This window comes from Lynx rufus, unplaced genomic scaffold, assembly GCF_022079265.1.
Source record: "Lynx rufus isolate CCGP_SWC_20201006 ecotype Redwood Valley unplaced genomic scaffold, mLynRuf1.p SCAF_9, whole genome shotgun sequence".
NCBI classification, from domain to species: Eukaryota; Metazoa; Chordata; class Mammalia; order Carnivora; family Felidae; genus Lynx; species Lynx rufus.
In genome coordinates this window covers 22,714,893-22,852,079 of record NW_025814897.1, presented here as the reverse complement: position 1 = coordinate 22,852,079, position 137,187 = coordinate 22,714,893, and the positions used below count along the sequence as shown (strand labels likewise).

Genomic DNA, 137,187 nt, shown 5'->3' with positions numbered 1-137,187 from the left:
ATTTCCCCCAATCCTCTTCTGTCTGCACGCACAGGGACCTGAGCTCAGAGGCATTCTGCTCGTCGGTTCCTCTCCTAGACGGGCCGTAGTCTGAGATACAAAATCGCTGAAGTGCTCTCCTAAGAATTTTCTAAGATTTTCACGGTACCTCTACTGGCCCTCTAACTTACCCTGGAAGATCTTTAAAGACATGCACGACTCAAACGTCTGAGCAATACAGGAACCAAAGCCTCTTCTACAGCGATCTGTCCGTGTGCGAAGGTGGCACGTTACGCACTTCAGAGGTGTCACTGCTGGAGAGTGTAGAGCTGGTGTCAGACCAGGGACACTTTGGAAGGAGCTGGAATTATCTAGACCTGATTGTGGAGGGTGGAGGAGTAGGGGTGACGGGGGTGGGGGCGGTGGATGAGGAGCTGGTGGTGGGTAGAATAGCAGGTAGTAAGCAGTTGGAGCTCTCACCAACTTCGTATCACAGAGAAATGCGATTTTGAGTATAAAAGGATTCTTCCGATCCCTGTTTTAGCCGTTTTAACCTAGGTAACTCAGAGCAAAGATTTAGCCCCCATGACTTTGGTTTTTCCAGCTTTAAAACGGTTCTATTAATGATGGCCTGGCCAACTTGGCAGCACTGTAGATAGGTGGGAGTGTAATAATGAGGGTGAATGCTTTAAACTATTTTACCCAAGGGGCGCCTGGGTGGCTCAGTCGGTTGAGCGTCCGACTTCCGCTCAGGTCATGATCTCTCAGTTCGTGGGTTCGAGCCCCATGTCGGGCCATGTGCTGACAGAGCCTGGAGCCCGTTTCAGATTCTGTGTTTCCCTCTCTCTCTCTGCCCCTCTCCCGCCCACACTCTGTCTCTGTGTCTCTCTGTCTCTCTCTCTCTCTCAAAAGTAAACATTTTTAAAAAATAAAAAAATAAAATATTTTACCCAAGCTAGGTTACTAACATTCGCCACTTAGATATTATGAGGTAATATACTCTGTAATTTTGAACTTTGAATTGAATGTATGTAAAGTCCTCATGAATTACAACATATTAGTTACACTTCCCATGGTATTGTGGGATAACCTAATCAGAAATACAGGTTTAATAAAACAAACAGAAAACCTCTCCCTGGTGCACCTAGGTGAGAAAGGAAAGTAGCATTTATTGAGCATCTGATTTGGGCCATGCTTTCTCACTTTGCATCTGATTTAATCATCACAAGAGACTCGTAAGTAAGTATTTCCCCATTTCTCAGATGAGTAACCAAAGGTACAGAGATTTTAAAACAGCAATTTTTGGGGCGCCTGGGTGGCGCAGTCGGTTAAGCGTCCGACTTCAGTCAGGTCACGATCTCGCACTCCGTGAGTTCGAGCCCCGCGTCAGGCTCTGGGCTGATGGCTCAGAGCCTGTTTCCCATTCTGTGTCTCCCTCTCTCTCTCTGCCCCTCCCCGGTTCATGCTCTGTCTCTCTCTGTCCCAAAAATAAATAAACGTTGAAAAAAAAAAACCAGCAATTTTTTAAAAAATTTTAGTGAGAAATAATTGTTCTTGTTTTATTTTTTAATATAATTTATTGACAAATTGGTTTCCATACAACACCCAGTGCTCATCCCAACAAGTGACCTCCTCAACGCCCATCACCCACTTTCCTTTCTCCCCCACCCCCCATCAATCCACAGTTTGTTCTCAGTACCCAAGAGTCTCTTATGATTTGCCTCCCTCCCTCTCTGTAACTTTTTTTCCCCTTCCCCTCCCCCATGGTCTTCTGTTAAGTTTCTCAAGATCCACTTATCAGTGAAAACATATGGTGTCTGTCTTTCTCTGACTGACTTATTTCACTTAGCATAATACCTTCCTGTTCCATCCATGTTAAGACAGCAATTTAAAAATTCTGGTTCTAGAGCATCCAGTATTTCCTCTCCTATAATCACTTGTTTTCATATAAACTCCCTGATAAGGGTATCAAAAGTCACTGTCTAAAACAAACTACAAAATTATTCATTATAGACTGACCAGCTGTCACAGCAAATGGGATACAGATTTATGAATGGAAAGGATGACCTAAGGAAAATCTTGCTAGGATTTTAGATTATGGGGAATGGTAGGGACAGAATGGGGAAAGAGTAGGAAGGGGCAGCCATAGAGGCTTGAGCCCCTGGTGAGGAATGGCAGAATGTTGAAAAGGTCAGAAAAGTTGGCCCGTAAGGCAGAAGGAGCATTCTGAAGAATGGCTTCCCCTCCCTTATAAACGTGGTCAAGGCTCAGCCCTCCATGGATACCTCCTGTACATGTAGAGTTTCCAAGGGCTCCTGAGATCCTGCCTCTGGAGCCCACTTCCCAGGTCTGTGACTCACCTACAATGAAGCAGAAAAGAAAGGAGACTATCAAGAAATGTTTGTCCATCCTGAACCAGAAGTCTTCTGTACAGGAGGAAAAGAAGCCAGGAACTGCAAGAACAGCTCTTTAGGCTATAGGGAGGAAACCTTCTTCTTCACAGGGCAGGGATTATTCATGCCTAAGGGAAACCAATCACACAAGCTTTTCTCTGGAAGCTCAAGTTCATTCTCTCTCTATCCCATAGCAAAGCATAAAGATAATTAGTAAATTTGGGGGTTTACATTAAGCTAACTTGGTTTTTTAATTATAATCTTTAGCACAGCAATTATTGTTATAGTTACTACATTATCATTCTTATTCTAATTTTACAGAGAGGGAAACTGGGGCTTGGTGAGGTCCAGTATCTTACCCATGATTACATATCTAGTGGAGGCCACACTTTCAACCACCTTGATTCAATGCCTCTTGGAGATTTATTCATACAATCAATGAATAAGTATTATTGAGAACTTTGGTGTTCCAGGTACAGTTCTGTGTGTGCACGTAGAGCAATGTATAAGTAAGAAAAGATCACGTAGCTCCTCACCCAATGGGGAAGAAACAGGAGAATGAAAGAGAAAAAGATGTATAATCTATGACCAAGCTGGGCCTTCAACCTAGAACTTCTGATTCTCAGCCCAGAACGACTTCACCTTAGCAGAAATCTGTCCTCCACAGTCAGGGACTATTTACTCTGTAGGGCTGGGAGATTCTTGCTAGAATTACCACACAACATGATCTTTACCAAATTTATATTGTGAACTGGCTCGTTTTTCTATGGTTTAGGTATCTATCTCTACAAAAGTTAACTCAGTTAAGGCTCACCATGGGTAAAGCACTGGAAACCATGACTAACCCTGGCATTCCAAGTCTGCTTAACCTGTGTCAGTGAGCTGATGGCACCTTGGCAAGAGGTATTGGGAATCTTCCATGCAGAGCTAATTTAAGGACATATTCTTGCTTGTAGGAACAATACGCTCATTAAAACATATCAAGTATGACATTTTTAGATATCAGGTGAAGATTGGGTGACATGAAGTCTTACGTCAAATGCCACAAAAGTTACAATGTTCTTTTTCTATGACCAGAGTGTGGAGCCGATCATTGCCCAAGAAGAGAAACATGAGGGAATTCGTTTCTTCGAAAAGAATTGATTCTAGAATGAAAAGCCAGATTGTGAAGTCTTGAGTCTAGTTTTCTATTCTGCCATATTTCAGGAGGGCATCTTAGAAACTGGATGGCATTTTTTTCAGGACTTTTCAAAGGCTTATCAAGAAGGCAAAGCCCTGAGCCTTTGGTGCTTGGGTTTACAAGGCTATCAGGGCATTTCATTTGTCACCTATTTTCTCTGATTTATCTGTTTAAAGAGAATGAGTCTAAAACCATAGCAAATGAAGTAAAGAACATTCCAGGTTAAACTGCAGTTGGTTTTCAGTGTCTACTCTTCTTTCAAGGTTCTCCTTGGCAGATGCTTTCTGAAAGGCCCATTGAGTTTTGAATCTCCTTTCTGCTGGATTATTTCTAGTTAAGATTGTGAAGTTTTGCAATTCTACCCAAACATTGGGTACCTGACTTACTCCTCATCCTCCCCCAGAACCTTACCCATCAAGTTTTTTCTTGGAAACAATTTCCTTCTTCATTTAGCATGGCATAGGAAAGTATTAGAACCTACTAGAGGCTGTGTGGTATGATGGAAAAAGAGGATTTTCCTGGGAGCCTGAGACTTTTGGTTGATTACTATGTAATTCATGGCATCTTTAGCAAGCCATTTATCTGTGATTTTTAGACTTCAACAATTCTATGGTCCTTTATGACTTTAACATTCCATGGTTTCATAATGTAAATCATGAATATGGATACTAAGATCTGTTATTTTGACCTAGCATTTTGCCTGGCACATGGTGATGTGCTGAGTATATGATGGATAAATCTCACATGATACCACTATCCACAATCCCACTGATACAGAGTCCCAGATTAATGCACCCCATGGCAAGAAGGCCATCTACTCAGCCTAGATGCCATTTGTCCTGCTCTGATGAGACAGCAGAACATTGTGTCCTCATATTCATTCTTGGCTTCAGGGTTGGTAACTGAAATCTTGGTGATACCACAGATGAGCAACCCTCTTAATCTAGCTTCTAAATGCTGCCCTTTTGTTTTTTGGAGGGAACGGACATAGAATCAGAAGTCAGGCTGCTTTGTTCCTTGGCTTCCAGGGGAAGTAATGGCTTTTCAGAGTGTATATAGAGTGTGAAATAATGATCTTTAAAAAGTGTGGTGGAGAGGAGCCTGTTTGGAGGGCCTAGGGAAATCACCCTCTTCTTCCAATTGCTGGTGATAAGAGAGGTGAAGGAGAGAAGAACAAAACCAACATTTATTGAGTGCTTGCTGTGTGGCACACATGGGGCCAGCCACTTCTACTTGCATCGTTTCATGGAGCCCTCACAACACCCTGGTGGTGAAGCGTCCATGAAGCAGCCCGGCTGAGGTTCAAGCATAGATCAGTGTCACTAACATTCTCTTTGTTCACAATATTGCTGTTAATATAATGTTTTAGATGAAAAGTCCTGATGGTAATGAAAAGTTCCAAAAAACCCTTTCAGGACTGTTTATGGACTGAATTTATGCAGGTGTGGTAACAGATTTTTGTTAGCACCTTATCTTGGTTCCTGAGCAAAATTTATTAATATGGGGTTTAGTGGCCTCTTAGTTTCATGAGGTCCATGAACCTTGCTAGAAAATTTTAAATTTTTCACTAACCTCTTGTCGGGGAGCAAGAATTGCTGTCCCCTTCAAGATCCTTCTAGCCAGACTGAGAATCAAATTGACATGAGACAGATTAACAGGAGAAAATCAAATTTAATAGCATATCTATGGCGGATCCACACAGACATAGAATATATATATATATATATATATATATATATATATCCCCAAACTAAGGAAAAGGGGGCAAGGGTCTGGGACCTCAGAGGATAGGAATGCAATTTATGGGAAGATTTAAAAAAAGAGTAAATATTTGGTAAACAAGTATTTGCTGGGCCACTCCGAAACAGTGGGACATGGAGAACTAGGTTCCTCCCATCTACCATACCTAGCTCTTACCATGTTGGAGTTTTATCTACGGGTGATAGCTCTCTTCCTGGAGCAGGTCCTCCATCTAAATTCTTTCAAGAGGTTGAGGGGTGCTTTTCCTGAATCTGCTGGCTTTTGATTGATTGCTTTTTAACTCAAAATAATTTTCATGCCAAAGTGGTCCATCTTGGGGCCTCCCGCTCTTGGCTACACTCTAAAGGGTATCAATCACTCCCTTCCATATTCAATGTTGGCAACAAACTACAAAACGTTAGCAGTGCCTAAGATTTTGTTCCTAATAGAAGTAAGTGAAAAAACAGGAATCAGATGTCTTCATTTGCATCTTTGAACTTACTAGGACACAAAGGTCACAGTGGTTGTATGTGTGTGTGTGTGTGTGTGTGTGTGTGTGTGTGTAAATGTTCTTGTGAATGCAGATAGAGTAAAAGTGCATCTCACTTCTGTCTTTCCAGAAACTATATCTTAGAATTTGGAATTTTTCCTAATAAGAAAGCTCAGTTGGAAAGAATTGGCGTGTTTCTAAACGTAGTTGTGCCATTTTACAAAACCCTTTTCTTGGGGCTTCTGCACATTTTCTTACCAGCCTGCTGAATAAATAGAAGCTCCACTTATATCGGATAAACTTTGGTGAACCATGTCGGCACTGATTCGTGGACTGCAACGAAGGAAAAAACTCTGTCATCCATTTTCTTTGTCCAACAGTTCCTATTTCTTTAAAACCTTGAAGCAGCCACTGAGGAATTGGCACTTATGCCACACCCCTTCATTTTACAATGGGATGAAACTAAAGCCACCTTCAGTGTTGCCAAGCTTCCCATTTCCTTCTGGTTTTGCTTGCTCTGCGCATGCTGAAGCCATCGAAGAATTCTTACATCATGAGTCTCCCCTGGGAAGTGTAAAAGTCAACGACTTTTTGTCAATAGGTAAAAAAGGTGGTTTTATCATGCAGAACTTTGAGGGAAGCAAAAGCTTCCTGTCTCTTTCTGCAGACGGAAGGAAACTCCTGCAATGCTGGGTGGGTGTCTGGTTTTCCTCGCCTCCTAGCTACTCACTTGTTTTGTGACAGACATGCACTGACAAAAGACTATTCAAACAACTCTAAAAGAAATTCTGTCATCAGCCAAAAGAGCCATCGACTTTATCCAAAGTAATTTTCTAAATCATCACATTTTAAAAATGCCTTTGCAGGGAATAAGAAAATCTTCTCTGTCACCACCGAAGTTCTCTGGCTTTCAAAGGGGCAAACTTTAGTACCGATTTTGATAAGTTTTATTTGTTTGTTTACTTTTTAAAGAAAAAGCAAACCTACTCTTGAAACAATTTGAAAAAGAGGACTTTATTCATGGTCTGGCTCACCTAAAAGATACTTTTAACCATCCGAATGAGATAAAAATTTGCACTCAAGGTTCTGTATTTATCGTTAAGGTGTTACTGAAAAATTAAAGATTTCTTGGCTGAATTGCCGATATTAAAGAAGAAGGTAGAGGTCGATATCCTTGCAAATTTATGTTCTTTTCCCCCAACTTTATTCAGATATAATTAACATATAGCTTTGTGTAACTTAGCAACTTTCAAGAAATGTAGCACAAGACTGTGACTTGTAATCGCAATGCTGTGCATTAAATTCCTAGAACTTACTCATTTTCCAACTGTAAGTTTGTACTCATTGGCCAACATCTCCCTCTCACCCTCTTGCAAATGTTTAAGTGCTGTGGGAAAAGCTTTAGCAGGATGGAATTGAAATACAAAATTTGTTGTCAATTTATTTGGCTCTTTTCGTGTGCTTCATTAGTAAACAGATTGAACATCTGTTCAAATCTTTTGTCCCTTTCATTAATATTTTCCCAGAGTTATTGATACATGCTTGACATATAACATTGTGTAAGTTCAAATTATTAATAATGTTTATTATTATTGTTTTTAAAATCTGTAGAATAAGTAGTGTTATCCTGTTTTATTCCATATTTTGTTAGGAAATGGTCCCTCTATTTCTATTTTCTGGAAGAGATGGTAGAGAATCTGTATAATTTCTTCCTTAAGTTTTTGGTAGAATTCACCAGTGAACCTATGGAGGGTACAGGGTGGGGGGGGGGCTCTCTATTTTGGGAGGTTATTAACTATTTAAATTTTTTTAATTAAAAATTTTTTTAGATTTACATCCAAGTTATTTAACATATAGTGTAATAATGATTTCTAGAATAGAATCTCGTGATTCATCACTTACATATAATACCTAGTGCTCATCCCAACAAGTGCCCTCCTTAATGCCCCTTGCCCATTTAGCCCTTCTCCCCTCCCGGCACCCCACCAGCAGCCCTCAGTTTGTTCTCTGTAGTTAAGAATCTCTTATGGTTTGCCTCCCTCTCTGTTTTTGTCTTATTTTTCCTTCCCTTCCTCTATGTTCATCTGTTGTGTATCTTAAATTCCACATATAAGTGAAGCCATATGATATTTATCTATCTCTGACTTATTTTGCTAAGCATAGTATGCTCTACTTCCATTCACATTGTTGCAGTTGCAAGACTTCATTCTTTTTAATCACCGAGTAATATTCCATTGTATATGTATATACCACATCTTTATCCATTCACCAGTCAATGGACATTTGGGCTCATTCCATACTTTGGTTATTGTTGATAGATGCTGTACACATTGGGGTGCTTGTGCCTCATTGAAACAACACAGTTGTATCCTTTGGATAAATGCCTAGTAGTGCAGTTGCTGGGTCATAGGGTAGTTCTATTTTTAATTTTTTGAGGAACCTCCATACTATTTTCCTGAGTGGCTGCACCAGTTTGAGGAATGCAAGGAAGGTTTGATATTAGAGGAAGGAATCAATTTAATTGTCCCCATTCATGGAAGAAGAGAAACAAAACTTCAATGATAAAAACCGAATATCAATTTATAATAAAATTATCATCAAATAACAATAGAAGAGAACTTTTAAAATTTGATAGAGTGTCTATTAACATCCACGTAATGGTGAATTATCAAATCAGAAGTCCTTCCAACAAACTGTGCAAGAACAACTGGATAGCCATATGGCGAAAGATGTAACTTTGCCTTTACACCATACAGAAATATTAACTTTACATGGACCATATATGATATATATCAACTAAAATGATAAATCTTCTAGAAGAAAATTTAAGAGAAGATATTCACCACATTCAAGTAGGCAAAGACTTCTATAATGAAACATGGAAACACAAATCATAAAAGAAAAAAATTATAAATTTAACTTCATCAAAATTCAAGTCTTCTGATTTCTGAAAATCACTACTAAGAAAATACAACAGTAGGCTACAATTGAGAATATACTTCATATGTCTCACGAATATACCATTTCATGTGACTAGTGAGGCCTTTTGAGCTTTTGAACCCTGCCGCTTTACTGAGTTATCAAGTCTGAGTTGACTCACTCCCAAATGTGAATATCAGCCTAGAAAATACATCACAAGGCTTCCTTGGACTGGGCTTCAGTTTTCATTAGCACTCAGTAGTAGATCCATAGCTGCTTTTCAAAAGGGCTAGAGCTGTGTCAAGGAGGTGAGAAGTCGCCATCTCCAAGTGGACGTTACCTCTTTGTTGCCAGAAGCTCCAACGTCTATCATCAGCCACAGTGTCTGTAGTTCAGAAAAGTCATTAGGGTTGAAGGGCTCAGAGGTAGAGAGTGGGCCACAGCTTTTCCCCTATGGGAAAAAGTCCAGGTTGTTTACCACACACACACACACACACACACACACTTCTGGGGTTACCACAGCTGCAGGGAGATTGTTAGTCTGTGGTCGGGAGGGTGGCACATGCAGGGAGGAGGTGAAGCTAGTGTGTAGGGCATGGCTGGAGCAGTGGGAAGTTTTTTCCTCCTCCTCCACACCTTCTCTCACTATTGGTACGGCCCCCCTCACTCCTACATAACTCCCCCACTCTGGGGCTCTCTCCTTTCCCATCAGGTGCTGCTGTGGCTTTGCGCTGCAGTCCTCTGTGCTTTCAGCCAATATATTCATGATCTGCTGTGTAGCCAATTTTCTAAACCTTAGTGGCTTAGAACAACAAAATATATTATTTCGAAGTTTCTGTTGGTCAGGAATCGGTGTGGCTTAGCTGGGTCCTTTGCTTCCGAGTGTTTCACGGACATAATGAAGGTATCGTTGAAGCTGTAGTGATCTTGTGGCTCAACTGGGGGAGGAGTCACTTTCAAGTTCACTCACACAGTGTTGACAGATTGAGCTGTTCAACTGGTTGTTGGCTTCAAATGAGAAACACAGCCCTGGATAACACCTTGATTTTAGCCTTGTGAGATCTTAAGCAGAGAATCCAGTCACGCTGTGCCCAGACTTCTGGCCTACAGAAACTGTGAGATAATAAATCTGTGTTGTTTTAAGCCACTGTGTGTATGGTAATTTGTTATGCAACAATAGAAAAGTAATAACAAACAAACAGCTAGGAGAAGAAGTTTCCCTTACCGTCCCAACCCCTTGGGGTGAGAGTACCTGCTACTGGATCCCCGGATGTCTTCTATCTCTCTTAACTCGATCCTGTGGGAGCCCTTGTCCTTCATCTTCCAGAAAGCCATATCCCTGTCACCATCGTACCCTCATCTCCCAAACTGTCAAGAACAGCAAAGGGTCTGGGATTTTACCCTACCTGCGAGCTAATAATCTGGCCTGTTCTTGTTTTATAGATGCTGGTAGAAGAAACAAAACTCCTGGATCAGAGACAGAAGACTTAATTCTCATGGCAAAAGCAGAAGCCAGACTCCATGTTGCTTTGCATCAATTCTCAAGTTCTCTGAGTCCCACAGGCAGTATAGCTGAGGCCCAGGTAGATGCTACTCACTGTGGGTTTGCGTTACAGCTGGGGAACACTGAGCTAGAGGAATTGACCACTTAGATACTAAGTGGAAGCACAACTGCTCTTTGTCCTGGTGGAGATGTTACCTCATTCTTCAATATTTTTCACTGTGAACACAACCCAGGCGATGGCCTGGGAAAAGAGAGTGGTCAAGGCCTTGCATCTTGGCATACTCAACAAGAATACACTGTGATGCTCAGGCCCGTGGTCCACCATCTCTACTAACAAAAGTTGAAGAATATAAGCATATATAGTGGAACATTGACCTAAGAGAAAGAGAAAGTGAAAAAGGTAGAAATTTTAAAATTTAAAAGAAATGAAGAGATTTATAGATTTTAAAAGGTTACAATTTATTTATTTATTTATTTTGAGAGAGAGAGAAGGAGTGAGGAAGGGAGGAACAGAGAGAAAGGGAGACAGAGAGAATCACAAGCAGGCTCCACACTGCCAGTGCAGAGCCCAGCACAGGGCTCAAACTCACAAACCATGAGATTATGACCTGAGCTAAAATCCAGAGTCAGACGCTTAACTGACTGCACTACCCAGGTGCTCCTAAAAGGTTAGAATTTTTTAAATAAACAAAAAGATTCAATATACAGATAAAGAAGCTCCTGAAAAAAGACAACCAAGGAAAAAGAAAAGAATACTAAAAATTAATAATTATAATAAAACACTTTTCTAAAAGGATTTTAAAAGACTTGAAACTTTACATTGCAACAGCACACTGTGCCTGATGCTGCCAACTTAGAATGATCAACATCAGGACATATTCTTGTAAAATTACCAAACTTACGAAAAAAGAAAAAAAATCCTTTGAGTTTTTAGACCAATGTCCATAATTTATAAGGGACAGAAAATTGGTTAATCATTAGACTTTTGTAACGGCAGTGATGTATTTATGATATGTAAGGAAAGAAAATGTGAACCAAAGGTTTTGAATATAGCAAAATTCACCTACAAAGGTAAAGAACATAAAGTGTTTGGACATACAGGAATTTGAGAATTATTATTCCTATAAGCCATTTCTAAAGAATCCAGTGAAAAAATGCTTCTGATAAAGAAAATGACTGGAGAGGGGCGCCTGGGTGGCGCAGTCGGTTAAGCGTCCGACTTCAGCCAGGTCACGATCTCCCGGTCCGTGAGTTCGAGCCCCGCGTCAGGCTCTGGGCTGATGGCTCAGAGCCTGGAGCCTGTTTCCGATTCTGTGTCTCCCTCTCTCTCCGCCCCTCCCCCGTTCATGCTCTGTCTCTCTCTGTCCCAAGAATAAATAAACGTTGAAAAAAAAAAAAAAGAAAATGACTGGAGATATGGATTACTCAACTTTTTTGAATAAGAAGTTCTTTATTAGTAAGAAGTCACAATCAAAAGAGTTTAAAATATGAATCAATGTTAGAGGACAGGAATATATATGTATGAATCTATAACTCCACATTTACCCCACACAAATCTAGTTCTATAGATGAATGTAAATAGCTTAAAGTAACTGGCCTGTAGTGAGCTCAACTAGTTTGATGGGCTTATTGTTAAACGGGCTTATTGTTAAAATATGCACTGTTATATATTTTAAGCGGAATGCAAAAGGGATCCGACCTGTACCAAAGTCGGATGCTTAACCAACTGAGCCACCCAGCCTCCCCAAAGTTCTATTTCCTAATGCAGATGATGAAGCAAGGTATGCAGAGTTTCAGTATATGGGATGACTTCAATGAGATTGCATCATCACCGTGGACCAGGAGTTGAAGAGGAGATCACTGTCTTTTACTTAATTATTATTAGCGGGAAAGAAATAGTCCAAATCCAGATAGTAATATGTCATTCATCAGTATCTATGACTGGCAGAGCTGGCTTAAAGTTTTTTTACTCCTTTACTAAATTCAGTTTAAATTTTTTTTTTCAACGTTTTTATTTATTTTTGGGACAGAGAGAGACAGAGCATGAACGGGGGAGGGGCAGAGAGAGAGGGAGACACAGAATCGGAAACAGGCTCCAGGCTCCGAGCCATCCACCCAGAGCCTGACGCGGGGCTCGAACTCACGGACCGCGAGATCGTGACCTGGCTGAAGTCGGACGCTTAAGCGACTGCGCCACCCAGGCGCCCCCTAAATTCAGTTTAAAATGGACTTGTATTTAGTATTGCGAACGTACAGAATAGTGGCCAGAGGAGCCATCTACAAGCTGATGGTGTTGAGAAAGTACTATACTTGAGCTATAATAGTAAGCTTTTCAAATCAATATTTTTATGTAATAGCCTTCTAATTACTTTTTGGTAAAATTTCAGCCTTATCCTCATGTCCTAGATATTTTAAGATGTATAAATTCAGTTTCAGCTGAATAGGATGTGACTCACTTAGCCTACAAGGTATATTTGATGTGTTACTAAATTCACTTCAAAAAACTTCTTCACGGGCTCCTGGGTGGCGCAGTCGGTTAAGCATCTGACTTCAGCTCAGGTCATGATCTCATGGTTTGTGAGTTCGAGTCCTGCATGGGGTGAACTCGAGCCCCACTGCTGGTGAGCCCTACTTCTCTCTCTCTCCCTCTCTCTCTCTGCCCCTTGCTCATTTTCACCTCTCCCTCAAAAAAAAAAAATATATAGGGGCGCCTGGGTGGCGCAGTCGGTTAAGCGTCCGACTTCAGCCAGGTCACGATCTCGCGGTCCGTGAGTTCGAGCCCCGCGTCGGGCTCTAGGCTGATGGCTCGGAGCCTGGAGCCTGTTTCCGATTCTGTGTCTCCCTCTCTCTCTGCCCCTCCCCCGTTCATGCTCTGTCTCTCTCTGTCCCAAAAATAAATAAACGTTGAAAAAAAAAATGTAGCCAAACATATAAAATTTTTTTATGGTTGTATATTTTTAGCCATATATTGAAAGACATCTCCCCCTCCAAGACTATAAAAACTCCTCTGCTGTTTATTTGTTATTTTGACACATTAATGTTTATTTCTTTAAACCATCTAGGTGGTCAAAGGGTCCTAGATACTGAAACTGGTTTTCATTGATTTTCTTTGTTAATCTGCATAACTAGCACAACATTTCACTTTGAAATGTAAAAATACTTGCCACCTACTATTTTGGGATCCTAGCTGGAATATAGAAAGAGCCTCATTTTCACATCCTTATTATACTTAAAAAGCAAAAATGAATCTGATCAACCTGGTTCCTATGTAATAATGGGCTGGAAGGACTCAAGAGCGGATGTGGAAAGATCATTATTTGTTTGTTCCACAGATATTTGGGGGGTGTTTCCTATATTCCGAGCCTCCAGATGCTGGGTATCCAGTGGTAAATAAAACAAAGTCTTGGCTTTGTGCTAGTGGAAGAATCAAACAAGTGACCAAATAGATACGTAAGGTCAGGTAGTGAGAATTGCTATTAAAAAGAGAAGCAGGGAAAAGGTTGGAGAAGGGATGTTGACATTTCCTAATGTCAACCAGGAAATGCTGCCCTGAGAGGGTGACATTTGAATGAGCAAGGGGAATGTGGTAGGAAATGAAATGGGAGAATGGCCTTTGCTCAGCCTGGGGAAGACTTGCTATGGGAGGACCTTTGGATTTTCTTCAAAGCGTGATGAAAAGTCATTGGACGGTTTTGAGCAGGAGTGCGGCATCGATGGCCTATAAAAGGGCTCTGTGACCACTTTATAGAGAACAGACTATAATAGGGAAAGATTATAAGCAGGCAAGCCAAAAAATAAGGTTATTGCTTAGACCAGGCAGGAGATGAAGCTGAAGGTTATGGTAGTGGCAGTGGATAGAGAAAAATAAACCCATGTGAGGGAGAAGTTAGTAGGTAGAATGGATAAGACTTGCTATTTGATTCTCTTTGAGGACAGGGCACAGGTATCTATAAAGAATGATTCCTGGGTTTATTGAGACCCTAAACACTGCAGTAGGAGCAGGTTTAGTGAATCAGAAAGATTATGATTTCATTTTGAGACAGCCTGAGATTGATACTTTGTGAGCCACCTAAAATTCAATGGTTATTTGTAGACGTGAATCTGGAAGTCAGAGTAGGGGTCTGAGAGATATAAAATGGCTTGTCATAAGCATATGGAGCCTACCTTAAGCTTTAAGAATGGATCCAGTTCTCACCCAGTCTCAGTGAATCAGAACTCAACTTGTTCCCAGCTGCTCACTTATTCAAGCCAACTCAGACAGCTTGTTCTGAATCTGACTTTCTGTCTTCAAAGTCCATTCTAGAAGAGATTGTTATTAACTTCCCATTTTTTTGAACACCCAAAGCCAAATGTAAGCCTTATTGAAAGTTAACCCTTGACAAAACACTCCTGATGCCGTCCTCACAGCCGGGCTCTTGCCCTTGAATGCTAAGACCACAGCTATAGCCACTACCTTCTTGTCTTTCCTAGCTAGCCAGATGCCCTTTCTTGTGTATAACTCCTTATGATGGAAATTTCTGATGCCTACCCTAGCAAAAGGGTCAAGGCTGCTTGTCTGAAATTGTAAGCACCACACAGGGAGTTAGTGCTTGATAGTTTCCAGGGTCTCCACAAATATGAGCTTCCCTTTCTTCACAAACTGTAATATAATCCTAATACTGATCATGTGAGATACGAAAATTATTCTCAACGTCAGGAACTCACCCAAAAATTACATAGCTGGCAAACAGCAATGTCAGGATTTGAGCCCATATAGTGGCAAACTTGAGTCTGGGATTAAAGGATGTGTCCTTTCCACAATTCAATATTGGTGCTGAAGAGGAGTGTATGCTTTCACATCTTTCCTAACTCCAGGGAAAATGGCTCTTTTCACTGACATCTTGCAAGTGCACAGTAACAAGCAAGAAATTCCATCCTGCAAGCTTGGGACCAAGTGGTGCCAGCAGCAAGACCCGTGCAATGTCCCCTTGGGCCCCTCCCTTCACCCATATGCCATCCTCTCCAGCAGACTGTGTCTCTCTGTGCTTGAGTTTCTGGCACACTCATGTCTCTGCAGCCACATGACCTGCTCTCTTCATGCTGTGACAGGCTGTTTGACATCTCTGTACTCTGACATTTGCTGTTCCTTTGGGTGCCTGTCCCTACTCACTTTTTCCAGCTCACACATTGCTAGCCCTCCAAGTCCTGTTCAGCACCCCCTTCTTCACGGGAGCCTTCCCCGGTCAGGCAGTCAAATCTGAAGGACTTTCATCTAGATGTCCATAGCCAACTGCGCTCGATGTCCTTTTCGATGTCTTTAGTGAGGCCATTGATTGACGTCCTGGTTGCATAAGCATCTTTTCTTCCTGTGATACTGGCATGTGGTATATGCTTAGAAATTATTTAATTAGAATACCAATCAATCAGTTAATATCACCTGAAGGCAAACTAGACAAATTTTTACTCACCTTCTTCCTGAAGCTCCTTTTCCTCCACCACAAAAGCAGTACTCCAATACCCCCCACACATACAGACTATACCTGGAGTCTGCCTTGGTCTACATGAGACAAAGACAAATCTGAGATTATTCTGAGAAGAGTAACCAGGTTAGTGAAGAGAGATACAAAGAGCCAGGTGTCCAAATCCTGTCTTGAAATACCTGAAATGTTAAAATGTAGGAGAGAAATTTGACTCTACTTGCAAAGCACAAGGCTTAGGTATGCAACAATGAATAGAAATTATATACATGTATATTATATGTTATAGTATAATATATCTTGTATTATAGATTATAATATATATTGTAGATATATATTATATAATATATATTAAAATATATAATAATAAATTATAAATATAATAATGTATAATATAAAATTTATGTTATATAATATAGTCTATATAATTCCATATTATATTATAGATCATATATAATATGTACCGTTGATCTCATCATTGAGGAGAATTTTGAAATAGATGCCGTAGGGGTAGTGAAACTTCAGTTGGTGGCTTTGTTCTGGGAACACTGAGGTGCTGTATGTCCCTGAAATTTTATGATTATATGATTTGGATGAGTAGCGCAAGGACAGATGACTGGAGATCAACCAGCACCTTTCACAGAAAGCTGTACATGATAAAAGTCTCAGGATGTTTGTTGTGTTTCTGCTGTGCATTGTCTTTCTGGTCTGCTCAAATAAGGGTAAGTCATGGAGACATGGGGAGAGCTGATTGTTGATTAAGAGATGGGCAGATGCTGAGGAAGGGGAAATTTCCACAACTGGCTCTTTGGGTGTTGGCAGATGTATATGAGATTATGACAAAGAAGATTTTTCTTTTTCTTTTTTTTTCCCAAGGTGAATTTAAGGACCATCTGACAGGTACAATTATGGCTCGTCCACAATCTCTGGTAAACAGATCATTTATGATGTGTTTAGGAACAAACCTCCTCTCAGTCTTCAGAGAGGGCTGTAATCCATGCTTACTCTACAATCCTAGGAGCTCTATCTTCTCCCAGACCAAGTTAGTCCATTTCTTGGAGTAAGGAAGCTGAAATCTCCTTCTTTGCTTTCCTTTCCCCATTACTGGACAAAATCATCAGGTTAAATAACTTGTTCATTACTTGCGTCCATAGATAAATTTTATAGGAACTCTGATATTTTGATCATATACAACAATTGATTCACAAGAATATCAAAGGAGTCAAATGCCAGAGAAAGGCCTTACAATAGTAAGTTTCCGTGGAGAAACTCACAGGCCTGGAGAATCTTCTCCAGACTGCATCTTTTAATTACCTCTTTCTCTGTCTCGCAGACTCTGCAACAGCATGTTATAAATGTAAAAAATATCATCTTGGGTTATGCTATGACACCATGAAGATCTGCATCCTAAAGCACCAACAGTCCTGTGCTATTGAGAACCTTTACTTCCTTACGAGAAAAGGTAATGTGGAGTAGAGAGTGTCTGAGAAATAGCCACCTGTGCACGGGTGAGTGGTCATTTAGAGGGGATGGCAAAGACTTTTCCTTAAGACAAAATTGGGTAAAGGAGAAGTTGATGTCTCCTATCAGTTAGGGAACTACAATCCATTTTCTGGGTCAGTCATTGGTAGATTCAGCCTTATAGCTGATGGGGGCTTAGCGAAAGGTTAGTGAGGCTCTGTAGAGAAAATACTCCTGGGAATATGATAGAAGGAAATGGAGTCATTACAATTGTGTTCTCTCTCTTTCATCTCTTCAGGGAGAAGTATGTATTATTATTCCAAACTGTCATGTATGACCAACTGTGAGGACATCAACTTCTTAAGTTTTGAGAAAAGAAGAGAGCTCATCTGTTGCAGACATAATAACTATTGCAACCTCCCTGAGGGAGTTTAATTCTATATCTCTCCTGGACTTGGGGTCATTCTTCAACTCACCATCCCCTAGTCTCTTCCCCCAGACCTGTATTTTGCTTTCCTCTTCCAACCACTGGTAGAGAGTGAGAGAGAAAGCCAGCTAGTGAGGTCACAAGGAGAGAGTGGAGGGTAGCTGAGTCTCATTAATGATGGAAGACTAAACTAGACTGAAGTTTTGCAAATCCCTGTTGCTCACATCTAGCAGTTTGGATTTCCTTATGATGGAAATAAGGTTGCCACAAATACAGTTGGGTTTAGAACTGGTTATTTATTATCTCCTATATGGTAATGCAAAGAATTGGGTCAAAATAGTCACAAACTTGTACCAAGAACTCTCTGGCCATACTTTATGCTCATCTATATCCACTCCTCTGGTTGGAACTGAGATTCTCTTCGGATTAGCCCTGACGCCTTCTGGTGCTCTCCTTTTGCCCATGGGTTATGGAGATAAAAGAAAAAATAGCTCTGGCTTCCCAATTTGTGGGCAACATGAGCCATATCTTTCTTTGGTAGGACTCTTAGAGGAGGGAAATCTCAGGCAGACAGAAAGCTGGACAGGCATAAGGATGAGGCATCAAAGAAAGGGCATTTCAGTTTGTGGAAACTAAGATTTGAGAGACAATTTGGTGTGGGTGAAATCGGCTTAAATTATCAGGGCCCTGGATGGCCAGGTGACCAGCTAGCACCAGATTGAAAAAGGTGATTTAATTGGGAATGGAGACCTTCTGCAAGAATGTCAGTCAGTCTCTCCTTATAAAAATGAGGAAAGGGGCGCCTGGGTTGCTGAGTCAGTTAAGCATCTGACTCTTGATTTGGGCCCCGGATAAGGACTCGCAGTTTGTGAGTTCTAACCCCGAGTCGGGCTCTGTGCTGACAGCATGGATCCTGCTTGGGATTCTCTCTCTCCCTGTCTCTCTGTCCCTCCCCCGCTCATTCTCTCTCTCTCTCTCTCTCTCTCTCTCTTTCTCCTTCTCTCTCTCAAAATAAATAATAAAAAAAAAAGGATGAGGAAAAAATTGAGAAAAATAAAGCAGGTGGCACAGTAGTTGAAGACAATAGAAATGAACAGAGATGCCATGAGGTAGTGTTGTAGTTACAAAGTGTCCTATATAAGATGACATTATGAGTAAACTGATGGTATGAGATAGCAGAAGTTAATAGTGGTGGGGAGAGAGGCAGGCAGACAGAATGAAACAAACAGGCAGAGAGAAATGGAGTAGGATTGACGGTGGAATGTGACCAAGGTGGTGAAGCTTTCTTGGATACAGAATAATCCTGGCATTTCTCTCCTTATAAGGCCTACTGCAGTTCCTGGTCCTGGATTTCCATGAGCTTTTTTCTCCTTTATTAGGCCTTGTAAAATTCTTTTTTTTTTTTTTAATGTTTATAATTATTTTTGAGACAGAGAGAGACAGAGCACGAGTAGGGGAGGGGCAGATCGAGAGGGAGACACAGAAATTGAAGCAGGCTCCAGGCTCTGAGCTGTCAGCACAGAGCCCGACGTGGGGCTTGAACTCCTCAACTGCGAGATCATGAGCTGAGCTGAAGTCGGACGCTCAACCGACTGAGCCACCCAGGCGCCCCAGGCCTTGTAAAATTCTTAACAATAAACCAACTACCCCTCTACTTGAGTAGTTTGGTGCATTCTGTCTGTGTCTGAGAATATGATCCTTTCTGAAGAATTCTCAGTTGGGATTTTACAGAGCCAGGATGAAGCAAGACATAAAGAGAACCTTTTCAAAATGGACAGATTGGAAAAACCAGTGTAATGTGGATATTTTGAGTTACGGAAAGAACATATTTTTATTCCTAGTTGCACAGGGGCTTGCTCACCTATGGAATCATGGGGATGGGAGACATCAGTCTAGGGGGGAAAAGGAGAGAGACCGAGATCATTGTTTTGCTTCTGCCTCCCAGCTGCATTGAGTGTTGGCTTATGACAACTGATAGTTATTTGCTCTGCAGACTTGCCCTCTGCCAAATAGGAGCTGCTTTGCCCAGTTGTTCAGCTCCCAACTTGAGCATAGACCAGAGCCAACAAATGGCAGACTCCTTGCATCGAGATGGGATGGAGCCTGTGGTGCAATTTGTGCTGCAGAGCTTTTCCAGGGGATCTGACCGAAGCCAGTCTCCCAGCTGAGACCATGTACAGGCAAAGAATTTAAAATTCCTATTATAGGGCGCCTGGGTGGCGCAGTCGGTTAAGCATCCGACTTCAGCCGGGTCACGATCTCGCGGTCTGTGAGTTCGAGCCCCGCGTCGGGCTCTGGGCTGATGGCTCGGAGCCTGGAGCCTGTTTCCGATTCTGTGTCTCCCTCTCTCTCTGCCCCTCCCCCGTTCATGCTCTGTCTCTCTCTGTCCCAAAAATAAATAAAAACGTTGAAAAAAAAAATTTTTTTAAAAAAAAATAAAAAAAAAATTCCTATTATAAATATTCTCAAGAATATTACAGAACTTACAGAAAAAGAGAGACATGAGGGAATCTCAACAGAGAGGTGCAAAATATAATAAAGAACTATTTGACAAAAAATCTCAGACAATACTAATGTTGTAGGTAATTTATATTTTTGTCCCTTTCTCCTTTTTCATTTTTTTTTCTTTCAACGTTTATTTATTTTTGGGACAGAGAGAGACAGAGCATGAACGGGGGAGGGGCAGAGAGAGAGGGAGACACAGAATTGGAAACAGGCTCCAGGCTCCGAGCCATCAGCCCAGAGCCTGACGCGGGGCTCGAACTCCCAGACCGCGAGATCGTGACCTGGCTTAAGTCGGACGCTTAACCGACTGCGCCACCCAGGCGCCCCTCCTTTTGCATTTTTAAAAATGAACATAAAATTATTTTTAGTAGCTTAAAAACTAAATGAAGGACATAAATAATTTAAATGAGATAACACTGGGGTGCCTGGGTGGCTCAGTTGGTTAAGCATCCGACTCTTGACTTCAGCTCAGGTCATGATTTCACAGTTTGTGAGATTGAGCTCCATGTGGGACTTTGTGCTGACAGGGCAGAGCCTGCTTGGGATTCTCTCTCTCCCTCTCTCCCTCCTCCTTCCCACCCCTCTCAAAATAAATGAATAAACTTAAATAAAAATAGGACAACACTATATTATTCAGTAAATCAGACATATCGAAGTAGAAGATTGGTTAACTTTCTCTTCAGTTATGATACTGCTGGCAATTTGTTAGGCTAGGTAAAAACAGATAACAAGATCATCACTCATGTTGCCTGCATAGCAAAGATACTGATGAAAGAACAGTCAATACTATAAACCCTTGAACTACCAAAATTTTTCCTCAATTCCATTTATCCTTGTATAGGTATATAAAAGCCAACTCACAACAACTTGTGTTACTGTAAAAACAGAAAGGACCCCCAAAAATAAAATCACAAAGAGGGAGAAAATAGCAACCAACACCACAGAAATAGAAACATTGTTAGAGAATATTATGAAAAACTATATGCCAACAAATTGGGAAATCTGGAAGAAATGGACTAGAAACGTGTAAATTACCAAAACAGAAACAGGAAGAAATAGAAAACTGGAACAGACCAATAATCAGAGAAGAAATTGAATCAATTACCAAAACTCCCAACAAACAAAAGTCCTGGACCAAATGGCTTCACAGGTGAATTCTACCAAGCATTTAAAGAAGAGTTAATATATATTCTTCTCAAACAATTCCAAAAAATAGAAAAGGAAGGAAAACTTCCAAATATATCCTGTGAGGCCAGCATTGCCCTGATACCAAAACCAGGTAAAGACATGACTGAAAAAGAGAACGGTAGGCCAATATTCCTGATGAACACAGATGCAAAAATTCCCAATACAATACTAGCAAACCACATCCAACAATACATTAAAAAATGATTCACCATGATCAAGTGGGATTTATCCCTGGATAGCAAGGGTGGTTCAATATTCTGAAATCAATCAATGTGATACGCCACATACAGATAAAATATTTGACAAAGTACAACATCTATTCATGATAAAAACCCCTACCAAAGTAGGTTTAGAGAGAACACACCGCATCATTATAAAGGCCATATGTGAAAAACCCACAGCTAATATCATCCTTAAATGGGGAAAAACTGAGAGCTTTTCCTCTACAGTCAGGATAGAGACAGGGATGCCCACTCTCAATACTGTTATTTTTTTTTTAATTTTTTTTCAACATTTATTTATTTTTGGGACAGAGAGAGACAGAGCATGAACGGGGGAGGGGCAGAGAGAGAGGGAGACACAGAATCGGAAACAGGCTCCAGGCTCTGAGCCATCAGCCCAGAGCCCGACGCGGGGCTCAAACTCACGGACCGCGAGATCGTGACCTGGCTGAAGTCGGACGCTTAACCGACTGCGCCACCCAGGCGCCCCTCAATACTGTTATTTAACATAATACCAGAAGGCCTAACCACAAAAATCAGACAATAAAAAGAAATAAAAGGCATCCAAATTGGCAAAGAAATAAAACTTACACTATTTACAGATGACATGATACTATATGCTAAAAACCCAAAGGATTCCACCAAGAAAACTGCTAGAACCAATACATGAATTCAGAAAGAGTTGCAGGATACAGAATCAACGTACAGAAATCAATTGCATTTCTATACAACAAAAATGAAGAAGCAGAAAAAGAAATCAAAAAATCAATCCCATTTACAATTGCACCAAAAACCATAAGATACCTGGGAAGAAACCTAACCAAAGAGGTAAAAGATCTGTACACTGAAAATTACAGAACACGTATGAAAGAAATTGAAGGTGACACAAAGAAATGGAAAAACATTCCTCATGGATCGGAAGAACAAATATTGTTAAAATGTCGATACTTGGGATTCTCTCTCTTAATCTGGAGGAAAGAATGAAACAAGCAATGAAGAATGAAACAAAGCAATGTATAGATTTAACTCAATCCCTATCAAAATCCCACTAGAGCTAGAACAAACAATTCTAAAATTTGTATGGAAGCACAAAAAAAAAAAACAAAAAAAAAAACAAATAGCCAAGGCAATCCCGGAAAAAGAAAAGCAAAGCTGGAGGCATCATGATTCCAGACTTGAGGTTTTTTGCAAAGCGATAGTCATCAAGATGTTAGGTACTGGCACAAAAACAGACACATAGATCAATAGAATAGAATAGAAAACCCAGAAATGGACCCACAACTTCATGGTCAACTCATCTTTGACAAAGCAGGAAAGAATGTCCAGTGGGAAAAGGACAGTCTCTTCAACAAATGGTGTTGGGAAAACTGAACAGCCACATGCAAAAGAATGAAATTGGACCACTTTCTTACACCATACACAAAAATAAATTCAAAATGGATGAAAGACCTAGACTGTGAGACAGGAAACCATCAAAATCTTAGAGGAGACCACAGGCAGCAACCTCTTTGATCTCTGCCAGAGCAACTTGTTACTAGACACGTTGCTGGAGGCAAGGGAAAGAAAACAAAAGCAAAAATGAACTATTGAGATTTCATCAAGATAAAAAGCTTCTGCACGGCAAAACTCAAAGGCAACCCACAGAATGGGAGAAGATATTTGCAAATGGGAGAAGATATTTGCAACCCACAGAATGGGAGAAGATATTTGGATATTTGAATAAAGGGTTAGTACCCAAACTATATAAAGAACTTTTAAAACTCAACACCCCAAAAAACAAATAATCCAGTTAAGAAATGGGAAGAAGACATGAATAGACCTCTTTCCAAAGAAGACGTCCAGATGGCTAACAGACACATGAAAAGATGCTCAACATCACTCATCATTAGAGAAATATAAATCAAAACCATGATGAGAGACCACCTCACACCTGTCAGAATTGCTAAAATTAACAACACAAGAAACAAGAGGTGTTGGCAAGGATTCACCCCTTTAATCTCTCAGCACCCATTCTTCACCTGGGTGGAAACTTGACAGTCCCAGCACCAGGAATATAAAAATTCCCATTACCTTATCCTTGGGAGGTGATAGCAATTCAACCATACTATCACCAAAAAAAAAAAAAAAAAGTGAAATAGCCACCACGAAGGCTCTTTCTAGTGAGGGGGGGAGGGCAAGGGAGATCATTGAAATGATGAAGCAATCTGAAATATAGCTGCCACAACTCCCACTTCTGTAACTGAGACGGTTGGTCGTCATAGCTGCATTCCCGCACTTGTATTCTCTGTTCTCTCACTTCTGCTGGCCTATCAACTGGATAGGCTTCCTGACCTGGTGGCATACCCCAGCCCTCATTTCTGTAAGATCTGAATCCTTGCTGGATCTGTCTTTGTTGTCTTTTCTATTCAACAAGACTATTGAGCAAGGGAATAATTAAAGATCTTCTAGTGAATCCTGATTTTCAAACCTAATTTTTCTTGCCCCCATTGTGTAGGCACAACTGAAACTCCCCCCTTGTGATCAGAATAAGTCACCAGAGTCAGTACAGTGACCTTTTTCTCTGCCTGTTGGGAAGAAGGAATGGAGACACTTTGCTATCCCGCTCCCACTCCTCTTCTCCTCTCTTCCTCTGACCATAGGCATCATAGGCTAATGGGGGATGAGGCATTCCTCTTATGACATGAGAGAATATTCTGATATGTGTCCTCCGGGTTCCATTACAAATTAAACATGAAGGAATTTGGGAAACGCTTTCTCAGAATAATTCTTTGGTTGATGAGGTTACTGTTATGTAGTATTATCTGTTGAAAAATGTCACACCATGGGCGCCTGCTTGGCTCTGTCAGTAGGGCATGGGACTCTTGATTTTGGGGTTGTGAGTTCCAGTCCCACGTTGAGCAGGGAGCAAACTAAAAAAATAAATAAATAAAAAGAAAAATGTCAGGTCATGCATATTACTATATTATTTTAGTTTTCCTTTTTTTCTATACCAAATCTTGCTTTATTCCTATATAGGGAGTATCCAGGTAGAATGGGTCAGGCTGGTTTCTGCAGGAGGCAAAGGAGAAAAATCACATGAAAGATCAAATAGACCTTTCCTTGGTTCCACTTCTCTAGTCTCAGAGTCTACAGTAATGTTTCACTCTTCAAAGCCTCAGAAGTCTTCTCCAATGAGTCCTGAATGCCCCAACTATGTTCCTATGTTCCCTATTTGCACTGTCTTTGCAGTAATTTTCCAAACTGCAGTATATAAGCAAAGATATTTTCGGTTTTCTTGTACCAGGTGTCCAGAAGTGAAATGTACTTTCTCTAAGACCATCCACAAAACCAAGTTTCTGTTCTAGGGCTCTTGGAGATTGGCCATCTACCCTGAGGCATCAGCTGCATTGAAACCCCAGGCAGTGTCTAATGCCAGACTCAGTGTCTGTCTCTCACACTTGGCTGCCCTTGTGGTTCAGTGATTTCAACCAGCAGCAACTCAAAGTATTCCTCTCCAAGTTCTGGTTCTGTACTTTTGTAAACTCCTCCTTCAAAGGGCTCCTCTTGCAAATACATTGGAGATAAAAGGAGATTAGTCTTAAATTCACTCCTAATTCAGATTAATCCTATACCTTGTTCTCCGTGTGATCTCATTTCCACAATAGGCCCTGGTTCATTCGATACTGGTCACTCTCTGGGACCCCTCGGCTGCTGTCCTTCTTGACTTAATAACTTACTATAATTTTTACATTAAAAAGGTAATGAGCACTTTCTTGTGTCGAGTGCTGATCTATGCCATTGACGCACATTATCTCATTTTATTCTTACTACAACCTTATGAATACATGAGGTTACGTTCCATTCTTAAGGTCACAAACGTAGTAAAGCTGTCATTTGAAACCAGAAGCCATGGGAGCGTTATGTTAAGCTGATATGGTGCTGCTACCATGAAATGGGCCTCAATAAAGGAGTTAATGTAGGAAGGCCTAGTTCCTTTATTCCCAACATACCACCTTTCAGAATTACATGGACATATCAGACTTTACTGAGTGGCTGGCATAGGTGTAGCAAAAATGCAAACTACACACTAAATACGACCATTTCCATAGTCCAATGGAAAGAGAAGGAAAGTGCAATCTATCTTAGTTGGCCTTCTCACAGACATGACCCAGGTCCTAGCTTTCTTCTGTCTACCTAAATAAAGAGGTGAATAGAAGCAAGCTTACCTTGCCAGAAATTGAGTTCATTCAGTAATAGCAGAGAAATTACAATTGGGGAAACACATGCTGTAGCAAGCTACGGGTGAGTCCATTCAGGATTTGGGGTGGGCTATACTTATGGTCAAGGAATGCAAAGAGGGGGTAGTCCAGCCAGAGTTCACGAAGTAATTTCAGTGGCTTGAGTATAGCGAGAGCTTTTTGGCAGATGTTCAGTGGTCATGAGATAAGGCTCCATTGTCTTTAAATCGGGCTTTTATGGGAAATCAGTCTTTCATTTTTTAAGTTCCGTTCTTTCTGAGGGAGCATGCATTAGATTCTCCATGTTATAGTCTCTAATTCCATTTAGATTGAAATCGGTCCCTCTGTCCCTCTGAGTCTTTCTTCAAAACACTATCTAGCCCTGACCCCTAATGGTCTCTTCTGTTCTTAGAAGTATCCCCAGCACCTAAAGCAACTCCTCAATATCTAGCACGTGGCAAGCATCCAACATGTGTCGAAGGAATGAATCCAACAAGGAGGTTGGCCTGCTCCCTCCCCACCAGTCTGATACTGGTACTTGGTAACCCATAGAATTTTGTTTCCACAGCAATGAATTGGTTGACATTGTGGTGAGCTTCAAGATGTGTATTTTAGGAGGGCAATCTGGGTGAGCTTCAGCTCTCTGAATCCAGTGGAAAGTCATTGGGTGGCTTCAGCTCTTCAGGTCCTATTCCCTTGAAGATCTTCCAAGCAATGCAAGGTGAGGCAATGCCCCCTCCATCATAGGGAATCCAGTTGGAGACCATCTTGTCCCACATGCAAACATTAATTTACAAAGATATTCTACTAAATAGATTATAATCTCATGTGATTCCATCAATTCTGAGGATAAAATTTTCATTAATATGCTCAGTTTCACTTGGAACTCCTTATTCATCCTCCTGTTTCAAACCTTGATGAGCAGCTCAGGTGCATAAAAATGAGGCCACAGATGCTCTGTTTTTAAGCAATAAAGATGACACTTTGATAGCCCATGATTGGCTGTAAAAGCCCGAGCTGGAGTTTTGGATCTACTACTCTGCTCTCGGAAAACTACCATTTTAAATAGGGGATTTCTACACTGTTGTCTATGTGTGAAGAGAGATAGCAAAAGTTTTAAATTTCATTATATCCCATGGGGTACCTGGGTGGCTCATTTGGCTGAGCGTCTGACTTCGGCTCAGGTCGTGATCTCATGGCTCACGAGTTCGAGCCTTGCATCAGGCTCTGTGCTGACAGTTTGGAGCCTGGAACCTGCTTCGGATTCTGTGTCTTCCTCTCTCTGTGTGCCCCACTTGCTTGTGCTCTGTGTCTGTCTCTCTCTCTCCCAAAATAAACATTAAATTTAAAAAGTGTTTTAATTTTATTACATCCCCAAATGAACCAGGAGTTAGAAAGGTGGTCATGTTGGTGTTGGCATACATGCAGGGGGATGGGGTGGCAGAGTAGGTTGTTCATCTAATTACATAAGTTTTGTGAACCACAATGTAGTAGTTTCTATGTCATTCCTCTATCTGGTACATTAAAAACATCCCAAGAAGTGCTTGATTTAAATTCATATAAGGATGTGTTTAGATAAGTAGATAACGAGTGTTATCTAAATGATAAGAGGCTTCTGGTCTTAAATGGCTTCTATGCAACTGGAGGGAGAAGCCAGGAATCTAGGATGAACATGTAGTTGATAGTAACAGAAACCTTCATGCCTGGTTATAGGTGAAAGAACTATCTTAGGCAGTTCTACTATCTCCCAATCAAGATTGGGGGGGGAAGAGTGATGTCATTGAATGAGAAAGCAAAGGCACTGCTAGGAAGAAAAGGTGAAAAAAGGAGAGGCAGAGAGATTGCCAGAGGCAGCAAAGGCATAGCATAACGAGACCCTGGGGAGGCGGGGGCAGGGCGGGGGTGGCAAGCAGTAGAAATCTTGATGGCAAGCGATGGGCAGTAACAGGGAACTTACTGATTAGGGAGTGATGCCCTTCTCTTCCCTCCCTCTGCGGCTGAAGCTATTACTCTCTTGCTGAGGTCCTGAATCCCTTCACTAACTGTAGTATGAGTGAGGGAGTTTATGACTTCCCATCTAATAGATGGCGATGTGTGAGTTCGCATGATCGGGGGTCTTTAGGAAATAACTGAGTAATTGATAAAGTTCCTGTTCACAGTGTGTTAAAGCTTGGGAAATTTTTCCTTAGCTAGACGTGTGTGGAAAAGAGATTGTCTCCCCCAAATCCTGACACTCACTGTAGGCTATCTCCTTCCCTCTCCCCTCAGATACCTCCTTTTTCCCGCCCCTGGGAACCAAGAAAAGGTAACCTATTCCCAGAAGTTTGGAACATGTAGAAGGGCCTCTGTAGGCGCCAACAAAGCTCCAAGAGTTGGTGGCTGTACAGATGAAGAAGAGACACAAAGAGAACCTCTATAGACATTTAACTTCAGCTTCTTGGGATTTCTATGCATTCTCTGGATGTTTCCCCAGACTGTGGCCATCAAGAGTTGCAGAGTGGGGCCCGTCTTGCACAGGCTCAATATCAGAACTCAGTGAATATCTGTGCTGTTTGCCCATCAGGGAAAATCAGTATGCCCTGAATCTGAGCCTCCACCTTCAAAGTCTATTCTGGAAGAAACAGTTCTTGTGCCCACTTCAACACACAAGTCTAATCTAAGCCTTTGTGGTAGTTAACCTTCATCAGGACATTCCTGCAGCGACCCTCATGGCCAGGTTCTTCCTCATCCCACGCCAGAGGGGCACCTGCAGGCTCTAGCCTGCTGTTCTCTATGGACAGATGACCATCTTGAGACTGGCTCCTGCTGGCTGAAGGCTCTGACATTTACTCTGGCTAAGAGGTCTGGGCTACTATGGAAAGTAACACAAAGTGTTCCATGTTCTTAGTTCTCATCTCAGCCCTATCACAGGGCTTTCTATTCTGGTAGCCCTGGTGAGCACCCACTTGGCTCACTTTTAGTCTGGGAACATAGAGAATACGGATCCGACATGTCATGTTTGGGGTGACTATCTCCATTCTTCCCGATGCACTTTCAGAGAAAATGTAAATGGCCTTAACGTGGGTGTTCTCACTCTCCTGGGCTCCACAGGTGGGTTTTCCTGGGTAGGCAAGAACAGGTGCAAGTTACAGCTAGAGGGCAGTATAACTTCCAGTCCCTTTTCTCCAGCTTGACCTGCCAATGTCCCAGCAGCCTGTACAAGGAAGCATATTTACTGTGCACGTACTGTGACAAAAGTCCTGGAAGTTGGTCGAGAACTGCTGTTAGGGGTGGCTTGCAGCAGCCTTCCATCCTGTACTCATCACTCCAAAACAGGGTGGGCAACTACTGGAACAGGGGGCTGTTAGGCAGTGGGCTGGGGCAATGGAACAGGACTTCAGGGCAAAGCCCTCACTGCCTTAGAGACTGAGATCCTGCTGACTCAGTGTAAGAAAAGCGTCGGGAAATACAGGCTTTTGAGGAGGAGTCCTCTTGAAGAAGTCCACTGTCACTCCTGGCCTCCCCACAATCCATCCACTGTCAAGTCGGTTAGATGAGTTAAGCTCCAAAGCAGGGCATGTGGTAGGAGCCGAATCGATGGGAAGTGGTGACCCAGAATCCATGTCTGACCCTGAATTCCCATTTCTTGCTCTGTTAGCACCAATCAGACATGATCCCTGACCTGACAGCTGAGAGCACCCAGATCACGATCTCCCTCTGTCTTCACACTGATGTGAAATTGCAATTCAGTCCTGTTTCTTAGGCATAAAATAAAGACATGGGGCTCTATTGCTTCCATGCCCAACTCCTCCATTTGACCCACTGGGGAAAACGGTACCTTCAAGGCTGCCCACAGCGAGAAAGTCTGAAGGGCAGTGACAGGAGGGAAGTGGGGCTGCTTTGGGTTGAGTATGGGGGGACGGCAAGGGTTTCTGGAGTGAGACCCAGGCATTCAGGGCAGTGATGTGGGGTGGGTCCAGCTACTAGAGGGAGTGTGGTTCTGAGGCAGGGCTGGGTGAAGGGCCAGCCAGGAGAACGAGTCAGCCAGACCCCATGTCCCCTGCTGGCCCGGCAGTGAGGCAGGTTTGCACTGCGTGCAAGGGAAATGGTCATGGAGGAGAAACGTGCCTGGACCTCTGTCACACATGTCCTTTTTTCTGGGTGTGTGGGGCTCAGATGGAGTCCTGTAATAAAGCAAGGCTCCCTCTTGTCGTGGACTCACCTGGGACCAGATGATCCCACGCTCAGGTGTGTTCCCTGCTGAGCAGGGCCAGGGAAAGTGCTTGTCTGAGGTTGGCAGAAATGGTTGAAGGGGATATTGCTCTATGCAGGGAACTTTCTCTGTGTGAGTGGGGGTGGTGTTCTGCTTTTATTTTCTTTTTCCCTGTATCCTTTGCCCCTTCGCTGCCCTCCTGCAGGGACAAAGTGAGCCCAACCACGGGCTGACTACAAAGGAGCCAAATGTGGCCTCAAGTCCATTACCTTCTCCCCTGTCTGCAGAGATAGGACGTGGGTACAGGTTGAGCCTCTGGGCAGGGCGGGAGCAGCAAAGAGCAGGACAGCGAGTCCTTCAACCACCCATCTAGGAAGGGGCAGCAGGCTGGAAAGGCTTTGAATAGGAGCCAGGGGTGGAGGGGAGAAGGTGCAGACCCTCAGCCCCAGGAGAGGCCCCAGGGGAGGGCTGGGAACCTAGTTCTGGGGGCTCAGATATGGAGGCGGGGAGGAAAGAATGCCTGGACAGCACATGCTCTCTCTCTGTGGGAGGGAGAGGTGGCCACGGGTGTCCAAGGTCTGTCGGAGGCACACACTAAGATCCTGAGGACAGAAGTGTTGAAAGGCTAAGCAGCTAGCCAAAGCTTCTGGCTGAGTCTGGAAGGCAACTCAGGTGTTAGCCCGTTTAAAGGGATTTGCCAGGGCACCGGCTCCTGAATCTCCCACCATTTCTGGGCCTCACATTCAACAGGGAAGACAGGTACACTGATAAAGTCACAATTTTCACAATAAGGAACCAGAATCTCATACGTGTCATGTACAACCCTTCTCGGATTGTAAAGGAAAAAAACAGCATGATGTAGTGGAAGGATATGGCTCACCGGGTCCAGCCTTGTTCCCTGGGGAATAATACTTCATCTCTAAGTGTACTTGGGCTTCAAGCACACTTGAAGATGAGGTCAATTATTTCTAAGCTATGTGGTTGTTCAGAGAAGTCAAAGAAATCAAGAATGTTTGCCACCAAGTAGGGTCTTACTGACCATTATCATATGTGAATTTATTAAGTCCTAATAACTACAGCTGATATACCTCTGAGAGCCCTTGATTTCACCTGTGAGGTCCCAGATCCCAGAGAAATGAGTAACTTGTTTAAGGTCACGTAGCAGGTAGGTAGCACCCTTGGGCCTCCATCCCAGATGTACAGGGAGTACCCTCCTGGCGAAGATTATGTGAGGGATCGTACTTGGGAATAGCATGTGTCTGGCTCTGGGAATAAGTCCACTCAGATAAGTGGGCCCCACACTCACTCTGTCCCCAAGACAGGGGAATCTGCCGTTGCCATCGCCTGTCTTCTCTGTGGTGACCACCAACCACAGGTCATCCCGCAACTTGGTACTAGGGGCTTTTCACCGTTCCCTCGTGTCTCAGGTTAACCACACCAACGATGCATTCACTTTTTCATCAGACAGTCTTGCCTATCTGATAATTGCAAGGCATCCCAGTGCTGAGGAGAAAGCAGCAAACACAACACAGGGAAATCTTGCGCTTTCGTTCTTGAGAGGGGAAAGAGACAAGAAAACATAAATAAGGAAAGTCTTAGAATGACAAAGCGGCTTGAGCATGCCGGAGAAAACGGGAAAGTGATGTGGCAAGCGTGGTAAGGGAGTTTTGCACGTATGGACAAATATTTCCTATTTACATGTGTGTATATTGGAAAGCCTCGGTGATAAAGTGACACTTAGTAGATGAAGGAGGGAGGCACAAATGTGTGGCACCATCTGGAGGAAGTGACGCAAAGGCAGGGGACTGATGGGAAAGCTCATTTCCAGCTCTCCCTGCTCCCTTCCCCCCTCTGTCCCCTTTCTAATGACTAATCCAAATATGTCTTCCTCTCTCCCCATAATCCCCAGTGTACGTCTCTCCCACTGGAATCATTTCCGGTCTTTGTCTCCCTTGAACAAATTAGTGAATAAAGCTGAAGGGAAACTGATCATCTTCACCTCTGCATCCCCCTTTCTTGTGCTGCCCCATCCATCTCTCAGAGGGGTGTTAATGCTGGGTGGTCAGACCACAGCCGGAGTATCCTGATGGCAGTGACGACTCACTTCGGGAGGGAGGGAGTACCGCTGGAGGTCATGCTGAGGCCAGTGTCTGGATGGTTCTGGTACCTGAAAGGGACTGAGCCACTCCCTCGCAAGGCTCAGGGCCCCCAGATTTGCTACGTGTGAAAGGGTGTCCTGGAACGTGGGCTTAGACATGCTCCGTGTAGGCCAACGAATAGAACGACAAGCGAAGTGAAGAGGTACTAGGGAGAGAGATTCTACACCAACGTTAATTAGTTCCTTATGCTAGATCTACTAAAATGGAATGAGCTGTCTGGGTGGGCTGAGTTCCAAGTATCTGGAGAAATGCAAATGCAGACAGGATGTACCGTCTCCTGGGAACGTTGTAGAGAGGATTCAGGTGGCTTGATCTGAAATTTATGATTCTGGGATCTAGTGCGATGCCTGACGGCAGGTGACGGGAATAAATAAAGCTGAACCTCCCACTGGGAATGTCTCAGAAATGGGTCTCAGGCTGTTGCTGTTGCTTCTGCTGGGCATTTTCACAGTGGTCTTCATGGATGAAGGTAAAACCTGTGAGGGAGGCAGTGATGGGTGGTGAGAGGCTATATGGGGAGGAAATGGAGGTGGTTTCTAAAGTTGGCTTTTTGGGATACTGTAAAATGGCTCAAGGAGAATTTTTCTTCTTCTTTTCACAGATATCCGTGGCCCCAAATCAAAATGTATGGTGTAGTTGGTTTGCAGTTTTGGGATATATGATGCCACAGGGAGAGAGGACATTCCTGATTTTTTCACACGTTGTATCTCTCTGACTATTTTCCAGTCTTTTCACTCACTGCCCTGGAATCTTTTTTCTGCCCCCAGCCTTGGGTGAAGGCGGGAGGGAGTTTGAATATATAGGGTTATAGCTGTCGCTACAAGGGAGTAAGGACCCCTGGCAGAAGTTGGGGAGGGTGTCAACTTCCTTCCTGTGAGGACTGCCCCTCGCCAGTGTAAATGTTGACAGTGGGGCAGGTTTCTGAAGAATTGCGTTCCCTAGAGCTCTGCTTTTAAATCTTTCCCCTTTTTCTTTAGGGCTTCGATTTTGCCATGATTGTGATTTCTATGATGGATTCAAATGCCGTGGTCCCAAGAAACGTTGCTGGAAGTTTAATTTATCCCTCAAATCCAATAAGAGTTGTACCACAGATCACTATTACTACAATGATCCAGTTACAGGTAAGTGAGAGGTAGAGAGAGACACAAGACTTTACCAGTGGTGCCCACCTTCCTTGAGGTCAAGGTGTGGAGGGAACAGGGCCCATGGAGAGGCTGGGAAAATGGAATTCTCCAAACCCCGACCTCGGGTGGAGCCTGTGTGGGAGGCAGATGTCTTTTGCCTGGTCCTGTCTAGAGAGACCGAGATGAGATGCAGGCACAGTTTGAGGGCTCATCCTTGGCTACAGAAAACCAATGAGATTTTTGAGAGCCATCATTGCCAGGGAGACAGTGTGATTAAGTAAGGCGATTACCTTTACTTTTCTTCTCTCTTTAGGGAGATATCTGTACCGATATACAAAACTGTCTTGTAATCCTTGTGAAGAGGGAATGTTCCAAGTATACCATGACTTACTGAGAGAAACATTTTGCTGCACTGATAAACATATGTGTAATACTGGACGTGATATTTTGGAAAAGTCAGCGCTTTTTGGAGAAGATAAAGAACACACTATCCATGATGATGTCCTACCATAACCTTAAACTATCCTCCCAGTAATTTTTGTGCTTCCCCTACACAATGGCAACATCATCTCACATTATCTCAAAACCAGACCCTACTCTCTACTCTTTTCCAGCAGATCTACCCATGGAAGCTCTGTATGTCCTGTGTCAGTGTTTTTCCATTAAGAGGAAAATAAGAACACCCGTGTCTGCCTTCTGGTTGGATTCCTCTGTCTGTACCTCCTGATAGCGTCTGGCAATCTGTAACTATCCTTAAGTTCTGATGCTAAGCCTGGGGTCAAATCTTTGGCAAAAGGAACAAAGTATTTTTCTGGTAGAGCTTCTGAGCAAAGATCAAGAGAAAGCAGGCTGGAGAGAAATAGGGACACGAAATTGCAAGAGATTTTAGGAGAAATCTTTGGGTTTGTTGGAGGGCAGGAAAGGCTTGTGTTAAGTAGGGGCGTGAGAAAGTAAATGTGAAGATAGAAAACTCTAACTGCCGTGAACTAGACAAACAGTCTTTGTGCCTCTGCCACCATTTGTGGGAAACTGTACCAACCACAGCTCCTCCTGACCACACAGACCAAAGTTACCATGTTTCTAATGATCTTCTCTTGCTTTCATGGCCAAAGCCAAGGACATCAGGGTAAGCACTTGGCCTGGTATTGGCCAGCTACTCTGTTTCTTGGCATGTGAGGAGTCCCCTCCCACCCAGTTCTGAAAAATATTTAAATATCTCCTTGCATTCAATGAATTCATTGGTAAAAAGCTGAGTGCTTTTCATCTATTGACACATCCCCGCAACAAATTACGTCAAGGAAAGATAAGAGTTTCAGACTTCACTGTGGTGTCCTAACAAAAATAATAAGCTATGAAATGACAAAAATGACTCCTTAAAGTATTATTCACTCACTTTGGGTTGAACTTTTCTTTTACTATGCTTGCATTCCTATGTTGGAATCTACAGACACTATTACATTTCATATTTGGCTGTACAGTTATGTGTACATATATAATATTATCCCAGTTTTAGTAGTATCCCTCCTGATCCAGGCTTATAATTGCTTACTGCTTTCTACCACATTGTATTTGCATAAACATAATAAAATATTTTAACAGACAAATTAATTTTGAAAAGTTTGCAATATATGTATGCTTGGATTTCCTCCAAATTGTATCATGTTAGCAGGAGTGTTATACTTTAGTATCATGAGAAGCAGAAAATATGCTAGATTCTTCCATTCAGGATTAGTCTAAATGGAGAGAACGGAGGTGCTGGCAGTAGGCTCCAACGATGAAGTGCTTTACCAGGGGAATTACTGTGATGTGTGATTAGCGCCCAGAATAGTCCCAAGCAAGTCAAAATTGGAAACTTCAAATTAGAGGAGAGAAACAATGTAGAGTGAAGAAGTTAGCCAGTGGCGGGAAGAGTAGCAGATAGATACTGAGTGATACTGACAGCTGGAGGCTGACCAGCACACATTTATAGCTAAGGTTGAAGTGAAGCTTCCTAAATCATTCTGGCAAAGCCCCCAGACCTTCATCCTACCCAGACTAGCTTTCTAGGTCCAGTCTTTCTGAGCCTTGCCCTATTGTATTTCCCATCTTTGATTTTCATGAGATTCTAACTCCTATATTGGCTCATGTACAACACTTCCTAATTTTCTTGTCCAATTGGACTACATCTCTGTTCTTAACATTTTGGAGGGAAAAACATAGGAAGTAGAGGGTACAATGACAGAAGACAGACCCTGAACACACACCCTAGTTCTAGATTCAGTAACAAATGATAATCAGTTGAACAAAACAGGAAAAGCGAATTTATATTTACATAATCACATAAATAGGCCTCATCCTACCAGGTTGTTAGAAATTAGTCTCAATCCTATGCGCATGCTCATGCTCACTCCTATTTTTCCAGGGTACTAGAACTAGACAGAGCGAAAGCCTGAGTGTGTGTGCAGTGGGGGAAGGGGAGAGGCATCTGCTCATGGGGACAGCTCTGTACAGAGATTGCTGTTGAGATGTCCAGGGGCCAGACTCACATGGCTTACTCAGATCCCACAAATTTCAGCTTCTTTCATGCAATGCTAGCCACATGGTAACATTTGTGTGGCTACTCCTTCTGGTTTCATCTCCTTGAAAGTATCCCACAGCTCCTCCATATCTAAGGGTGCTTTCTGGTGAGTTTGCCAGGGACGCAGGGTATAAGTTACTGTCTTTAGATCCCGTAGCTGACTTCTCCACTTCTTCTCCAACCCGTAACCCTGAAGAGAGTCTCATTCTGGAAGGCAGAAAATCATTCTCTCTTCAGGACGCTGATGCAAATTCTTTTCTACGCTCTACCCTTCTCCTCACCCTGGGAACAGCATTCGTGAACAAAATTCAAGAAGACTCAGGCCAGCTCTTCATTTTGCTACTTCCCTCCCTGTGAGGCCAGGGTCATAAGCTTTCGTGGGAGTGAGATAGGAAGGATGATACCAAGAAATATAAACATTTAAGAAGAAGAAAGGAAGGAAAATATCCTGCCTCAGAAAGAAGGGGGAAGGTCGGGAAAAGGATTGCCCCCGATTCTCGTCTTCCCTTTCTGGAAGCACCTTAGGCTACACAGTAGAAGCACTAGGTTTTGCAATAACCTGTGGGAGACATTGATCTTACTCCCAAGGTGTTTGTCCTCCCCCCCTTCCCCAAATCCCACCTGCCACCAGGGACCAAGAGAGAAAATCTAGAAAAGGAGAGGACTTTTTCTTACACACGCAGAAGGCAGAACCATGTGTTTGCAACCTGAAATGTGGCTTTTTAAGAAATCATTGCAAGGAGGCGGAGGCAACAATATCATCCAGAGATTGGAGCTCCTGAAGGACAGGCAATCTCTATAGGTATTCATTGCAGAAGTCATAGCCCCGGCAGCACCTGAACTCCACCAAGTAGACACTCCATTTTATTTTGCCCACATTAGCACAGCTCTTCAGGCAGCCCATGAACATTAACCATGGAGTACCGTCTTCTGCAGAAGGAAGAAGAAACGTATTAGCAGAGAGGCTTCTGCAAAGAAACCTCTTTCCATACCAGGACATAAGAACAACTTGTGTGTAGTTCAAGTCTCTGTTATTCAAGTGTGAAGAACTGTAAGCTGCTACAAGTTGAGGGCTTTCCAGAAGAAAAGCAATGGCAGAGAAGTTTGAAAAAATCCCTGGGGGTGGGGAGGTAATGACAGAAGCAACTGAGGGATTTCCAAAGCTGGATATCTCAGTGGAGAATCTCAACAACTGGTTTAAGTAAGAGTGATAAATGCCAAGGGCTCACTGAGCACGAAGGGTAGGAAAATAGAGGCCATTTAGACAGTATCTAATGCTGACACTGACCCGTCCCCATGGAAGTCCAGGGAGCGACAGACAAGGAACTGCCTTCCACCCTCCAACTACCACCTAGTGTCACTGGCCATATTGCGCCTCCCCTCTCCACTCCGTGCGGTCTTCCCGCTTTCTGCAAGCTGCTCAGAATACTGGTTCCATAGCTATAGATCCCCACCCCTTGGTGACCACCTCCATCTATTTCTCATTAGGGCCTAGGTTCAGGGTAGAGAGAGCAGTCATCCCAGGGCTGGGGCTGCCTGTGGCGAAATACGGTCCCTGCTTTTTCCTAGAGCTCGTATGTCCCAGTCGGCTTCCCCCACCCCCATCCCGCAACTTACTCTTGGAAATCCTGACAGTTGTGCAAGACTCTTCACTTGTTACAACGCATATTCCTCTGCCTCTGGAACACTTCTCTCCTGGAAACTGCAAGTGGCACATCCTACACTGAACGATTCCTGTCATTTGGGCTAATGAGTCAAGAAAAAGAAGTGAGAAGTGATCTCACACTGCCATGAGAAAACCCATCTCCCCCTTTCAGGTCTGAAGTCTGCTTGGAGCCCAGAAGTCTTTACCAGAGACCCATTGAGTGTGGGCATCTGCCTCTATTAAGAGAGGCTAAGCCAGGAGAAGGACTGCAGTTTATGGTCTCAGGAATTTAGACTGGAAAAATGGGAGGGGGAAGAAAGGTGGAGGGGTAAGGAAAAGAACTACATCAAGACAGATAATCTTCAGACTCTTCAGACTCACCAGGATAATGGTCTTCATCAGTAAATAGTTCATGAACTGTATTGGCAAAGAGAAACAAAATCAATCTGCAATTTTGTCTGAGATTTAGCCTTGCCCGGGGCACCTGTGATGCTTGTAACACATGGGGTCCATCCTGTGCTTTTCACCTGGGGCCACTGTAGGCTCTTTCTGTCGCTCCAAAGCCCCGGCAACTGCCTCCTGGTATCTTTGCACCTGTTCCCTCCTTTCAATTCCCTTTACCTCCCGTGGGGCCTCCCAGATACCCTATCCATCACTCTAGGGTGTAGCACAGACCAGAAGAGAAAGATAAATGTATCTTCTCCCCCTCATTCCCTTCTTTTTAACCGACCTACGGTGGCTTTCTTATCTCCGTGTTCCTGGAAGCTGACAATGCGGAAAAGCATCTGAAATTCACGAGGTTGCTACACTTCGGTTTGGCCAACCAGCGCCTGTAAAGTCAATATTCCACTCTCTCCTTTCCCTTTTGCTTTCCTTTTATTACACTTACCTCAGCCTTGTCAACTGCTGCTCATATTATTTTGTCAAACTTCAAATCAGCTCCCATCCCAGCCCATCCTGCTGTAAGAGGTTGCTGAGTGTTGAAATTCAAGGGCTATCTCTGGGTTCCTCTCAACACCCGATGCCCACACGGCCTGGCTCATCTCCTCCCCCGCCTCCTTCTTCCCCCTCCCACACCATGATCCATTTGTATTCACATGCATGTTCACTGTCTGCCAGTGACCCAGACAGTACTGTTGGGGAAAGAGATACATGTTCTGCAGACCTCATGTTACAAACCCCGCCTCACAACTTCTATGAAAATCTTCTCAATCCACTTATTTCCTCCCATAAGGGGAAGGGTCCCAGGGATGTGATGCATTGTGAGTGGAAGGCGTGGTATTAGAATGGTAATATGAGGGGCGCCTGGGTGGCTCAGTTGGTTGAGCGTCCGACTTCGGCTCAGCTCATGATTTCATGGTTCATGAGTTCGAGCCCCGTGTCAAGCTCTGTGCTGACAGCTCAGAGCCTGGAGCTTGCTTTGGATTCTGTGTCTCCCTCTCTCTATGCCCTTCCCCCACCCATGTTCTGTCTCTCTGTTTCTCAGAAATAAAATAAAGATTAAAAATTTTTAAAAAAGAATGATCATATGGCCTCCAGAAGAGGACCTTTGTCACAGGAACCCTGACCCATTCCCGTATCCTGGACACACCTCACCAACTGTCAACCCTAGGGACTCACCTCTAACGCAGCAGAGCAGGATGGGGAGTCCCAGCAATAGGGGCTTGTCCATTTTGGAAAGAAAAGAGCAGGTTAGGGCAAGAAGCTGCCAGGTGTCTATTTATACCTCAGCCAGGTTGGGTTAGGGGTGGGGACACTGTGGAAGTCCTTGAAAGGCATAACCTTCTCCTAGGGAAGCCAGTGACTCTCTGGTTTCTCTTTTTAGAGAACTGGGCAGAAAAAGGCCCAGCTGACCCAATTTATTTCAGTCCAACTACTCAGGATGATGCCATGTTCTATGGTTTTTTTCAGGATACCACACTGTGGGAGAAAACAAGGATAAATCGGAGTTGGGTGGGTAGGATTCAAGGTGCTCATTACAGATGAGAGACTATATGAGCACAGATCATTGTAATGCAGAAAGGCCAAAAGGATGCTGAGCACAGACCAGTAAAAAGGCATACCTGGAGAGAGTGGAGAAGAGAGGCGGAAGAATAGACACAGAGGCACTGACAGGATTCTCATGAGGGGCCAGTTTCACACTGTTTGTCATCCTGGAACAAAGCAAACCATGGAGATGAGAGCCGAGGAGGAAGCTGTTTGCCATTCTTGGAGTTAACCAGAGGGTGAGACAGATGTCGTTAGGAGAGAGAGGACTGAGATTACTTCTGGAGTGAGGTAAGCTGGTCCTTCCCACTTGAGGTCAGGCCAGGTTTTGGGGGTAGTTACCTCAACTCTGAGAAGGACTAGATATTCAATCAGAGAGGTGGCTGAAGGTACAATTCCCATGGAGGGGGTTGAGCTGGTGAGTCTAAGAACAGCCATACCTAGTATCTCATTCTAAGCCTTCTGGTAGTTTCTTTCCGTTATTCCTATACTTTTAACAGGTACTAATGGAAGTTGCAGCCTTGTCTCTGGTGTCATTACAAGGAATTGAGGGAAATGTCTGTGCCTGTGTTTAGGGCAGAGCAACAGAGAGAGAGGAGCAGCAACTAGAAGGAAGCAAATTGCAATGGGACACCATTTAGGGCAGGGTGGGGTCTTGGTCTAACCAGATATTGGCTGAAGAGACAGGGGACAATGAGAGTGATGGGTGGAGATTTTCTCCACGATATATTGGAGGCTATTATTACATACCAAAAGAGAAAACTGGCATCTCCATAAAGGGAGGAAGGAGGAAGAGAATTATGACCAGTTAACTGCTTACCCAGGATACATAGGACCCTGGTGAAGCTTTTATACACACGTACTCACACATACAAACAACATCACTGACTTTTGTGTTATGCATATTTACAAACAGATGCTTCCCTTTCCCTCTTCTCATTGCCCTGGAATTTACTGTCTTCTCTTCCATCTTTACAATCCTTTCTCCAACCTTCTTTACCGCCTAAGAATTCCATATTTCATTCTTTGGCTAATGGCAGCCCACAAGAAGGGAGGAAATGTTCTCCTCCTCTGTCTCATCAGAAGCTGTCTCTTCCCATGATTACACTCCTGTGCGATGATTATACCACTTTTTCCTAAAGCATAATTTTCCTCTCCTAGCCTTAGTGATCCTGGATTACTAAGTTGGATTCCTAGCTTATATATGAACCTTACCTAACTGACATACTTTTCTCCTCAAGTCCCCTCAAATTCATACTTTCAGACTTAGTTTTCTCACAATACCTGATTTTCTTACCAGACCCCTTCTTTCCTTTCCTCAGTGCCCCTAACTCTCCTCGAGGGCCCCACAGAATTCATTTTATGTCATATATTTCAGATCTATGACTTAAAAGTATTCAGGAGTGGATCCCTTTGGCCTATTGCTTTGAAGTTTACTTAAATCTGTCACAACCCCTTTGCTCATGATGTTTTTCTCATCACCACAGAGTTCTGGGAGTACAAGTAGTACTCCAATTAGGACAACTAGTCCAGAAGAGTAGCCCAAATACTCAACTCTTAGTGACCAGGTAGGTACCCAATTATGTCTCTATGTGTGTGATTAGGCAATGTTTCAAACACGTGCTAGCATTTCTGGTTCTCATCTCCAATGTTGTCATGTAAAACAGCAAAACAGAAAAAAAAAGATGTTTTTTGAATGGAAATTCACTTTCCAATCAGTTATCATTATTTTAAAAAGACACAGACTACTGTTTCTCTACTGCTACACAGGGAATACAGCAAAATATGCAGAAAATCATTCATAATTGTGATATTTTCATATAACAACATTTTTGAATAGGTTAATGGGGCTGGAGGTGAACACCACCGGGATTTGAGGAATGAGACCTTCACTTAGGCAGATAGAACATAGGAGGAGGGTCAACAAAATGAAGAACTCCAGTTACTTTTCCATTGAAGCCCCAGGAGCTTAAGCCTTAAGGTCCTGGGGCTTCCCCAGTCCCCACAAAACTTGTACTGGTGATCTAGCAGGGAAAGAACAGTTTCTTCTAAATTGGGGTTTGAAAAAATGGCCAGACCAGAACAGTCTGTCTCTTTTTCCTCAGGCCAGTGACCAGTATAGCCTTGGGTGACTGAGACTAGATGAAATCAGAGAAGTTCTCCCCTATCTAGAGATGTGAAAACAGGAAATTTTCTGACAATATGAGCAGGGCCAAGAAAGAACATAAAAAGAAAGTCTCTGGGGAGCTTTCCTGTGTGTATTGTTTTTTCTATCATGAGACTTGCTATCCCCAAGGATCCCCTGGGAATCTCAGAATTGCTCAGTGTGTCCACAGCTCCCAAGATAGTTCCCTCTTATGACGCTAAGGGCTGGAGAAGAGAGCATGGACATTGACATGACTAGGGAAGTAAGTCTAGGATTCAAGGGTGCAGAAGTAACCAATAATCTACCCATTGTCCCTGTTATGGCATACAGCTCAAATAAAATCTCCTATGCTTTCACTACGCTATATCAACAAACCTAGCTCTCACCAGGAGAACTCCTTCAAAGGGTGACGTCAGAGAAGGAGAAATTAGGGAATCCTTTTCCATTTCCATGGTAAATTCACCAGAACACAAAGACCGCGCTCAGAGACCTCTTTGCAAACTGCAGGCACTTCCATGGTGGCACATAGTCCTCTGTACGGCTGAATTTACGACATGCTATTTAAATGAATCCCTTCAGATTATAAAACAATTTCTTGGGGCGCCTGGGTGGCTCAGGTGGTTGGGCGTCCGACTTCAGCTCAGCTCATGATCTCACAGTCCGTGAGTTTGAGCCCCGCGACAGACTCTGTGCTGACAGCTTAGAGCCTGGAGCCTGCTTCAGACTCTGCGTCTCCCTCTCTCTCTGCCCCTCCCCTGCTCATGCTCTGTCTCTTTCTGTCTCAAAAATAAATGAAAACATAAAAAAAAAATTTTTAAAACAACAACAATTTCTCTGTGTTCAGAGACTGTCCCTGACCAGTTGACCAAAGCAGATTTCCCCCCTGTTATTTCCTCTGTGTGAGTGTCTATACATGGGTGCAGAGTTTTTATATTGATGAACAATAATAAAAATACCAAGAAGGGGAGAAAACATAAGTGCATATTCAAATCATTGGAAAGTAAACCATGTGACAATGAACCAGGTCATGAAATTGAATATTACCAAAACCACAGAAAATTCCCCACACAAAGTGTTTTTTCCTAACTACATTCTCCTTTTTCCTTATCTAGTAGGAAACATTACCCTTTCTCTTTAAATGGAATTTAACCATTGTTTTGTTTTATAGTTTTACCACACTATATTTTTTGTTGTTTTTGAATATTGATATAAATGGAATCAAACGGTATGCACCCTAGGAATTATTCATATTTTTGTATAAAGCTTTACATTTTTTTCTATGTTGTATTCCATTATGTGAACTTTAGGGCTGATAACTTTTCACTAACAATGGAAAACATCAGCTCAGAGATTCAAGGAGCCTAAAAAATTCCTGAGAGATAACTTAAAATGCAGCATTGTACCAGCATCCTTCTCAGAGCTAGAACAAACAATCCTAAAATTTGTATGGAAGCACAAAAGACCCCAATAGCCAAAGTAATGTTGAAAAAGAAAACCAAAGCAGGAGGCATCACAATCCTGGACTTTAGCCTATATTACAAAGCTGTAATCATCAAGACAGTATGGTATTGGCACAAAAACAGACACATAGACCAATGGAATAGAAGAGAGAACCCTGGGTCCATACATTTGGACCCACAAATGTATGGCTAACTAATCTTTGACAAAGCAGGAAAGAATATCCACTGGAAAAAAGTCAGTCTCTTTAGCAAATGGTGCTGAGAGAACTGGACAGCAACATGCAGAAGAATGAACCTGAACAACTTTCTTACACCACACCCAAAAATAAACTCAAAATGGATGAAAGACCCGAATGTGAGACATGAAACCATCAAAACCCTAGGGGAGAAGCAAGCAACAACCTCTTTGACCTCAGCCACAGCAAATTCTTACTCAACACGTCTCTGAAGGCAAGGGAAATAAAAGCAAAAATGAGCTATTGGGACCTCATCAAGATAAAAAGCTTCTGCCCTGCAAAGGAAACAATCAACAAAACTAAAAGGCAACTGATGGAATGGGAGAAGATATCTGCAAATGACATATTGGATAAAGGGTTAGTATCCAAAATCTATAAAGAACTTACCAAACTCAACACCAGAAAAACAAATAATCCAGTGAAGAAATGGGCAGAGTACACGAATAGACACTTTTCCAAAGAAGACATCCATATGGCCAACAGACACATGAAAAGATGCTCAATATCACTCATCATCAGGGAAATACAAATCAAAACCACATTGAGATATCACCTCAAACCAGTCAGAGTGGCTAAAATGAACAACTCAGGAAACAACAGATGCTGACAAGGATGTGGAGAAACGGAAACCCTTTTGCACTGTTGGTGGGAATGCAAACTGGTGTAGCTGCTCTGGAAAACAGTGTGGAGGTTCCTCAAAAAATTAAAACTAGAACTACCCTATGACCCAGTATAGCACTACTAGGAATTTATCCAAAGGATACTGGAGTGCTGATTCATAGGGGCATATGTACCCCAATGTTTATAGCAGCATTTTCAACAATAACGAAATTATGGAAAGAGCCTAAATGTCCATCAACTGACTAATGGATAAACATGATGTGGTTTATATATACAATGGAATACTACTTGGCAATGAGAAAGAATGAAATCTGGCGATTTGCAGCAACGTGGGTGGAACTGGAGGGTATTATGCTAAGTGAAGCAAGTCCGGCAGAGAAAGACAGATACCATATGTTTGCACTCATGCGGATCTTGAGAAACTTAACAGAAGACCATGCGGGAGGGGAAGGGGGGAAAAAAAGTTACAGAGAGGGAGGGAGGCAAACCATAAGAGACACTTAAATACTGAGAACAAACTGAGGATTGATGGGGGGGTGGGGGAGAGGGGAAAGTGGATGATGGGCATTGAGGAGGGCACTTGTTGGGATGAGCACTGGGTGTTGTATGGAAACCAATTTGACAATAAATTATTTTTTTAAAAAAAAAGAAGAAATAGACGAAGGAGGGGGGGGGTAAGAAGAAGAAGGAGAAGAATAAGAGATTTCTGATGCTGCCATCTGTTTCCACAGGACCACAGAGTCCTAGAACTTCAGACCTCCTTAGGTGCTTCAACCCATGCTCCAGCAATCCCACCCCCATAATCCTCCTCCGTGGTCAATATTCTTGAATGTTCAGAGGTGGGTCCAGGTGTTCTTATTGAACCCAGAAAAACACAGACATGTTACCTTTGGGCCAGCAGTATCCTTGGTACTCAAGAAGTTCATGAAAAAGCATCACCAGACACAGGATGATGAACAAATTCAGTGTCCAATTCTAAGATATCTGCTAAGACTAAGTTAAAATGAAGCCTGAAATGTGCCAGAATGATTGAGCACATAGAGGTCTTTCGTGTCCACAGTGAGATAAATAAAGGAGAGGAGGAGAAGCCAGATGAAAAGGAATAAAGAATGAACTGTCTAAAAAAAAATAAAGTTAGAAAGTGAACTTTTAAACAGTGTGGAATATATTAAGTATCTAGCAATAAATCTAAACCAAGTTGTGTAAGTTCTCTGAAGAGAAAGTAGCATAATTAAGAAAAGCCAACTACAATCCAAAAATAAATGGAGAAACAGATCATGATTATTGGATGGAAAATTCATTAATGTAAATTAATACCCTCCAGACCCATGGAGTCAACAAAATCTCAAAAAAAGGTTTTATTTTGATACAATTTAAGAATCCCAAGAAGTTAGCAGACATAGTGCAGAGAGTCTCCGTGTATTTTCTACCCATCTTTCCCAATGAAATACCTTACGCACATTCTCATGTTCATTCTACAAAACAGGAAATAGATATTGATACAAAGCTATTAACTAAACTATGTACCTTATTCAAATTTCATCAGTTTTTACACGTACTCATTTTTTGGGGTGTGTACTAGTATGACAATTTATTGCATGTATAGATTTGTGTAATAATCACCAAGATCAGGATATATAACTGTTCTGTCACCACAAAGAAGCTCTCTCATACCACTCTTTTACAGTCAGACACTCCCTCTAACTCTACAGCCTGATAGCCACTGATCTATTCTCCATCATCATAATTTTATCATTCAGAGGGTGTTATATAAATGGAATCCTTATAGTATGTAATCCTTTGAGATTGAATTTTTGTCACTCGGCATAATACCCTTGTGTATCGAATTCATTTCTATTGCAGACAAACAGTTTGTTTATCCATTCACCCATGGAAGAGAATCTGTTTTTTCCCCAGTTTGGAACTAGTCCAAATAAAGCTGCTATGAATATTCTTTTTCAGGTTCTTGTGTTTTTTTTCTTCCTCTAGGACAAAAACATTTTTTTTAAGTTTATTTATTTATTTGGAGGGAGGGGAGGGGCAGATGGAGAGGGAGAGAGAGAGAATCCCAAGCAGGCCCCACACTGTCAGTGCAGAGCCCGACACGGGGCTTGAACCCACAAACTGTGAGATCACAACCTGAGCTGAAATCAAGAGTCGGTCATTCAACCGACTGAGCCATCCAGGTGCCCCAAGGATAAAAGTGTTATACTGAGTGAAAAAAACTAGACACAGAGTGTTTAAATAGTATAGCAGTCAATAATTAGTGACATTTCTAGTGACAGAAAGCAGATCAGTGGTTAAATGGGTAGGAGGTGGGAGAGTGGTATTGATCGCAGAGGGGCATAGAGATGCTTTGTGAAGTGATGGAAATGTCCTATATCTTGATTAGGATGGTGTGTATACAATGGTGCACATACGTCAAAACTCACTGAAATCTGTACTTTGAAGGGGTTCATTTTGATGTGCACAATCTATACCTTAATAAAATTGACTCAAAAAGTGTTTTGTGCTTGAGTCTCATAATTTTTCCTTGCATTGTTTGCATATGGTCTGTATATGGCTTGTATATGGCTTGTATATGGTCTGTATATGGCTTGTATATGGCTTGTATATGGTCTGTACGTGGCTTGTATATGGCTTGTATATGGCTTGTATATGGTTTGTATGGCTTGTATATGGTCTGTATATGGCTTGTATATGGTCTGTATATGGCTTGTATATGGTCTGTATATGGCTTGTATATGGCTTGTATATGGCTTGTATATGGTTTGTATATGGCTTGTATATGGTCTGTATATGGCTTGTATATGGCTTGTACATGGCTTGTATATGGTCTGTATATGGCTTGTTTATGGCTTGTATATGGTCTGTATATGGCTTGTATATGGCTTGTATATGGCTCATATATGGTTTGTATATGGCTTGTATATGCCCTGTTTGTATTGATGCTACCTGCAAGTGTTGAAGCCTCACTAACAAGAAATTCCAAGCCCTGGGAAGGATAAATCTTCTTCCTCATTTTGATCATGAAAGCTCGTGGAAGATTTTCAATTTTGAGGAAAAGGAATAAAGTCACTTGGGTCCAAATTTCCGTCCCGTAGAAGCTTTGATTAGCATCCCATCTTCAAGGTGGAGGGATTAAAATCAGACAGGAGTGACAATAACGGCCGTGGAGAATCAAAAAAGTCCTTGAGTACTGAAGTGCTCAGATCATGTGTCTATTACCAGAATGGGGAAGAACAGAGCATTCTTCTAGACTGACAAAGGGTTGCATCCCCTACCGTTTCAACCACCGGCACCACTAATCCATTCTGTGTCTTCCTGCTCTCACTGAGCCTGAAGTGAGATGGAAGTGAAAACTTAAGTTCTTCTCAAGTCTTTCCTGCTCTGGAAGTTGTGTGTGGTCTTCTAGATCCCCCTGTGATGCGTGAGAGTGTTTTGAAGCTCATTCCCCAAAGTGACTGTCTCCCCAGATTTTCCTCCCTGGTTTTTGGCATGTCTACTGTTTGTTAACTTAAATCTTTTGCCCCAAGTAAGAAGAGCTTGTCCATTTACCTTTCAATGTTTTTCAAGGAAAGCCTTCCACTTAGCTGCCAGTTCACCATGAGAGAGTTACAAGGCAGGTGAAACAAAGACAATTGTAGAGATGTCAAGACAAACACAGTTCTTTGAAGACAAAGTCTGCATTCCTTCCTCTGGAGCCAGGTACCCACAACAGGAATGTAGGCTGCTGGGACAAAGGTGAAGTTTAAAATGTCGTAAAACTCTCCCCCCATGGTTAAGCTGCCTTATTCTGACTCATCATTCTCCTGGTGGCTGTAAACCTTAAAGTGGATTCTGACTTTGGCTACTATCAGTATTTCTGGGGAGGGACTGTCCTTTGGAGCTCCCTCCTCTGCCATTTCCACTGGTATCGCCTCCAGGCTTCCTCAAAACGTCTGACACTTTAAAGCAATTAAAGAGCTTATATGTACCAATTTAGTCCTCACGATTTTTCTTGATAGATACTACTTTTTTTCTGTTGCAACAGCTGAAGATAGACGTTAAAGATAGACACACGCAGGGTCACACAACCAGCCAAGTGGAGAATTCCTGATCCTGATGTCATAGTGGCCAACTGTAGAAAGAAGGCAGCAGGTTTTCAAAGACCAGGGATTATAAGAACATGGTAAGATTTTTAAAAACTCTTGCAATATTCCTGTGTTTGAAGTGATTGACAGTAAAATTACAAAACTGAAAATATATGCAGGAAGCTTAGTGGCCTATTTCATGCCCAGGGATCAATGGAGAAAAGCTCTAAAAGATGCGGTCGATAGTGGCAGTCTGGGGAGAAAAGAAAGACAGTGGAGCCCCTGGGTCATTGTGGGGAAGACTGAGGGGTCCTGGGAAGCCCCCAGAGTGGGGCGGTGCTCTCTTCTGGTTGCCCCCTCTGCAGACAGCCCCGCCCAACTTGCTCCCTAGGCTTGCACGATGGAGAAGCTTCCCCATTTTCTGGCAAAAGCCCCATTCTCTCCTGCACATGCGTTCCCCCTCTCTTCCTTCCTAGGAAAGTGCCTACACAACTTCAGGTGTTGGTGTGAATGTTCCTTCTTCCAGGACTCCTCCTCTGATTCCCACAGCACAGCTGAGAGCCATGATATGAAGATAGCCTTCACTTTGACTCTTCTTCCTCTCCCATTCCATGTTAAACTAGTGACAGAGTCCCGTCTGTTCAGACTGTTACTACTATCATTCCCTTCTCCATTCGCTCTTTGCTGTTGTGTTATGGCCTCCATAACAGGCTTCACCTGGAGCCCATTCTTTCCTTAATATGGAACAATTCATTGCGTTCAATCCACTGAAATGGAACCTTAATAACAATGGATTAGAGAAGAAAGCTTTGCCTCTGCTCCTTCGAGTAAAGGAAGGCTGCTATTCCAGGGCTGGGATGCTGAAGCTGCTTGGAGGGATGAAGGAAGAAGGATGGAGGAGATGAAGGAGAGGCTGTGTTAAGCACTTCAACCTGGGGGAAGACGCAGAGGAAGGAGTCACCTGATTAAACTGCAGAAGGAAAGATTGTGTAAAGTCAAGAAGAGGAGCCCCAAGAGAAACGCATCCCCCGGTCGGGGCCTGAAGGGCGGGGGGGAGTCAGACTGGATGCCTGTGCTCAAAGAGGGGAGATATAGCTGGGGGGGGGGGGGACGTGGTTCATGGAGCCCCAGACAGGGTGGGAGGTGGGTTGTGGACCCAGGAGTTCAGTGGCACGTCATCCTGACAAGCCCGGGGTCGCTGTTCCAGGAACAGCCTGGGACCCAGCCCTTGGGGTTAGAGGAACAGAACATCTTCTGCCTGAGCTGAGGTGGTTTCTGATCATTAAAGTCCAGATGGGCAGCAGTTGAGAGGTGAAAAGCTTAATCACACGACAAAAGGGATCAAACAGCACTGGAGGTCTTGGCACCACTCAGAGGTGGGCGGGGGCGGAGTAAGAGCGAGGTTTCGAAGATACCAGTCTCCTCAAGAAAGGAAAAAAGCCAGCTTTCAGAGATTTCGACATATGCCCAAATGTTGAAGATCCAAGGTTAGGAAGAGGAGGTCTTATGAATTTCCCAAGGATACATGCTCACACATACAACAAGGAAGTGAGACACTCGTAATAACCTTCATACTCCCCTCCTGGTCCCAGAAAGTTCCTCCCCCAAACAGAAGTCTGGAATGCAGGTCCGAAGGCAGTCTGAGGAGGACTTTCTGCTCAGGTCCACCGGGGTCCCCGGGTCCCCATAATTTCAAAATCATTGGAATAGGTTTAGCATGGCAGGTATAATCGGGCATAATTGGAATCATACTTCCTTTTTCTTCTTTTAACTATCAAGTAATTTTTTGGCATCACCGCTTGCCCGTGGCTTACAAGCATGTCTTCTGTCCCGCCTCCTGCCACTCAGGTGCCACCGCTGGGCTTTATGGCGTGTTAGGTGGGGGGCCCTCTTTTTGGCACTCCCGTTATTCTGACCCCCTCCGTTCCGGGCTGCTCCTCAGAAGTCAGCCAGCAGGCACAGACCCAACTGCGCTCACCCAGGAGGCCTGAGTGAGCAGCTCAGTCAGAACACGAGCTACCAGGTGAAAGCCAGATGGCAAGACTGTGCTTATTTGGCATTGTCTCCCTACAAGTAGGTGCACAACAGTTGTACAAAACGACAGCGGCCCCCTGCTAATGGTGATAGTGATAGTAATAATCACACCTAGTGGTTTGAGCTTCAGGTTTTTACTTATTTTTTTCAGTACCAAAAACCTGAGGCTATAGACGTGATGGGACTTGCTCAGTCCTTGGTCTTCTTGCCCTATTAATTATCTCCTCCAGTGACCTCATGTCATGGCTCTAAATACCGTCTGTATATGGACGACTTACAAATCTTTGCTTTCCTCTCTGAACCCTCCTCTGGCCTCTCTTTCTCGCCATTTGAATGGGCATCTCAAATTCAACAAGTCCAAAAACAAATTGATTTCGTATCCCATCTCACACCAACATCATACTGTCCACGCAAGCCGCTCCCAGCTTCACCACCCCTTATTCTACTTCTCTCTGTCTTTCTCATATCACTGAGTGTCTTGTATTTCCTGAATATTCCTCCTCTCCTTCCCCTGCTTCCCACAGCCCCCCCCCCCCCCGCAACACACACACACACACGCACACACCCAATGAGTTTGGGTCCCCAATCCCCTACCTCTGTAAAGCTATTCTTTCATTTGTTTAAAAGGTGGTTAAGATTCAAGGGAGCTGCCATTGAAAAAAAAATACCTTCAGTGCACTGAAAACTTTTAGCGTTTGGTATATTTCCTCCATCTAGCCTCATTTTCTCTAGATTGTTAACCCCTCTGGGGACTTATGTTCACATGGTTTTTCCAGAGTGCCTAGGACAGGACTGGGCCAAGGGTAGGAGCTCACGAAGCAGAAGTGAACTGATTGTTGCCCGATATGCAGATATTTCTCTTAATGCCCAAGCAGAGGGAGAGTTGATGTGAGCTCTCTCCCACGTGAGCTAGGAAGACGTGGGTTTAGTTTAATAGTTCATTAAACACATTTTGAGAAGCACCATTTTCCAGGGCTGGGCAATGGAAATTAACTGAAACCTTGAGGCAGTGGCTCAAGAACACATAATTCCCTACATCCCAATCTCTCAGTCCTGGTACAGTGGGACCCACAGTGTAACAGAGAGACTCAGGACAACCTGAGCCCTGGGGCTGAGAAAGAAGCCAGTCAAGGTGGGTGTAAGTATCTCTGCCCACAGGCCATTCTATCAACCGGCTACTGAAGTGCACAGTGACCGCCCTGAGGGAAAACTAGCTGAAAAAGACGACAGAGAGTACCCCAGAAAGGGAAAGGGCAGAAGATGCCAGAGGGTAGTGGCACAGACCTTGAACCCCACACCCAGGATAAATGAAATGATTAAATTCCAGGAAAAGAGACACAAGACAAAGTCATGAAAACAGAGGACTTTTCCCCAACACCAAGCTCTGAGGCTACAATTTCCACTACCCCTTAGCTCTCCACACTTGCCCAGAGGGTACCCCAAAGAGTCCTCCTCATAAAGGGGCCGCCTCCCCCTCTGCCAGTTGCTTCTCCTTAAACTGGCCATCACCGCATTCAAAGCGATTAAAAGTTAGTGCTTAGAGTTAAGCAGAATTGCGTATGAATCCCAGCTCTGCCACTTAGTAGAAATGACACATCTGTGAGAGATTTAACGTCGCTGGGCCTCAGTTTCTCATCAGAAAAGGGAATAATAATGATGTTATCATGATACCTAAATGAGATAATACATACAAAATCGAGCACGGTGCCTGACACACAGTGACTATCCAGTGCCTGGTCGCAATTTTATCATTATTAGTATCACGATTATTTCATGGTTGGGCCCAATGGCACAGGGCCCGGTTCACTGCCAACAGTCACTTCTTTGTGTGTTTTCTTTTTTTTTTTTTTTAATTTTTTAAAATGTTTATCCATTTTTGAAATACAGAGCCTGAGTGGGGGAGGGGCAGAGAGAGAGGGAGACACAGAATCCAAAGCAGGCTTCAGGCTCTGAGCTTGCAGCACAGGGCCCGACGTGGGGCTGGAACACACGAACTGTGAGATCATGACCTGAGCTAAAGTCTGACGCTTAACCGACTGAGCTGCCCAGGTGCCCCTCTGTGTGTTTTCTAACATGGAGTTCCTGGAGTGTTTGAGATCTTCCATAACTATGTATTAAATACACGGGAATACCCCTGAGGGGTCCTGTGTCCAAAACACCTCTGAGGATGCCTGGCCGGCTCCGTCTGTAGAACGTGCGACTATTGATCTCAGGGTCGTGAGTTCGAGCCCCACTTGGGGTGTAGAAATTACTTTAAAAAATAAAATCTTAAAAAACAAACAAACAAACAAAACACTTCAGTAGGAATTAGCTTCTCAAATTCCTTTCTTAGCCATGGCAACAGTGTAAGGAAATGGCACTGACTTCCGGGGTCAAGCGGGAGCCCCGAGGAGCTAGGAAAGGGCAAAGACCCCCTCTCCGAGGTGCCCTGATGCCTGGTCTTCCTCAGATTCTCTGCAGTGTGTTGTATGTGGACACACTCCTTGAGTCCTGACTACAAAAGCAATTGGAAAACCCTCAGACTTGGCTTTCTGAAAAGATTCCTGCTAAGTCACTTCTCTAGCTGAAGATGGCCTCGTGTTTTCCTCTCATCCTCTCAGTGGGTGCGTTTGCCATAAATAGTATGAGATGGGGAGGGATTTGGGCTGGGCATAGGGCTGGGGGGAATAAGTTTGGAAGCCCCACCCCCATCTCCAAGTGTGCCCCAACCACCCAAAATTATGGTGGAGACTAAAGCAATTGTACGGTGTGGTCGCAACAGCACAGGGCCCTGAGATTCCCCTTCCCCTCAGGTCACACCTTCTCAGAGCTCTGTTTCCTCACCCCGAAAATAACCAGCCTGTCACCTCCCTCAGAGGTTTGTGGTTGGGAGCTAATGAGATCACGTACCCTTGTTCTGACCCCTGGCACCCAGGGGTTTGGTCTCCTGAACTGCACTCTAACCAGCCCCTTCCCCTCCATCCTACACATTGCTGCCAGAACATTCAGCTCCCTCCTGGGAAACGGAACTCCTAGTACTCTGGGCAATGACAAGAATCCTTCTCAGGTTCTGAGAGAGAGGAATAAAAGCTGGCGGTGAGGGGGTGGGGGTCAGCCGGGAGGCCGAAAGAAGAAATAATACTCAAGAAACCCCCAGGAGAAAGAGAGTTGTTGCAGGACCAAAGAAAATGGAAGACTGCCTTGCAAACTGGTCCTGGTCACCTTCTGGGAGGACCAAAGAAGGCAGATGTTTTTCCTTAAAGAACAGAGTCCTTGGACGGCTCTGCTTTCTCTAGAAGTCCGCACGCTCTTCTCCCTAGCGTCTGCAGCCCAACTCTCAGGGTGCAAAGCCTCTTCAGCATCCTGCCTTACTCACAAGGCTGTATCCACAACTGTAAGAGTCTATGCAGTAGAATCATATCGACTGTGGTTCAAATCCCAGCTCTTCCATTTATGAAGAGTCTCAGCTTCAACATGTACAGGTGGGGATGATCGCTAATCCCCAGACTGGTAAGGAATCCTAAGATGTGCAAGGTGCTCGGCGCGCCGAAGTACTTAGCTCTAGGCTAAAACCCCACAAATGTGGTTCTGTCCCCAGGACGCGATCTCATTGTGCAATCCAGCCGGATCCTTCTTGTCATGCCAGACGCCCGCAGTCAATCTCACACCATGCTTCCCATCCTGGAGCCTCCCTCTACTCTGGCCCCCAGTCTGTCATAAACCAGTTAGACATACTAGCTGTATGCCAGCAACTGCCCTAGTAGCTTTACATATATTGACTCCTATAAACATAACGAGCTTATGCAGTGGACGCTATTATAATCTCCATGTTACCTTTCAGGAAATGGAAGCTTAGAGAAGTTACTAATTTGCCCGAGATCAGACAGCTACTAGGAGACTCAGCAGGGATTCAAAATGCAGAATGCCTGGCTCCGAAGAGGATCTTCTTACCCAGTAAGCTACATGCCTCCCTCCTCCCCTTTCAATAACTGAAAGCAAGCTTATCCTGTGTCCCTGCCTTGCCTCCCTCGTCTCTTGCACACTGATCGGCCTCTCAGGCTTTCCTTGAAGAAATCAGTGCTCTAGAATATTTTTAACATTCAAATTATTAACATCTGCTCAGACAACAAAGAGTTACATATATGCTTCAAATGAAAAAGAAACAGGAAAAATGCTAAATGAGTCCCTCTTGTGTCCAAGTCACTGGGTCATCGCTTTACACACATCATTTGGCGTAGTGATTAAAAGCTGCATGGGTAGACCTTGAAGGCGTTATGCTGAGTGAAATAAGCCACACAGATACTTCATGGTGTCACTTATATGTGGAATCGGAAACAAACAAACAAAAAGTCCAATTTATAGAACAGAGGGTGGAAAAGTGGTTGGCAAAACGGTACAAACTTTCAACTATAAGATGAAAGTTGCAGGGGCACCTGGTGGCTCAGTCAGTTACACGTCCACCTCTCGATTTCAGCTCAGGTCATGATCTCATGGTTTGTGAGATCAAGCCCCATGTCGGGCTCTGCGTTGACAGCTTGGAGCCTGCTTGGGATTCTCTCTCTTCCTCCCTCCCTCCCTGCCCCTCCCCTGCTTGTGTGTGCATGTGCTGTCTCTCAAAATAAATAAAAGAATTTTTTTTTAATGGTGTGAAGATCGAATGTAAACCACAGAGACTATAGTTGACAACACCATATTGTATAATTGAAATTTGGCCAGGAAGTAAGTAGGACTTAAATGTTCTCACTTCCCTTTCCCCCCAAAAAGATAAATATATGAGATGAAAGATATGTTAATTATCTAGATGGAAAATGGCAAAATCTTTTCGCAACGTAAGTTTATATGCATATCAAACAACCATGATGTATACTTTAAATACTTTCCAATTTTGTCAATTATAATTCTATAATGCTGAAATGTAAAAAAACAAAAAACAAACAAACAAAAACCTGCTTGGGTTTTGGGGACAGGCCCAAACTGAAATCTCAGCTCTGCTCTCTAGCATTTTGACTTTGGCGACTCACTTAACCTTTCTCAGCCTCCATTTCCAAACCTGTAAAATGGGCAGAAGGATGCTTCAAGGAGAAAACAGTCCAGGGTCAGTGTCTCCGAGTTTTCCTCAAAGAATCACCTCGGTCCTCCAGAACCAGAAGACCATGGGACCCAAGCAGTGTCACTCACCCAGCTGCTCACATCAAAGGGCCTCCGTAACCAGGGCAGAGCTATGGGAAGATCTCCACCCATCTCCAGGGGTGCCAGACAGCCACCTCTCAGCTAGAGCCACAGAAGGAGGGCAGAGCCAGTCACCTGCCGGCCCCCTGAGCTATGGAAAAGGACTTATCTGACATTTCTATATCCACATATGAGGTATAGAGGCAGTCTTAGAAAAGATGATTGCTTTTGCTACTTAAAAGATAGTATTAGCTCAGAGAAGAGCAAATGAAAAGCCCCTGGGGTTCAATACTGATGGTTTTATTCCTCCTGGCGGCTAGTGTTTGAATCTTTTGAATTCCTGTTATTCTATAGTATAAAATTAGCCTAGAGCATTTTTTTGTCTTCATTAAAGATGGCTCTTTTTCTCCTTAGACGATAGCAGTAATAAGGACTGTTGTTTTCTAAGCACTTGCTCTGTGTTGTAAACACTGCAAATATATTATCTGAAGTCCTCACAAAAGCCAACTGTAATAGGCAAATGCATATGGTGCTTATTGTGCTAGACAATGGGAAGTCTCGAAGGGTTCCAACTGCCCAAGGATGCTCAAAAAGTAAGAAATACATTTCTTTATCTATTTTTTAAGCCTATATATTTGTTTTGAGAGAGACAGAGACAGCATGAGTAGGGGAGGGACAGAGAGAGAGAGAGAGAATCTCAAGCAGACTCTGCACTGCCAGCGCAGAGCCCAACACGGAGCTTGAACTTATGAAACCGCGAGATCATGACCTGAGTTGAAACCCAGAGTCAGATGCTTAACTAAGCCCCCCAGGCAACCTCACTTCTATCTGTTAAAAACACTGCCTTTGTAGTTAAAAACCTCACAAGGAGGGGCGCCTGGGTGGCGCAGTCGGTTAAGCGTCCGACTTCAGCCAGGTCACGATCTCACGGTCCGTGAGTTCGAGCCCCGCGTCAGGCTCTGGGCTGATGGCTCGGAGCCTGGAGCCTGTTTCCCATTCTGTGTCTCCCTCTCTCTCTGCCCCTCCCCCGTTCATGCTCTGTCTCTCTCTGTCCCAAAAATAAAATAAACGTTGAAAAAAAAAATTTAAAAAAAAAAAAAAAAAACCTCACAAGGAAAGCCCAGATGGCTTCACTGGTGAACTCTGTGAAACATTTCAGGAAGGTATACTACTAATTCTAGAAAAAGTCTTCCAGAAAATTGAAGAGGAGTTCATTTGTCCTAACCCATTTAATGGAGCCAGCAATACTCTGATATCAAAACCAAATAAAGACATTACGACAAGAGCATCTGATCTGTGACATCTGTTCCCATCTCTAGAACTTCACATGCACTTTTCTCTCATTATAGAATGCCAATGACCTTGATTCTGCTTAACCCAACCCTACCATTCTTTACATTATACCTCCTCTATCAATTGTTGCTCTCTTCTTCTGGTCCATGGTGACCAATGCTTCTTCTGAACAGGTTTTAGTCTTATTAGGTGGAATATACTGTGAAACTCTCTGAAAGTAATTGAGTCCTATAGCAATGATACATGATTTAGCTGACTCAAGGAATCCAACACAACACAGGAGTGTGCCGTGCACTTGTAAGCCTGTAGGACAAAGCCCGATGCCAGGGCTCAGTGGGGCAAGTGGTAGCGTCACACGTAGAAAGTTGAACACCCAGAGAAAATGTGGAATCTGATGGTGGCTCCCACCTCTGCTTCACTTAGATCCTTTGCCTTCTCTGGGAGAAGCAAGGTCACCTTTTCCTTGTGCAAGTTCCTTGGCTGAGGCCCTGCATTGGCGGTGGAATGGAGTGGGGGGAGGAAGCACAACACCCACTCTTTTAGAGGCAGAGCCTCCCAATATAGGTAAATGAACTGTGCCTTTCATAGTCTAGGACATAACTCACAGAGTAGGAGACTAGAGAGGAGATCACAGCTTCTTCTCCACCCCATATCCTGTCTTGTGCTCCATTACTGAACCCTTCCTGGAGCCTGATTGCCTGCCTCATCATCCTTTCCCTAACATATATGGACTGGCTCCGGTTTCTCCTGTTCCCAGGAGCCCTCCTGGTTCTGTGCTGGTCTTCCACGGAGGGTGAGTCCTATGGCAGGGAGGCAAAGGGGGCAGGGTGATGAGTTCCAGGAGCAAAGTCCTAAAAAGTCCTGACAGCGTTCGTGGGCTCTGGGCCCTGAGCCTCTGGTTGCTGCAAACTCCCTTGTCTACCATGGAAACTCTTCCTGGGGATCCTGCCACTGCAGCTGTCCAGGAGCTTCCCCAAACTCTAACTTCAGGAATGGTGTAAGGAAAAGGGATGATGCAGAACCACTGGGGTCTACAGATAGGCATGCTAGAGACCTGTAGCACCTTTTGTTTCAACTAAGACCCAGGTCTTGATAAATAGTTCAGAAGAGAGATCCTCCTCCTTCTTTCCCCCACTGGACACTGGGTCTTCTCTCTCAGATAACCTAGCCCATCCCTACCAGCAAGAAATGTCCATTTCAGTGTCCCTTTCAGAACACTGCAAGCTGATCCTGGAAAGAAGGGAAAGAGCTTCCTGGTAACCCCATGACTCTTAAAACCAGACTCCTTAATAAATCTGGGTTCTACAGGGAGACGCCCAGAGGTTGGAAGAGGGAAATCTGCAAAGTCCTGGCCTCAGTTGAGGTCCTGACCTCAATCTCAATACCTACAGCAGCGATCTTCTTTTCTCCCCCCTTTGGTCTCACCCTATGGTTCTCATATAATGTCCAGATCCTACACGGAAATTTATATTTTGCACCTCCTGTGATGAATTTGTTGGCAAGAACTGCAGAAAGAATTTAGGTTCCTGTCAATCCAAATATCCTGACTCTGCATGTCAGATCAAAGAAGTGTATACCCAACATTTCACTGGCGGTAAGATGAGGGCAAGAGAAGGAGGGTGAGGGGAGATTGAATTTTATGATTGCTTTGGCAAAAAAAGGGCACTAGATCTGGAGTCAGCATTCTCTAGTCTCACCAGTTCTGGCTTAACTCAGTCAATAGTCTAGGGCTTGTTACTTCCCTTCTCTGAGTTCAAATGTTTCACTTGTGCAACAATTGGGTTTTATGGTTGACCTCCAAATTCCCATCCATCCCTGATAATCAGTGACTGAATCCCTAAGAGAGCACAGCTGTTGCAGCTCCTTCGCTATAAATGTTGCGGGGTGGGGGGAGGTGTTGGGGACACCCAGTTGTCCCGGAAGGAAACCGTCCCTTGTGTGGAGGGGGTTCAAGTCTTGGGTTCTGCCTCAGAGGACAGGAGGGAAGGCAGGGACTCCTTTCTCAGCCACATTCCTTCACATTCCAAGTCTAACCTGGGTCTCTCTGTTATTCTTCAGAATATTCCTATCAATATTCCATTCTGGGCTGCCCAAAAAGATGTGTGGAATATATACGCATCACCAAGTGGGAGAAAAATGTGTTCTTCTGTTGTAATGAAAGCCATTGCAATAGCTTGAACGTGAAGGACCATGTTCCATTCCAACCCTTCCTGCTAGAGAATTTGTAGCCTGAGATACTCAGCTGATTTGCAGGAATCTCCTCCTGACGGCATCCTGCCCATCCTTCCTGAACAAACATCAACATCCAGAAATACCTTCGCCCTCAACTGCCACCCACACTGTCTCTTAAGAGCCGAGATGCCCAAGAGAAATGAACTGTGGATGAAGAAGGACTGTGATGCAACTTTGAAATGCTGTCTGGGCCCAAGTAACACCCAGCCTGGTCGTGTGGCTCTGCTTTTCTGGTTAGGGGCCAAACTCCAAGTCTAAGTGGGGGGACAAGACTGGGGAGTCTTCACTGGGACACCCTGGGCCTCTGAATTGATTACAGTAGCAACTGTTATTGAATAATGAGACCATATGCAGGGGACCTCATGGGCTGTTTCAGTAGTGGGCCAGATAAGAAGGAAGGGATGCTGGGCAGAGAATGGCCTGGAAAAGGTCCCCAGGTCATTTCTCAAATGTCACAGATTCAATATCCCACCAGGCTAATGACACTCTAGGTTTGTGTAGATCCCAGAAGCAGGGGGAAAGGGGCTGACAAGGAGGCCTGGCTTTCCAAAGAGTATCTTCTGCCTTCTTGGGGGCTGGCTGAGATGAGTAAGTATGATGAGGACAGTGGGACTGGTTCTGGTCTTTGTAGGACTTTGTATTGAAGACCACATATTCTGAAGGAGAATGCCATATTGCCTGAATTTGAATCTCACACTCTTACGAGCCCTAATGGCCTTAGGCAACCATTTAGCTTCTCTGTACCATGGCCACCTCCCACTTTATGTTGTGGATATGAAGATTGAGTTTATGGCTTGTAGGTACATTATTAAGCACAGGTGTTTGCAGTTTCTTATCAACTGTGTGGCAAGCGCTGGGCTGGTGATCTTATGCATCACCCCATAAACCTTCCAGTGCAATGAGGAGATTATTATTATCTCTACTTTCTAGGTGAATAAATTGTGGGTCAGAGAGGTTAATTAACTTTGTAGAATGTGCAAAGCAGGTAAGTGACAGAGGCATCTGACTGCACTCATTCTACATTCCAGAAATGGGTTCCCGTAGGGATTGGCACCATGACCACCGGAACTGCGGCCCAATCCCGGTCTCCTCTCCTTCCCTCCGATGGCCCTGGTCTCCTAACTGTGGCCCAGGCCTCCCTTCCCTACTCTGCCCAGAACCACACCATCGGTCTCTGCTCTAACTCACCTCTGTGTCCCCTTGGCTGCGTGGCCCACTGAGGTAGGAGAGCCAAGTGGTGGAGGATACACGCTTTGGCTTCCAACAGAACTAGGTAGGTAGAGGGCTCTGACGCTTGCTGGTCGAAAGACTCTGGACAAGACACCTCGCCACCCTGATTCTAAGCCTCTTCTTCTGTAAAATGGAAGCTATAAAGCTCCTTTGCATCGTCATGTGACATTAAAAGAGATCGTATATTTAACGAGCCCCTGATACAGTGCCTGGAACATTGTAATTCCTCAATGGATGGAAGCTGTTGCTCTTCTGACTACTTGCTGGGCATTTTATACGATTTATCTCCTTTGATTTGTAGGATGGTCTTATTTGCAGATGAGGGAACTGAAACAGAGACTAAATCATTTACCCAATGTCACACAGTTATTATAGCACTGGGATAAGCTAAACTGTGTCTCCCTGTCTCTCTGCCCCTCCCCTGCTCACACTCTGCCTTTCTGTCTCTCAAAAATAAACATTAAAAAAGATTTTGATAAAGCCTGATTCTGAGGGCAGAGTGTGTAGTATCAACATTATACTGTAATGATTATAGTTCCATTTACTGCCCCACTACCAGATATTTATGGTACTTAGAACTTGGATGGAGGAAACCATAATAGATTTTTTTATTTTAATTTTTTCACAAAGCAAAACCAATACCACTTATTTTCATTATTTTTTAACGTAGCATTTATTTCACAACTCCTGTATAATGTGCCTTGTTTCAATTTAAAGAATCTCGGGGCGCCTGGGTGGCGCAGTCGGTTAAGCGTCCGACTTCAGCCAGGTCACGATCTCGCGGTCTGTGAGTTTGAGCCCCGCGTCAGACTCTGGGCTGATGGCTCAGAGCCTGGAGCCTGCTTCCGATTCTGTGTCTCCCTCTCTCTCTGCCCCTCCCCCATTCATGCTCTGTCTCTCTCTGTCCCAAAAATAAATAAACGTTGAAAAAAAAAATTTAAAAAAAAAAAAAAAGAATCTTGGGAAGTATTTCAAATGTTAGCACATACGTGCTGAATGTGATCTAGCTTAGAAACGCCAAAAGTCTGAACAATGTACAAAAATTGTTTAAATGTGTAAGGTGCATTTATTCACGAATTACATTCAGTTTGAGGAAGTACCCCAAAGCTCATTAACATTTAAGAAACAGCTGAATAAAAAAGGAAAGAAAAGAAATAACTGAATAGCTTCTAACTGGGCTTACAGCAAAATGAAAATCACTACTTTTAGGTTTTTTTCTATACAAGTCATTTAAAATTTAGATTCAGGGGCACCTGGGTGCCTCAGTGGGTTAAGAGCCTGACTTTTGATTTCGGCTCAGGTCATGATATCACAATTTGTGAGTTCAAGCCCCAAGCGGGGCTCAGTGCTGGCTGTGTGGAGCCTGCTTGGGATTCTCTCTCTCTCTGCCCCTCCCCCATTCATGCATGTGTGTGTGTGTGTGTGTGTGTGTGTGTGTGTGTGTGTATGCGCGCGCGCGCATGCTGTCTCTCGCTCTCTCTCTGTGTCTCTCTCAAAATAAATAAAATCAAGTTAAAAAATTTAGATTCAAAATTTAAGTGCTGTCTTTTATTATGAATGGCAGTTTGATCACTAAATTTGTGTATATGTACCAGTTTAAGATACTTCATGCACAGTAGATATTTAGTGCCCTAAAACAATATTTAAGAAAGCTTGAGTCATTTAGCGGACAATTAAAGTTAACCAAAAAGTTAGATCTCCTATATGTTGATGTAGAATTGGGTATAAAGTCATTTTGGGTCAAATAAAATTATGTTGTAAATGTTTAATGACTGAGTCCACTCAGCCATTAAGACTTTTCTAAATATGTCACTATATCTTCAGGCAAAAATTTCTATTATGAAGTTAAATGAAGTAAATACACAATTAATGTCTTGGTTTGCAAACCACAATTATTGTCATATTCACGCACGCCGCTTCCCAGACAGGTTGGCCCATGCTGATAACAATCAAATAAGGAGAATATATGGCAATATTGCTTTCAATATACAGACACGGCTGTCCTCAATTAGGACAGGGAATGAACTGGTCTGCTTCCTGGATTCTGTGGAGTTACCAACCTCAGCCTCACTCTAAACGGCTTCTGCAAAATCGGGTTATTCACATTGCCTACACAAAACCCAGCCAGCTACAGTCCCCAACGCCACCTACATTTATGTATTTACTTTGTACTGTGTATAATTAAAATTTGTGTTTTCATATTTTATTTCTCGGTTTCTTGGGAAGAGAAAGAAAGCTAAAGAAAAGAGATATCGCAGGAGGGTCAGACTGTAAAGTCACATTTCACACAGAACTAAGCCAAATAGCTTTTTAATTTAAAAGATACTATAATCAAAATGCTATATCTATATATAAAAGGAAACATAGTCTCCCTTAAATCTATATTATTCCATGATAGATTTCCATAGCTATCAGTATATAGATAGATAGATGATAGATCAATAAATAGAATGACAGGTGATAGATAGATAGATAGAGAATAGATAGATGATAGATAGATAGATAGATGACACATGATAAATAGATGATAGATAGGTAGATAGATAGATAGATAATAGATAGATGATAGATAAATGACACATGATAAATAGATGACAGGTAGGTAGATAGATAACAGATAGATGATAGATAGATGACACATGATAAATAGATGATAGATAGATAGATAGATAATAGATAGATCGATGATAGATAGATGATATCACATCTATCACCTGCACTAACACATAAATGATAGAGAGGGAGGTAGATAGATAGATAGACAAGAATAATAAAACTATCAGTGTATGTATATGTCTTCCCACAATCTGTTCAGTTATCCATTAAGTATGCTTTTAGAATCAAAATTTATCATTACCATAGCAGGCTCAACATGGTACTCCATTAGAAATGGCTCCGTGATTTGCACATTTGCTCATGATGACCATTTACAAAGATGTCTATATACGTTAGCAAGAAATAATCCTGATATCGAAAAGAGAATGCTCATTCACACCCCGAGATGGCTGCACGCTCTTCAAATATCTGCACCACGTTTCTCTGTGCCAGCTCTCCCATTACTACTGACAGCACACCTTCTTCGACTTCCTCCACATTCGTCTTGCTTCTGGGGGATGCATTCTTTCCTTTCTGCAACGTTGGGCAGAATTCCTTCATATTTCTTGGTGCCCTTATTGTCCTTTTATGTGCTGCTCAAAAGGGCTTTTTGTCTTAATGCTTTTCCCAGCACAGAAGACCCAGTTGTCTGTAAAACCAAGGTTAGTGATAGATGCTCTCCTCAGTCTCCGTCATCGTATGTTCCGGTTAAGACTATTTTCCCATCTGGCATAGACTTCACAAACCCCCAAAACGGGGCCACATCTTTTCCCCACGTGTCAAAAATATTGGGTGCCTAATACTTCTTCTATTTTTCCCTCTACCGAGGCAACACTGGCTCCTCTCCTAACATTATCATAACACCACTCATTAGAACACCCTCTTCCAGGCAGATTTTGGGTCCCACCACATTGGCTGCTCTACTTACCATTTTTAAAGGCAAACTGATTCTCAGGGCAAGCTTTTGACACCTCACAGTTATATCCGGAAAGGTCTGTAGATCATGCAGCCATGACCCATGCTGACCTTACAAAGAGATTTCCAAAACTTGCATCCGTCTGTATTCCAAATACTTGAGAAGTAACATAACGTGTGGTAACCATGCTGCGGCCGCTACCACCAACTTTGCATCCTGCCACCCTCCTGGCTGGCACTTTTCATCAAATAAGTTCCAGCCTCCTCCCCGCCCGTCTGCTACACGTTCCTTCCTTCAGGTCTCTCAGCGGTCAGTTCCGCCAGGAGACCACTGCCAGCATGGTCTCCTCCTCCTCTGCTTGCTCCGGGCTCGGCTGGCTTCCCCCCACTCAGAGGGTGGCCTGGAAGAAGCCCAGCATGACTGATGTTCTGTGGGGCTGCTAATCAGTTATTTGGCACGGTATACAATGCCCCTAAGTTCATTAGAAGGATCTATCAGATATGCTCGCAGGTCCTCTCTGTCGTGCTGGGTGTCCACATTTAGGTATTTAATCTAGGGGATGGGGGTGGGGGAGAGAGACAGAGAGGTGAAAATAAAATAATAAGAAGAAAAGAAAGGGGAACAGAGGAAAGGAATTAAATATGTAGATGACGCGGGCGCCTGGGTGGCTCAGTCGGTTAAGCATCTGACTCTTGATTTTGGCTCAGGTCTCCATCTCACTGTTCGTGGGTTCGAGCCCCATGTCGGGCTCACTGCTGTCAGCACAGAGTCCCCTTTGGATCCTCTGTCCCTCCTCCTCTCTCTGTCCCTCCCCCACTCATTCTCTCCTAAAAATAAATAAACATTAAAAATATTTTTTAAAAACCCATGTTTAAGCAGCACTATCAACAATAGCCAAAGTATGGAAAGAGCCCAAATGTCCATCGATGGATGAATGGATAGAGAAGATGTGATATATATACAATGGAGTATTACTCAGCAATCGAAAAGAATGAAATCTTGCCATTTGCAACTACGTGGATGGAACTGGAAGGTATTATGCTAAGCGAAATTAATCAGAGAAAGACAAATATCATATGACTTCACTCATATGAGAACTTTAAGAGACAAAACAGATGAACATAAGGGAAGGGAAACAAAAATAATATAAAAACAAGGAGGGGGACAAAACAGAAGAGACTCTTAAATATGGAGAACAAACAGAGGGTTCTTGGAGCGGTTGTGGGAGGGGGGATGGGCTAAATGGGTAAGGGGCATTAAGGAATCTACTCCTGAAATCACTGTTGCACTCTATACTAACTAATTTGGATGCAGATTTAAAAAAATAAAATTAATTTTAAAAATGCTTTTTTAATATTTTAAAATTTAAAGTATGATTGATGTGTAAAAAGCTGTGCATATTTAATGCAAACAACCTGATGACTCTGGGGATAAGTATATACCTGAGAAAACCCGTTGAGAAAACGGGTACAACCCGTTGTACCAGCAAGGCCATACACATATCCATTGTCTCTCAAAATTCCCTCCCATCTCCAATATTATTATTTGTATTATTATTATTTATTTCATTTTGTGGCAAGAATACTTAACATAAGATCTACTCTAGGCAAATCTTAAGTATACAATACAGTACTGTTATCTATAGGCTCTCTGCTGTACAGTAGATTCCAGAACTTATTTATCTTATATAACTAAAACTTTGTTCTCCTATCTGTTTAGGATGTCAACGAGTCCGTCTGTCCATGACCCTCCTCCCATGCCCTGGTGACCAGCATTCTACTCTCCGCTTCCATTAGTTTGACTATTGTAGATTCCACATATAAGTGAGATCACACAGTATTTTTCTTTCTGTGTCTGGCTTATTTCACTTAACCTAATGCCCTCCAGGTCCACCTTGTTGTCACAAATGGCAGGATTTCCTTCTTGTTTAAGGTTGAATTAATACTCTATTGTATATATTCACCGCATTTTCTTTATTCATTCATCTGCTGGACACTTAGCTTGTTTCCATGTCTTAACTATTGTAAATAATGCTGCAATGAACACAGACACGCAGATATCGCTATGCAAGAGTGATTTTAATTCTTTTGGATAAATACCTGGAAGTGAAATGACTGGATCAGATGGTTTTTCTATTTTTAATTTATGGGGGAACCTCCATACTCTTCTCCATAGTGGCTGCATTCCCACCAACAGGGCGCGAGGGTTCCCTTTTCTCCGCATCCTGGCCAACACCTGTTTTCTTTTCTTGTTTAAACAATAGCCAACCTGGTAAGTGTAAGGCGATATCTGAGTGGTTTTGATTTGTATTTTCCTGATGATTCATGATGTTGAGCACCTTCTCACATACGTGTTGGCCTTTTGCATGTCTTCTTGGGACAAATGCTCAGATCCATAATCCCATTCCATTACAGTATCAAATGAAAATCCAGGATCTTATCATCTAAATCAGGTCCTGGGGTGGGTGAGGCTGCCGGGTGTGGTGCCTTCGGTCAGATGAACTCAATAGGCATATATCCGCTCTCCACGCACCTCACATAAAAGAGCAGGAAACAGTAACTGTAATAAATACCTCCATTCAAAAGGAGAGAATGTAAGGCACTTAACAGTCACTGGTCTGTGAAAATTCAGCACTACTGTGGCCCAGAGAAACAGGAATGTTGAGGCCCTTACCCCAAGAATACCCACAGTAAAGAACAGATTGATAGGGGCAGCATCCTTAAGCCATTTCCCATTCACCGCTTTCTACACAGAACAGAGAAAGGCCCAGTGCAGTAACTTTCTCATTCTCATAACTTCCTCAGCTGATCCATGGAACAAACACCAATGGAGTCCAGGGGCACCTGAGGTGGCCGATGCTTGAGCATTTGTTGTTCATCCCAACTTTGCAGTCCCTTTATGATGCTCTTGGCCATGGGCATTGGCCACTAGGACAGGAGAAGGTGGAGGGGCATGGTGACCTGGGAAACTCCAAGAGTGCTCTCTGAGATGGGCTGAAAGTCACAGATTTCTTCATCACTTCTCTTCTTTAGCTCAGAAAAACCCTGGAGATAGTTGTCTCCACACCCCTGGAGCCATCTGATTTCTGGGTTGATCTCCCACCTGAGAGGAAGAAGTTACCTTGTTCTGATGCTCGTTGCCCATGTGCCTCAGGCTTCCTCATGACAGTTCTCCTCTTCTCCCACATCCAGCCTAGATTGCTGTAGGCTGTCCCAGGGGTTATCTCCCCACAAGCTAGTTTATCATGGAGGGTCCATCTTGTGCATTGGTCACTGGAAATGGGTTGGGCTGGGACAGTGAGAGAAATAGGTCAGAAATCTGTGTACTGAAGCAGCTTTCAAATTAGCCAGAAGGCAAATCATCATAGAGAAAACAACAAGAGCTCTATCTATACACACTAAGATCTTCCAGCACAAACAATGGAGCCGAGGTGACTCTCTTAGCGAGGTCGGAGTGAGGTGGGCATTGAAGAAGGAAGATGGGCAAAGTATTTCAGGGGAGGATTGATACCCCCAGAGACTGCAGAAGCCTGGACATAATGACAACCAGGATATACCTTGCTTTTTCCCTGAGGACGTCCCTTCTATTTAGTGACATGTGCATCGCATACCCGGGAGCTTCTGGAATCGGACCAGTTTATTTCTGCTCTCAGATCTGCTGTGGGACTTAGGGGTGTAACGCTATCTCAGTCCTACCTTTACTCACAGAATGATGATTCGGCGATTTCCACAATGTGCCAGGCAAATGTAAGAGATTTTTCACAGCAATGTTGATCCAACACATTCTCAGACTGCTCTCAGGGGTGGGCTGACAGTCTTTTTCCCTCTTCTTTTTCTAGTTCTTCTAGCGCATTCTGTGCCGATAACTCACATAAGAAAAGTCAGACAGCCTACGGCAGCACACACCTACGTCCTGAAAGCACTCAGTTTCCTTCATCCGATAAACAATACCTAAAAATTCATCCTTTCCTCGGCTCTCGGAGGAAAAAGGCTCTCCTTTTTTTAATTTGGGTATAGTTAACACACACTGATACATTAGGTTCAGGTGTGCAACATGGTGACTCAACAAGTTTATGCTATGCTCACGATAAGTGTAGCTACCCTCTGTCACCACACAACACTATTAGAATACCATTGGTGGGGCGCCTGGGTGGCTCCGTCGGTTAAGCGGTGGACTTCAGCTCAGGTCATAATCTCACCGTTCGTGAGTTCGAGCCCCGCGTCGGGCTCTGTGCTGACACCTCAGAGCCTGGAGCCTGCTTGGGACTGTGTGTCTCTGGCTCTCTCTGCCCCTCCCCCACTCATGCTCTGTCTCTGTCTCTCCATACCGAATAAAAGTTAAAAAAATTTTTTTTTAGAATACCACTATTTTCCCGGCACTGTGCTTTTTATCTCCGTGACTTATTCATTCCATAACTGGAAGCCTGTACCTCACACAGGAAAGGAATGTGCTGATTAATATCCATTTAATGTGTACTTGTTCTTGCCATTGGGTCTGTAGTCGAGACAATTTGGGGTATGTTCATGAGGAATACGAGGTAACAGGTATACAGGATATAAACATAGAAAATGGGAACAGGATACAGATTTGCATCTACTGTGCTGTGGTGGTTACGAGCGTAGGCTCTGTCCTCATACAGCCTGGATTTAAATCCCAAGGGATACATATGTTAGCTGTCTGAGCTTGAGCAAGTCTCTGTAGCATTTTGCTTAATGACCTCATATATAAAATGGGCGTAAAGGAAGGGTTTGTCTCCGAGCTCTGATGAAATTCAAATGTGACTATCCAGGCAGGGTGTTTAGAGCCGTGCCTGGTTGTGCATATAGTAATGTTCTGTGATCATTATTGGAGGAACAGCTCAGCGGAAGATTAAAGTCCAGTGGCATAGAGGATGGGACAGTGAGGTAGTAGAGAACAAAGCCATGAAAATAGAATAGACTTTCACTCTAATTTGGTTCGTTAATCATCTAATGTTGATTTGGCATCTACTTTGTGAACACGATGCTGGGCAATGAATAGTGTGGTTATACCTGGAGATTGAACCAGGGGGCTCATGTATAATTTAGGAAAGTGGACGTAGAAAAAAAAAAATCTATCATATGTACTGATCTAGGAATGGAGAGACTATTCTGGGAGCTGAGAAGGCAGAGTTCCTTTGTCTGAAAGATCAGTTGAAGAATCATGGAGAGAAGAATGAACAGTAATCTTGAAGATGGAATAGAAACTACCAGGCAGGGAGGAAAGGAAAGGTATTTGAAGCGTAGGACTGCATGTGCTAAAGCACTGAGGCACAGAAGAGGATAGTAAATCCAGAAGAGACAAATAGACACCTAGCAGTGCAGACTAGATGAGAAGGCTACAGGAAGCGCAATAAAATGAGGCTGCTGACTTATGCTAAGGTCAGTTCCTGAAATGTTGGGGACTGCACCTGTCCCTTCCTGCTCTGTTTTCTCTCTCACCACGTCCTCCCCATTTATACACCGCACTAGGGTATTCCCCCCATGGGAAGCATGTCTCTACAGATGGTATGATATTCCTCGCTCAGACATTTTCTCCTCTGCACTGTTATGTTATGTGCTAGACTCACCGCAGAAGCCCTATGGTTGTGTAATGGTTCTCGTGTTTCTCAGGAGGAAAATGTGTTTGGGCAGGAACAGGAATGGTTCAAGGTCACGTCCAGTGGGGATGGCCTCCCTTGAAAACTAGGACCTTCACTCTCTCAAAGCTCACCTCAGTCATGAAAGTTGTTTGGTCATGTAGTGTCTTTGGCAGGCAGTTGGAAGGAGAGCTTCCGTGCAGAACTCTACTGGATGGACAGCTGTTGGTTGTCCTGACAAGGATCCACTCCTTTCCCCCTTTCAAGAGCCCCAGATTTCTATTGGAGAACCACATGATTTCAGGGAGGCTAAGTCCACCCTGGTCCCCTGGGATGGTGCAGAAACTGAGACTCAGTCAATAATCGGGGTTTGGCGAAAAGACTTGGTTTTTTTTTTTTCTAATTTTTTTTTACATTTATTTATTTTTGAGAGAGAGACAGACAGACAGCATGTCAGCAGGGGAGGGACAGAGAGAGGGAGACACAGAATCGGAAGCAGGCTTCAGGCTGTCAGCACAGAGCCCGATGCGGGGCTTGAACCCACGAACCGTGAGATCATGACCTGAGCTGAAGACAGACACTTAACTGACTGAGCCACCCAAGTGCCCCAAGGACTTGTTTTGAGTGGGCATGTGACCTAATCTTGTCTTATGCAAGTAAATGTCAGGAATTTGGAAGAAAATTGTGGCACCAATGAAGTCTCTCTCTGGATGATGTGTATATATCTGAGACCTGGTGCTAATGCAGCCATTTTGTAACCATGAATGTAAACAGCAAGAGGATTAATCCTCCCCAAGAAAAAAAGGCAGTGTGAGAGAACCCCAGAGAAATGAAACCAGACCTCCTAGATTTGACCAACTCTGGAAAAACATCCTTTTGATTTCCAGTGTGGTCAGCCAATCAATTACCTAGATGTCTTAGTCAGCTTGTGGTGGGACTTCTATGACATCTAATCTCGAAAACGATCTGATGATGTAGTTGAATTACACAAATTTTAATAAAAAGGATAAATTTTTTATTCCCAAGGAGGGATTGCTATTTTTTTTTATTTTTTTTTAACGTTTATTTATTTTTGAGACAGAGTATGAGCGGAGGAAGGGGCAGAGAGAGAGGGAGACACAGAATCTGAAACAGGCTCCAGGCTCTGAGCAGTCAGCACAGAGCCCAACGTGGAGCTCAAACTCATGGACCGCGAGATCATGACCTGAGCTGAAGTCAGACACTTAACCTACTGAGCCACCCAGGCGCCCCGAGGGATTGCTATTTAAAAGCAGTGAGCGGGGCACCTGGGTGACTCAATTGGTTAAGTGTCCTACTTTGGGTCAGGTCATGATCTCTCAGTTTGTGGGTTTGAGTCCCGTATGGGGCTCTGTGCCAGCTCAGAGCCTGGAGCCTACTTCGGATTCTGTGTCTCCCTCTCTCTGCCCCTTCCCTGCTCATGCTCTATCTCTCTCAAAAATAAATAAACATTAAAAATATAAAATAACATAAAATAAAATAAAGCAAAATAAAATAAAGTAAAATAAAATAAATACAAATAAAATAAAATAAAATAAAATAAAAATTTTAAAAGCAGTGAGCTGCATTCCTAGTAGTTTCCTGGATTCTTAGTTTCCCATCTTCAAAACTTGTTCTCTTTTTCTTCCAAATAATGCACATGCAGTGATAAAATATCACAAATTTAACAATACCCTATTTACGTATGACAATATTAATCAGAAGAATATTTGTTATAATTGGGATATTTTTCCTCTTTATGCTATGGCACAGAATAATACAAACCACATAAAAAATATACAAAAACATGAAATCTGAAGAATCTCCTTTAAAGAAGGATTCAGCCTTTAGAAAAGGGTAAATCTAAAGTAAATCACTGGAGATTTGGAGATTTACAACAATCTTTTTTTATACAGACAGTCGTATGGTTGCATTTTAATTTCTCAATGACTTTACAAAATAACAGATATTTATAACCTCAGTAATACACTAATCTAAACCCCCTCAGAATCAATGGAAGATAGGGTATTATGTCCAGAATTATATAATAGTATTTAAATTAATATTAAAAAAATTAGTAGAAAATACTCATAATGATAAAATAATATCATAGGTATATATAATATTTACTCAGAATTATAAAATGATCTCAAGGGAATATATAATATTTCAATATTTTCTAGATTTCAAATACAGCAGACACATAAAAAGGAAAAGTCAGTCCATATAAAGAAAGGAAAAGAAGAATGTCAAATTAATTAAATGTGCAGATAAGCTCTAGGAAGCCACAAGATCGGTTCATTAAAGTCATCAGCTACTTTAATTATAACAAATTTTAGCTGTGAACCCATAGTCATGTTATCTGCTTTCCTTCCCAGATACATAGAGTTACAGTAAATTACAAATATGGGATATTTTGGTCTTAGAACAAAAATGTGAATTTTTAGGGGCACCTGGGTGGCTCAGTCAGTTAAGCATCCTACTTTGGCTCAGGTCAGGATCTCACGGTTCGTGGGTTCAAGCCCTGCGTTGGGTTCTGTGCTGACAGCTCAGAGCCTGGAGCCTGCTTCCGATTCTGTGTCTCCCTCTCTCTCTGCACCATCCCCACTCGAGCTCAGGCTCTCGTCTCTCTCTTTCTCTCTGTCTTTCTCTCTCTCTCTCTCTCTCAAAAATAAAAAAACATTAAAAAATTTTTAATATGAATTTCTACATGGATTAAGGTGGTTCCAAACTTGTACCTCAAATTTTGCATCATTAGGAAACTGTACTATTGCTGCAGAAATAAAATCTAAAAATGTATGAAATTCACTATTCTTATAAAAGATACTATTCCACTTTCTCAGTTGCTCCCAAGCTCCTTGGAAGAGTGGCTGATACCCCTTATGTCCTCCTGTCATGGTCCCTTCATTCCTCAACCCTCCGTAATGTGGCCTCTGTGCCACTTCTCCATTCAACCTGCTCTGCCAGTGACCTGCAAGTTGTCACAGAAAACAGATAGCACCGCCCCTCTGTCCTGGTTCCCCACCTGCCTCTGTGGCCTTCCCCCACTTTCTCTCCCATGGTCTCCCATGGCTGTGATTCACCCAGCCCCACCCCCACTCGCCTCCCTCGACAACCTCTGGGAGTCTCTGAACTTGAGCCATCAGTAGGTTGAGAGAATGTGCATAACACCTAAAGCTGGTGATCCCATCTGCCTCGGGCCTTGGCACCTTCGTGCACTTTGAGGCTTCTCTGTCAATCTGCCAGTTGGACACGTTTTCCTGAGCTTTCCACGGACCCTTCCAACTCCTGATGTGCAAAATGGAGCCCATCACCTGTCTGGGCACCTGGCAGTCGCTCCTGAGTTGTGGGATTAGAAACCAGGCAGCGGGCCAGACAGAGAAGCACAGTGATTGTGCGGGAGGAGGAGATGCGAGGTGAGGAGAGCGGGTGATTGACAGGTGAAATGGCGCAAGGGTGAACCCACCCTGCCTGGTGTTGGGGGGCAGGCACCAGTGGGCAGGAGAGGAGTGAAGAGAGAAACCGGGCAGAGACAGGAGGATGTTTTGCGCTCCTCAGGAGCACGTGCGGAGGGAGAGAGGACCAGAGAGGCCAAGGATGGGGAAGGGGGAGCGGACACCTACACCGACAAAGGCAGAACAGTTAGCGAGGCTTCCATTCCTGTCCTTTTCCTTGGTATCTATTACAGAAATCTTGACCTTTACAGCAAAAGCTCGAAATCTTCAGGACTCCAAAATGGAAACTTGAAGGTAAACAATGATCAAAGCAGTCCAGTTGAGTGTGATTGTAGCTCCATCCATCTGGAAGAGAAGGACGATCATACTCAGGGTCAGACAGCAAAAGTTGGAGCTCAGAATAAGAGGACTTTCCCAACCATGCCAAGCCGGGCCTCCAGACTTGGGACACACCCACCTCCCAGCAAGATCCCCTCAGAGTGGAGGACCCCTATGCAGTATCAGGAGGCAGGCACCAGCTCAAGCCCGTAGAGCCTCACTCAACAGCATTACCTCTCTCAGTGAAAATGAAGAAATCTCTGGTTCTGCATCCAGGACCTTGTTCCATGGTACAATTGGCCTTGCCCCTCAAACAATGACCTCTCTTAAAATTGTTGCAGACCATACATAATGTGGCTGGAGCTATGGAAAGAGACATGAAGGCTAATCCCAGGGTTGAATGGAGCGAGACTAAAGTGTGCTAGGACACTGCTAGGGCCAAGGAGTTCAAGGGGAAACCATGACCCTAAACACCTCCTCTAATATACTCTTAAAGCTTGGAAACATTCCCCCATTGGATTACATCCATTAATTCTTTAAGGATATGGGCCTTTGGCCCAGGGATCTTGATTCCATTAAAAATAAAGTGAAAGGTATCCCCTTAGTTATGATGTCATTATGCAGAACACAGTGAGAGCATCTACATACAGCTGCCTGAGACCAGGAGTCCATTAGAAAATGGTAAGATATAAGGACTGTGGAAGCTCTAAGGTGGGGATGCGGTCTCACAAAATTTCCTATTATACCTCCCCTAAAAGTCATCTAATGGCCAAACATATCTAAGTGGCAACAGTGCACTTGCTCTGGCAAAACTGGTTCAACATAAGCCTTCAATGACCTGCTCCTGCTAGAACACTACCCTAGGCTACATCTTCATAGAAAGTCTTGAGCTACCATTGGCTCTTCCATCCCAGCCAGACCCAAACCCAGAAAGTGACAAGAGCCCTCGGCCCCAGTCGGCCCCAAGGGAGCGACTACCCCACTCTGAGACCTTGGGAAGGGACCTGAGCTGTTTCCCTGGGAGGAGTCAGAGTAGGGACAGCACACAGAGACCTTGAACCCCTCGTGGGTGGATCATCCCAGAACCTGACCCTTAACCTCGTTCCCTCCCAGCCAGGTCAGATCACCATGCCGGCATGGCTCCCCAGCCTACCTGTATATCCTCACCCCCTGCCCAGCCAGCCCAGGGCCTCACCCACTCCCTGGAAGAACACGAAAGGGGAGACCACCAGCAGCAGGAGCAGGAGCAGGAGCACGAACTTGCCCATCTAGTCTGGGACGGTAGGAAGATGCACAGAGTGACCGGAGCAAGGGAGCAGCGTGCCCAGAAAGGGCTGGGACAGGCTGCTCTAGCGTGTGCTGAGAGAAGGGTGGAGAATCTGGGCTGAGCTGCTCCCAGGCTGTGGGCAGAAGCTTCCTTTTTCACCCCTGCCAGCGGGCGTTCCTCCACCGCCCATGCCCGGAAAACGTTCCCACACTCTAGCCCCATTGGATACTTCCAAGGGGCAAAGGATGGCCCATGTGCCCCTCCTGTTTCCTTGGGACTGCCTCCTGCTGAGTGGGCGACATCCCTTGGCCAGACCTGCTGGCCCCTCAACACTCCCTGACCCTTCACTCTCTGGACATCCCACCGTGCCCGGTCCAAGACAGGGGCTTCTAATGTGGGCAGAGCTTTGCTAAAAGGCTCCTTTCCTCTAGTCCCATGTCCCCTGTGACCACCTCCCCACCAGTGCCATGGCCCAAGCCAGTCCCCAACATGGCTGACACCCTGCTTCAGGGCTCAGGATGCGTCCATCATGGGCGTGGGCCGTACCTTCTGCTTCCCTTCCCCTCCCTATGTCTGTGCTCATCGTTAGGACTGGGGCCCTCTGCTAAATAAAAATTATTCATGACATTTGTTAAAGATAGTAAGGTAGACTTTATCCAAGGGGAAAACTGTAACGGGGTTTTGTCGTAGGGGATAGAGATAGGACTCTGCTCTGAATACAAGATCAAGTGGAGACTTACAGCCAAGAAGGAGGGTGCAGTCAGTAATGCAAAATCCCTAAGAGGACACATCAGGTCTCTAAGAATTTTTGCTAGGTTGACCAAACAGGAGTCCTACTGAAGGCAGGACAGGGTGATATAAGGAGGGCTAGGGACGGGACATTTGATCAGATATCAAAGGGTAGGGTTTTTACTAAACTGATCCAGCAAGACTTCTTGCAAAAACTGGACATAACATGCCAAGATGGGGGCCAAAGTCAGGACCTAGTCAGAACAAGTACTCAGGGGGGGCTTCCCTCAGGTTTGGCTAAAGTAGAGAGCTTTTGTGACCTCTCAGTACTAAATCAGTGCTGGCAATGTGAGAATAGTTATAATAACAAGCATTTAGAATTTTCCAGAAGCCAGGATCTACATCTGCCTGGTACCATGCAATACATGATGTAAGACCTGTCTTCAGCCTCTCATAAACACGTAAAATGTATAGCAAATACCCTCCAAATGACAAATAGAAGCCTTGTGGATAGATAGTGGCGAGGTTATTTTACAAAGAGTAAAATAATTCCTACTATATTCCACTGTCTTATTTTTCTAGCCCCTAACAACAGGGACCATGTTCACCAAGATGAATGTACTTCCGATCGAGACTCTCACGTACTGCTCCAGGACATGGCCAAAAGGCTTGGAATTTTACAAACATTCTTCATGTTTGTTTTGAGAGTACAGTATACTTTTTTTTTATTTCTCTCTCTCTCTCTTTCTTAACAATATACTCTTCTGGTTTTTGAATTCTAATTCTCTACTTACGTCCGCTGACGTGTCTTCAGCTCACTCATCATGCCTGATAAAAATAGCCAGCGCTCCACCAGAATATTCACGCCTGGAGATCCAGCCAAGGGAACGAGAGAGACCATGGAGCAAGGTCCCAATATGCAGGGTGGGCGTTAAAGAAAATGTCCCAGGGAGCAGTGACACCCTCTTTTCCCTCTTTCCTTTTCTATCTAGACATCCCATTCCCAGAAGAGACCTTGACAGTCATGTTCTCCAGCAAAACCAATGCACCGGGCTCGAGCTCGGGCTCCAGCAAAACCAATGCACGGGACAGAGCAGGCACTCAGTAAGTATTTCTGGCTAAACAAGAATGACAGAGCAAATGAATGAATGCATGGGTAACTGCCAGCCCAGAAAGCAGCTGCAGGATAGAAAAGGCTGAGAATCCAACTCCCCAAAGACCAAGAGTCTGGCTGCCTCCCACACTTTGACAGCAGAGCTATAATCCGTGAGAACTCCCCTTCACCACACTCCCCAAACTGAGTCACTTTGCTGAGTAACCCAAGGTCCTCGTATGCTAGCGTGCCTCTCTAACAGTGGCAGTGGAATTCTGGGGGTGCTCACAGTTCCCCAAATCGGACACAGCCCCCTTCATCATTGCGCAAGAAAAAGGGGTGAGGGAGGAGTACAAAATAGGAGGGGGCAGGATATAAACAAAATACTGAAGCTGCCAAAGAGCAACTTTGTTTTCCATAGCATTATTTTTTTTAATATGAAATTTATTGTCAAATTGGTTTCCATACAACACCCAGTGCTCATCCCAACAAGTGCCCTCCTCAATGCCCCTCACCCACCCTCTCCTCCCTCCCACCGCCCTTCAACCCTCAGTTTGTTCTCAGTTTTTAAGAGTCTCTTATGTTTTGGCTCTCTCCCACTCTAACCTTTTTTTTTTTTTTCCTTTCCCTCCCCCATGGTCTTCTGTTAAGTTTCTCAGGATCCACATAAGAGTGAAAACATATGGTATCTGTCTTTCTCTGTATGACTTATTTCACTTAGCATAGAAATTGTGGGTTACATACACCGTAGCATTATTTTACTGAAGATATACCATTCTGTGCAAACTTGAAGAATGAAACAACAACAACAACAATAATGTGATATTGGAAAGGGACATGTTCTCACCAGGGGAATCGAGGCAAAGAGAGTGAGAAAAGAAAATAATGTTCTGGTCAAATCTCCCTGTGGAAACGTATGCTCCTCGAACATCCTGATGGTGCTCCCTAAGGAGAGGACAGTGGGGGACTCTTCACTACGGAATTCTCGTTGTGAGATGCACCTGTTCTATGTAGCTGGTGGGCAATAAACAAACCTTCTTTTAAAGATTTATGGGATGTGGCCCCCCTGGAAAATGTCCCTGACGGCTCTGTAATTACAGTAAAATAAAGTAGGGATGGTAAATGACTGAAAAGCCCCACTTGTATATCTGATACCGCCCAGGAATCCCAAGTTCAGTCTGCTCCAGCAAAGGCCACGATCACCTCACAGCACAATATACTGCCCTAGATTCCTGGCTGGACCTCCTTCATCTGCTCTCCCAATAAAGCTTCCTAAACACCATCCAGTAACGACTCGACATCAGATGCACAGGAAGGTCATTTTACACAGTGGAATTGTGTTGAGTGATAAGTTGTGGAGGTTTCCTGACAACTTAGAAGCAGGGGAGGTTTGGGGGCCACGAGGAATTGGAAGGATGACGGATGTCATGTATTAAATTCATCTTGAGCCCAGAAGTGCCTCCCAGACTCATGAGCTTGGCATAAATCCAATAGTTAGACTAACCTATGCCTCTATTCCAAGCTTAGTTATTAATAAAGACCCATTTACTCCCAACATGTCCCAGTCCACAAGATAAATTATACGGCCAGCCTACTTAGAGGTCGCCAGGCACAATCTCTTTCCTGGTGCAGGAACCCCCTCCCCTGCAGCATCCAGGCAGTGGGTGTCTGGAACTACCACACTTCCAGGCCCACGCCAGTCCCCACAGATCTTCCGGGGAAGTGTGTAGGTTGAGGCCCAGTGAGGGAGTGCTCTGGCCAGAGCACAGACTCAGAAACCAGACCGATCTAGGTTTAAAGCCTCATTACAGCATTTAAACATGTTAAGGTCATGGCACATTCCATCACGTCTGTAGATCTCAATTCCTCTACCAAGGAGAGATGATAATAATAGTACTTAATGTCATAGTACTAACAGTCAGGACTATTACCTCCATCATCCATATTATTGCTCTGTTTCAATGCTACCAATGAAATCTCTTAATAAAAGTTGGGCTCAAAATAGGGACTAAGAAATATCACAAGTTGGGGCGCCTGGATTGCTCAGTCAGTTGAGCGTCCAACTTTGGCTCAGGTCATGATCTCACAGCTCATGAGATCGAGCCCTGCATCGGGCTCTGTGCTGACAGACCAGTGCCTGGAGCCTGCTTTGAATTCTGTGTCTCCCTCTCTCTCTGCCCCACTCCTGATACATTGTCTCTCTCTCTCTATCAAAAATAAACATTAAAAAAAGAAATATCATTGTTGTATGGAAACCAATTTGTCAATAAACTTCATATATAAAAAAAAAAGAAATATCACAAGTTTATAGTTATTGACACCTATTCTCTGTCTGTGTGACTTCAGTCCTATTCACCCCCCGCACACACACACTGACAAACACATCCCTCCGTACACACCTTCCCCTTCCCCCTTCCCCCAACAGCACACAGAGACTCTGGCGGTCTTGCCGAGTCCCTGAACCACCATCTCCCACCACGTACCTCCCCTCTCGTTCCTGTTCCACCCTGGGAGCCTGCTGCCACCGTCCAGACCAAACTGTAGCCACAAGAAAAGGAACGTTACTTTATGAGGCAATGAACAGGCTGCCCCCACCACTGGCCCTTCATCGATTCCCAAATCACCATGGTGAACATGCATCTTCCTACAACGTGTCTCGTGGGTTTTGTGTGGTTTCATCCATTACACACAAAGTATGGTCTAGTGAAAGAGCTGCTTATTCTGGAACATTCATTATAAAACCCATATGTAGAAACTGCCTGGACCCAGCCCCTAAACCTCTCCTGTCTGGCTTGCCCCACCGACCCCCTAGCATCATCCACCACGGCCACCACTTCCTTCTCCCCCACCAACACTGGCCACGAATGCACTCCAGCCATTCTTCAGCCGTCACTGCTGAGAAGCCAGGCCATTTCCAGTGCTGTGTGGGCTCGGGGCATGGAGGAATGGGGTAGGTGGTGGGGATGGATATACATCCGGGGCAGAAAGCACTGGGGAAATCAGACTTTGAGTCTGTGTCAGTTTCTCAAATGACATCAATGTAAACTTTTGTCTAGAGCATCAGGGCCAAGCAGTGAGAGTACTGCCAGAATGCCCTCCCTCCACTGCCTCTTTTGGCCTCATTCACCAAATTCCTTAACTGCCTTATGCACAGAAAGGAAAGACACGTACTGGGAACACATTTAAGGGCCAGCTTGATAAAGGGAGTTGCTGCTCTGCCCTATTTCCCACTCTCTTTGCAGCGGAAAGCCTGTGTCCCAGTCTTCCTATCTCATCCCCGGACACTGACGGTTGAGCTCGGCCAGTGCTTGGACCCTTTGCCCACTTGGGTGACATAAGACCACAGCCGCAGGGAAGATGTGCCATAGGGATGGTCTGTGGGGACGACCTCACTTCCTGAAGATGATGGCCAGGTCGCTGGTGCCAATTGTGGCTCTGCTCTGGGTGATGAGAGGTAGGGTGGCTTAGGAAGTGTCTCACTATCTGTGGTAGGCAGAATTCTATCACAGCCCCATGATTTTTGCCACCTGTTATAACTCCCATGGTGATGGTGTGCTAAATGGCATAGGGCATTTTGCAAACGTCATGAATTTTACTAATCTTTGGGCTGCAAATTCAGGAGATTACTTAGGTAGACTTACATCTGGCCTATAGAAATAAGTGATGATACGTGAGTGTAGTTTTTAGCTCAGATTTTTGATTCCACAGCTAACATTTTATTTAGTATTGTGCATTTATAATCATAAATAAATATTATGTATAATAATTATTATATGTAATAAATAATTTAAATAATTTTGGCCTATAATTTTCTCTCTTTTACTATCATCTTAATTTGGAGTCCAATCAGCTGGTTAGCTCTAGCGTGGCTTCCATTTCCCAGAAAATTTCTCAAAAGAGAAGGGAACAGTGTTTGAAAGTTTGGTAGATTCGCGTGTGAAGCCATCAGAACTTATTTTGGGTTTTGTTTGTTTTGCTTGTGTATTTTAAGGAGGGTCTTTCACTACTGTTTCAAAACTTTTAATAAGACTGCTCTATTTAGGAGGTTAGAGTGGGAGAGAGCCAAAGCATAAGAGACTCTTAAAAACTGAGAACAAACTGAGGGTTGAAGGGGGGTGGGAGGGAGGGGAGGGTGGGTGATGGGTATTGAGGAGGGCACCTTTTGGGATGAGCACTGGGTGTTGTATGGAAACCAATTTGACAATAAACTTCATATATTGAAAAAAATAAAAAATAAAAAATAAAAAAATAAAAATAAATAAAAGACTGCTCTATTTAAGAACCATACTCTTAAGGTGATTTGGGAACTTCTTCAAATTTCATTCAGATGGGTTTAAGTAAATGAACTAAAACAATGAAGCGTAAACTTTAGCTGAGAAGCTATATGTCTGTTTCAAAATTTACTACATGGTAAGAGGGAAAGTGTAGACAGCGAGAGACAAACCATTTGCCCACATGGAATAAAGGCAAGGTATTGACACCTGTTTTGGAGCCCCCATACCTACCACCCGGTGCCCTCTGCTCTCACCAAACAGCTTCACACGATCTCGCACAAAAACCTATCCAAGGAGATAGTTATTTATTACTCAAATCCACAGGGATTGACCTTGTGTCTTCTAAGAACGGCCCCAGCCCCAGGGAGAGGCAATGTAAGGTCCCAGAGGTCCTGGCCCTGATTATTCATTCATCTCCCAGCTGTCATGAGTCATGAACCCTTTCCAGCTGACTCTGGCCAAGCAGGAAGAGGGGTCTGAGAGCATCCCCTTCCCCACTGACTCCTCCCCCCCCCACACCCACCCCAGAAACAGAAAGGGTCAATGCAAGCTTGGAGGGCTAACACTCCTGAAAGTTTCCAGGAAAGGGAATTCACAAGGCAGCCCAATCACACTCTAGAATCACCAGACAGCAATCCCAGGGGGAGGAACTGGAGTGTTCTCTGCTCATATTCAAGAACACAAAGGGCAGGGGTGCCTGGGTGGCTCCGTCAGTTAAGCGTCCGACTTCGGCTTCGGTCATGATCTCACAGTTCGTGAGTTCGTGCTGTGCTGACAGCTCAGAGTCTGGAGCCTGCCTCAGATTCTGTGTCTCCCTCTCTCTCTGCCCCTCCCCTTCTTGTGCTCTGTCTCTCTCTCTCAAAATAAATAAACATTAAAAATTTTTTAAATATTTAAAAAAAAAGAAAACACAGGGCAGACACCACTCTGTTGCTGAACTACTGCCTGACCTCAGGACAGGGTAAGGCTGAAGCCTCAAGCCTGCCCCCCTCATGCAAGACCTCAGTGCCTGAGGGCCTTGGACAAGCTGTGGGGGCTGACAGGCCTCTGCTCTGATGATTCTTGGTGGAGCTAGGCAGATGGGGGCTGGGAGTAGGATTCCTGGCTCCTCCCATGCCCTCTCCCACAGGGTGAGGTAGGAGGGAGTCTGAGAAGATAGGCTGGAGCGAGATCTAAGCCGGCCTAAGACAAATCAGGAGTCTGAGGCCTCCTGTGTGGCCACCAAAGAACAGTTGACATTCAATACCCACATTCTATGTACGATCCTATTCTTATAAAACATGTGCTAAAAACTTCCGTGTATATACTTGCATATATTGCCGCGGATGCACTCATCGGTGTCATGAGAAATTCTGTACCATCTGCCTAAAACAAGGAATCTCTAAGTATTGGTTTGGCTGGTTTCTTTCAATAATTTTTTTAAAATTTTAGAATAATTTTAGACTTAGAAAAAAGTTACAGAGATAATACTCAGTTTTTCAGCCAGTTTCCCCTACTATTACCAGTCAACATCACCTGGGTACTTCTGTCGCAACTAATGACAAAATATTGATTCATTACTATTAACTAAATTCCATATTGTATTCAGATTCCCTTAGCTTCTCGCTGAATGTCTTATTTCTCACCCAGGATACCTCATTTCTTTCATTCATCATGGCTCTTTATCTCCTCTGGACAGTATCACAGAATTTCCCTGGTTTTGGGGATGTCGATAACTTTGGAGATGACTGTGCAGTTATCTTGCAGAATGCCCCTCAGTTTGGGTTTGTCTGATGTTTGTCTCAGGGTTAGACTAAGGTTATATATGATAATGGGGCAGGAGAACCACAGAGCTGAAGTGCCATTCTCGTCCCATAATATCAAACGCGTATGTTAGCCTTGGATGTATCGCCGTGGACGTTAACCTTGAACACGTGCCAGGCCATGCCACTGTAAGTTGGATTTTTCCCCTTTCCACATGGTATTCTTTGAAAGTGAGTCACTAAGCATAGCCCATTACATCTTTCTTTTTTGACTTTTCTGTTAACGTATCTGTATTTTTCAGATATTATACAATAGTTGGGATTTACATGGTTCATTAGAGTATGGCTATTAAGGCAGTTTACAAAAAAAAAAAAAAGAAAAGAAAAGAAAAGGCCTCTCACTGGTCCAGCCTCTCTCACCCTGACCCATCCATGGCTCTCATTAGTACACTTGGACCCAACTAGATAAGCATAATGTAGATTGGAATACTTGAGTTGGGTTTTATTACTGTGGATGCTCATGGGGTTGTTCCTGATGCTTTCGAGTTTAGGGATAAGGATGTGTCCCACAATGGCTAATGCAACTAGCCATACCTTCTAACTCCTATCTCACCTCAATCTGAGGGGGAAAAAATCCATCAAAAATATTTACATTCGACATTCTGAAAATAAAAGTAGATATTGAAACGATATTCTTCTGAGTGCAAAAAAAATCTCAGCTAAGTAAAAATCACACAAAATGAATTTGTTTTGATTAGTGTCTACAAGAGAAACAAAACGTTCCTCTTTGTTTTAATTTATGAATGAAAATTGTAAGCTTATGTTAAACACGGACTGGAACAAGATAATATTCTCCATTTTTGCATCATGGTTGGTAAGGGAAAGAGGATGAAGGCAGGAGATAAAGACAGAGGAAGTGTAATATAAAGGGAAAAAGAGAGGTCAAAAGAGTGGGAAAAATACATATAAAAGTGGTGATGGAAGTTTTAAAGTATACTCTGAAAAGTTAATGAGATGGTGACAAATATTCCTATAATAATAGCAGCAGAGGCATTTTACACTAGAGAAGATAGAAATCTTTCATTGCCTAAAAACATACAAGATTCACTGTTTTATAAAAGATATGATTCCAGGGCACCTGTGTGGCTCAGTGGGCAAACATCTGACTCTAGATTTCAGCTCAGGTCATGATCTCCAAGGTTCCTACGTTCAAGCCCCCATCTCGGGCTCCGTGCTGGCAGTGTGGGGCCTACCTGGGATTCTCTCTCTCTCCCTGCCCTTCCCCTGGTCTCTCTCTCTCTCAAAATAAATAACCTTTAAAAAACTTTTTTTTTTAATTAAATAAAAAATTACTATTCCACTCTCTCAGTTGCTCCCAAGCTCCTTGGAAGAGTGGCTGATACCCCCTATGTCCTCCTGTCATGGTCCCTTCATTCCTCAACCCTCCGTAATGTGGCCTCTGTGCCACTTCTCCATTCAACCTGCTCTGCCAGTGACCTGCAAGTTGTCATAGAAAACAGATAGCACCGCCCCTCTGTCCTGGTTCCCCACCTGCCTCTGTGGCCTTCCCCCACTTTCTCTCCCATGGTCTCCCATGGCTGTGATTCACCCAGCCCCACCCCCACTCGCCTCCCCCGACAACCTCTGGGAGTCTCTGAACTTGAGCCATCAGTAGGTTGAGAGAATGTGCATAACACCTAAAGCTGGTGATCCCATCTGCCTCGGGCCTTGGCACCTTCGTGCACTTTGAGGCTTCTCTGTCAATCTGCCAGTTGGACACGTTTTCCTGAGCTTTCCACGGACCCCTCCAACTCCTGATGTGCAAAATGGAGCCCATCACCTGTCTGGGCACCTGGCAGTCGCTCCTGAGTTGTGGGATTAGAAACCAGGCAGCGGGCCAGACAGAGAAGCACAGTGATTGTGCGGGAGGAGGAGATGCGAGGTGAGGAGAGCGGGTGATTCACAGGTGAAATGGTGCAAGGGTGAACCCACCCCGCCTGGTGTTGGGGGACAGGCGCCGGTGGGCAGGAGAGGGGTGAAGAGAGAAACCAGGCGGAGACAGGAGGATGCTTTGCGCTCCTCAGGAGCACGTGCGGAGGGAGAGAGGACCAGAGAGGCCAAGGATGGGGAAGGGGGAGCGGACACCTATACCGACAAAGGCAGAACAGTTAGCGAGGCTTCCACTTCTGCGACCGCCCTTTATATTTATTGCAGAAATCTTGACCTTCACAGCAAAAGCTCGAAACCTTCAGGTTCCCGCGAATCAGCTTCCAGGACTTACAGTCATCGGAGCAGTCCAGTTGAGTGTGATTGTAGCCCCATCCATCTGGAAGAGGAGGACGTTCATACTCAGGGTCAGAGAGCGACAGCTGGGGCTCAGAGTAAGCGGACTTTCCCCAGCCAGGCAAGCCCGGCCCCCGGACACCCGCTTCACCTTCCTGGCTCAATACCATTACCTCTGATATTGAAATAGAATATATCCCTGGTCCTGCATCCTGGGCCTTGCTCCGCCGTGCAGTTGCCTTTGCCTGCCTTACATCTGCCCTTCTTAAAAACACTGCAGACCATGCATACTGTGGCTGGAGCTGTGGAGACACAGACACGAGCCCGGGGCTGAGTGGACCGACACCCAGGAGCTCAGGGACACAGCATGACACCAATACTTCCACACACAATTTGGGGCGGGAGATATTCCCGCTAGGTTGCTGCCGTTGGATAGTGAAGGAAATGGGGTCTTTGGCATAGTGATCTGGAAAAGCTAGTAAGGCTAAACAGCTTTATGTATACTCTAGCAGTGAATTGTGTGACAGGTGGATTATTTAACACTAAAGCAGTTTAGAAAAAATAACCTTGAACAAAAATATAAGATGTTACCTGCCAGGTGATACAGGAGGCCCTAGGAAGTGAGACATAAGGACGAAAGGCATGGGTTCTAAAGCAGGCAAGTGAAATTTCCAACCTGGCAGCAAACAACAGTAAGAGATTATATCTTTCTTGAATTGTTGTTCCCTAGGAGCCTGGCCGAGCGCCCCCCACCCTGCCCCGGTAGCAGCTCTGTACTCATATGCTCATAAAAATCTAAAAGAGGCTACTATGTAAAGGGTCTCCCCTTAGCTGTGGAGCCATGATGCAGAACAAAGCAGAACACATGCATTCAGCCACCTGGGCCAGGATCTCAGGGGAAATGGATGGGCATTAGGATTACAGTGGCTTGAAGGTGAGGAGGCAGATTTTGGTCTCCCAAGATTTCCTAGCTGAGCACCAAAAATCATCCCAAGTACATACCTATCTAAGTGAAAAGAGTACTATGAAAATATTGGCTCTTCATAAGCCATCTAATGACCCCACTGGCTACATCACTGCCCCTAGGCTGTGTCTTTATAGAAAGTCTTGAGCTACCATTGGCTCTTCCATCCCAGCCAGACCCAAACCCAGAAAGTGACAAGAGCCCTTGGCCCCAGTCGGCCCCAAGGGAGCGACTGCCCCACTCTGAGACCTTGGGAAGGGACCTGAGCTGTTTCCCTGGGAGGAGTCAGAGTAGGGACAGCACACAGAGACCTTGAACCCCTCGTGGGCGGATCATTCCAGAACCTGACCCTTAACCTCGTTCCCTCCCAGCCAGGTCAGATCACCATGCCGGCATGGCTCCCCAGCCTACCTGCACATCCTCACCCCCTGCCCAGCCAGCCCAGGGCCTCACCCACTCCCTGGAAGAACACGAAAGGGGAGACCACCAGCAGCAGGAGCAGGAGCACAAACTTGCCCATCTAGTCTGGGACGGTAGGAAGATGCACAGAGTGACCGGAGCAGGGGAGCAGCGTGCCCAGAAAGGGCTGGGACAGGCTGCTCTAGCGTGTGCTGAGAGAAGGGTGGAGAATCTGGGCTGAGCTGCTCCCAGGCTGTGGGCAGAAGCTTCCTTTTTCACCCCTGCCAGCGGGCGTTCCTCCACCGCCCATGCCCGGAAAACGTTCCCACACTCTAGCCCCATTGGATACTTCCAAGGGGCAAAGGATGGCCCACGTGCCCCTCCTGTTTCCTTGGGACTGCCTCCTGCTGAGTGGGCGACATCCCTTGGCCAGATCTGCTGGCCCCTCAACAGTCCCTGACCCTTCACTCTCTGGACATCCCACCGTGCCCGGTCCAAGACAGGGGCTTCTAATGTGGGCAGAGCTTTGCTAAAAGGCTCCTTTCCTCTAGTCCCATGTCCCCTGTGACCACCTCCCCACCAGTGCCATGGCCCAAGCCAGTCCCCAACCTGGCTGACCCCCTGCTCCAGGGTTCAGGATGTGTCCATCATGGGTGTGGGCTGTACCTTCTGCTTCCCTTCCCCTCCCTATGTCTGCGCTCATCATTAGGACTGGGGCCCTCTCAAAATTGAACCAGTGTTCACAGCTATAAGGATAGCCATCATAGCAAACATTTGCTCATGCAAAACGGCAATGAAGAAGGAGTAGAAAAAGGGGAAACAGGTACAAACTTCCAGTGATAAAATAAATAAGTCATGGGGGTGTAACGTACAGCATGACTACAGTTAATAATACATTTGCGTATTTGAAAGTTGCTAGGAAAGTAGATCTTAAAAATTCTTATCACACAGAGCCAAAGCATAACAGACTCTTAAAAACTGAGAACAAACTGAGGGTTGATGGGGGGTGGGAGGGTGGGGAGGGTGGGTGATGGGGCACCCACTGAGGCACCAATGGGTGCCACCCATTGAGGAGGGCACCTTTTGGGATGAGCACTGGCTGTTGTGTGGAAACCAATTTGACAATAAACTTCACATATTGAAAAAAAATTCTCATCACACAAAGAGAAAACTTTTTGTAACTATGTAAGGCAATACATGTTGACTAGATTTATTATGGCGGCCATTTCACAGTAAATACAAATATCAAATCATTATGATGTACACCTGTTTTGGGCCAAACTCAGCCTATCAACCAATGTTGTAGTTAGTGCGGCCCTTATAACTGCAAAATGCCGTTCAGCAACAACCATCAGGGAACTTTGAAAAAATAAAGGTTTACTACCTACAAGCCTGGAAACTACACAGCGTACCTGGGGCCACACAGTGAGATTGGGAGTAGGGAAGGTGAGCACAAACATGGGTTTGCTTTTGAGGTTGAGCATGGGGCTTAGAGTTTTGTGGGCTCAGTTTTTTGTTTGTTTTTTTTTAGTTAGTTAGTTAGTTTAGAGAGGGCATGCAGGGAAGGGTAGAGAGAGAAGGAGAGAGAATCCCAAGCAGGCTTCATGCTGTCAGTGTGGATGGGCTCAATCTTTATTGGTAATTTAAAACATAAAAGCAGAAAGGGCACCTGGGTGGCTCAGTCGGTTAAGCATCTGACTTCAGCTCAGGTCATGATCTCATGGTCTGTGAGCTCAAGCCCCACATCAGGCTCTGTGTTGACAGCTCAGAGCCTGGAGCCTGCTTCGGATTCTGTGTCTCCCTCTCTCTCTGCCCCTCCCCTGCTTGCTCTCTTTCTCTCTCTCTCTCTAAAATAAGGAAACATTAAAAAAATTTAAACCATTTTAAACATAAAAACAGGAGGTTGAAATGCAGGGAGAGAAAAAAACCAAGTGGCACAAATAGTCACTTATCAAAATCAACCAAGATCTCTGACACAAAGGAGTCTCAGTTGAGGCAGGAGGCCTGGCTCTTTACCTAGTGTGAGGCTGGCTATGTGTTTATTCCAGATGGCCTTCGTTGGAGGGGATGCCTCCTAGAAATGGACGCTTTGGCAATTAAAACTTAAGTCAGGCACTTAAAAAAAAAAAGCAAATATAATAATGGATGTCAATTACACCTCAATTTTTAAAATAATTTTAAAAGAAAACAGGGAAAACAAATTTTAAACCATTTATCAGAGCTGCCAAAGAGCAACTTTGTTCTTCCATAGTATTATTTTACAGAAGATATGCTGTTCTGCACAAACTTGAAGAATGTATTAATGATGCCTAATGTGATATTGGAAAGGGACATGTTCTCACCAGGGAATCGAGGCAAAGAGAGTGAGAAAAGAAAATAATGTTCTGGTCAAATCTCCCTGTGGAAACGTATGCTCCTCGAACATCCTGATGGTGCTCCCTAAGGAGAGGACAGAGGGGGACCCTTCACTACGGAATTCTCGTTGTGAGATGCACCTGTTCTATGTAGCTGGTGGGCAATAAACAAACCTTCTTTTAAAGATTTATGGGATGTGGCCCCCCTGGAAAATGTCCCTGACGGCTCTGTAATTATAGTAAAATAAAGTAGGGATGGTAAATGACTGAAAAGCCCCACTTGCATATCTGATACCTCCCAGGAATCTCAAGTTCAGTCTGTTCCAGCAAAGACCACGATCACCTCACAGCACAATATACTGCCCTAGATTCCTGGCTGGACCTCCTTCATCTGCTCTCCCAATAAAGCTTCCTAAACACCATCCAGTAACGATTCGACATCAGGTGCACAGGAAGATAATGGGCATTTCACATGGTGGGATTATGCTGGATAGCACATGCATGTCTCTGAATGATATGTTATGGATGTTTTCTGGCTTTTCAGGAGGGGAGGTTTAGGAGGTCCATTAGAGATTGACAGCTTGATAGATGTCACATATTAAATTTATCCTGAGCCCATAAAGGCCTCCCTCCATACTCTTAAAGTTGGGAAAGAGCTAATAGTCCTAATTCATGACTTCAGTCCAAGCTTACTTATTAAATTATTTCTTTTACTCACAAAATGCCCCAGTCTAGAGAATAAATCATACCACCAGCCTACTTACAGGTCCTCAGGCAAAATCTCTCTCCTGGTGCAGACTCTTCCTCCTTTGTAGCATCCAGACAGTGGGTGTCTGGAACCAACACACTTCCAGGCCCACGCCAGTCCCCATCAGACCTTCCAGTCATGTGTGTAGGGCCGACACCCAAGTATGGAGAACCCTGGCCAGAGCACAGACTCAGAAATCTGACAGGTCTGGGTTTGAAGCCTCATTCCGACACCCAGTGGGTGTGAAACCGTGGCAAGTTATTAACCTATAATCCCTCAATTTCCCCATCAGGAAACAGGAAATATGATAGCGCTCATGTCATTAGGTTACAGGTTTCATTCTTCATATTTACTTTCTGTGCAATTATTAACTAGAGAGACCATGTAAGAAAAATTTAATTAAAAAATTGAGACTAGGAAATATCACAAGTTTATAGTTAGTGACAGCTCTCTCTGCCTGTGCGAGCAGAGAACTTCACCCCTCCGCACACACACACTGACAAACACATCCCTCCGTACACACCTTCCCCTTCCCCCTTCCCCCAACAGCACACAGAGACTCTGGCGGTCTTGCCGAGTCCCTGAACCACCATCTCCCACCACGTACCTCCCCTCTCGTTCCTGTTCCACCCTGGGAGCCTGCTGCCACCGTCCAGACCAAACTGTAGCCACAAGAAAAGGAATGTTACTTTATGAGGCAATGAACAGGCTGCCCCCACCACTGGCCCTTCATCGATTCCCAAATCACCATGGTGAACATGCATCTTCCTACAACGTGTCTCTTGGGTTTTGTGTGGTTTCATCCATTACGCACAAAGTATGGTCTAGTGAAAGAGCTGCCTATTCTGGAACATTGATTATGAAACTCATATGTATAAACTGCCTGGACCCAGCCCCTAAACCTCTCCTGTCTGGCTTGCCCCACCGACCCCGTAGCATCATCCACCATGGCCACCTCTTCCTTCTCCCCCACCAACACTGGCCACGAATGCACTCCAGCCATTCTTCAGCCGTCACTGCTGAGAAGCCAGGCTATTTCCAGTGCTGTGTGGGCTCGAGGGATGGAGGAATAGGGTAGGTGGTGGGGACGGATATACATCCGGGCCAGAAAGCACTGGGGAAATCAGACTTCGAGGCTTTGTGTCAGTTTCTCAGCTGACGTCATTATTAAGTTTCTTTCTGATGTGTCAGGGGCAAGCAGGCAGATGATAAAGGATCCGTTACTCACACAGTGATCGGTGGATCAAAGAGCTAGCAGAAAGTTCATATGCTATGCAGTTACTCATAGTTCACACACTGTGGTAACGGAATTCGAACTATGTCATCTAGGGACTGGTGTTATTTAACTAGAGAATGGTAACTGCAATTCAGAAACATTGGACGCAAGCAGAGCAAAGACTCCTGTGTGTGTTTTCTTCACGATTCCCTTTAGTTCATACCCGGTCTTCAGACCCAAACCTCCAACTACCTTCCCAAGGTGAGTCATCACCACCTGCACCCCAGCAGCGCCCTACCCCCTGGGACTCTCGCTTCCTCTGCCCTGGTCACACTGCAGAGTGTCCTGGGCACCAGCACCCCACGGACCTGCCTCAGCCCATGGTGGGATGCAGTGAGACAGGAGAGATCACAGGGAACTCGGGGCTCTGAGTGTGTCCGCTTCCCAGCAGACATCATCAGGATATGGTTAAGCGCCATGTTGTAACCACATTCTCAACAAACACCTTTTCTCTCACGACCTATTCAGAGACCATTCTCCCCAGGCTCCTTTACCTTCCAAAGAAACAAAAAACACTTTCGCCATCCGGGGCTTTACTTCCAGGCCATCTTGCAATAAGGAAATACAACAGAGCCCTGGAGGAGGGGGTTGAGGGTGGAGGAGCAATGAACTTCTCAAAAAACGCTGACGTAGAAATGCTAATGCCACTGCCCACAGTTGGCCCCTGCCCCCACCAAGGACTGGTATAAGTCTAGCCCCAGGAAAGCTGGTCCTTGGGGCGCCAGCCTGCTCAGGGGACTTCCTTTCGAGAATGATGGAAAAGCTGTTGGTGCGGAGTGTGGCTCTGCTCTGCTCCCTACGTGGTGAGTGCTGGTAGGCGGGGAGTCTTGGCATCCGGTGATCTGAACCAAGCCAGGGATGGCAGTCCAGGAAGGATTGCACTGACCATCCAAGGAAGGGTTGCCTCTTGACGGCCATGTGCCACATTTTCAGAGTCTTTTCATAAAATACATTTTAAAAAACTAAAATTAAAGTGCAACCGAAAAAAGACTATAATAGAGTGACCAAGTGTCTCGGTCTGCATCTAGTTATTCATGATCCCAAATCTCCCATCTCCATCAATAAAATTGTCCCAAATCACACCGCTGTATCTGTGTACCAATCCCAGAAAAGACTGTTTGCACAGCAGCGGTATAGAAACCCCATTCCCTTAGTGGCAGAGACATTGCATGACTACAGAATATTGGACAGTCCGATACTGTGTGTTCATGAAGTCACCCTGCAGGGAAAGGAGGCCAAGGGTTCCAGCCAGAATTACTCTCGGAAGTTTCCTTTTAGACAAAGACCTACAGGTGTTTCCCTACCCCAAAGCCTGGGAATCCTGTGCCCCAAACCAGGATCTTTGGCCCACTGGGCAAGAGTGCCCTCACTGTCTCTGCCAGTTCCCTTGAGGTTGCCAGGATCAGACTCAAGGGAGCCAGGCTGTTTGACCAGACATGTTGGACACACTGTCCAGTGAGGGACCCACCCCAGTGCCCAGGAGCACAAAGACTGGGGTCCCTTGTCTAATCAGGGCTGAAACATCCAGTTCTTCTGGGTCTGACTCCCCTCTTCCACCACAACCATTCATCTACCCAATTGGCCTCGGGCCAGTCTGCAGATGCGGGACTTGCTAGGTTTCTACCTCTCAGGGGCTCCTCGAGCCTTGGCCAAACAGGAGCACTCGGGCTCCTCCTGATTCTTTTTATGTCTCTTCCCATCTCTTTGTAGAGTTTTTCAGCCAGCTGCCTTCCAATAGCAGTATGTTGCAATGGTATGTTGAGGGAGGTGTAGGTGGTGGTTACGATAAAAGTAGAGGAAATCATTGTTAATCCTTACTCTGCTATTGCTACCCCAATGCTGTCTTCACCTTCACAGCAAAACCTAATGAAAAGTTTCTTCATTCTCTCTACCGGCCCCCACCAACCTGTCATTCTCCTCTATGCTCAGCCTACCCCTATCAGTGGCCACCCTCTACTCCACTGAAACTGCTCTAGCCAAGCTCACCAATGATGCCATGTGGCCAAATCCAATGGTGACCTCTCTGTCCACATGTCTGGACCCCCCCAGTGGCATCTGCCCTTGTTGACCACTGCCTCCTTCTTGGAACCCACTCGCCTCTTGGCTGCCGTGATGTCACATCAGCCTTCTGGGGAGAGGAACATAAAGAGTCACAGGCCTTAGAAGTTCACATGTTTACAGGATTTCTCCTTCGCCAATCATTTCCAAATATTGATTCATCATCATCTCCCCCCATGAAAACTTCACCTCCTGAATTCCCATTTCCTTTCTGCCACCTTCTCTTAAAAGGTATTTAGCCTTCCTGAGAGATATCAGGAATCTCATTTTCCAAGAGAGTGCAATGAAATTGCTGCGAGAGTTTCATGTAACATACTTAGAAAAGGGTCTGACATTTTCTCCCACCTCAGTCCTGAGATTTTTATTAGTTCAGTTTTTTTTCTATTTAACTTTATTCCAGGCATAAAAAGGTAGGTCCTCTATTTTTCCTCCCTAACACCCCATCTATCGCAGTCTTATATGTGTTTTCCTCATATATTCCCCTCAGTCCAAACTCAGTCTTTCATATCTGAGCCCACAGTCACTCTCCCTAGACAGATGGTCACCACCTCCACTCCAGACTCCTAAGTGGTCTCACTTCCTCCACTCTTGCCCACAATCAAGTGTCCTGAACCCCAGCTTCCATGTCTCTGCCTCAGATGATGGTAGAAGAAACATTTAGATGGTCTAGTAGGACCAGATGATGCTGGGTCTTCAATGCCAAGCTGTGAATTTTCTAGACTACTTAAGAAAAGAGAAGGCTGGGGAAGTCATGAGCTAGACTAGATTTCTGGTTGCAATGTGCAGAGAAGGTTATGATGGACCCAAGTGTCCGAGAGCTGGCAAGGACCTTAGAGGTCATCAGTCCCAACCCCCACCACCGCCCCTCCAAGTTCCCTGACTGGGGACTTTCAGCCTCTCCTCCTACAGAATTCCCCAGGTTTCCAACTCTCCCCAATCCCTATCAGACTCCTGCCGGTGAGTTCAGGCTAGACCAGAGTGGAGCGGGTAGCTAAGGGCACAAGCTCTGTTATCACTGGGCCTGGGTCCAGATCCTGACTCCAGCTCTTACTGGTCTGAAACCCTGGCCAAGTTACTTAATCTCTCTGAAAGTATCTGTTGTCCCACATGGCAAATGAAGACAATAACAGAATTATCTGCAAGGATTTTGCCAGGATTAAATACAATGATGTCTTTTAAGTATTATTATGTGTTACCTGTAGTCTTATTGTCTTATCATTGTTAACTTTGTGTTCCTGCCATACAAGATCCAGATAAAACTGGGCCTGGGAAAGAGGTGAAGACTGAATGTGACCCTCCCCCAACCTTCTTCCTGTGTCCTTTTATTCTCTAGACAGCCCTGCACTTCCCAAGATAAGCAAACACCCACCCCCACAGCCACTCTTTTCCCCCTCACACATGCAGCCTTGCTAGGCCTCAGCCTAAGGGCAAGCCTGGTCCCAGTGTCCTGCTCCCCACCTCATACTCTTTCCTGTCCCAGACATCCCACTCAGAGAAGCCATTTTCCCAGCCCAGGCCAAAGGGCAAGGCGGAAATGGAGACTGCGAATAGAGGGATAAATAGCTGGCCCAGGCCAGGGGGTCCTCATCAGTTCCCAGATTATGCCGGTAGAAATGGCGCCCCCTATAGTATCTAGTATCAGTCACAGCAGATCTGCATCAGCCAACCAAATGCACTCCAGTGAAGGAGCTCAGGCAGGGTGGGGCCACCCTCATCCACCATCCCCAGTAGAGCTCCCGAACTTTTCTTTCCGAGCTCCCTCCTCACAGAGCCACACCCGCCCCCCAATCACCATGACTTCCTCAGCCTGGCAACTTGGGGAGTGCTGGTCTGTTCCCTACTCTTGCTCTGCCATAGTCAAGACCCTTTGTGCCATGTGCCAGGTATGGTTGGATGTTGGGGAGGGCAAGGGGTTGGATAACTAGGAGCAGATGGGTCAGAAATGCTTCCTAAGGGAGAAGCACACAAGACCCTGAAAAATCAGCCTTTGACTCTCTGATTTGGTCTCCCAGCTGACAAGAGCAGCCTCTTCTGCCCTATCTTGGGAAAAAGAAGCATTCCAAGAGACGTCCTCCCCACCAGCTTTCCGTGGACCTTTCCTCAGATCTCCCTCCCCTGAGGTCACTGTCTGGTACAGATCGAATCCTGCTGCCCATGCCTCTTCACACTTTGAAACTCTCTGCAACTGAAGTTATTTGGAGATGGGCCTTTGGGAGGTAATTAGGTTTAGATGAAGTCAAGAGACTAGAGCCTTCATGATGGGATTAGCACCCTTAGAAGAGGAGACACCAGAGAGACTGCAGGTTGTCTACTTGGATAAATTCAGGTCCCAAGGCCACAGACAAGCTGCTGGGACTGGTAGTAGCTGTGCATTGTGTGCTGAGGAAGTGCTCAGTGCTGGAAGCAGGAGTGTGGGTTCCTCTCCAGCCCCAGCCGCCTCCACCAGGGAAGTTATCTGAAGGGATTTTGGAGGGTCTACTGGTCTGCTAGGGCCACCACAGCAAAATATCACAGACTGGGTGTGTTAAATCACAGACATTTGTTTCTCACAGTTCTGGAGGCTGGAAGTCCAAGATCAAAGTGTCAGCAGGGCTGGTTTCTGGTGACAGCCTCTTCTCCTGGCTTGTAGATGACAGAGTTCCTGCTCTGTCCTCACATGGGCTTTCCTCTATGTGCAAGAGAGAGAGAGAGAGAGAGATCTGGTGTTTCTTCCTTTTAAAGGACACCAGTCCTATCAGATTAGAATCCTAACCTTATCACCTCATTTAACCTAAATTACCTCCCTAAAGGCTCTATCTCCAAAATACAGTCACATTGGGGGTTAGGGCTTCAACACATGACTTTTGAGGAAACACAATTCATCCCATAATGGAGGGATTGCTGAAGTTTAGGGAGCAAGGGTGGTTTGGTTGCCTCAGTCCCCCCAGACGTTCACAATAAAGTCAAGGCCTAAAGTCGTACATGTGAAGTCATATGGTCCTTGGCCACCTACGAGAGAGTCACCATTCAAAAATCACATGCTGCTGGATATCCCTCTCTTTAGGGGGTACATTTGTATATAAAATACACAGATACCATATCTGAAAAAAGATGTGAAGGCTTTTACACCAAAATATTAATAATGAGTATCTCTGGGTGATGTAATTATGGGTGGTTTTTATTTTTCTCTTTGTGCCAAGAAAATCCGTTTCACAACAAAATGAAGGCCCCCTGTGGGTCCTGTCTCCATCATACCTGGCCCCTTCCTTGGCTGTCTTGTGTAGGGCCAGCTCCAACTTGATTCAGGTTGGTTCACACTTGGAAAAGTGGGCCGGCTTGTAGCTGCCCTTTGTGTTTGTGATGATTAGATTCTTAGAGTCGTGTTAAATACAAAGACTCAGTCTAAGCTACCACACCTACCTCCATAGCATCCTAACCTCTCCCTTATCCCTTCTTACATTTCTAGGTCCTATTTTGAAGAAAGATGGGCACTCGAGCTTAACATTCTGAGGGACAAAACAGAGGTCGTTATCCACTTTTTTCTATCAAATACTACTTTTTAAGCAACTTAAAAATCACATACATATTCAGTGATGAAAAGAAATGAGTTATCAAGCCATGAAAAGACGTGGAGAAAAGTTATGTGCATAGTATTAAGCGAAAGAAGCCAGTCTGAAAGGACTACATACTGTGTGATTCCAACTACATGACATTCTGGAAAAGGCAAAACCACGGAGGCAATACAAAGATCCATGGTTTGGGGGAAAAGGGGAGGGTGCTGAATAGGCAAAGCACAGAGGCATTTTAGGGCAGTGAAGATATTCTGATGATATCATAATGATGGATAAATGTCATTATACATTTGTCCAAACCCATAGAATGTACAATCCCAAGAGTGAACGTAAGCTATAGACTTTGGGTGTTAATGATGTGTCAACGTAGGTTCATCAATTATAACAAATGCACTACTTTAGTGGGGGGTGCTGATAACAGGGGAGGCTGGGGTGGAAGGGGTGGCAGGGAGAAAAGTGAACTCTCTGTGTCTCCCTGCCAATTTTGTTGCAAACCTAAAACGGCTCTAAAAAAATAAAGTCTTTTGAAAAAATCACGTACAAAAATCTTAACTGACAGCTCATTAGGGTTTTTATAATTAAGGAAATACAAAATTTCCAGTTTTTCTACTCTACACAGGGAAGGTAAAATATATTTCATAAGTTAAAACAAGTATTAATAATAGTCTTCATTTGCACATCATGGTCAGCTAAGGGAAAAAGAAAAACGGTGGGATACAGAGAGAGAAAGAGAAAAAAGAAAAGGAAGAAAGAAAAAAAAGCGAAAAAATAAACAAGAAAAAGATGCAAATAAAAAAAAGCAAAGAAAACAAAACCCAAAACTAAAAGGATACGATGAAAGAAATAAAAAGATAAAGAGTTCCCTAGTTCTATTTTGCTTGAAAGAATCTTTCTTTGTTCATCCACAAGCTAAAATCTTTCTCAGCCTGTAACACAATGAGCCCCAATTCTATATCCCTTCTAAGGACTATCCATTCTGTCAGTCCTTCCACAAGCTTTCTGAAGGAGTTGGCCCTACTCAAACTTTTTACTCCTTAATCCACTGGATTCCAGCGCCTACCATGGTCACCAGTGATCTCCAATCACCAGATTCAACTTATTCTTGTCTGTCCCTATCTCACATCCATTCGAAGGGTTTTTTTCACCTTCTCTGCTCCTTGGAGTTCTTGTCCGTTGGAATCTGTAAGACTACCCCTTCCTGGGGCTCCTCCCCACTTCCTGACCATTATCTCTCTGTCTCAGTCTTCTTCACATGTCCCATTAACTCGGACATATCCTGGCATTTTTTTCTCAGTGTATTTCTCCCACAGCTTTTCTCAGAGAAATCATCAAAAAATTAATCTCATTACTTCTCATAGTAATAGCCATCAGATGCTGTTGGGATGCATTTAACCATCTCCTGTACAGGTTGATGGTCCTGAGTCTTTTATCCATGGTCCTGACACCTCTGTGGATCCTCAGATCTCTCTATTCAGCTTCTTGGTGCCATTACTGCCTGGGTTTTCCTCTGGCACATCATATTCATCAAGCCCTGTAGGGAACTCATCGTCCTCCCATGCAAACGGCATCTCCCCCCCACCCCCGCCCCGCCCCCTAAATTCCCAGTCTAAATGTCTCCAGTTACATCCAAACCAGAAATCTAAGAGTTTGGTCTGTCCACCCCCACCACCCCCATCCAATCTATCAGCAAGACTACCTGCTAAACATTTTGTGAATCTGCTATCATTTTTCCATATCTACTAAAACAGTTCTAATAGCTTGGCACACAAAGTAACTGATGGCCTTGCACCTACTTCCGCTCCGGACTCCTTTCCCACCCTTTCTTGCTCTTTACTTTATCCTCAAGTATTTCTTTTTTTTTCTTTTTTTCCATGCTTATTCATTTTTTGAGAGGGACGGAACAGGAGCAGGGGAGGGACAGAGAGAGAAGGAGACACAGAATCCGAAACAGGCTCCAGACTCTGAGCTGTCTGCACAAAGCCCAACGTGGGGCTCGAATTCACAAACCCGTGAGATCATGACCTGAGCCAAAGTCAGACGCTTAACCTACTGAGCCACCCAGGCACCCCATATCCTCAAGTAATTCTGAACAGCTTGTGATTGCCCACCTTGCCCACCTCCTGGTCTTTGGCCTTTCAGTATCTTTTTTTTTTTTTTTCCTAGAATGTTTGCCCTCCACTCTTTCCTTCAGCTGGCTCTAAATAATCTTCAGACAATTCACTCAGTGATTGTCTCTTACAAACCTAGAATCCGTAGACTAGCCTGGGTGCTCCTGATCTGTACTCCCATAGATAGCATCCCATGGTTACCTTTCTCCGGACAAAAGCCACAGTGTAATGAAATGGTTTGCGTCAGACTTCCTAACTGAAAGTAAGGGATGTGTCTTCTGGCTCTGAGAGTGTCCAGCACTCACAGGATACCTGGCAGTAAATATCCAGGAAGGTATGGAGGGAAATTGTGAGGTCTTCATTCAGCCCCAGACACAGCGTGGACACCTCTTACAGATTGTCCTTTTGGAAGGGATTCTTACGTTTTGGAAATGTCTATTGAATGAAAAGCTGATCTTTACAGCTCATCATCCAAACCATTCCTCTCCTTTGCAAGTATTAACCTAAAATGAAACACTAAAACAAGATTCAGACCTCTATGAGACAGCATCAGTGACGAAGGAAATAACATCCTGGCAAAGTCAAGGGATGAATCTGGAACCAGGTTTGGAGACCTTCATGCTTCTCTTAAAGAAGAAATGAAACGTGCATGCTAGTAACTATAGTGGACTCTTCTGTGATTTTTCTTATATTTAATTTTTGGAGGGAGGGTGGACAGTTAAAAGCCAGCAATCGAATTGATTTGTTGGCTATTTCCTACGTCCCTCGGTAATCCCAAAGAAAGCCCAGGTCAGGTGACTCCGGGCCCTTCACAAGCCCTTTGAATGGCACGAGGGCTCGAAATGTCACCACACCACCAAGGAGATAAGCATGATTTCCCACAGTTAGGGTGAGTCGGTGTGCTTTATTCTGTGTTTTTTCTTTCTGCTCTTCTCACCGACCCAGCTATGCAAACAGCTCCTATCTCTTAGTTACAAGATCCCGTGTTCACAACTCCTTCAGATAAAAACGTGCTGGAAAAGTACGAAAAATTAATTCATTTGGGCGAATAGCTCTATTTAACACTCTCTAATTTGTCTTTCCACATGCCTAGAAAACTATCTCACTTGCTAATCCAATGTGATCTCTCTGCCCATCCTCTAATCAAATTGTCCGTAACCGTCAAACCCAGTGTCTATTGAATAGCTGAGAGGTACCGATGAGCAATTTTCTTTTATTTCAGTCCATTCGCCACTTTTTCATGCTCCCATTTATTGAGTATTTTTACAAGTCCGGTAATGTGTTAATCATTTCACATGCATTACAAGTAATTGCCCTGCCCCCAGAGCTCCCTTAAATCTTGAAATCTTTATTCACAGGGCACCTGAGTGTCTCAGTCAGTTAAGCTTCCGACTACAGCTCAGATCATGATCTTACAGTTCCCGAGTTCCAGCCTCACTTCGGGCTCTGTGCTGACAGAGCCTGGAGCCTGCTTCAGATTCTGTCTCTGTATCTCTCTGTCCCTCCTCTGTTCATTCTCTCTCTCTCTCTCTCTCTCTCTCTCAAAAGAAAATAAACAATAAAAAAAACCACATTATTTTCTTGGGGATGTTTAACTTAAAAATTGCAACACCCATTCCTTCCCCCAGAATTCTTTATCCTTTCCCCCAGATATTTTTTCCAAAATTGCCTTTTGTTATTAACTTATTTACCGTCTCTCTCTTCTGATTATGACATAACTTCCACGAAGGCAAGGTTTTTGTTTTGTTTTGGTGCCTGTTTTCTGCTTGAGCTTTTTGAGAGGTCATTTCTTTTTCATTTCTGAATCCCTGGCACCGAAAATAGCACCTGGGATGCAGTACTCAGTATTTGTGGAATCAGTGAAGACTAGCCATAGTCACAGGAAGTTCACAGAGGAGATAAGTGAAGGTCAGAGATAATAAATAATCTGCCAAACAGGCACTGTAGCCAGAGATAGACCCAGGTCTCTATGTCACTAGAGCCACTACATACAATTCCTCTGTTCCATGTGTCCCCTACAACCTCATGTTTGTCTTTTCACTGCCTCTTTTTCCATTTCCATTTCTGTTCTGCACCTTTCTACTTCCATATTTCTCTTTACCTTTTCAGTTTTTTACCCCTCTGAATTCTGCTTCTCCTGATTTCCTCTGTTTGAACCAGACGAATGCCGAATTCGTCCCCATTAAATACAAATACAAAAGACTGATTTCTGGGATTCCTGGGTGGCTGAGTTGGCTAAACGTGCGACTCTTTTTTTTTTTTTTTTAAGTTTTTATTTATTATTTATTTTTTGAGAGATAGACAGAGTGTGAGCAGGAGAGGGGCAGAGAGAGAGAGAGAGGGAGACACAGAATCTGAAGCAGGCTCCAGGCTCCATGCTGTCAGCACAGAGCCCAATGTGGCACTTGAACTCACGAGCTGTAAGATCATGACCCAAGCTGAAGTCAGAGGCATAACCCACTGAGTCACCTAGGCGCCCCCAGTGTGCAACTCTTGCTTTCGGTTCAGGTCATGATCTCACAGTTCATGAGATCAAGCCCCACATCTGGCTCTGTGCTGACAGCAATGAGGAGCTTGCTTGGGATTCTCTCTCTCCCTCTCTCTCTGCCCCTCCCCCCATCTCAAAATAAATAAATAATCTTTTTTTTTTTTTAAATACTGGTTTCTATGTAAGTTTTACAGGGGTTTTTAACAGAATAATAGTTTACATTTGCCTAATGTCTCATTAGACAGCCATACCAACATTGATTTAACATCTCCCCTGTTGTCGGACATTTAGATTGTTTCCAAATTTTTGTTGATAAAAGGCACATGGGTGGTTCAGTGGTAGGATTCTCAGCTGCCAAATTTTTGTTGATAAAAGAAATGTTATAATAAACTTCTGCATATGTTTTTTTTCTTTTTACCTATTTATTTTTTCTAGTTTTTTGGGGTTTTTTAAATTTTTAATGTTTATTTAGTTTTGAGAGAGAAAGAAAAACAGTGTGAGTGGGGGAGGGGCAGAGAGAGGGGGAGACACAGAATCAAACTCCAGGCTCCGAGCTGTCAGCACAGAGCCCGATGTGGGGCTCGAACTCACAAAGCATGAGATCGTGACCTGAGCTGAAGTCAGACGCTCAACCCACTGAACCACCCAGGCACCTCTGTATTTATCTGTTTTAAACAGATGACAAAGGTCATACATGCACATGATTTAAAAATCATGCTGAGAGAGAGACGTCAATACCATGGGTGTGTAAGTCCATCCTCCTTTTTATCCCACTTTTTAAACAGTGATTAGAGATCTATTCTCAAGCAAAAGCACCTTTGTGGGCATTGTGGGATCTACTACAATATGTCAAGGGCCCCAGGAGGAGTCTCATCCACCTGTGCATCTGGTAATAAGCAGACAGACCTCAATACAGGCTACAGAACCCCTGGAGCGAGCCAATCAGCACGGACTCCTTTTGCCATGGTCAGGGGGGAAAACCTGGAAAGTGCTGACCTGGGAAGATCAGCATGAGAGAATTTGCGGAGGTTCAGCCCTCCTTGGGGGAGGTTCTGGCACCTCACTACATTCAAAACACCTAACTGATTAACTAAAATATGAGTTTGGTTGCAGCAGAGGCAACAGCGAGAAACTTGTCCAGTATCGTCCTCCCCCTCTCAAGGCAACACTGCACGGGGCTGATCTATCTGACAGTGGAAACTTCCCATGGGGATAAGGGGGCCAATGGGTGAATGCCTGGCTACCCCAGTTGTGCAGGACCCAGCCGAAGAAACCCGTGTCTCTTCACCAGCACCCAGAACACTGAGGTGGGACCTCCATGACTGGGGGGTGGGAAGATATTGGGAAGGAGTCAGATAGGAATTTCAAAAAACAATAAAGGGATTGCACTCAGTAGGAAGTCTGCTCACCATCCACAAGCTTCTGTGACTACTATACCTGGAGATCTCTTTATTGAGTCCAACGGCCCCGCCAATTCCCCCGGTGCTAAACCCACACCTCCCTCCACTCTGCTGCCAGTGCCTTGTACCCACTCCTGTGCACTCCAGGAGATGGGGAGACCCCTTAGAAACAGGCTTTGGTCGAAGGGTAAAGAAGAAACCGCAAACAGGAGCTATAGCACCACCTTGTGGAACCCAAAAGAGAAGTTTCCAGCAGCCAACCTGACGAGTTGTAAGAACCAGAGAAGACACAAAAGCTTAGGAATTCTGCACGAGAGAGCAAGAAGGGTGGACAAGTACCAAAACAAAGACAGAAAAATCCATATAATAACAGCATCATGCAGGACACAGCATCTGAAGGTCACTAACAAAGATTTAAGGCGATGTCTGCTGCTTCAAATATGAAAGTAACAATACAGAACTACCAGGAACAGGAAAAACCAAGGAAATGTGCTATCACAAAATTAAATAATAATTCTCCAGTAACCGAGCTCAAATGCATGAAATTTTGTGATCTGATAAAATAGTTCAAAATTGTTGTTTTGAAGAAACCCAAGTTTAAAACTCAGAAAGACAATTCAGTGAAATGTCAAAAAATACATGATCAAAATGAGATTTTTTTTTTTTACCAAAGAGATAGAAATCATTAAAAAAAAAAAAATCAAACATCCTGGAACCAAAGAATACATGAATAAAATAAGACAGGTCACAGAGAGCACTTGCAGTGAGTGGAGCAAACAGAAAACAGAAGTTAAAGAGTAAGAATTTTGAAATAACCCAATTAGAGGCAAACAAAGAAAAAAAGAATAAGGGACGCCTGGGTGGCTCAGTCGGTTGGGTGACTGACACTTGATTGTGGCTCAGGTCCTGATCCCAGGGTCGTGAGATTGAGCCTCGCGTCAGGGTCTGTGATGAGTGTGGAGTCTGCTTGGGATTCTCTCTCTCTCCCTTTGCTCCCTCTCCTGCTCACGCTCTCTCTCTCTCCCTCTCTAAAATAAAAAAATAAAAAATAAAATAAAAAGCAAAATTATTTCTGCCAATATGTAAAGCAGTATGGAGGTCCTTCAAAAAATTAAAAATAGAACTACCATATGATCCAGCAATCCCACCTCTGGATATATATCCAAAGGAAATGAAAATAGGAGCACAAAGAGATATCCGTACTCCTGTGTTCATTGCAGCGCTATTCACAATAGCCAAGATATGGAAACAAGAATCATTCAACAGATTAAAAATGGAAAACACAAGGGAATAGTATACAGCCAAGAGAAAGAGAGCAACCCTGCCATTTGCAACAACATAGATAGATTTTGGGGGCATCAATATTTCAAGTTTTTTGTGTATCCTTCAAAAAGTATTCTGTGTATTTACTAACAGATAGGCTTACATATTCCACTTTTTTATACAAATGGTATGGCTATAGACTGAATGGTGCCCCCCCCCACAAAGTTCATACATTGAAACCCTAATTCCTAATACCTCAGCATGTATTTGGTGATACAGCCGTGAAAGAGGTGATTAAGTTAGAAGTAAGACCTAATCCACACTGACGGGTGTCCTTATAAAGAGAGGAAATTTGGACTCAAGGAGACTCCGGGAGTACCCATACAGAGTAAAGACCGTGTGAGGACACAGCGAAAGGACAACCATCCACAAGTCAAGGAGAGAGGCCTCAGAAGACACCAGACTCACCGCCATCTTGATTTGGGACTTCTAGTCTCCAGAGCTGTGAAAAAAAATTCCTGTGGTTTAGGCCACCCAGTTTGTGGCATTTGGTTCCAGCAGACCAATACAGATTTTGGTAACTGAGGGTCCAGTGCTATTGTGACAAATATCTCAAAGTGTGGAAGCAGCTTTTGAACCAAGCAATGGGTGGTGGCTGGAGGAGTTCTGAGGTGCATGTTAGAAGTTTAGATTGTCTTGGGGCACCTGGGTGGCTGTCGGTTGAGCGTCTGACTTCAGCTCAGGTCATGATCTCACGGTTTGTGAGTTCGAGCCCCACGTCGGGCTCTGTACTGACAGCTCAGAGCCTGGAGCCTGCTTTGGGTTCTGTGTCTCCCTCTCTCTCTGCTCCTCCCCTGCTCGTTCTCTGTCTCTGTCTCTCCTTCAAAAATAAACATTTTAAAAAAAAGAAGAAGTTTAGATTGTCTTGAAAAGACCATTGATAGAAATATGGATGTTGAAGGTGATTCCGAGGAAGCCTCAGATGGAAACGAGGAACGTGTTATTGGAAACTGGAGGAAAGGTAATCCTTACTATAAAATGGCAAAGAATTTGACTGACTTGTGTTTTAGTGTTTTGAGCGATGGCCCTGGATTTTAGCTGGGCAGATTTCTAAGCAAAGTGTTAAAGGCATGGCCTGATTTCTCCTTGGTGCTAAGAGTAAAATGTGAGAGGGGGAGATAGACACCCTTTTGTCTGTATCCTCCTCTTCACGTTAGCCAGGATTCAGCTTCACACCAGACCAGGATCTCCAGAGCATGGGCCCGATCAATACCAGATTACCATTTAGAACCGAAAGATAGAGCCAGCTAGCTACTCATCTCCCTAGGTATATCACTTTGTCTTACCCACTCATTCAAAATCTACCTTGTCATTTCTGCGAATCACATCAGTCTTCAATACCTGGGGCTGTACATGGGTTTGCCATCAACCTCCATCCAATGTTTTCAAAAATTGAGTAAGAAGATCAAGCCTCGCCCTAATATCTGGATCTTTTTTTATTTTTAGCATCTCGGGATGCTATTCTTTTTTTCTTTTTTTTAAGTTTATTTATTTATTTTGAGAGACAGAGAGAGAGAGAGAGAGAGGGAGAGAGAGAGAGAGGATCCCAAGCACAGAGCCTGACACGGGGCTCAATCTCATTAAGTATGAGATCATGACCTGAGCCAAAATCAAGAGTCAGACACTTAACTGACCGAGCCATCCAGGTGCCCCCCTAATATCTGGATCTATTTTGTGCAGCGCTCCACTGGTTAAACTCAGGGAGCCTTCCCCTCATCTGCCACCACTAGGAAAGGTGCTTGCTCCACACGTTCTCACTAGACCTCAGTGAAGGGAGAGGTTAGACGTGGGCCAATCAGATGAGGATCCTCCTGTGTGCTTGGCTTGAGCCATCAAATAACAGAAACCTGTTTCTGTCACTGACTCTCAGGCTGCTTCTAACCCCCCTACTTCCTCTTCCTCCTCATACTAAGCACATTTTACCTGCTGGTGTTTCTCTCCGTCCTAAATACCAGAGTTTTCAGTGTGATTTTTAGGAAAGGAAGAATCTGGAATGGGTACAAAGCAATTGATTGAAGGGCTGAGCTGAGGTGGATTTCTCCCAAAAAGAGAAATGAGTGTGGAAGACAATGTGTAGTGTCATGAACTCTGGGTCTGGAGTTCTCTCTTGTCCAGCAAAAGAGCAGGACGCCGGATTAAAAATCGAGAGAGGATGGCAATCAAAAAGAATGAAATCTTGCCATTTGCAACTACGTGGATGGAACTAGAGGGTATCATGCTAAGCGAAATTAGTCAGAGAAAAATAAATATATGACTTCACTCATATGAGGACTTTAAGATACAAAACAGATGAACATATGGGAAGGGAAGCAAGAATAGTATAAAAACAAGGAGGGGACAAATCATAAGAGACTCTTAAATATGGAGAACAAACTGAGAGTTACTGGAGGGGTTCTGGGAAGGGGAATGGGCTAAATGGGTAAAGGGCATTAAGGAATCTACTCCTGAAATCATTGTTGCACTATATGCTAACTTGGATGTGAATTTAAAAATTAATTAATTTTTTAGAAAAAGAAAGAAAAGAAAGAAAAGCTACAGGGGCACCTAGCTGGCTCAGTTGGTAGAGTATGCAACTCTTGGTCTCAGGGTTGTAAGTTCAAGCCCGATATTGGGTATACAGATTACTTAAAAATAAAAATCTTGAAGAGAAAAAGAAAAACTACAGTGATGGGCAGCGAGTAGTATATAAAATTGTTGAATCATTACATTGTACACCTAAAACTAATTTAACACTGTATGTTAATTATACTTGAATCTTTAAAAATTAATTAATTAATTTAAGAAAATTTTTTAAATAACAAAAAAATGCAAGAGAGATTAATGTCCAGGAGGAGGTAAGAGCCCCGAGTAAGGGTCCTTGCTCTGTTTTTATTAGGATCAGAAGGCTTACAAGCGTGATGGGTGATGGGCGTGTACAGACAGACAATGAAACCATGAACATTAATTCATGGGTATGGGGAAAAGGGGGTTTTGGAGATATGCGGTGTTAGGGATTTGGGTCAATACAAAACAAGATTCTGGTGCTGGGTGGAAGGTTGTTAACAGCAAACAACAGTCCCCACCTCTGTTTACCTAAACTGGCCTCAGGGACAAAAAGAAACATGCTGCCTCAGGGTCAACAAGGCATCTTTCTTTTGCTAATTAGCTACCCTCTGGGCAACATCATCCCTGCCCAGCCCCCTCAGCAGTTTATAGCCCTATTTATACCTGTTTACCTAATTTGGACCGAATTTGGTGCTTCCTTCCTGTGAAGCAGCTTTCTGCTGTTGTCCTATACTTTTGTCCTTTACTGGGGTCCTTTGCCTTGTTTACCTAATCTTATTTACCTAATCTTGTTTACCCAAACCTGGGTGTGTTCATTCTATGGCTTTCTAATTCTTTATGCCTTATTAACCCACCCCGGTGCAAGGCTCAGGGAATTCCTACCCTTATTCCCCACAACGTGGCAAAGTAGCTACTTTTCCTAGGCTCTAGAGATATTAAGGACACTGTGACATACTAGAAAGTTCTTGAACTCAGGCTCAGTACCACGTTGCCACATCTTGGATCTCAGGAAGGATATTTAACCTTCTCTGGCCGTCAATTCTTTTGTGCCTCAGAGGTGGGGGGACTGGCCATGATCAAGCATGTAAAGAGCCTGCCACTGTGCCCAGCAGTTGGTGTGTGTGAGTAGTTAGTAATAAGTATTAGTACCCTCACTCACCCTGTGCTCTGAGAATTCAGGGCTCAGCAGACACGCTCCCTGACCACCTTCAGCCCTGCCAGACCCCTGTCCTGCCTATGAGCACAACCAGCACCTATGGCGTGCTGTCCAGGTCTCCAAAGCTTTTCTTCTCTTTATGTGTCTAGATGTATTAGCATGTCCCTCGAGGATAAAAATCTGCCCCCAAAAAACCTACCCAACTTGAGAGGCTGAGGGCTCAATAGCACTTGGTTAGGGTTGTTGTAGCGACAGAAAGAATCATCCCTGGGCTCCCGGTGAGCCCCCTCCCCACCTGTACAAACCCCACCCAGCAGCTTGACAGCAACAGCACGAAGAAAAAAATAGGTAAATTGGACTTCATCAAAATTAAAGACTTTTTGCTTTCAAGGACACTCTCAAGAAGGTGTAAGCCAACGATGAGAGAAAATGTTTGCTAATTATATACCTGAGAAGAACCTAGTATCCAGAGTGTATATACATATACATATATATACTATAAACTATTTTCGTTACTTACTATAATAAACGCGTAAAGAATACTTACTTCTGAACAATAAAAAAAATCCACTTCAAAATCAGGCAAAACATTTCTGAATGGGCGCTTCTCCAAAGAAGACACATAAATGCATAAAAGTCCAAATAAAAGATGCTGAGCAACGTGAGTCATGGGGATTCGAGTCAATAACACAAGGAGATAGCAAGTTTACACATGCCACAGGGACTAAAATAAACAGATGGGCAATAACATATGTTGGTGAGAAGACAGAGAAATTGGAACCCTCGTTCATGGTTGGTGGGAACGTAAAATGGTGCAGCCACAAGTTCAACAATGAAGTACCACGTGACCGAGCACCTCGGGTGCCAGGCACATACCTGAGAGAGCTGACAACAAGCCTGTGCAAACTCCCGCACACAGGTGTCCATGACAGCACAATGCATAAAAGCCAAAGAGTAGGAAAAAACAAGATGGCTGTCAACTGAGGCATGACTAAGCAGAGTGTGCATATCCCTACAGTGGATACTAATCGGCAGTGAGAGGAAATGAGGTCCTGATACACGTGACCTCACGAACGAACCTTGGAAAGAGCTTGCTAAATGAAAGAAGCCAGATTCAAGGCGACGACATTGCCTGATGTCATTTACTGAAATGTCCAGAGGAGGCAGATCCATAGAAAAGGAAAGTGGATTAGTGGCGGCCAAGGCCTGGGTGTAGGTGGTTAAGGGCAGTGACAGCTAATGGACACAGGATGTCTGGGGTGATGAAAATGTCCTGGGTTAGGTAGTGGCAGTGGTTGCCCGGCTGAGAGAGCACACAGGAACCCATCTGTACACAGTGATAGAGTGAAGCATATGGTGCATTAATAATATCCCAATGAAAAAGGAAGGAAGGGAGGGCAGAAGGAACTAAGGAAAGGAGGAAATAAAGACAGAGAAAGATGGGAGAAGCGGGGGAGAAAAGGAAGCCCAGGGTTTAAGTCCCATCAGAGGTAGGAGAGGAGGAGATCAAGCTGAGGGAAAGAAAGGGCATCATGAATGCAGGACCTGGACGGGCTCAGGAGGGGCTGTTGCCCTGTTTCCCGGCGAGTCAGGGGAGACCCTGTGCTGTCCGAACCAGGCGATCCCGCTGTCTGTGCTCCTGACCGTCTTCAAAACCAGAGCCTCTGCCCCCAGGCCTCTTCCACCCGGTGATGTCACTGACACTGAGGAGCACGGGTCACAAGGCAGAGAGCAGCTTAATGGTTCACTTCCCTGCTGGAGAGACGGAGAAGACATCACCAGGTCGGAACAGGGATGCGGGCTGGTCAAGGTGCAGCACGTCCGCGCCCAGCAGGACTCCTCCCAACAGATCGTGGCATGGGAGAGGGTTGTGTGTCTGCTTTGCCAGCAGACTTGTGCGTTCAAAACACCAACTCCCTGTCCCGAGTCACACTGCTTGTCAGAGACATCGCTTGTCACCTCCATTAACTCCTGGAGGGTGCCAACCCGGGGTCCCCAGCACTGCCCTGCTTCCAGGTGGTTGGCAAACACCTGCACCTGCCTTACAAAGGTGATGTCACAGAGAGGACTGAGCCAGCTGGCCCCTTCCAGAAACATTCGCAGAAATTCAGAAACCGGTACTGACCGGACTTCTGCACTAAACAGACCATGAACAATCATGTGACCAGTGTGCAGTGAAAGTAAGATCCCTGCTGGCTCGGCACCGGGAGCCGTGGACCTGCGGCTTGCTCCCCACTTTCCCTTTCCCCGAGGAGGGCCCAGTTCTCACCGCGTCGGGGGCTCTCAAAGGATTGTAAGTTCCTTGCCCTTCACCTTATTACCCAGCAAGCACATGGAGCTCCCGGCCCCTTCTCAGGCCTGGCTCTCAATCTCCTGCTGAAAGATGCATGAGGGAAGCAGGATGGGGGCGCCATTAGGGACTGGGGTTCTGGAGGGTTCCGGAGGGAAAGTGCCCAGGTCTAATCGCGGGGCTGCCATGCATTAGCTGTGTGACCTTGGGCAAATTCCACAACCTCTCTGCCTCCAGGGTACCACGGGCATGAAACCCCCCACCCCCACCCCCGTGCGTCCTTAGGGAGTTCATATGAAACAGTGGCTGCCACCCAAGGTGCTCCTCACCAGTCACGGCCACCAGGTGGTGTAGTCATGCGGAGTGTTTTTACCACTCCCCATGCCAATGCCAACTCTTGAGCTTAGCAAGTCTAAACAAGCAAATATGTAAATAAGTAAAGTGCAATGAGACAAAAATCTTTCAAATGATTTCTGCTTCTTCAAAACACAACAGAAACAAAAACAGAGAGAGGTGAGACAACACAGAAGATGGCTGTTGGGCCACCACTCCCCTGATTGTGGCTGCCCGACTCACACCTGTCATCCGGAGGCCTGTCCCGGGGTCTCACCTAGGGAGCCCTCAGGAGGTGTCCGTGTCTGCACGTCCCTTGAGGATCAGCATATCAGGCTCCTCGAGTGTGAGATGTGATGATTGTGTCTGTGCCTCATCCTGATGGCAGCAGGTGACCGTCTTCCCTGGCCCCTCTGCGTCCTCACACATGGACCTCAGTGACCTGTGGATTCAGGTGGGGCAGGTGGAGGGGTCTTACCTCCTCCCACAGTCAGATCATAGTGAGCACGACTGCTCCCTGCAGGCAGCCTCTAGAAGTGCAGGCACACATTCAGCCTGGCCCTTGTCCAGCCACTGTGGGCCCTGGGCAGGCATCTCGGATCCCATCGTGGTTCAGAGACTTTCCTCCTTCCTGTGCGTGCAGAGTGCACACTGTGACTCGAAGGCACAACTCACGTGGATTTCCAGGGCGCCTGCAGGGCCTCCTTCCCCCCTCTCCTGCAGACACCCACCAGTCCTGCCAGCTCTCCCTAGAGAGGTATGGTCTACTCAAAACCTTCCTCCCCAGGTCCTGGCTCTGTAGGTGCAAGGAAACCCCTGTTTCAGTGACTCTGTCCCCCAGCAGGTGCTGCTGGCTGGGATCAGTGTCCATGGAATTCTTTCTCTGCACTTTGAGCCCATTGGGAAACAGGGGCTCATCAGAGCACCTCTGCCCCCGGCCTGCTCTCTCCTCACCAGGAGGCCTCCAGGCCATGCGGAAATTCTGCGTCCACACGTGTGGGGGGGAGATGCACGTGACTGTCTCTCGTGGTCACTGTGGGTTCCAAGGTCTGCCTTTCCCTGGTCTCGTGACCTCACAGCACCTCACCTCCCACGGCTTCCCTCGTGCCTGAGCCCTCCCCACCCCCACCAGGAAAGTAGACCCTTTTCTGAGTTTCACCCCCTGACCTTCAACGTAGTAGAGGGCATTTGTGCACACAGGGGGCTTTGAGGGTCTAGGATTTAACAGAGGAGTTGTACACAGCAAGGTGCTCGGCTCCCTGGGCACTCCTCTCGCCTCCTCCCTCCCCCGTCTGTGCTCTTGAGCCCTGTAACCACAACCTGGCCAGAGGCTGGCTCCTAGGACGAGGAGGAACAGTTTCCTTCCCTTCCCCTCTGGCTCACCCTGGTCCTACCTCCCACATTTACCCACTCAGCCATCTCCCTACCAAAACAAAGGTCTCACCTTTTAGGAATGGATACGATTGAAGGTGCCTTTTCTTCTTCCTCTTCAGCAGGGACGTAAATCCCTCTAAAGACAGTGTTTTCAAAGTCAGTGTTTTCAGTGATACTGTTTGTGTCTGTTACATGATTGTGTTCATGTGATTAATCTGTAACAGACGCCTCTGCCAGCGTCTCAGGTCTCCCCCAAAGGCGTTTTATCAGGAGACGGAAGCCTACTTGCAAGGCTGTCTGCGAACCTGAGGTACAATGTGTGTGAGGGCGGACAGGACAGGGTCTGATCGTTGTCACCGCGGGACGAGCTCAGAGCCCAGTTCTGACCGAATTTTTCTTAAGCTTCTCAGGCCACTGCTGCTGAAGCCAGGCTCTAAGCTGACACACAGGCAGCCCTGTCCGGCCCTATCTGTACTCCCCATCCATCTGTACTTTCAACATTAAGTGCGGACTCTCTGACCTGCCCTCACAGGCTGGGCCAGACTTTGGTGCAGACACTGACGTGTGCGTGTTCCCACTCGTCACAAGGGGGCGCCACCGACCGGCTCCTCCTGCCCTGATTTGGGAGGCTTGGTCTCAGCAGTGATCCCAGAGTCAGTATTTGCAAAGTGTGCATTTTGCTTCTCTTGACTGCAAAACTAAGTGGAAAATGGAAGCTACAAATGGTGGTACCAGATAAGAAATACAGTTTCTGTAACGTAGTGCCTGATTTGAAAGTGAAAAGCGGCGACTTGGGCACAAGTAGCACCTGTGGCTTCCATTGGAGGCTCATGGGACCTCGTCCAGGGGCTTCATGAGCGCTTGTGCAGATAATTGCACAGAAGGAATGGGATTGACACACTGAAGGTAGCATAGCAACTACATTGTGTCCAAGGGATGGCATTAAGAATTTGGTATTTCCAGTTATGTAGGAATAGACACCTGGTTCTAACACGAAGCTACTTTTCACATTAGTTTTCATAGACATTTTCAGGATCCATTGTGCCTGGAGCCCGCCTGAGCTGGCAGGAGGATCTGCCCTGAGCTGAGCCCCTACCCTTTCAGACCACGTTTGCCAGGTTTTCGGTGGAAAACCCCGGCCCTTAAGCCTGTCCCAAGACCCCAGGGGAACTGTCAGTGGCGGGGAGCGGTACCCGGACCACGTGGATGGGGCCCGTCTGCTGGTTTGGTCCTTTCCCCAGTCCAAGGCCCATGGGAATGGGGGTGGTACACACGGGCCGTCTCCCAGCCAGGACTCAGTGCGTTCTCTGTTACTGCCCATAGATGCAGGTGCACCTGTCTGTCCCCGTTGGTGGAGATAAAGGCTCCCACTAATGGGGCTGTTGGAGGCCAAAGAGCCACGAAAATTGGTGGGCTTTGGGTGAGCACTTAGAGCTTCAGACCACTTGACACCAAACCCAAAGACTCCTGCTTTCGGATGAGCTGGTCGTGGCACCAGTCAGATTGGCAGGAGGGCACCGCCCCACCCAACGTCTAGAGGACCTCCGTGCAGGGAGATGCATGTAAAACACGCTCCACGACCCATCCTGCGGCACGGCCTTGTAGGTGACGAGTTGGGACCCAAGAAACCCAGAGGTTCCCTAAGTGGATGCTTAATTCTAAAGACTCACATGTGCTTTCTCCGGGCACACCTGCTTAATTTATGTGTCCAAACTGTAAGTCCTGTAAGCCATAAATATCTACCAAAATGACGCCACGTACTGTGGCCTGAGAACTCGTTTTGGGAGGCATCCCAGTAAGGGTCCCCATATGGTGCTCCCCACCCATTCAGGAAAAGATATAACCAGAGAGAAATGTGGGTTGAGCTGAATTTGTGGCTCAGCGTCCTGCTGAACTGCTGCTGGCCTTCAGGATAATGGCAACGGCCATAAGGAGGAACTTTAAATTAGATAAGAAAATGTAAGAGGAGCACTTGAAAGACAGAGATTCAAAGTAAACACACAGGATGGGATACCTATTTTAATTGGCATGCAAAAGCTCCCAAAAGGCCTCGCTGGAAATTCCAAAATAGCTTCCATGAAAGAGTTTTTGCAAAACACCAGTGAAATACACAGATACTGGCTGTTAAACACTGCCCGCAACACTTCCTGTTTGTCCTGCCTATAAACAACAGAGTAGCTCTGTGATCTGAAATTGGCCAGATTGCACAGCGTCAGAAAATTAAAAAAATGTTTTTGATGCCTCCTCCCTGAAACTACAATGGAACTATGTACCCAGAAGGACACAAAAACCTCAAAAACCTCTGCAACCTTCCTGAATGTATTTACTTAGAAAGATAACGCACTTACAAGGTGGCTCAACCTAGGATAGCCTTTTAAGTGGCAACTCAATGCCTTGAGGAATTGGGAGTAACTGTCCTCATCTTGCAAATCTTTGCAACACTAGAATGCAGTTCTAGAGGTAAGCCAAAGTTCACCCGTGCCTTTTTACCCATCCCCAAACCTCCCCTGTTTCCCCTCAAGGGCTTGTAACTTGCCTTCTTGCCTGGGCCTCTGAGATGTAAATGGTAGACAAACTTCAGGGTGGTAATTAAACCAGAAGTGGGAACTCCATTTGGAATGTGGGCTACTGGGAAATCCTAAGTGTATGGAGTCTGGAAGGTCTCTGTTTCCTCTGTCTGTATGGTCTATACACGCGCGTTGTGTATGCGTGGTGTTTTCTACCTCCGGATCGTATGGCCAAAATTCATTGTAAAAGAACTCCATGTAATTGCTGTAAAGAAAACCAAGCACACCCCTAAATTAAGTATTCGTAGAACTTCTCAAAAACAGTCGTAGGAGCTAACCGCATTACTTCTCAGGGTCATATGCTCTGGGATAATCTTTGGCAAATAAAAGCAAGTTTCACTTTGGTTTCATTAAAAGAGGCAGACTTGTCTTCAGACTTTCCAGCATGAAGGATCCTGCAGAGACACCACTTCTGTTCTACCTGGCCAAATAGGCTCATGTTCTTCTCACAAAGTTTGTCAGCCAGAAAGACAGCTGGGAATGATGGCTCACTGTGTCTGATGGCGCGCGAAGTTGTCGTAAACGTAAAAATTAAGAACCAGTAAACTAGGTAGGTAGAAATAGCATGAAAAGTTCTTCGGTGAACTTTTAAAAACTTTCTCCACGTCTGAGAGAGCATTTCTGAGTGCCTGCTCTGTGCCAAACACGATCCTGAAGCTTAGAATATGTAATTAATGAAGCGAAGGCACAATGGCCACCTGCTGTGTGCGGCCAGGCACTATGCTGGTTGTTTGGATGTCAACCCATGTCATGTCATTGGGTACTCAGCTCCAAGACAGACATTGGCTTCACCACTCTAAAGGTGAGGAACCTGACCAGAGAAGTGAATTTACTAACAAGATTTTATCGTGCTACTAAGCAGCAATGCGTGAATTCACACTTAGATGTCCATGCCTACTATGGTCGGTTCTTTCTTCCACCCAGTTTCCCCTTTCTCAGTCCGCTTCGATGACCTCCCCTGGACTTGAAGGGATATGGCCATTTTGTATGTTGCCAGATAGTGCAAGAATGATGCACCTAGTTGCGGAAAGGTTGCTTAACAAAAAGTTTCTCCAAATCTTTTTGGTAATCTTAAGCCTTAGATGTTTCTAAGTTAAATTAAATGATGGTCAGTCATTAACTGTCTCGGTCAATTCAAACAAGATGCAGGACTAAAACGTTAATTCCCAAACAGCAGCTTGCTTTTACAAGGACACTAAGGAGACCTTGCTTTTACATCGACACTGTTAGTAAACAAGCTACAAACTCTGAAAAAGAAATTACCAGAAGAAAATATGTGCCCGTGATGTATCAGGAGCACTCTGCCTACAGGTGTGCAGGACAAACTGTGGCAGGGGTGAGGAGGGTGAGGAGGAGGCAGGGCTGGAGGCAGGGAGACCGGACAGGAGGCTGCTGTGACCTTCCTTCCTTCCTTCCTTCCTTCCTTCCTTCCTTCTCTTTCCTTCTTTTTCTTTCCTCCTTTTTTTCCTTTCATTTGTTTATCTGATAGACTTTGCTAAAATACAATCTTCCAAATTTCTATTAAATAATAAATTTCTATGATCATCTCTGACATACTAACAGTGCTGAAAGTCTTCTCCGTATTTCTGTTTATTTAAGCTATCTTTAAAAAAATTAAGTGTGTGTTTGAATAAAGGCAGAAACATCTTTCCTCTGTCATCTGAAACCCAGGAAGACCCGTGAGAACTGGAGGCATGTGGCACCGTTGTCTCTGGCGTCCAGCACTACTCCTAACAGAGACAACGTCAGTTCCATTTCTTCCTGCCATTTCTGCTTCTTTCTAGAAAGGCCTAGTACCTTCCTTATACTGTCATAGGTGCTGGAGTCTCACAAAGGTGGGTGCGGGGTGGTCTTCTGCTGATTTTCCTCCTTGATGCTTGCTAGACCCTTTCTACTAAAGATTTGTGTCTCCCTTGAGGAAAATGAGAAAAATTTTTTCTTTGATAAATCCTTCCCATTTTTTTTTCTGGAATGCTGAATGGATGCTGGTGTTGCCCTATGGGTTGACTTGCGCATGTGTAGGAATTCCTCATACAGGGATGTCTGGGAGGCTCAGTCGGTCGAGCATCTGACTTCAGCTCAGGTCATGATCTCAAGGCCCGAGTTCAAGCCCCATATCGGGCTCTGTGCTGACAGCTCAGAGCCTGGAGCCTGCTTCAGATTCTGTGTCTCCCTCTCTCTCTGCCCCTTCCCTGCTCACACTCTGTCTCTCTCTGTCTCTCAAAACAAATAAACATTTAAAAAAGAGAGAGAGAGAGAGAGAGAGACAATACCTCTACATTATTTTTGACTTTGTCACTTTTCTGGCCCAGGGGAGATGGAAGGCACAGATAGGTAGGAGAGGAGGGGGAGGGTACAATAGCCAGAAGGGGTTTTCAAGAAGGAGGGAGTAGCCAGTCGCAAATGCTCCTGGGGACTTAGGGAGAGACGGGGGACAACGTTGGCACCCAGTGTCCTGAACGCCCTGCCCTCTGCGGCCACATGAACCTCAGGGCAGCGCAGCCTCTGAGAATATGCACCCTGACGGGCTCTGTCTGGCCACAGTTTCAGATCCTATCAAAAATGCTCTTGTCCCGGGTGAGGCTCACTTGTCACATAAACATTGGAAGCGCCCCAAGTGGCGAATCCCTCAGACACACCTGGGGTTTGGCCTCCCCCACCCCACCCACATACACACACACTGCAGCCTGAGCCAACACCCCGATCGTGGCTGGTGTGGAGACTTCCCCAGAAGTCTCCTCAGGTCCCCCCTGACACAGCAGTGGCGGATTCAGCCAAGGGGAAATTCATGTCCCCCTCTTGCTCTTTGTCCCCGGGACGCTCCACCCCTCTGGCCTCAGGAGGCCCTGTGAGGAGGAGCCTCCCAGAGCACATGAAGCCATTCTGTTACTTCTCAGAAATTGACTCTGCTTTTCCTTTACGTGATTTTTGTGGGCCCTCTGAAATCTTACCAGGGCAGGAAACATAAGGGTAGAAAGAATGGATTTGTTAGCGCTGGACTCTGAGGTCCAAAAATGGCCTCACTTCTCATTCTCTTAAAGTCATCTCTGTTCTGATGCCCAACCACCACCTACCCGGGTGGTAAATAATTGCGACTCTGTTTTTTGGGGCTTCCCCCCACCTCTCATTTCCTTCGGGGGGGAGTGTCTGGAGAAGAGACACATCAGTGCAGCTCATGAGTTTTTGCATGAACTGACAGCAGAAATGCCCATGCTGAAGCACCTGGTCCATTTGGTTTCATGCCGGCGCCTCACAGGTTCCGGCCGAATCTGAAATCCATGGGGATCAGGGGCCACCTCTGTGCATGAAATGCCAGCCTTCCCCCTGTGAGGTCACCCGCTCCTGCAGGCGCTGCCAGAATCAAGGTGGGAGAAACGACCCCATCTCCCAGAAACCCCCAGGCAGCCAGCCTCTCCCCTCCATCTGGGCAACCCTGCCAAGGGCTTCGGGCTTCCAGAGAAACCAGCAAGTGGCGAAGTTGTTCTCCAACTACTTCTGTTTGTGCTTGCCAAAAGATCCTCCCTGAGGCCACGAATAAAAGGGACTGCAAGCTTCTTAGAAGAAAGCGGAAGCTATGTGAGAAGGGGAGAGAGGAAAGACAAGAGTTTAGGAGGTCAGCCAGGTATCCTGCCACAAAATGGTTTTGTCCTTGAGTTGGATGTCCTCCAAAGGGAAAGGGGTCCTAGGGGAGCTTTCCAGCCCCCCGGCAGCCGGCTGGCACGGTGGCCTGCTTGTGTCCATGCCCCAGTGAGAGGAGAGGGGCCGGGCAGAGCCCCTGGCGGGGCAGAGACCCAGGCCTGGCGGGAGCTCCCGGGAGCACTGCTGGCTGGTCTTCGGGAGATGCTGATGTGTGTGTGGGACCCGGATGAAAAGCCTGCTGTCTACCAGCTTCACTTGCAATCCCGACGCTGTGAGCCTGGGGGGAGCACCTGCCCTGGGCAGCTGTCCCCACGTCGGCCACCTGCACTTCCTGCGAGCGACACAGCGTAGGTCACGTAGACGGTCTTCTCATGACCTCAGAACCTCCCACCCGTTCGGCTAATCACACATATTTCACATCGTGAGACGCGTTCCCCACATACCGTCAGGATCCCAAGCTGCCCAGGGGACTGTGATTCCACCTTCTGTCCCCAGGCCCCGATCCCCAGTGACAACCGGAGTTTATCTGTGAGTACATCCCACAGCCAAGGGGTTGTCGTGTCTCACCTCCTCCGATTCGTTTTATGAAAGTTATTAGCACCGATTTTCCTTTTCAGGACGTGAAATACTGTCCCCCACCCGCTGCCTCCCACACATGTGATGCCGGGAAATGAATCACTGTACCTGAAGCAGACTCTGGGAGGGAGGTAGCCCTCGGTCCCCTCTGGGGTAAGTCCTAAATTCAGGTCCAGTATCATGTGCTGCCCCGACGTCGTGTGGAGCCTCGACGACCCAGCCCTAAATTTTCCACCTCGTTCTGGTCCTGTGGAGAAGGTTCTAGTGAGCCAGCCCCTCATTAGGGCACCTGCTGTCGTCCTGCTCATCCCCACGAGGCAGATTTCAGGTCCCTGACAGCCATGGTATTATTCCTATGACCGGCTCACATCCTATCTGTGAACTAGGGGTCACCTTGCCTCTTCCTTCTACAGAACCGCCCTCCACAGTCCCTCTGTGGCCACAAACCCATGTGCAGCCCGCTTAGGCTCCTCCATGGCGTGTCCTGTGTGGCATGATCCGCGGGTAGTGCCGTCCTCCTCCCCTTGCCTCGAGGATATGTGACAGAAAAAGTGTTGTCATCTCATCTGTCCCCTGTCACACGGTGAGCTGTGGCCATCTTCCTACCTGCGGAGCGGGGACCCTTCCCTCCTCAACGGGGTGAAGGAGGCACACACCACCTTCTGCTCCGGGGAAGGAAGCACCGTGGCCCGGGAGTCGGCAGGGTCCCCTGGACTCAGGTTTTGCAGACAGAGTCCAGGAGAAGCGCCGAGGAAATGTGTCCCTTCAGGCTGAGCCGAGCAGCTGGGTCCACTCCGTCTTCCTGTCAGAGCCTTTCAGAAATCACGTGAGTGACTTCACGGAGTGTAGGACGAACCATTGGACCCATAACGATTTTGAAGTCAATACAGCCATGGAGCCAGACCAGGGCCCCGAAGAAGGCCTCTCAGAAGCCGAGACTTTCACCAGAGACACTTCTAGAAGGTGACATGGAGCCAAGTGGTGCCGGGATTAGAGACAAACCATTTCTACTGAGGTGGCCACCGGCTCCAGGGACTGACTGGTCCTTCCCGGAGGAGTCAGAACCGCGTGGGACTGTGCTGTGTGGCCAAGCGCTGGAGCCCACGTATGGGAGAGACGTACTGCTGTGAGCCTGGCCACATCGCTGACCCTCAGTCTTCAAATGCACAAAGTGGGAGTAAGGACACCTCGGGAACTGGAAGTGGGGGAGCAAAGGGAAATGCTCATCCAGCTCTTGTCTCAGCAGCTGGTCCTGGGTAAATGCTCAGCGCAAGTAATTATCCTTACTGAATCTTCCAGAGCCCTTCGGGCACATGGAAAATTAGAAAGCTTCCTGGAATGACCTCACTGCTCTGGGGGGCTTGGCAGGCATTGGCTAGGGAGGAAGGACAGCAGGAATGTGTGTGTGGGTGTGCGTGTATGCATGTGTGTGTGTGTGTGTGTGTGGACTTGCACTGACGTCTGGGGATAAAGAAGGGTCCCTCATTCATTCAGCCTAAAGCCAAGAAGGTCTGAGCAGACCATCCCAGTGGAAGGCATACGCATTTGGTACTAACTGTATTTGAATCGTACGTTTGGCTCTTTCCCTGGGTGGGGATAAGCATTGGGACCCTCTCTCTTGAGGGGTGAAGGCGGCAAGCCCCGGTGCCAGTCAGCCCCATTGTCAGGAGGGCCAAAAACAGGGACTCGGACACCATTCTGTCCCCGGAACCATGCTGTTTACACCTTCATGACACCCTCCAATCAATCCATGAGATATTCACCACCCTCGCATACGATAGGCCTGCGTAGATGATTCTGCCCAATCATGGGCTGCTGTCAGTGTTCTGAACGGTCTAAGGTGGGCCAGGCTAAGCTAGGATGGGTAGCCGGTTAGGTGTGTGCTCAGTGCCCTTTTTCTTGACTTAGGATTTTTCCTACTCAGGATGAGTTTGTCCGGAAGTAATGTCATCGGAAGTCAAGGCAGATCTGCGTTAGTTTCCTGTTGCTGCTGAAAATCAACACCACGACTTAGTGGTTTAAAGCAACACGTATTTATTTCTTAGTATTCTGGAGTTCAGAGAGTCTCGTGGGGCTAAAATGGAGATGTGGGCAGGGGTGGATCCTTCCGGAAGTTCTGAGAGAAAACCCTTTCCTTGTTTCTTTCAGCTTCTGGAGGCTGCTGGCATTCCTCAGCTTATGACCCTGTCACGTCATCCCAACCTCTTCCTTCCATCACCACATCTAACACTACTGACGGATGAAGGGGGCTCTGGGTGGCTCTGTTGCTTAAGCGACCGACTTCGGCTCAGATCATGATCTCGTGGTTCACAAGTGCGAGCTCTGCATTGGGCTGTGTACAGACAGCTCCGAGCCTGGAGCCTGCTTCAGATTCTGTGTCTCCTCCCCAGCTCACACTCTGTCTCTCTCTCTCTCTCTCAAAAATAAATGACACTGCTGTCTGATGATCTGTCTTCCTCTGTACGGAATCTTGTGATTACTCAAGTCCCACTCAGAAAATCCAGTCTAATATCCCCATCTCCAGAGCCGTAATGACAAGTGCAGATCCCGTCTTTGCTAACAGTCACAGGTTCCAGAGATTAGAACAGGGACACATTTGAGAGCCACCGTGTGGATACTATCTACTGTCCTGTATTTAGTACATATTATTATTATATACACTACACACACTCGCAGACACACATACACACGTGTGTGTATACTAGCATGCATGTATATGTGTATATATATATATGCATATATATAAAGACTTTTAATATGTGTTTGTGTTTCTTTATATGTGTGTGTATATGTACACATATATGTGTACATATATATGTACACATATGTGTGTACATATATATGTACACATATGTATACATATATAATTTATTTTCAGAAACGGAGTCATGTAATCATGGGAGTGGACAAGTCACGTGTATAGGATGGGCCACCTCCAGCCGGGACACTGAAGCAGGGTCTACGCCGCAGGCTTGGACAGAATTTCTTCTTCTCCAGAAAACTGCTTTTGCTCTTCAGGCCTGCAACTGATTGGATGAGATGCACTCTTATTAGTGAGAGTGCTGTCTCTTCCTCAAAGTCAACCGTCCACATCTGCAAAATATCTTCGCGGTAGGACCTGGACTAATGTTGGCCTCGGTCACCGCAAAATGCAGCCTACCTAGTTGACACATAAAACCTTCTGTCACTGATGCGGAGATCAACGTTATCCATCCAGTTACGCGGCATTTTCAGCCCCTGTTATTGTGGATACTTTTTCCCTCCTTTCTCTCTCCTCTCCTGAACCCCAATACACATCTGTGTGCGGGCTTGATGGCACCCCACAACCCCCGAGACTCCACTCATTTTGTTTCACGCTTTGCTCTCTTTTCCTCAGATTGCATAGTCTCTCTCTATTGACCTCTTGAGAATTTCTGATTGCTTCTTCAACCAGTCAAATGTACCCGCGACCCCTCGCAAGATGCTTTTCATGTAAGCTGACTTGTAAACTCCAGAATGTCCGTTCGGTTCTTTTTCACAATTTCTATCTCCTTGTTGGTTTGCTGTTTGATGAGGCGTCAGTTTCCTTTAGTTCTTGAACACGGCCACGAGGGCTGCCCGGCCGTCTTGGTTAAACGTGACACCAGACTGTCTCAGAAGTTTGTCTTCTCCAGCCTCATTGAGGGATAATTGACAATAAAAATGACGTATATTTAAGAGGTCCCATGGAGTGATTACACACACGTATATTGTGAAGTGGTCGCCACAGCAAGCTAACTAATCAGTCCACACAGTTACCACTTGTGCGTGTGTGCTGAGGACACTTTAGATTCACTCTCGGCAAATGGCACGTACACAGCACAGTGTTCCCTATGGTCACCATGCCCACACTGGTTCCTCAGAACTCCGTCCTCTTGGAACTGAGTGTTTGAGCCCTTTGAGCCACATTTCCCCCACACCCTCATCGCAGACGGATTCTGTTACCATTTCCTGGCTGAGAGTGGGTCACACTTGCCTGTTGCTTTGACGCCTCAAAGTTTTTGGATGAAACTGGATACTTTAGGTAAATTATTGTCGCAGCGCCGGATATCGATTCCCACTCTTTCACCCCACCTCCAAACCAGGGCTTTTGGTTGTTGTTTTCTTGACTTGACTCAGTGACTTGCCTGGATGATTTTAGTGAGGCTGATTTTCCTTCGATGAAAACGCCCACCTTCTCCCTGCAGAGGGACAGCTGTGTGCCCCCCACAGTTACCCGGGAGGGCGGTCAAGCAGGACCCTTCCCCAAGGTCTCTTTCTCTCTGCCCTGTGTTAGGCTCTCTGCCTCCGTGGCTTCAAGCAAACTGTGAGGCTCCAGTAATTACTGGTTAATGGCTGAGTGTTTTCCACCAGGCCCTGGGGCAGAGAGAGCTCCCCAGTTTGAATTTGCTGGTTGCCTTCAGGGCTATTTCCAGAGATTTGAAACGATGGTTTACAAAAGTATTTTTCACCAGTTATGTGTCTCACTGGGCAGGGTGAGGTGGGTTAGCAGTTCTCATGAGACCATCTGGAAAGGAAACCCTGCACTCACCGTATTCCAGCATCCTGAAGAGAAAATAAAGGTTATTTAGAACAAAATAGTGTGATTAAAAAAAAAAGAAAAACAAAAACGAAAACCTATTATGGGTTTCTTGTAGCATAACTCTTACAGCTGGGGACAAATGCTTTCCTGCGCTCCAGATTGGCCAAACAGGACAAGACAGGCAGACATGTTTCATTTCCAAGTACTGAGTCAACACCACCACCACAATCTATTGTGTTCTGTTGTGTTCTGGCCTGCACTTTATAAAAGTCTAAGCACATGTGTATATCTCTGTGTTTATTGAATAAGAAAGAAACTTTAAAGGTGGGGGTCTTTGTCCACACCGTATTTCAGTACTTCCCTTAAATATGGCAAACTTCTTTTTTTTTAAGATTGTCTAAAAAATGTTTTTTTAATGTTTATTTATTTTTGAGAGAGAGCGAGCATGAGCAGGGGAGGGGCAGAGAGAGAGGGAGACACAGAATCCAAAGCAGGCTCTAGGCTCTGAGCTTTGGGCCTGATGTGGGCCTCGAACTCATGAATCATGAGGTCATGACCTGACGTAAAGTCAGACGCTTAGCCGGCTGAGTTCCCAGGCACCCCAATAGGGCAAAATTCTTGAGATGGGGACACATTTTCTAATACTTAAATTTCTCAAAATCTTAGGCTATGTAAATCAGGCTTTATTATTCCAATTACGATTGGGAATTTGAGACAAATATGAGCGATGTCCTCTCATCCAACTCGGCGCCCTGAGTTGGACCCGTGGAGGGAGCAGGGCCAGTATTGCTGGGGGGCAGGCAGGGCCCGGGCTCCTCAGGCACTGCGTCCACTCTGTGTCCCGGGGAAGGGCGGCTTCGCCCAGCTGCCATTGGCCGCTCCCCCAGCCCACACGTATAAAGCCCGCGTCCTCGCAGATGCTGGGCGCCTGCAGTCCTGCCTTGTTCTGCCAGTCGTCAGGGCTGGGGCCAAACGGAGAGATGGGTCACTGCCTGTTGCTGCTGCTGCTGGTCCTGTCCTCACAGCTGGGCTCCCTACCAGTTGAGTCCCTGGGGAGCACACGGGAGGGCAGTGAGGACGACGAGGATCGGGTGAGTGGCAGACTCCAGCTCCAGAGGTGACCTCTCTCTCTGACTCTCTGTCTGCCTGTCTCATCATGACTCGACCCAACAGGGAAGGTTACCATGTGAGTTATCATTGAACTGGGGACATCTGGCTTTTGTAGGGATACATGTCTGTGTCTTTCTGCTCGTACCTTTGTTTGTCATAATTTCATCTAGTTCAACACTTTTCAGGCTGAGATGTGCTGGGACTCCCTTCCTTGAAAAGTTTAAGATTTCGATCGTTGGGTTATCCTGTGGAATCAGGATGGTCCCTTGCCCCAAACGTGGTTCAGATGTCCGGACACGTGATGCCACATCGCACCCAGAGGGAATGACAAGGCTTTTCACTTGCCACCTGAGGCTTTCTGGGGAGAGCAGGGCCCGAGTGCCACTGGTATCTCAGTGGCCAAGGAGCAGGGAAGGGAGACTGGCTTGGGATTTGCACGGCACTTGGGAGAGGGCAGGGGAGGGTTCCAGGACGCAGTGAGGTCTGTATGGTTGGAACCTCCCGCCCGTGCCAATGCAGAAGCCCCAGGACCCATGTGTGGGGCAGAAGGCGTGAACCCGGAGAGCTGTCAGCTATCAAACATCAAAAAATGGAGCCAGATATTTTATTAATGGGAACAAAATTTAGGGTTCAGTACCACTTTGGGACACTTAGATTGAATCATAAATTAGTCATTCAGAGGCTCGATCATTTTCCACAACAGCTCGCTGACAGGCGTTGCTGAAAGCAGTGTGGGTCTCATATCACCTTCGATGCAAAACTTCATTAGTTCAGCTGTTGCCGCTGTGGGTGTCGGCATATGGACATATTAAAAGCCATTTATAGTTGACACACATACACACACACACACACACACACAGACTATGACAGTTGTTCAAACACAATTAAGATACAACTAATTTGTTTTGTAGTCACATTATCACCACAAAATAAATGAGTTTATGTTCAATGTAAATAGCAACACTGAATTTATCATAGCATTCACAGAGTCAGATGTTTTACCGTCTACAGAATAGTGTCCACAGCTTTCATTTGATCCCGTGGATTGACTGAAACGTGCAATGGTCGCTGGCGGCATTTGTTTGCAATGTTCTCCGTCTGCAGGTGGAATCAGCCTATTACGAGTCCACGTTTCTTTTTTGGCACGTGCACTAGAAGACTCAGAATAAAAACCATGCCAAATTGAGGCGCCTGGATGGCTCAGTTGGTGAAGCATCCGACTCTTGACTTAGGCTCAAGACATGATCTCAGGGTCGTGACGTCCAGCCCTACATCGGGCGCTGCCCTGTGCCTGGAGCCTGCTTAAGATTCTCTCTTTCCTTCCTCCCTCCCCCACTCACGCTCTCTCTCTCTCACCGTCAAAAAAAAAAAAAAATGCTGACTGAATTCTGACAACACTCATTCCATGAATGACAGGGCCAGACTGAATGTGTGCCTGCACTTCTAGAGGCTGCCTGCAGGGGGCAGTCGTGCTCACTATGATCTGACTGTGGGAGGAGGTAAGACCCCTCCACCTGCCCCACCTGAATCCACAGGTCACTGAGGTCCATATGTGAGGACGGAGAGGGGCCAGGGAAGACAGTCACCTGCTGCCATCAGGATGCAGCACAGACACAATCATCACAGCTCACACTCGAGGAGCCTGAGATGCTGACCCTCGAGGGACACGCAGACACGGACACCTCCTGAGGGCTCCCTAGGTGAGACCCCGGGACAGGCCTCCGGATGACAGGTGTGAGTCAGGCAGCCACAAACAGCAGAGTGGTGGCCAATAGTCATTCTGCATTTTCTTCCCTTGCGCCTCTTGTTTGTCAAGGAAGCTATAACCCTGAACATAAAAGCACAGCTAACACTTTAAACCGCTTCTCCATTTCATTTTGCTGCTGCGGTCGTTGTGTGCTGAGTGCTGCGTAAGGCTAAGATTGGACCTGATGGCTCCTTGCTTTGGTCAAGTCATTCCCCGTATGAGAAAATTAGTCTCTCACATCTAATAGGAAATTCCTAGGGAAGAGAATTCATGAGCCCAGTTGGGTCAAATGTCCACCATGTTTACAGTCAACTCAGACCAGAGGAGAGAGTCTTGTAAGAATCACATGGTTTGGCCTTTGAGGAGGTGTGTCTACACCCACCGCCCAGCCCATGGCAAGTTGTGAGTCTGTGACAAAGCTGGGCTGTTGCCATCCTGAGATCATTAGCAGGTGACGACCAGTTAGAACCTGTCTTTTCTGAGGAGGGAAACCTCATGAGTAAAGGAAACTCCCAGTGGATGAAAATCCTGCCTCCATACAAGTGCCCGGGGTCATCAGAAGGCGTGGCTTAGCATCAGAGCGTCTTTAGCGTCTCCGCGGGATGGACAGGAAACTGGATCAACGAATGCGTCACGGGTCCTCTGCCGAGCCTGACCGGAACTGGGCTGCCAGCTAATGACTCCGCTCCATCCCCAGCATCAGAACTCACGCATAATTTGCATGTGTACAGAGGAGCCCTGGGACAAGGAGGTTTGGGGGACAGGCTAGGGTCCTAATGATGAAAGAAGCCAGATAGACAGCAGTGGGATTTCTGACCGTCCAGCCCTCGTGGATGGATTTGAGTTGAACGGGCTCAGAGTCCGCCACCCCAAAATACATCAGGTGACAAAGGATTATTTTGAGCTGAAAGCAATTTCTGAGAAGCAGATACAAGAACAACTCTCTGCCCTCTAGGGAGGGCAGGAGGATGCTTGGTCACCAGGGGAGACCTTAGACGCCAGCCCTGAGGAATCGACATAAGGATCTTTACTAAGCAGCCCTTCCATTCTTTTCCCCATATGTTTACCTTCCCATATTTGGCTGCCTGGGGAGGTATAAACCCCTTTTCTTTCATTTTGTCACTTCTGAACAGAGTGGTTCTTTGTTAAGATGCTGTAGGAGCGCCAGTGGTGATCATTCACTCGAGTTACTCATCACTGGCTATGCTCGTGCATACTCGTGAGTGACGCTGGTGTTAACACGCTCTGTTTGGTTTTCCTCTTCTTCTTCTTCCTTTTTTTTTTTTTTTTTAAAGCGCACGTGGTACAAAGAAATGTCAGGTTAAAAAAAATAGTTTATTTAGGGGTGCCTGGGTGGCTTGCTCAGTTAAGCGTCTGACTCTTGGTTTCGGCTCAGGTCATGATCTCAACGGTTCATGAGTTCAAGCCTGATAGTGGGCTCTGTGCTGACATCTTGGAGCCTGGAGCCTGCTTCAGATTCTGCGTCTCCCTCTCTCTCTCTGCCCCTCCCCCATTCACACCCTTTCTCTCAACAATAAACATTTAAAAAAAAAATGGGGCGCCTGGGTGGCTCAGTCGGTTAAGCATCCGACTTCGGCTCAGGCCATGATCTTGCGGTCCGTGAGTTCTAGCCCCGCGTCGGGCTCTGTGCTGACAGCTCAGAGCCTGGAGCCTGCTTCGGATTCTGTGTCTCCCTCTTTCTCTGGCCCTCCCCCTCTCGAGCTCTGTCTGTCTCTCTCTCTCTCTCAAAAATAAAAAATAAACATTAAAAAAAAAAAAGAGCTCAACTGACTGAGCCACCCAGATTCCCCTGGTTTTCCTCTTCTTGATCTGCCTTTCCCAGTGTAGCCACTGGCGGCATCCAAAGGTGTTCCTCCCTACGGAGTCCTGTGAGGAAAGGAGCCACAGGCAGAAGTGGAGAAGCTGTTTCAGGACAGCGTGTGAAGGGGAATCTGGGGACCAGCGCCTCTCCTGCCGGCTGGCTCTGTGGGGAAAAGGAGGACCCGACATCACTGGCAGGCACACTGGGGTTCCCAGGGTGGGGGACACAGCAAGAGAGCTCTGAGACCCCTGGAGCAGCACTGAGGAAACAGCGAGGACACAAAAAGAAAAAGATCACTGGGTGTCACGGGCAGGCTCCTGAGACGTGCTGGGCCCCAGTCTCCATGTGGGGGAGACCGAAACGGGGAGCACAGAATACCTGGTCAGGTCACAAATGTTTTACTTGTAATCAGTATATGGGGCTTTGTGGTCCTCATTTGCTGGGTTATTCTTTCCTTTGTAACAGAGGCCAAATGTGGGTGCAAATTGAGGCATCTGATGGGAGGGCAAGTGGGGGGCAGGGTGGGGGTCAGGGGACGGAACCGGACTCCATCCACTGAGTTCATCACACCATCCGGATCTTCTCTTGGGCACACGAGATTGCAAGATCACATTTCTTGCAATTTGTTTGGAGTCAAGGGACAGTGGAGTGTGGGAGAAATTGTGTACAACGCTTTGAGCTCCGGCCCTATGAATCTCCATGTTCATCTACCTTTCCGTAGAGACCTTGGAGACTATGTTAAAGACAGTGGCATAAAAACTTGAAAGGAGCTAGGATCCCTAAATAATCACCACCACCTCGTTGAACTGTGCCATGGGTGAGCATTCATTTTTTATTGTTTTAGGACACCGCCATTTCAGAGATTTTTGTCACAGCAGCCCGCCTACACCAACTAATGCATCATTTATGGTCACCTCATTTCCTATCCTTTTCAGCATCTCAGGACTCTCCCTCTTCCTTCAGCTGGCTGCCTCCAGAACCACGCAGGATCACAAACCCCAGACCTTGCCTTTTTAAAGTGCAAATCAGTGTGGTCCTCGAAAGGAAGAAGGCACGCCTGGACCCACCTATGCCCACCACTCTTCACCCCGGTTTGATTTTAAAATATCCCAGTGGCATCTCATAACGAGGAAGAGAAAAGGTGGCTGGGCCTGACACAGACCTAGTTTGCGATTTCTCCCCGTGTTCAGTGCACGTCGTCTTAAAGCTCATGAGAGTTGAAAGGTACGTTGAGTCAGCTTTATCCACCAGCTCAGGGCAAAGCTGGGCCCCATCTTTAGAACTTGTTGCAGAAAGGTGAGTCATTACAACATCTCTCCTCCAAAGTAACAGCCGGATTAAAGAGCATCAAAGGGAAACACACACTGCTACAACCTTGGTATCCATATGAAAGGGTGTTATCTGCAGAAGGGCGGAGAAGAGGACAAATGAGACCCCAAAGCCTGGACTGCAGACCCACAGCTGTGGGGTTCAGCATGTCCTGGTGAACAGTGTTCATTAAATATTGCTGAATGAACCAGTAGATCTTTGCATCAACAAATGAATCGAGGAATGAGGAGGAAATGGAAACATCCTTCAAGGATGCCTGCTCTCTGCCTCCCAGGATTGAGATATTTGAGATAGAGCCCCCTAGTGTATCCTTTGTAGGCCAGCTCTGGGGGCTCTGTGTCCTAGGGTTCAATCCCTCCCCACACAGGAGAGGGCAGGAAGGGGTGAACAGAAAATGCCCTAATACCCTCTCCACTCCCCGCCCACGCCCATGTCTGCTTCTGGTAACACAACTCTCTACCACACTCAGGTCAGGGTCGGTGGGATTTTAGCAGCCCTTCCAGTCACCCCAGGAGCTAACAGAAGATCCCGTCTTCTTCTCTTACAGGTACTGACCCAATTAGGGGCCACTGGCAGCTGAGAACCAGAACCAGGTGACACAGCTTCACAAGCTTAGTGACAAAAGAAAATCAACCCCTGCCTATACTGCTGCTACTCCCAGGGTTCCTAAGGCCCCAGTTCCCTGGGTCCTAGAGTCACTTGCCTTGTCCCGGGGGCCCCAGCTCCATTGGTCCCATGAGGGATTCATACCACTCCCACCCCTGAACCACCACTCCTAGCACTTAACTTCAGGCAAGGGTCACCCAGGTGACTTCTCAGGACCCACCTACCTTCGTAGACCTTCCTCAGGAAGCACCGCTGGCTGCCTTGAGTCTCGCAGACACTTTCCCCAGTCTCGCAAACCCCACTGGCGTTGACTCGTGGGCACTGGAGACATGGTAGAGCTGGAAAGTCAAAACCCGCACGATGAGCCTCGGCCACCACTGCCTCCTGGCAGATCAGCAGGGAGCACACCTTCTGGGCCACACGCAGCCTGGAGGGGGCTGGTTCCCAGGCCTGAAGAGGTGGCTGAGAGCAGGGGATTTCTGGGTGCTTGGCACACCCCTGGGAGGAGGCATACGTGAGTACGGACAGGATCCTCCTCTACTCCTAGGGATGGAGGAGGATATGGGAGGGTCAGAAGGAGGGAAGGAGGCAAGTCAGGGAGGGCAGAGGAAAGGAGAAGAAAGGAAGGAGGAGGGAGGAGCTGCGGGTGTCACCGGCAGATGTCTCACCCGCAGCCCCAGCTCTTCACTCGTCTCCAGCCTTAGCATGGGCAGCTGCTTGCCCCGCCCTCACTCTGCAACTACGAGTGCCTGCTATGTGCGAGGCACTCTCGCCGATGTTGGGAACAGAGTGACAGGAGAGAGACATGAAACACGCATGTCACTTAGGCACTAAGTCAAGAAATAAATAAGAGAAGTGACTCACAGAGGACAAGGGAGAACTTCGGGTCCTGGTGACAGAGGAAGAACATGGTCCTGAGTGAACGTGCCCTAGCAGGGTGGGAGGCAGTAGGGCTGTTTCCTCATCTGAGGGCTCAGAGGAGTGTTCGGAGGGGTCACTTAGCTCAAACATGAGCAACTGAAAGGAAGAAAAGCTGACTCTTTAAACACCTGGGAGATGTTGGGACACTGGTTCCGGGAAGACATATGGGCAAGTGCAAAGGCTCAGAGACAACATTGGTCTGGCCGGTTCTAGGAAGGAAAAAGGCAGCAGAGGGAGAGGAAGGGGGAAAGGTTGGCAGACTGGGGAAGTGAAACTGAAGGGGTCCCAGGGACCAGATGCGACGGGCTCTTCTTGGGGCTGCAGTGTCCGCTCGGGGGCCCCACCATCGTGGTTGCTGTCTGTGTGCAGGGTGACTTGTCCCACATGGCCCCCAGCATGTTGGCCAAGTATCCAAGGACTCCTTTTCTTCTTGCCATTTTGATCCTGTTTTGCTGGGTTTTTTTCTGAATATCAATGAGCCTGGTGCTGAGACCCCTTCACTGCCACAACGTCAAGCCGACACACGATCCTTTCTACTCCAGGAGACTCCCCTATGTTACCAACTCCAGACATGGCTGCCTCAGCCTTGCATGAGTCCTATTAAATTCTCAACTGACCAGTCTTGACCCACAGGGAGGGTCCTGTCTATGCCCCTATTCAGTAGGAAGAAGTTATAGAAGATGAGACCTTCCGTCCTCAGCAACCTTAATGATTTAAGGGTCAAGTTTGTTCAGGGGGCAAAATGATGGGAGAAAACAACATAAGCGGGACTTTACTGTGGTTCACAGTCTCGGGCAGAATTCCTGAGGTTCCTGCAGCCACGTCAACGACTTCCTTTAGTGTTTTACCACCATAGCTTTGCTCTTGTTACTGTTAGTTCCCTCTGATAACCGTTGACAACCCCCGTCCCTGAAAATATATATTAGCAATCACCTTGCAGACATATGGCCCAGCTGCTACACATTTGAAGGTCTTGTGACTAATGTTTTACGAGACAACAATAAAAGCAGCCTTATCTTAACAACAGCTAGTGCTCCAAGGTCCTGGACACCTTGTCTTTACCATGTACAAATTCCTTGGAGACTAGACTATCCTTCACTCCCTAAATAACAAGTACATATTCAATCACTTCTCACAATCCCAGGGCAGCTCTTTCTGCCCACAGGTCCCGTCCCTGTGCTATAACAAAAACACCTTTTTGCACCAAAAAAACAAAAACAAAAACCATAAACCAAAACCAAAAAACCCAACAAACCCAACTAGATGGGCCCTAAGTGGATTTCCCACACGTCGTACAAAAAAATTCTTTTAATGCTGATGAGTAAGTGCAATGTTGATTATGTGCCCTGCTAGTATTTCAGATATTTGGGGGTAAATAAAATGCATTACTAAAATTAACTTTACACATTTGTTATTTTTTGAACACGTCTACTCAGAAACTCGGAATTACGTACATAGCGGGCCTTGGGACCACCGTCCGGGCCACCGTAAGAATTGGGATTTTACTCTACAAGAGGAGGCATTGTAGGGTTCAAAGTGGGGAGTGACATGAACAGTTTCTGTGTTGTGAGCATGATGTACTTTAAGGAGGAAAGCAGGAAAGAGGCCCCGGGCAGGTGAGAGATGGGGACACAGGAAGTGGGAGAGGAGCCACTGGTCGGGAGAGGAGCCACTGGTCAGCAGGGTCGCTGCAGTGGGCTTCGCCCAGCCTCGGGGCCTCAGCCTTCCCCTGCACATGATGACGGCTACTGCTGCACACACAAGGACTCTGGGGGGCACACTCACCCTGCACATGGGGCTGCTGGGGTCTACAGAGACACGGCCCCTGGAGGCATCCCTCTCCCAAGAGCGGGCGGGGAATCAGTGGATAGACACTCCAACTGTCTCACACTTGCTCTGGGATGGCTGGTGGCCTGAATCACACTGTCCTCCACAACGTCCTGACACGACTGGGCTCCACATGCCCACCATGAAGCCAGCTTGATGATGCGTCTTCTATCAGCTTCATCCCTTCCGTGTCTCACTTCCTCCCTCCCCTGCTAGTATTTCCCGGGGTCACTTACGGGACAAATGATTTGTACTCATTTCTGCCCTTGAGAGTCAGCTTCTGAGGGAACACACGTCAGGATGATGAATTTTCATTTACATGGAATGAGTGTTGTCAGAATTCAGTCAGCACTTTTTTTTTTGACGGTGAGAGAGAGAGAGCGTGAGTGGGGGAGGGAGGAAGGAAAGAGAGAATCTTAAGCAGGCTCCAGGCACAGGGTAGCGCCCGATGTAGGGCTGGACGTCACGACCCTGAGATCACGTCTTGAGCCTAAGTCAAGAGTCGGATGCTTCACCAACTGAGCCATCCAGGCGCCTCAATTTGGCATGGTTTTTATTCTGAGTCTTCTAGTGCACGTGCCAAAAAAGAAACGTGGACTCGTAATAGGCTGATTCCACCTGCAGACGGAGAACATTGCAAACAAATGCCGCCAGCGACCATTGCACGTTTCAGTCAATCCACGGGATCAAATGAAAGCTGTGGGCACTATTCTGTAGACGGTAAAACATCTGACTCTGTGAATGCTATGATAAATTCAGTGTTGCTATTTACATTGAACATAAACTCGTTTATTTTGTGGTGATAATGTGACTACAAAACAAATTAGTTGTATCTTAATTGTGTTTGAACAACTGTCATAGTCTGTGTGTGTGTGGGTGTGTGTATGTGTGTCAACTATAAATGGCTTTTAATATGTCCATATGCCGACACCCACAGCGGCAACAGCTGAACTAATGAAGTTTTGCATCGAAGGTGGTATGAGATCCACACTGCTTTCAGCAACGCCTGTCAGCGAGCTGTTGTGGAAAATGATCGAGCCTCTGAATGACTAATTTATGATTCAATCTAAGTGTCCCAAAGTGGTACTGAACCCTAAATTTTGTTCCCATTAATAAAATATCTGGCTCCATTTTTTGATGTTTGATAGCTGACAGCTCTCCGGGTTCACGCCTTCTGCCCCACACATGGGTCCTGGGGCTTCTGCATTGGCACGGGCGGGAGGTTCCAACCATACAGACCTCACTGCATCCTGGAACCCTCCCCTGCCCTCTCCCAAGTGCCATGCAAATCCCAAGCCAGTCTCCCTTCCCTGCTCCTTGGCCACTGAGATACCAGTGGCACTCGGGCCCTGCTCTCCCCAGAAAGCCTCAGGTGGCAAGTGAAAAGCCTTGTCATTCCCTCTGGGTGCGATGTGGCATCACGTGTCCGGACATCTGAACCACGTTTGGGGCGAGGGACCATCCTGATTCCACAGGATAACCCAACGATCGAAATCTTAAACTTTTCAAGGAAGGGAGTCCCAGCACATCTCAGCCTGAAAAGTGTTGAACTAGATGAAATTATGACAAACAAAGGTACGAGCAGAAAGACACAGACATGTATCCCTACAAAAGCCAGATGTCCCCAGTTCGATGATAACTCACATGGTAACCTTCCCTGTTGGGTCGAGTCATGATGAGACAGGCAGACAGAGAGTCAGAGAGAGGTCACCTCTGGAGCTGGAGTCTGCCACTCACCCGATCCTCGTCGTCCTCACTGCCCTCCCGTGTGCTCCCCAGGGACTCACCTGGTAGGGAGCCCAGCTGTGAGGACAGGACCAGCAGCAGCAGCAACAGGCAGTGACCCATCTCTCCGTTTGGCCCCAGCCCTGACGACTGGCAGAACAAGGCAGGACTGCAGGCGCCCAGCATCTGCGAGGACGCGGGCTTTATACGTGTGGGCTGGGGGAGCGGCCAATGGCAGCTGGGCGAAGCCGCCCTTCCCCGGGACACAGAGTGGACGCAGTGCCTGAGGAGCCCGGGCCCTGCCTGCCCCCCAGCAATACTGGCCCTGCTCCCTCCACGGGTCCAACTCAGGGCGCCGAGTTGGATAAGAGGACATCGCTCATTTCTATCTCAAATTCCCAATCTCAAAATGGAATAATACAGCCTGCTTACATAACTTAAGAATTTGAGAAATTCAAGTGAATTAGGGAGTGAGTCCCCTTCTAAAGAAGTTTGCCTTATTTAAGGGAAGTGTTGAAGCACGGTATGAGTAAAGATACTTACCCTTTTAAAGATTCTTTCCTATTCAATAAAGACAGAAATAAACACATGCTTAGACTTTTGTAAAGTGCAGGCCAGAACACAATAGATTGTGGTGGTGGTGTTGACTCAGTTCTTGGAAATGAAACACATCTGCATTGTTTTGTCCTGTTTGGACAAACTGGTACAGAGGGAAGTATTTCTCCCCAAGTCTTTAAGTATTATGCTACAAGTAACCTGTAGTTGGTTTTTCTTTTCTTTTTTTTTTCTTTTTGTTTTTTAAATCTCACTCTTTTTTAAATTTTATTTTAAATGTTTATTTTTGAGAGAGCCTGAATGAGCAGGGCAGGTGCAGAGACAGAGGGGAAGGGAGAATCCAAAGCGGGCTCTGTGCTGACAGCAAAGAGCCCAATGTGGGGCTCAAACTCACCAACCATGAGATCATGACCTGAGCCGAAGTCAGACACTCAACCGAATCAGGCACCCATGCAGCCCCACTATTTCTCTCTTTTTTTTTCAATTTTTAATGTTTATTTTTATTTTTGAAACAGAGAAAGACAGAGCATGAATGGGGGAGGGACAGAGAGAGGGAGACAGAGAATCTGAAGTAGGCTCCAGGCTCTGAGCTGTTAGCAAGGAGCCCGACGCGGGGCTTGAACTCACGGAGAGTGAGATCATGACCTGAGCCGAAGTCGGATGCTTAACTGACTGAGCCACCCAGGCGCCCATCACTATTCCTTTTTTAATAACATTTTCTTATCTCTTCAGGATGCTGGAATACGGTGAGTGCAGGGTTTCCATTCCAGATGGTGTCATGAGAACTACTAACCCACCTAACCCCGCCCAGTGAGACACTCGTAGCTGGTGAAAAATACTTTTGTAAACCATCATTTCAAATCTCTGGAAATAGCCCTGAAGGCAACCAGCAAATTCAAACTGGGGAGCTCTCTCTGCCCCAGGGCCTGGTGGAAAACACTCAGCCATTAACCAGTAATTACTGGAGCCTCACAGTTTGCTTGAAGCCACGGAGGCAGAGAGCCTAACACAAGGCAGAGAGAAAGAGACCTTGGGGAAGGGTCCTGCTTGACCGCCCTCCCGGGTAACTGTGGGGGGCACACAGCTGTCCCTCTGCAGGGAGAAGGTGGGCGTTTTCATCGAAGGAAAATCAGCCTCACTAAAATCATCCAGGCAAGTCACTGAGTCAAGTCAAGAAAACAACAACCAAAAGCCCTGGTTTGGAGGTGGGGTGAAAGAGTGGGAATCGATATCCGGCGCTGCGACAATAATTTACCTAAAGTATCCAGTTTCATCCAAAAACTTTGAGGCGTCAAAGCAACAGGCAAGTGTGACCCACTCTCAGCCAGGAAATGGTAACAGAATCCGTCTGCGATGAGGGTGTGGGGGAAATGTGGCTCAAAGGGCTCAAACACTCAGTTCCAAGAGGACGGAGTTCTGAGGAACCAGTGTGGGCATGGTGACCATAGGGAACACTGTGCTGTGTACGTGCCATTTGCCGAGAGTGAATCTAGTGTCCTCAGCACACACGCACAAGTGGTAACTGTGTGGACTGATTAGTTAGCTTGCTGTGGCGACCACTTCACAATATACGTGTGTGTGAAATCACTCCATGGGACCTCTTAAATATACGTCATTTTTATTGTCAATTATCCCTCAATGAAGCTGGAGAAGACAAACTTCTGAGACAGTCTGGTGTCACGTTTAACCAAGACGGCCGGGCAGCCCTCGTGGCCGTGTTCAAGAACTAAAGGAAACTGACGCCTCATCAAACAGCAAACCAACAAGGAGATAGAAATTGTGAAAAAGAACCGAACGGACATTCTGGAGTTTACAAGTCAGCTTACATGAAAAGCATCTTGCGAGGGGTCGCGGGTACATTTGACTGGTTGAAGAAGCAATCAGAAATTCTCAAGAGGTCAATAGAGAGAGACTATGCAATCTGAGGAAAAGAGAGCAAAGCGTGAAACAAAATGAGTGGAGTCTCGGGGGTTGTGGGGTGCCATCAAGCCCGCACACAGATGTGTATTGGGGTTCAGGAGAGGAGAGAGAAAGGAGGGAAAAAGTATCCACAATAACAGGGGCTGAAAATGCCACGCAACTGGATGGAAAACGTTGATCCACATCAGTGACGGAAGGTTTTATGTGTCAACTAGGTAGGCTGCATTTTGCGGTGACCGAGGCCAACATTAGTCCAGGTCCTACCGCGACGATATTTTGCAGACATGGACGGTTGACTTTGAGGAAGAGACAGCACCCTCACTAATAAGAGTGTATGTCATCCAATCAGTTGCAGGCCTGAAGAGCAAAAGCAGTTTCCTGGAGAAGAAGAAATTCTGTCCAAGCCTGCGGCGTAGACCCTGCTTGAGTGTGCCAGCTGGAGGTGGCCCATCCTATACACGTGACTTGTCTACTCCCATGATTACATGAGTCCGTTTCTGAAAATAAATTATATATATACACACACACACACACACACACAAAGTACATATACACACACATATAAAGAAACACAAACACATATTAAAAGTGTTTATATATATGCATATATATATACACATATACATGCATGCTAGTATACACACACGTGTGTGTGTGTCTGCGAGTGTGTGTAGTGTATATAATAATATGTACTAAATACAGGACAGTAGATAGTATCCACACGGTGGCTCTCAAATGTGTCCCTGTTCTAATCTCTGGAACCTGTGACTGTTAGCAAAGACGGGATCTGCACTTGTCATTACGGCTCTGGAGATGGGGATATTAGACTGGATTTTCTGAGTGGGACTTGAGTAATCACAAGATTCCGTACAGAGGAAGACAGATCATCAGACAGCAGTGTCATTTATTTTTGAGAGAGAGAGAGAGAGACAGAGTGTGAGCTGGGGAGGAGACACAGAATCTGAAGCAGGCTCCAGGCTCGGAGCTGTCTGTACACAGCCCAATGCAGAGCTCGCACTTGTGAACCACGAGATCATGATCTGAGCCGAAGTCGGTCGCTTAAGCAACAGAGCCACCCAGAGCCCCCTTCATCCGTCAGTAGTGTTAGATGTGGTGATGGAAGGAAGAGGTTGGGATGACGTGACAGGGTCATAAGCTGAGGAATGCCAGCAGCCTCCAGAAGCTGAAAGAAACAAGGAAAGGGTTTTCTCTCAGAACTTCCGGAAGGATCCACCCCTGCCCACATCTCCATTTTAGCCCCACGAGACTCTCTGAACTCCAGAATACTAAGAAATAAATACGTGTTGCTTTAAACCACTAAGTCGTGGTGTTGATTTTCAGCAGCAACAGGAAACTAACGCAGATCTGCCTTGACTTCCGATGACATTACTTCCGGACAAACTCATCCTGAGTAGGAAAAATCCTAAGTCAAGAAAAAGGGCACTGAGCACACACCTAACCGGCTACCCATCCTAGCTTAGCCTGGCCCACCTTAGACCGTTCAGAACACTGACAGCAGCCCATGATTGGGCAGAATCATCTACGCAGGCCTATCGTATGCGAGGGTGGTGAATATCTCATGGATTGATTGGAGGGTGTCATGAAGGTGTAAACAGCATGGTTCCGGGGACAGAATGGTGTCCGAGTCCCTGTTTTTGGCCCTCCTGACAATGGGGCTGACTGGCACCGGGGCTTGCCGCCTTCACCCCTCAAGAGAGAGGGTCCCAATGCTTATCCCCACCCAGGGAAAGAGCCAAACGTACGATTCAAATACAGTTAGTACCAAATGCGTATGCCTTCCACTGGGATGGTCTGCTCAGACCTTCTTGGCTTTAGGCTGAATGAATGAGGGACCC

The 137,187-nt window shown here is 45.5% G+C and overlaps 4 protein-coding genes and 1 pseudogene across 4 annotated transcripts in view; 2 read left to right on the top strand and 3 right to left on the bottom strand.

Moving 5' to 3' along the window:
• The window catches only part of PATE3 (prostate and testis expressed 3), a 2,847-nt gene extending 459 nt beyond the window's left edge, over window positions 1-2,388 (bottom strand). Inside the window, exons 1-2 of the mRNA XM_047070930.1 lie at window positions 2,340-2,388; window positions 171-293 (exon numbers count right to left, since the gene is read on the bottom strand). Of these exons, the coding sequence (XP_046926886.1) occupies window positions 171-293; window positions 2,340-2,388 (172 nt within the window). The remainder of the gene's footprint in view (window positions 1-170; window positions 294-2,339) is intronic.
• A 13,943-nt stretch (window positions 2,389-16,331) lies between these two features.
• Window positions 16,332-17,557, top strand: PATE2 (prostate and testis expressed 2). The gene is made up of 3 exons (XM_047071954.1): window positions 16,332-16,383; window positions 16,995-17,123; window positions 17,421-17,557. The coding sequence occupies exons 1-3, from the start codon at window positions 16,332-16,334 to the stop codon at window positions 17,555-17,557; spliced, it is 318 nt and encodes a 105-aa protein (XP_046927910.1).
• Window positions 17,558-32,436: 14,879 nt separating this feature from the next.
• Window positions 32,437-33,668, top strand: LOC124505889 (prostate and testis expressed protein 13-like). The gene is made up of 3 exons (XM_047071953.1): window positions 32,437-32,500; window positions 33,009-33,152; window positions 33,469-33,668. The coding sequence occupies exons 1-3, from the start codon at window positions 32,437-32,439 to the stop codon at window positions 33,666-33,668; spliced, it is 408 nt and encodes a 135-aa protein (XP_046927909.1).
• Window positions 33,669-36,508: 2,840 nt separating this feature from the next.
• On the bottom strand, window positions 36,509-37,453 carry PATE1 (prostate and testis expressed 1). The gene is made up of 2 exons (XM_047071952.1): window positions 37,330-37,453; window positions 36,509-36,642 (listed from the first exon to the last, which is right to left on the bottom strand). Exons 1-2 carry the CDS (start codon window positions 37,451-37,453, stop codon window positions 36,509-36,511), a joined length of 258 nt encoding a protein of 85 aa, XP_046927908.1.
• Window positions 37,454-62,832: 25,379 nt separating this feature from the next.
• Window positions 62,833-66,930, bottom strand: LOC124505887 (protein FAM3C-like; annotated as a pseudogene).
• Between the last annotated feature and the right edge of the window lie 70,257 nt (window positions 66,931-137,187).

What these genes read in the sequence shown, in the direction of transcription:
- PATE2 (XM_047071954.1), top strand. Translation starts at nt 16,332, where the DNA reads ATGTTTGTTGTGTTTCTGCTGTGCATTGTCTTTCTGGTCTGCTCAAAT. An exon ending in TCTGGTCTGCTCAAATAAGG is followed by an intron (nt 16,384 to 16,994) that starts GTAAGTCATGGA and finishes TCTGTCTCGCAG; the next exon opens with ACTCTGCAACAGCATGTTAT. An exon ending in TTACTTCCTTACGAGAAAAG is followed by an intron (nt 17,124 to 17,420) that starts GTAATGTGGAGT and finishes TCATCTCTTCAG; the next exon opens with GGAGAAGTATGTATTATTAT.
- LOC124505889 (XM_047071953.1), top strand. Translation starts at nt 32,437, where the DNA reads ATGGGTCTCAGGCTGTTGCTGTTGCTTCTGCTGGGCATTTTCACAGTG. An exon ending in AGTGGTCTTCATGGATGAAG is followed by an intron (nt 32,501 to 33,008) that starts GTAAAACCTGTG and finishes CTTTTTCTTTAG; the next exon opens with GGCTTCGATTTTGCCATGAT. An exon ending in CTACAATGATCCAGTTACAG is followed by an intron (nt 33,153 to 33,468) that starts GTAAGTGAGAGG and finishes TTCTCTCTTTAG; the next exon opens with GGAGATATCTGTACCGATAT.
- PATE1 (XM_047071952.1), bottom strand. Translation starts at nt 37,453, where the DNA reads ATGACAGGAATCGTTCAGTGTAGGATGTGCCACTTGCAGTTTCCAGGA. An exon ending in AACTGTCAGGATTTCCAAGA is followed by an intron (nt 36,643 to 37,329) that starts GTAAGTTGCGGG and finishes TTCCTTCTGCAG; the next exon opens with AAGACGGTACTCCATGGTTA.